This window comes from Euleptes europaea, chromosome 18 (genome assembly GCF_029931775.1).
Source record: "Euleptes europaea isolate rEulEur1 chromosome 18, rEulEur1.hap1, whole genome shotgun sequence".
Lineage (NCBI taxonomy): Eukaryota > Metazoa > Chordata > Lepidosauria > Squamata > Sphaerodactylidae > Euleptes > Euleptes europaea.
In genome coordinates, this window is record NC_079329.1 from 8,907,365 (window position 1) to 9,048,840 (window position 141,476).

General features: G+C 49.2%; 6 protein-coding genes across 6 annotated transcripts in view; 2 read left to right on the forward strand and 4 right to left on the reverse strand.

Annotated features, from left to right (window-relative positions):
- Positions 1–26,810: 26,810 nt before the first annotated feature.
- Positions 26,811–72,668, reverse strand: STX1B (syntaxin 1B). The gene is made up of 10 exons (XM_056863206.1): positions 72,532–72,668; positions 39,688–39,762; positions 34,517–34,616; positions 33,186–33,260; positions 31,962–32,035; positions 31,282–31,390; positions 30,227–30,300; positions 29,587–29,724; positions 28,204–28,314; positions 26,811–27,133 (listed from the first exon to the last, which is right to left on the reverse strand). The coding sequence occupies exons 1-10, from the start codon at positions 72,559–72,561 to the stop codon at positions 27,053–27,055; spliced, it is 867 nt and encodes a 288-aa protein (XP_056719184.1). The 5' UTR covers positions 72,562–72,668; the 3' UTR covers positions 26,811–27,052.
- Positions 72,669–82,471: 9,803 nt separating this feature from the next.
- STX4 (syntaxin 4) lies at positions 82,472–97,930 on the forward strand. The gene is made up of 10 exons (XM_056864204.1): positions 82,472–82,501; positions 89,789–89,899; positions 90,384–90,483; positions 90,853–90,927; positions 91,124–91,194; positions 91,306–91,414; positions 96,022–96,098; positions 96,195–96,332; positions 96,814–96,924; positions 97,847–97,930. Exons 1-10 carry the CDS (start codon positions 82,472–82,474, stop codon positions 97,928–97,930), a joined length of 906 nt encoding a protein of 301 aa, XP_056720182.1.
- Positions 97,931–106,859: 8,929 nt separating this feature from the next.
- Positions 106,860–109,073, reverse strand: LOC130490091 (perforin-1-like). The gene is made up of 2 exons (XM_056863888.1): positions 108,523–109,073; positions 106,860–107,931 (listed from the first exon to the last, which is right to left on the reverse strand). Exons 1-2 carry the CDS (start codon positions 109,071–109,073, stop codon positions 106,860–106,862), a joined length of 1,623 nt encoding a protein of 540 aa, XP_056719866.1.
- A 7,266-nt stretch (positions 109,074–116,339) lies between these two features.
- On the reverse strand, positions 116,340–119,234 carry LOC130490379 (perforin-1-like). The gene is made up of 2 exons (XM_056864205.1): positions 118,693–119,234; positions 116,340–117,522 (listed from the first exon to the last, which is right to left on the reverse strand). Exons 1-2 carry the CDS (start codon positions 119,232–119,234, stop codon positions 116,340–116,342), a joined length of 1,725 nt encoding a protein of 574 aa, XP_056720183.1.
- Positions 119,235–124,625: 5,391 nt separating this feature from the next.
- Positions 124,626–126,374, reverse strand: ZNF668 (zinc finger protein 668). The gene has a single exon (XM_056864206.1). The coding sequence runs from the start codon at positions 126,372–126,374 to the stop codon at positions 124,626–124,628; it is 1,749 nt and encodes a 582-aa protein (XP_056720184.1).
- Positions 126,375–138,348: 11,974 nt separating this feature from the next.
- The window catches only part of ZNF646 (zinc finger protein 646), a 4,999-nt gene continuing 1,871 nt past the window's right edge, over positions 138,349–141,476 (forward strand). The window contains exon 1 of the mRNA XM_056864207.1: positions 138,349–141,476. This exon is cut by the window's right edge and continues 1,871 nt beyond it. Coding sequence (XP_056720185.1) covers positions 138,383–141,476 — 3,094 coding nt within the window. The 5' untranslated portion in view covers positions 138,349–138,382.

Sequence of the window (141,476 nt, forward strand, 5' to 3'; positions counted from 1 at the left end):
TTCTTTTCCCAGGTTTCTCGATTATTTGCCCGACAACCCTTGCAGAGTTTTATTGTCCATCCTGCCTGCTAAGATTTTTTTCTCATTCTCATGCTACCTTTGACGACTTGCTGGTTTTAGCTGCTCTCAGCAAAATCTCTGTGTGTGTGTGTGTGTGTGTGTGTGTGTGTTAAGTCGCTTCCAACTCATGGCGACCCTATGAATCAATCTCCTCCAAAGTGTCCTATCCTTAACAGCCTGGCTCAGATCTTGCAAACTGAGGGCCGTGGCTTCCTTTATAGAGTCAATCCATCTCTTGTTGGGTCTTCCTCTTTTCCTGCTGCCTTCAACTTTTCCAAGCATGATTGTCTTTTCCAGTGACTCTTGTCGTCTCATGACGTGACCAAAGTACAACAGCCTCAGTTTAGTCATTTTAGCTTCTAAAGTCAGTTCAGGCTTGATTTGATCTACAACCCACTGTTTTGTTTTTTTGGCGGTCCACGGTATCCGTAACGCTCTCCTCCAACCCCACATTTCAAAAGAATCTACTTTCTTCCTATCAGCTTTCTTCATTGTCCAGCTCTCACACCCATACGTCGTAATACGATGGCATTAATTAAAATCTAACCACTTTTATACCGTGTTGCATTTTAAGGTAATCTCCTTTTAAAAAAATTTGCTCTGTACCGAACCCCATTCGGCTCCAGAATCCTAAATTGTGGGTTGCGGAGTGAAAACCAGGGGAAAGTTCCACCCTCGTGATCCGAGAGAATGCTGCCCTCTAGTGGCACTCTGTCTCCACTGCATTGGGCAGCCCCACCCGGCACATTGGGAAGAGGCTTTGCCACATCTCTTTTCCCTGGTCTCAGAAATCGGAAGGCAGCTAGAGGCGAAGAGGCGCTTGCTGGATTAGGAAGGCCCGCCTGTTGCCTTCAGGGTGGGAGGAGGTGGCTCGCAAGCTGTTAACAAGGCGTCCTTGGAGATGAAGCGCTCTGGCTGGACATCAAGTAATACGTGGATAGCCAAATGGGATGGGTGGAGGAGCCATCTGTCTTTTAGCATCTTCTCCTCGCTGCACGCAGAGGAAGCTGAAGGAGCCCTGGCATTTTTGGAGTGGTTTTTTTTTTAGCCAGAAGGACATTTGGGAATGGCTGGGTCTCCCTGTGTGGAACCTGATGTGGAGAAATGTGGATTCCTGAACATCATAGAATCTTAGAGTTGGAAGGGACCACCAGGGTCATCTAGTCCAACCCCCTGCACAATGCAGGAAACTCACAACTACCTCCCCTCCCCACACTCCCAATGACCTCTACATGCCTAGAAGATGGCCAAGATGCCCTCCCTCCCACGAACTGCCCAAGGTCACAGAATCAGCATTGCTCACAGATGCCCATCTAGCCTCTGCTTAAAAACCTCCAGGGAAGGAGAGCCCACCACCTCCAGAGGAAGCCTGTTCCACCGAAGAACCGCTCTGTTAGAAAATTCATCCTAATGTCAAGACGGAAACTCTTTTGATTTAATTTCAACCTGTTGGTTCTGGTCCGACCGTCTGGGGCAACAGAAAACAACTTGGCACTCTCCTCCATATGTCAGCCCTTCAAGTACTTGAAGATGGTTATCATATCCCCTCTCAGTCTTCTCTTCAGGCTAAACAACCTCTTGTCTTCCTGCCTTTTTTAGTTAAGTTTCTGGCCCTCGTGAGGCAGGAGAGCATTTGGCAAGACTGTGGAAGCCTCTACAAGATGCACCATTGCGTGGGGCTCATACTTTTGTGCCCACCTGCTTCTCATGGCCTTGAGTTCACAGGGGATCATATTCGACAGCCTACGCACACCTGTCTACACAATATCCCATTCAATTTGCTAGGGCCTCGTTCCTGGACAGTGTGCATTGAATCGGCCTGTCCACCCTGCACAATCCAGAGAAGGTTGGGTACCCGAGCCCTCCTGCACTTGGTTTAACCTGTTGTGCTTAGTTTGGCTCTCTCTCCACATCTGAAGAAGTGAGCTGTGACTCACGAAAGCTCATACCCCACCAGAAATTTTGTTAGTCTTTAAGGTGCTACTGGACTCTTGCTCTTTTCTACTAGCTCTACCACAAAGGGTTGTGAGGCTAAAAGAAGGGGTGGGGGGAATCTGGAGTCCTTTAGAGGAAGGGTGGGGATCGAAAGCTGAGCAGTTATAAATCTTTTGCAGGGTGGAGCAGCATCACCAGAAAGCCATGAGAGTAATGTAGGATGGATTTCATAGGGCTTCATTTGGCTCAGCCTCATGGGTGGGAAGAGGCCGTCACTGCTGGGGAGAAAAGCCAGAACATCTGCCTCATGGAGTGATGGGATCATTCTGTGCGCCTCATCGGTGAACATCTGACATGGCTTTCTTGGCACACCTTTATAGGCTTGCTGCTCATCTGATGAAATATATACAGGAACACTGAGAGCCAGCATGATGTAGTGTTTAAGAGTGGTGGAACTGGGTTTGATTCCCCGCTCCTCCACATGAGCAGCAGAGGCTAATCTGGCGAACCGGATTAGTTTTCTCACTCCTACACCTGAAGCCAGCTGGGTGGCCTTGGGCTAGTCACAGCTCTCCTAGAAATGTCCCTGCGTAAAAGGCCTCAGTCAAGTTGGAATCAGTTCAGAGGAGGGCAAGGAATATTGGTCGAAGGTCTGGGAAACTAGGAGATGGAAACAGCTTTAGTTGTACGGGTAGTAATTTACATATCCTCCCGGTTGGATCACTGCTAAGGCATTCTCAAAGGGCTGTCCTCGAGTCAGATGGCTCTTACTTTCATGTTTGGTGGAACTGCCTGACGCTGCAATCATATTGGAAAAAGATCCACAACAAACTACAAAACATGCTTCAGCAAAAATTTAATTTGAACCCCAAGAGCTTCTTACTTGGTATAATGCCCCCGGAACTGTCCTTGCAACTAAAAGGAAGAATTTTCTAACAGTTAGAGCGGTTCCTCGGTGGAACAGGCTTCCTTGGGAGGGGGTAAGCTCTCCTTCCCTGGAGGTTTTTAAGCAGAGGCTAAATGGCCATCTGTGAGCAATGCTGATTCTATGAACTTGGGCAGTTCATGGGAGGGGGGGCATCTTGGCCATCTTCTGGGCATGGAGTAGGGGTCACTGGGGGTGTGGGGGGAGGTAGTTGTGAGTTCCCTGCATTGTGCAGGGGGTTGGACTAGATGACCCTGGTGGTCCCTTCCAACTCTATGATTCTATGATTCTATGACTTATTCAGATATGCTACAACGGCGGCAAGAGTTGTTCTCACAAGAAGATGAAAACAACCAACTTTGCCAGATGTAGACGACTGGAAAGACAAAAGTGATGGAATACGCTACAAGGGCTAAAATGACCCGCATGATGAATACAACTGACGAGGAGACCCTCGATCAGTTTAACGAAAAATGGAAATTGTTTTATAGATAGATGGAAGTGGATGGTTGAAACTTAATACTGATAGTCGTAGATTAAGTGTTATGAACATAGGTTCATTTATAGTGAAGTTAACTCCTAGTAGAAAAGTCAAAAAGAAAATGTCGAGAGATAGTCTGCTTGATTAATTGAAAAATCAGATGTGGTAACTATGTTGTAACGTCTTTCTTTTTTACATATACTCTATCCGCAGACGGATCCCTTAACCCCTCCTCTCCTTCTGTATCCCCTATTCTAAGTAAATAAATAAAAATTTACAAAAAAATCAAAGGGCTGTCCTTGAAGGTGATTTGGGGCTGCAGTCAATCCAGGACGCAGCTGCCAGAGATCCCAGCAGAAGACACGTAACACCAGTGACGTCGCCGCCTTGCCGGTAACCGGCATGCTCTAGGTCCAAATTAAGATTTTGGTTCTTGGCTTTAAAGCCCTTTGTGGTCTTGGCCTGGATTTCCTCCAGCAGCATCTCCTGCAGCCTGTGCCGCCTCCTCGCTCGCTCGCTGAGATCTCGTCAGAGAATTCATGGGTAAGACCGGCTGGTCTTAAACTTGCTTCTGCGCGCGGCTGCGTCATCGTGGCCTCCAGAGCCTGCACTGCGCTCTCCCCTTTGATGTGCCGGATCCAAGAAGAGGATGGTTTTAAAGCGGCCTGGAAGAAACCTTCGTTCGCGGTTAATGGTGGACTTGGATTCCAGGCTTGAAGTTGACTATTATTTCATTTTTTGGCTGCTTGGTTTATTGATTTTTGTTAAAAATCCCTAACTGGATTCCCCTCTCCACCCCCACCCCCCCGTTGTACCTTGCCTTGTTAAAAATCAGATGATCAATCCTCGACTTAATGCATAAATTACAGCAGCAGGAGCTGCATCGCAGTGTGGTGACCTACTTGTGTGTCTGACGAAAGGAATTTTGACTCTCGAAGGCTTATACCTTATTTATTTATTTTTGCGATTTATAGCCCCCCGCTCCCTGGCCGAAGCCCGGCTCAGCGCGGGTAACGTCATTTAAAATACATCAATATAATCAATAGTAAAAGCAACCATCTATTCTAAATTTAAAACAATAAAATCCCAATTAAAACTTTAAAAATTCCAGATGGCGCCTAAATTCCACTCGTGTTGCCGGAGACAGGCGGACGGTTACCCCTCAGTGGTCCTATAATAGGGTTGCCAACCTCCAGGTACTAGCTGGAGATCTTCTATTACAACTGATCTTCAGCCGATGGAGATTAATTCCCCCGGAGAAAATGGTCGCTTTGGCAATTGGACTCTACAGCGTAGAGTCCCAGGTTCAATCCCCAGCATCTCCAGTTCAATCCCCCTCCCCAAACCCCGCCCTCCTCAGGCTTCGCCCCAAAACCTCATGCTGGTGGCAAAGAGGGACCTGGCAACCTTAACAATAATATAAAAGGAGGGGGGTAGGGATGACATTCGCTGCTGTCCTCAACCATAGGCCTGGCGGAATATCTCTGTCTTGCAGGACAAGACAGGGCCCTGATGTCACCAGGCAGAGCATTCCACCAGGTCGGTGCCAGGGCCAAAAAGGCCCCGGCTCTCGTCGAGGACAGCCACACACTCTTAGGGCCAGGGACCACCGACAGATTATTATCAGATGATCGTAAAGACCCCTGCTAATGTCTGCAGCAACACAGCTACGGGAGACAGGTTCTAAAGCTGACAACACTATGGTGAAAAGTGCCGCCAAGTCAGCGCCAACTTATGGCGACCCCCGTAGGGTTTTCAAGGCAAGAAATGCTCAGAGGTGGTTTGCCATTGCCTGCCCCTGCGTTGCGACCCTGGGCTTCCCTGGTGGTCTCGCGTCCAAATACTAACCGAGGTTGACCCTGCCTAGCATCTGAGATCTGGGATCAGGCTATCCGGGGCTATCCGGGTCAAGACACGCATGTCTGTGGTGGTGTTAAAACCATCAAGTTGCAGCTGGCTGTGGCTCAGTGGTAGAGCCTCTGCTTGGCATGCAGAAGGTCCCAGGTTCAATCCCCGGCATCTCCAGTTAAAGGGACTAGGCAAGTAGGTGATGGGAAAGACCCCTGCCAGAGACCCTGGAGAGCCGCTGCTGGCCTGAGGAGACAATACTGACTTGGACCAAGGGTCTGATTCAGTACAAGGCAGCTTCATGTGTTCATGTTTGGGGAGGGGCTGTGGCTCAGTGGTAGAGCATCTGCCTGGCATGCAGAAGGTCCCAGGTTCAATCCCCAGCATCTCCAGTTAAAGGGACTAGGCAAGTAGGTGATGGGAAAGACCTCTGCCTGAGACCCTGGAGAGCCGCTACCAGTCAGAGTAGACAATACTGACTTTGATGGACCAGGAGTCTGATTCAGTATAAGGAACTTCATGTGTTCATGTGACTTATGGTGATCCCCTTGTGGGGTTTTCATGGCAAGAGACGTTCAGAGGTGGTTTGCCACTGCTTGCTTCTGTGTAGCGACCCTGGACTTCCTTGGTGGTCTCAAATCCAAGTACTAACCAGGACAGAGCCTGCTTAGCCTCCAAGATGAAGATAAAGAGTTGGCTTTTATATGCCGACTTTCTCTACCACTTCAGAAAGAATCAACCCGGCTTACCATCACCTTCCCTTCCCCTCCCCACAACAGACACCCTGTGAGGTAGGTGGGGCTGAGAGAGCTGTGACTAGCCCAAGGTCACCCAGCTGGCTTCATGTGGAGGAGTGGGGAAACCAATCCGGTTCACCAGATGAGCATCCCCCGCTGATGTGGAGGAGTGGGGGAATCAAACCCGGTTCTCCAGATCAGACTCCACCGCTCCAAACCACCGCTCTTAACCGCTACAGCACTCTGGCTCTCTTATAAGATCTTATAAGATCGAGCTAGCCTGGGTCATACAGGTCAAGGCCTGACAATCCTCTTCTGCAGCATTTGGCTGGGATTTTGTTCTTCTTTTAAACCACGTTCTAAAAGTCTAGCATTTGCAGGTAAACGGTTAAGAATGAGAGAAGAGTACGTGTGACTTCGAATCCTTATTTACGAAGACAGCCGACAGCTCAAAGCCTTCCTGGGAGGGCCTAACAGACCTTCAGATCTAGCCACAGAGACACAGGGTTTTTTTGTTCGGGCAGATTTAATTAACTGTTCATGACCACCAGAGGACAGTAGGACACCGTTTTTTAGCCAACCACTGCATTAAGCACCTAGGCTTCCAGGCCTTGCAAATCTAAAAATAAAACCCAGTCTGCAAGGAGTAAAAAGAAGAAGAAGAAGAAAGAAAGAAACATTTTCAAACCGTGTTTTTTAAAGCCAGAGGGCAGTAGGTCAGGATAGATCCGAGAGGGCAGAGAGCTGCCTGCGTATGATCGTACGGGCCAGATGGCGGCTGCAGGTTGTGAGGATGGATCAGGCTGTCCGAGGCCGGCTCTGTAGGTGAACGCGTCTGTCTTCTTCGGAGAGGGAAGGGGGTCATCTTACAAGATGTCTTAAAGACAGCAGCTCTACCTGCCTCTCTCCCTTGTATGTGTGTTCTGCCTTAGAAATAGCGAGGAAGAGACTTGAAACTTTATTAGAGGGCTGCTTTGCTCATTCCCATTCACAAAATGCTTGCCTTTTTTTTTTTTTAAAGGTTATTACATTGCTTTTGGGGGAGCAAGGTTGCTAAGGGTAGGGAAAGGAAATGACCTGTCCTGTCCTGCTTCTGGGCCAGGTGGGCAGCACCTTGGTCTGCAGAAATAAATGGGCGATTTCCTGGGCACAAGCTTTGCGTGTGTTACGTGCCGTCAAGTCGCTTCCGACTCATGGCGACCCCAAGAATCAGTGTCCTCCAAAATGGCCTGTCTTTGACAGCCTTGCTCAGGTCTTGCAAACTGAGGGTCGTGGCTTCCTTTATTGAGTCAATCCATCTCTTGTTGGGTCTTCCTCTTTTCCTGCTGCCCTCCACTTTTCCTAGCATGACTGTCTTTTCCAGTGACTCTTGTCTTCTCATAATGTGACCAAAGTATGACAGCCTCAGTTTGGTCATTTTATCTTCCAGGGTCAGTTCAGGCTTGATTTGATCCATAACCCACTGGTTTGTTTTTTTGGCAGTCCAGGGTATCCGTAGCACTCTCCTCCAACACCACATTTCAAAGGAATCTACTTTCTTTCTATCAGCTTTCTTCAATGTCCAGCTTTCAGACCCATACATGGTAATAGGGAATATGATGGCTTGAATTAACTTGATCTTGGTTGCCAGTGACACATCCTTACACTTCAGAATCTTTTCTAGCTCCTTCAGAGTCCACTTCTCCAAACCACCACTCTTAACCACTACACCACGCTCTTAACCACTACACCACACTGGCCCCTCAAAGACCAGCAGGATTTCCAGGCTATAATCTTCCATCAATCTTCCCTTTGTCAGAGCTTGGACTCTCAAGAGCCAGCGTGGTGTAGTGGTTAAGAGCGGTGGACTACTAATCTAGAGAACCGGGTTTGATTCCCCACTCTTCCACCTAAATGGTGGACTCTAATCTGGTGAACCGGGTTGGTTTCCCTCACTCCTCCACATGAAGCCTGCTGGGTGACCTTGGGCTAGTCACAGTTCTCTCTGAACTCTCTCAGCTCCACCTACCTCACAAAGTGTCTGTTGCTGGGAGAGGAAGGGAAGGAGATTGTAAACCAGTTTGATTCTCCTCAAAAGGTATAGAGAAAATTGGCATATATAAAACCAACCCGGTTCATCAGATTAGTGTCGGCCACTCATGTGGAGGAGTGGGGAATCAAACCTAATTCTCCAGATTGGAGTCCACCGCTCCTAACCTCTACGCTACACCAAGGGCAGGATATTTTTTAAATTGCCTGGATAAGACCTAAACGCAGCAGCCAAGGAGGCAGAAGCTCAGATCTCCAGCCTGGAGGCCGGTGTTGCTCAGGGCTTGTCCAGCTGTTCCGACACAGCGGGATTACGGAGCATTAAAAATGGGATTGTTCTAACGAGATTTCCCTTTAACAATCTGAGATTATCCCGACCCGATTAGTGTGGAATCCGCTTAGACAATGAGATCTCTGCTGGCTGGTTTGCCAGTCTGCAGTCTGGCAGCTGAGGCTCTGGAGAGGCTGCCCCGAGCCCCCAGAAACCCACCCCATGTGGCACGGCACCCCCTGGCGTGGCGCTGAGCCACTGCGGCTCCACGGCCTTTGAGGACGGAGGGAGAAGGCAGATGATTTATCACATGAACACATGAAGCTGCCTTCTACTGAATCAGACCCTTGGTCCATCAAAGTCAGTATTGTCTGCTCAGACCGGCAGCAGCTCTCCAGGGTCTCAGGCGGAGGTCTTTCGCATCGCCTACCTGCCTAGTCCCTTTAACTGGAGATGCCGGGGATTGAACCTGGGACCTTCTGCATGCCGAGCAGATGCTCTGCCACTGAGCCACGGCCCCTCTCCTATGTATTTATCAATACATGCCAAGAGAGATGACCCATGCTAGCCTGATCCCGGAATCTAAGCAGGGTCAATTGGACTCTATGGCATTCCCCTCCCCAACCCCGCCCTCCTCAGGCTCCACCCCCCCTAAAATCTCCAGGTATTTCCCAACCCGGAACTGGTGACCCTACTTGCTGCGGATGTGAGCAACAGGAACAGCCAAAGAGGAAGAAAAGATCCACTTTTACAATTTCGAAGTCTTTTTATTTCCCCCCTCACTTACCGTATTTTTCGCTCCATAAGACGCACATTTTTCCTTCTCAAAAGTGAGGGGAAATGTGGGTGCGTCTTATAGAGCGAATGTGCGCACAGAGCCGGCTGGGCGCGCTGGGAGGCAGCCAGGGAAAGCTGCCTCGCGCCGTTCCAGCGCGCCCAGCCGGCTCTGTGCGCCCGCCCAGCCCGCTCTGTGCGCTTGCTCGCCTCCCAGCTGGGAAGCGGAGGGGGGGCGGCTTGGCGCGCCCGCCCGCCTCCTCCCCGCCCACTCTGAGCGCTTGGCGCGCCTCTCCCGCCCGGCTCCTCCCAGCTCGCTCTGAGCTCTTGGAGCGCCCGCCCGCCTCCTCCCCGCCCGCTCTGAGCGCTTGGCGCGCCCGCGCGCCCGCTCCCTGCCCGCGTTTTTAGAGGAGGAAAACAAGATTTTTTCTTGTTTTCCTCCTCTAAAAACTAGGTGCGTCTTATGGAGCGGTGCGTCCTATGGAGCGAAAAATACGGTAGTTGTTTTGTCTGTTTCCTCTGAAACATGCAAGCATTTCCCCCAACCACAACATCCACAACAACACAACCAGATAATTAAAAGCTTTCTGCAAAGTAAAAGAAGGGGGGGAGAGCGAAGAGCACACTTTTGTGTTTAAAACAGGGACTAAGTCCTAACACATTTGGCTACCGGGCTGTCCTTTCTAGGTGTTATAGTTCAGACTACTTACAGCATACAAATAAAACTGCTTTTTGAACAGCGAAACACGATGGGAATTTAAGGAATAAGTGCAGTTAGTTATTTTCTTTATGCACATTTTCATTTGATTATTGGCGCTCTGATGGATAATGATCTGTAATACTGAAACCCATTTTATATTTCCTTTAATATATTATTAACAATAACGTTATGTTGCTTTCTTATAATCACCTTTCAAAAGCTCCTGATAAAAACTTACTTTAAAAACTTGGCACCGTAGCCGGAAGGAGGATTTATTGTTCGAAGCCGTCTGACTGGATGTCACCTTCGCCGTTCTCCGGAGTAAACTGAATTCCTTTCAAAACCATCTCTCATCCATTCTCTTTCTAGAAATAGAACTGTGCGTATCTTGGATAAATAAATATTTGAACTCTACCCCCGGCCAATCCAAATTCTGCACACACACACACACACACACACACACAGTAAAAAACACAACAGAAATCTCCAGCTCATGAAAATGGGCATAACAATGAAATCTCCATTCTGCAAGCATAGCTGCCCAAAGAACCAGGGCCCCGCGGCAGGGAAGAGAACCCGGGTACGGATGGTGAGCACTTTCTGTCCCTGCCTATGGATGGCTTGCAGAACCAACCATGGCAGAACTAACCCCGATCTAGCCACGGTGATCCACATGACAGTCACCTCTAGGCTAGACTACTGTAACTTGCTCTACATAGGACTGCCCTCGGGACTGATCAGGGGGCTCCAGCTGGTGCAGAACGCCGCGGCGGAAGCTCCTTACAGGGGCCTCGCTGCGAGAAGATATAAGTCCAGTGCTCAAGCAACGGCACTGGCTCCAGCTGGAGCACCAGAACAGGTTCAAGGTGTTGGTTTTGACCCTTAAAGCCTTACACAGTCTGGGTCCTTCGTACCTACGGGACCGCCTCTCCTGGTATGCCCCCCAGAGAGCTTTACGCTCTATGAATAATAACATACTGGTGGTCCCCGACCCCAGTGACCCCTACTCCGTGCCCAGAAATGGGGGGGGGGATCCTCCAGGATCCCTGGCCAATCCGGCCTGGAGGAAAATTGCTTCCTCACCCCAATGTGGCAATCAGCATTTCCCTGGGCATGTACGAAAGGGCCACGTGAGCCAAAACACAGAGCAAGGCCGGTGTTTACAGTGCTTTTTAAATGATGTATGTTTTTAATCTGCAAGCTGCCCAGGTGGTTCTGAGGAGGGCAAAAAGGTGAGGGTAGAAATTGGATAAATAAATAACCCATGAAGATTGGGTTACAGAAAGGGCCCTTCCCTGCTGGTGCCCCTGGAGAGTGGTTTCCGCAGAGCTAGATGGATGAATGGTCCTTCCCGGAGCCGAATGGTTTAGATCAGCAATAGGCCAGCAATAGGACCTGGGACAGAGCACCGGGTGAGTGGGAAGCAGGAGGGACGAAAGTGAATCAGCAGGGCCTGGGCCAGAGAGCCGTAAACCTGCAGTCATATTCCAGCACTGGACAGAAGCGGGTTTAGTTCTGAAACAGTCCGGTAGGTTGAAAGGCGCATTGTAGAAGAAGAAGAAGAAGAAGAGTTGTTTTTTATATGCCGACTTTCTCTACCACTTAAGGAAGAATCAAACCATCTTACAATCACCTTCCCCTCCCCTCAACAGACACCCTGTGAGGTTGGTGGGGCCGAGAGAGCTCTAAGAGAGATGTGACTAGCCAAAGGTCACCCCACTGGCTTCATGTGTATGAGTGAGGAAACCAACCCGGTTCACCAGATTAGCTTCCGCTGCTCATGTGGAGGAGTGGGGGAATCAAACCTGGCTCTCCAGATCAGAGTCCACCGCTCCAAACCACCGCTCTTAACCACTACACCACGCTGGCTCTCATGATAGAAATTATATCCGCCGCTCATGTGTAGGAGAGGGGAAACAAATCCTACATCCAGGTGAACTGATCGCTATCGGCTGGAGATCAGTTGTAAAAGCAGGAGATCTCCAGCTACTACCTGGAGGTTGGCAACCCTACTCAGGAAGCAGCCACCGAAGGAGCACAAAGGACCCCACTTCCTAGGAGTGTTCCTTATAAACACCATCACATAGCGATGATCCCCCCCCCAAAAAAAAAATCGTTCCCTCTGCTCCGGCACCCTGTATCCGCCCTTACCCCAGTCTTGGGGGGTAGCAGACGTGTTGTCAGGGTGCTGCCTCTTTAATCGTGGACTGGCCTGCTGTGCGATCAAGACTTTCCCCCCACTCGACACAGGGCAAGTTCCCCTCCAACCCCTCCTCTTGACTTCTTGATCCCTTTAAAGTTCTTGCTGTCTCCCTTCCCGCCGACCCCGACGAAAACGGAAAGCTGGATTTTCAATAACTCCGCAGAGGCCGAAGGCTGCGGCAACCGAAACACAATCTAATTATCGGAAGACTGTTTCCTTCCTGATAGCTTTGTACCACCCAAAGGGATGATCTCTCCGTCTCTTTTTCGAAACTTTCCGTACTTCTGTTCTAATTTTATTTGTAATTTATCTCTGTTGTTTCTAATACTGTTTACTGTAGATGGGGAGGGGAGGGGGGAGAAATCTTTTTATTGTAGATAATTACACATGTTAAATTAATACATTTCTGTAAGACAAGCTCAGGCACGTAAGTATTAAATAATTTAGTGGGCAGAGGAAGATTTCCCAATCGTTTATTGTTCTTTCCCCCCACAATTCTCAGGCTCCAAGCCTGAAACTTGAGACATTTAGGATAAACAAAGCTGGTTTCCTCCAGGGACATGCCGCAATCCACAGAGTACATTAGGACCAGCCAAAATGACACGAAACAAGGTGCAGTCTTTCAGGTTCTCCAGAACTCTTCGTCAGCGTGGTGCAGTGGTTAAGAGCGATGGTTTGGAGCGGTGGCCTCTGATCTGGAGAACCGGGTTTGATTCCCCCCTCCTCCACAGGAGCGGCGGAGGCTAATCTGGTGAACTGGATTTGCTTCCCCACTCCTCCACATGAAGCCAGCTGGGTGACCTTGGGCTAGTCACAGCTCTCTCAGCCCCACCTACCTCACAGGACGTCTGTTGCGGGGAGGGGAAGGGACGGTGATTGTAAGCCGGTTTGAGCCAGTGTGACGCAGAGCCAGGCAATGGCAAACCACCTCTGAACGTCTCTTGCCTCGAATACCCTACGGGGTCGCCATAAGTCAGCTGTGACTTGACAGCAAAAGAAAGGGGGGGATGTAATGTTTCAGGCCATGATTTGAAGGGCTTTTCTCACCATCCCTGTGCTCAGTGCGAGCGGGCAACAACCTGTGAGTAAGACAAAACGAGTGGCGTCTAGATTTATAGCCAGTGTGGTGTAGTGGTTAAGAGGGGCGGTTTGGCGCTGTGGACTCTGATCTGGAGAACCAGGTTTCCCCCCCCCCCGGCTCCTCCACATGAGCTGTGGAGACTAATCTGGTGAACTGGATTTGTTTCCCCACTCCTACACACGAAGCCAGCTGGGTGACCTTGGGCAAGTTACAGCTCTCTGAGAGCTCTCTCAGCCCCACCTACCTCACAGGGTGTCTGTTGTGGGAGGGGAAGGGAAGGGGATTGTAAGCTGGTTTGAATCGTCCTTAAGTGGTAGAGAAAGTCGGCATATAAAAACCAACTCTTCTTCTTTTTCTTCTTCTTCTTCCTCTTCCTCTTCTTCTTCTTCGAGTATATGCCCCTCAGCCACATACTTTTGTATTTTGAGGTTTAATTGCAGTTTTGGTGTGACATAGCTATTATTTTTCCTTGATGAGTTAGAGAAGGATCCATCCCTCGCAATCTGCATGACCACCGCGTAGCGATTAAAGTGCCGGACTAGGGTCTGTGAGATTCAGGTTCGAATCCTCCCTCCGCCATGGAAACCCACTGGGTGACTTTTGGGCAGCCGCTCTCTCTTGGCCTAACCTACCTCCCGGAGTTGTTGCTGCGAGGATAAAACGGAGGATAACACTCTCACTAGCTGCTTTGGGGGAAAGTGGGAAATAAATACCTCGGCAATGATTAAAATAATGAAAATTTTGAAGAAGGCCAACTCTTCCGAAAAGCCTTCCTTACTGAATAAGGACGAGATCCACCGTGAATTAAAATTGTGAAAGAAGGAGATATTGAGAGAGAGGAAGAAAGAGAGGAGAGTGGACTGCTGAACACACACGGAGAGACACAAGGCAGGCAAAAGGTGATACCTTTTTATTTGACCAACTTCCGTTGGCGAGAGCGTGCAAGCCGTCGAGCATTTGGGAAAGTTTAGCATTTAGTCACTGGCTTTAACTAAGCACATTCGGACAGACATTGAAAAGAAAAAAAAATCATTATTTTTTTTGTTCCCAAATGAAAAGGACCATTTTTTTAAAATAATAATAATAAAGAGCCACACAAATGAATTCGTAAAGGAATCTAGAAAGAAACTTCCCCAGAAAAAAAACACTCAGACCCTCCGAAGTCAGCCAGTAAAGCGCATTCAGAACAGAACAAACGCAACTTTTTCCACAAAAAAACAGAGGGGGGGGGGGAAGAAGAGGAATAGGGGAAATCACCCGTCACGCACAGCAGCTGGTATTTACACACGGAGGCGGGGAAGGAACTAAAAAGTGGAGGGGGGAAATTCTTGAAGAAGAGAGGGAGGAGGAGGAGGAACAGAGGTGTGATGGGGAGTTGTTTCCTTTAACAAATTTGGGCCCTGGATCACGCCAAGATTCACACGACAGCCTAACTTGGATCTATATAAATGTAGATTCCCCCCCATTCTGGGTTTTCTTTAAAGCCTAATTGACTGCTGCCCTGGTCCAGCATTCCATGGGAACGCAAAGGCCATGAGACAGGCACGAACACAACTATGGACATCGCCCGTGCGGCTTACTGGTGGGGGTGGAAAGTGCTGTCAAGTCACAGCCAATTTATGGCAATCCCATAGAGCAGTGGTTCCTAAAGTGGGCAGTACCACACCCTGGGGGGCGGTGGGATTACCTAGGGGGGCATTAAGAGGCAAGGGGGCAGCAGGGGGGCGCTCAAGGTGGGCCCCTTCAACTGCGTTGTTCACTAATTTACAATAAATCAAGCTATGGCACCATGCTGGCAAATACGGTGGAAACTATCAGAATTTTTTTCCAGACTTTGAAGAGCTGGTACCGCAGGATCAAGTTCATCAGTTTCATTGAATAAATTTCAACTAAAAAGTTTTAATTTGATTCTGAATAGATGTGCAATTAATTGTTATTGTTTTGAAATTTTATTGTTATTATCTTCTTTGGTGAGTCACGCAAACCCCCTATTTTGAATAATGCTTTTTATAGGATAGGGTAGGGGGCGCTGGGGTTGAGTTTGTGGAACGAAGGGGACAGTGGCCTGAAAAGTTTGGGAACCACTGCCATAGAGTTTCCAAGTCAAGAGACGTTCAGAGGTGCTTTGCCATTGCCTGCTTCTACACAGCGTCCCTGATACTTCTCAGTGGTCTCCCATCCAAATATTACCCTGCTCAGCTTCCGAGATCTGACATGATTGGGCTAGCCACAAACCAAGGGGGCTCACAGCCCGCAAAGGCTTTCCAATTTACTCAATGGAGGACACCACTTTGTATGCGGTCCCTTTGCATACTGATGTGCAAATGGGAGCACAGGGTGTTCTTTTCTAATGTATTTGAGCCATGGGAAGGGTCGCTACCTACTTGTTGCAAAGATGTTGACTCTCTGCAGGAAATTTCAATTCTTTTGGGGGGGAGAAAACCCTACTCTCTCTCTCTTTTAAAAAAAACTGCCAGCAGTATTATTTTTTTGCAGAGACGGGGCGAATCCCACCAGTCGCTTCCATCTATGCTGTTGGAGGTGCTACAGTCTCTGACATTGGTTATGCTGTCTCGTTATTATGGGGGGAGAGAAAGAATGTGAAGTGGTTTGGGGGAGTTAGGAACCTTTTTGTTTCCTGGTTCGTTTTGGGATTAGGAACTCACGTTACTCGGGATAAATATTCCTATTTGACCTTTCTGTTGCTTTAGCGAGACTATTTCCCATGTAGAACGACTGCAACTGTACAACACAAGTGCAGTTCGATATGATTGGGAGGAAAAACCCAGCAGGGATTTAGGGCGCAATCTGTTGGGAAATTCTCCTTGAAGAGAGGGGAGCTGCGCAAAAGCACTATCATACTCTTACGGAGCTCCCTTTCATTTCAAAGGGGTGGGTGCAGCAGAACCGTCCCATGGGCTGCGCCCTTTGACATGCAGAGAAACAAAAGATTAGAGCAAAATTTTTCTTTATGCAGGGCAGAGTCCTTCAAGGTAACTTTGCAGCCAATCCTATGGACCTGGTGGGGGTGGGATCTTGTTTCAAGTTAAGTGTCCGTATAAATCTTTGCTCATCCAAGGCGCCAAAGCCCTTCTGGTCCCCAAAAGCACCATATGAGAGGAAGGAAAAAGGGAAATTATTCAAATAATGTAGATAGGAAGGGTAGAGGGATACATTTCTTAAAAAAAAAAACATTCCCCCCTTTTTGGATCGAGGGAGCTCTTTCTGATATGCGCCGCAATATGAAACCCTATCAATGCACAAATGGATTTTTTTTAATCGACCAAAAAAAAAAAAAGTGCTAAACAATTATGTTATATTTCCAACTGGGGATTATGTTCCGTTTATAAAACCCATAATAAGTTTGTTTACCCCGCTCCCCGCCCCAAATAAGAAGCCCACTAGAAAAATATATTTCTCTGACATTTGGAATGAGGATAGTCCCCGACCCAGAATAAAGCTTTGTCCCAGGTTACCCATACACTAAACCTCAGCTTATTTATGAAATAGATAGTTTTGCATATGTTTCAGGATCTAACATTCCAGCAGAGCATTCCACAGACTTCTACGCTTCTCCCCCCGCCCTTCCAAGATCTTGATTTTTCAGTGAGAGTTACTCCTACAGAATCTTCCTGTCCCTGTTGTTATCCTATTCGGTTGGCATGGCTGATGGTGGTTAGTAAGGTGTTCTTAGGGTAAGATTTCATCAAGGGCAAGGGCAGATATTTTGGCCACTTGGCAAGGGCTGAAGACCAGCAAAGGGTCACCCACCTCCAACGGTACCCCCATCCGGCACAAGGCACCCCAGAAGGTTAGAGGCAACATGAGAGAATTCTCAGTTTGCATGACTGTTTCTTCCAGTTTAAGAAGGCCCACTGAGCACGCCTTGTCCAACCCCCTCCCCCCAATTTGCAAGAGGTATACATAACAGGAATGTTCTGCAAAGTTTGGGAAAGAGAACCGCTGACGTGAAGGATATCAGCAATCATGAAGAATATATCAATTAGTTTATAAGGGGGGGGGGAACCTGACAGGCCGGCAGGGAATTGTGCGACTCTGACATCCCTACCCAAGTGCTTGAGGTCTGGATGGTGCGTTAACATCCAGAGAAGCACAGCACTTTTGATAATATTCTAAAAAAAAAAAAACCCGCCTTGATAAACCTTGAAGGATAAACCCTGAAGGAAGGCAGAAGATATTAGGAATGGAAGGAGCTCAATGTATATAATTCAGCCGGGCAAAGTGTTGAGAGAGAGAGAGCGCATGTGCATAAAAGAAGACGCATAGGCAGAAATCCAACCCATGTTCAGCACTGTTGATGTCAGCGGAGCATGTGTTTAATCTTTTCCCACAGAAATCTACAGGATCTGAAAGAGCTTCCACAGCCATGGCGTTGGATCCAATTACTCCATTCTCCCAAGGTGGATCTAACAAACTCCTTCTTGTTCACTCTTCATTCAGCAGAGAAAGGCATCTGCCAAGCGAAGAAATATCACAGAAAGTCTTTCTCCGTCAGCCTTTTTGCCGTGAACAAGAAGGCAGTTTATTGGATCCAACCCACTGTCTTCAGGGCCAACCGTGATCACGACAGAATCAACCACGAGCTACCATGTGCAATACATATAGCACCTGTCTTGTGAGTGGTTCAATGTGTGTCTGGGTTGTGACTTAGACGGGGCAGACAAGAGTAACTGATCCCACCAAGACAACTGGCTACTGTTAATGGGGGAGGGAAGCAATTATAAGTTGCCTCCATCTGGGATTTTTTCCTTTTTTTTTGTAGGCGTGGGAAATCTGGCTGATGTACAAAGCTATATTACTCACACGAACTTCCTCGTTCATTTCGCTATGTGCACATTTCTTTGTGCGCATGGAATTGGGCTCCTGCGCTGAAAAGAACAAGGAACCCTACACAGGCAAGAGGGCTACACATGCCTCTGTGTGTGTGTGCGTACGTGTGTGTGTGTACAGGTCTCTGGACTGGCTACCCATGGACAGCAGTCAGATGAAATCCCTCGATCCAAAACGGAAACGGACAAAGAAACAGGGAGCAAGAGAGAGTGAAATGTTTGTCCCTTAAAGGATCTTCTGTTGTGGCAGGAAAGTTATGTGCGGCGTAGGAGGAGGGGGGAAAGAGAAAGAGAGCTCTTTTGGTAAATAATTTCTTTTTTCTTTTTTTCTTTTTTGCTGTTCATAAAATGGATTGATTAGCGAAATGGGGGCGGGGAACATACCAGACTTTGTCCCCCTCATTTTTGTTTAAAGTACCATCAAGTTCAGTGAGAGACTGGAGGAGAGTAAAAGAGGTAGGGAAATGAAGGGGGTTGTCAATGGGGGTGGGGGGAAGAATGACGGAAGATTTTGTTAAAGTTGTTGTTTCTCAGCAAATACGCCACAGACTACAATAAACCGCCTACATTGAAACAATACACAGATCAATACCCAAAATGGAAAGTCAAGAGGATTTCGACACGTTCGTAGGATTGTTCTTTTTGTCTTTGCGCTGATGTATCTTTTTTTTTTTTAATTTTCTCTCTTTCAAACAGTTGGTTTTGTCGTTTTGTGTATTATATTGTCGGGTTATTTTATTTTATTTTGTAAAAAAGATCAAAAAATCTAAGTTTTCTTTGTTCTTTCTTTTTTTTCCCTGGAGTTTGATCTCTTATATGCAGAGATGAAGGGATGAAGCCTTTATTCAAGAAGAAAATAAGAAACGTATGCATGTACGTACACAGAGAAAACACAATGTTGTATGTATGGGAATACTCTGAAGCATATACTGCATTTACCCCCAAAACCAGGATATACATAAATTAAAGACACTCCTTTAAACAATGGGAACACCCCACCCACTCACCCGAATCCCTCTGCGTTTGGGGATGTACTGCCTTCAGCTAAAATATGACCTTCTGAACAATCGAAAGCAGTTTGGTCAATTCTTTTTCCAAGGCAAATATGCAGTTTTCCAAGGCAAATATGAGAAATGTACCCCCCTCGAGGCTGTTGAGGGCAAAGCATGTTTGGACAGCATCTCCCATCATGCACATTCATCTAATTTGGGGGGGGGGGGTCAGCCCTGCCTACCATAATTTTTCTAATATATGAACCCAAGATACGGAAAGCAAACTTTCTGGCTTGGTTGAGGGTAATTACAGTCCCTGTGTGTTTAAAGTGTGTATGTGCGGCCAACATAACATTGTATCTGAGTGTATGTTCATGTCTGTGTGCATGTCTGTGTGTGCACGAGACACCCGCACCAGGAAATCACACCCACATGTTCAACTTGCACACTAATGATGCCCACATCAAGTATGCTTGATATGGTTTAGGGACTGAGTTTGCAATGGCTTAAAGATATCCCAGCACAATGGTTCAGATCCCGTTTTACTTTCCCTTATCCAAACCGTTTGGGGAATTATTACTACGGCAGTTAGTTTCTAACTGGGACCCGCCTGCTGCGTGGAATTGGGGGTGGGGTTGGGAGTGGAGGAAGCAGGCTGTCTCTGAATCCACATGCTGGAAACTCACTGGACAACAAATCAGTTGCAGATATAAATAAATATAAATAAATATGTTACCTCTCCAGGTTACAACATAGATAGATAGGCAGATTCAGATCTAGCTATCTGTCCTGGAGAATGATTCTCAAACTGTCATAGTAAGCCATGGTAAGCCAGGAAACCAATTTCGGAATGCCCCTCTCCCAATGCCACCAAGAAAAACAAAAAATGTCAGCTTGACTCCCCCAGAGAATGAAATACTTAGAGAAATTTAGAGGGTGCTAGGCTGATTCTCAGTGCTGATCATGAACCCAAGAGATGGGGCACACGATGTCAGGCTTTGCACTGATTGGGGAGGGGGGGAAATGTGGGTGGACCCTCCGGGCTCCTGGACCAATCAAGAGTCTGGGTGGGGAAATCCATCTCTTGCAGCAACCGTTGGCACCTCCCTTGGCAAACCTGCCCCAACACTTTGAGAACCAATGAAGTATACATGTACTTACACATACATACACAGCTAGACAGATTGATATAGCGTATAATATTTAGGCACATTAAGAGCTCAACACAAGCATCGTCAGTAATATGTACGCATGTAAGGCAAACTTATTCATGCCAACAACATACAACAGATGTTTGCCGCACTCAGAACTCCAGTTCCATGTCCAAAGGGCCACATTTAAAAACAAAAACAAATCACACTTCTATGGAAATTATGGATGCTGTCTATTGTGTGGTTTCTCTAAGATCCAAGCTACACAATCAGCAGATCTGTGTATCTTTTGCTGGCTTGAACCATATAAGAGTTACAGTTGTGGGGGGGTCGAATGTTTGAATCCTTGCCTGTTTATCCTCTGTACTCATAAAATTAATGTAGAGGAGAAGCTTTTTGGATTTATGTGCGCGTGTGCACGCAGGATATCTTAAAAATGCAGGTAAAATAGTGGATTTATCCACCTACACTATGAAATGGTTCACGCACACACTCCCGCACGAGTCCACATACTGCATTGCTCAGCTCTAAACAAATGTGCCTCTCAAAAAGGTGTTTGGATTCTAAAGTGGCCTTCTCAGAATTGCTGTTCTTAGGGCAGGCCCAGTCAGGTGGGAACAAACGGGGCACCCACGCCAATTGCTTTCAAGTTGTAAAAAGGTAATTGCAGACAGTACGCAACCATCCAGGGAAACGTTATCCAGTAGACTCTGTCAATGTCACATTTTAAAACCTCTCTTAGGGTGCTTTCACATGTACTGAACAATGCACTTTCAATCCGCTTTCAGTGCACTTTGCAGCTGGATTTTACTGTGTGAAATGGCAAAATCTACTTGCAAACTATTGTTCAAGTGGATTGAAAGTGCATTATTAGGCATGTGCGAAAACACCCCTAGTTAAATAATCCTGATTAAATTCCATTCTCTAAAGTTTTGTTTCCCTGATTCCTAAAAGATTAACCACTGCATGGTTCTCAGATGTATTAGTTAAACTTTAGCCGTCTCTATAACTCTTTGGTTCACTTTCTCAGGGTACATAACACAACATTTATAAAGGGAAAGCTTCCCCTCCCCTTATTCTTGTACAAATAGGAAATCTGTGCATTTTATTTCAGCTCGTCAAGTTATTTTTCTCGGGAGTTGCAAATGGAGATTAGAATCATCACTCCAGCCCTTGAAAAAGCCTTTATTTGTCAAATTTTAACTGCTGCTTCAATTATGTGACCTTTTACAACATTAATTAATCCCAATTAAGGCACTATCCAAACACCTCCAAGGAAAATCTACAAGTGGGAGTTAAACATTTTTGGGGGAAGCTGTTCTCATGAACAATTTTGGTGACTTTTTTTGTCTGTCTGAAGGTTTCCCGTAGAACCTTCCTATAAAATGCAACAGCAAAGATGACAACTTCAGGCCAGGAGATGATGCTTAGTGCTCTCAGAACCTTTCATAACAAAACCTTTTAATATCAAGAATCCTTGTTGGAATTCCCACGGAAGTCAATGGGTCTAACTCTGGTGTAAGTGTGGGGCAAAGACCTGCTGGTATATACATGCAAAAACAGGAATATACAGAGACACACACGCATGCATACGCAGACGCACAGCGTACACTGCCTGTAGTATGCAATTCCTGTGTGCGGAAGATGCGTATGCCTATTAACCCCCTCCCTGCCCCAGTTCATTTGCATATAGATACAAAAATGGCATAATGAACATCTGTACAGCATATCTATACAGATATGTATGTATTTACACACACTCGTACGTGCGTGCACACGCACACAAACACACACCCCTACTCTGCAAAATCAGAGTCCAAAGTGATAGAAGAAATAGCAGGTGTGAAATGGGTAAGGGAAATGTGATTTGGGGCAGGTGTGAGGATCACCATGCGCCACCCTCGTGAAGAAGATGTCAGGGGGCCCTTTTGTTCATGGTACTGGACGACATGAGCCTTATGAAGCAACTTGCGGGGGCAACCTGTCAAGGAGAGGCATTGGGTTGAGGTGGGCGGAGCCTGACAGGACTGTTGTTTGGCTAAAACGGGAACTACCGCATTCTCCTCTCGAACCAGCTTGGAGTCACTCTTTGCTAAATATCTTCCCCTCGGGTAGCCTGCCACAACCAAGAGTGTTGGACAGTTCTCTGAAGACCTTCCTCGAGATGTCCTCACCACCACCACCTCTGCTTCTTAATCCATTGTGGGTGGCTCCCAATATTTGTCTTGACTGTACGGGGGAACGGCACAGACACATCCTCAGTCCACGTAGGGGGTCCCAGCAGCAGAAGGAAATGGCTGGAAGATGAGGATTTTCAAAGGGTATATAAGGTGTGTCATAATTGCCGTTTTCTGGGGAAACGCCAAATTCATCCATGTAGTCAACCCAAGGTTGGTGGCGGAACCCTGCCAGGGCCCATACCCTTCCCCGACTTCTGTGGGTCAAGATCAAGGGCATTCTAAGGAGGAAGGATTACACAGAATGCGGAGCCCAAGTCACCTCAAGCTGTGGCTGTGGAAGCCCTATTATTCTTCCGTGAAAGGGTTCCTCACAATTTTAGCCGATTAATATATTTTTATTGGTATTGAGGAAAGAGTGAACCCAACGCCAGCGGTTAAAAGCACAGTGGAAAAGAACCAAGGTGACTACATAACAAATGTGTCAGGTGGGTAGCTAGGGTTGCCAACCTCTAGGTACTAGCTGGAGGTCTCCCGCTATTACAACTGATCTCCAGCCAATAGAGATCAGTTCACCTGGAGAAAATGGCCGCTTTGGCAATTGATTCTATGCATTGAAGTCCCTCCCCTCCCCAAACCCCGTCCTCCTCAGGCTCCGCCCCAAAAATCTCCTGCTGGTGGTGAAGAAGGACCTGGCAACCCTATGGGTAGCCGTGTTGGTCTGTAGTAGAACAGCAAGATTCGAATCCTGTAGCACCTTAAAGACCCACACGATTTCCAGAGTATAAGCTTTCAAGAGTCAAAGCGCTGGTGTCTGATGAAGGGAGGTTTGACTCTCGAAAGCTTATATCCTGGAGATCTTGCTGGTCTTTATGATGCTACTGGACCCAATTCTTGCTCTACGTATCTAAAGGCTACCATGAGCCCCACCCACAGAGGATGCTGCATTTCTTCCTCCTTTCAGCCAACTTCCACTTGAAATTCTGCCCCACCTTTGCATTGGGTGTGCTTGCAACATTCCATCGTTCTTGGTACAGAGACGAGGGAGAATTACCCGCCCACAGAGAAGAAGAGTTGGTTTTTATATGCCGACTTTCTCTACTACGTAAGGGAGAATCAAACCGGCTTACAATCTCCTCCCCTTCCCCTCCCCACAACAGACACCCTGTGAGGTAGGTGAGGCTGAGAGAGCTCTGTGACTAGCCCAAGGTCACCCAGCTGGCTTCATGCAAAGGAGTGGGGAAACAAATCCAGTTCACCAGATTAGTGTCCGCCGCTCAAGTGGAGGAGTGGGGAATCAAACCTAGTTCTCCAAATTAGAGTCCACCGCTCCAAACCGCAACTCTTAACCACTACACCACGCAGGCTCCACACAAAGACTGACGCAAAAAACAGAGAGGGATGTTTCCCCTGCAGGCAGGTAATTCTTTACACCAATGCACTTTACAAGAGAGCTTTTTCAGGCAAAAGAGTGAAATGTGCTTCTAGTTTTCAAACTAGGCCTTTGTTTTCAAAAGGGTTCAGGAATATTGACCTACACAATCCTAGAGAAATCAGGGTGCAGGGTGGGGAATAATGATTCCACAATACATCCACTCATAATATTATCAATGGGTAGCAGGTGAGCGTGGCTCTACTGCATCGCGGATACGAGCATTTATCCCAGATCGTTCTGGGTGTGCAAAGGCACATTCAGAAGCACCTAACGTTCGCTGGAATCTGCCTCCATGATGCCACTGAAAAGGAGCAAGCGCCAACCTAGAGTCCTTGAAAAGGGTGCATAGTTAGGGTGAGGAGGACGCCCCGTCGCATCCCTCGTCTTAGCTGGAAGGATGCAAGCTTATTCAGATAAAATGACCAAGTGGCATAGTATTAGTAGTATTATTACTCTTCAGTGCTGTAGCGTTAAGAAGTGAGCCCTCACTCTTGCCTACTGCAGTATATTTGGCGTGGGTCAGAGAGCTGCATCTTTTGACTACATCAGTCCATTTTCTAAGAGCACAGAATCAATACTCGAGGGTACTCTAATGATGGAGCCTTGTTTCTCGAGGGTGAATTTCTTAAATACATGTGGGTCAAGAATGCTTTGCTACTTTTGTTTAGAGCGGGCGATAATACTGTAGCAGAGCCACAGTATTTTTTCCCCTAGGAATATTAGCACTCCCTCTTAGGTCAGAGGCGCTGGGGTCAATCGAGAAATATTAATACGCTGGACCTGACTATTAATGAGCATAGCGTTTTTGATGCAGGCGTGCATCGCCCTGGCGTTAAGATGTTGGCAATCCATTGGGGAGGGGGGCTGTGTTTGGGGCCTGTTTCTGCATGAGCCATGCTTTGCACATGCACAAATGGATCTGCCAGTCAGCTTGGGATTCCTTTATTTACCAGCCTGCAGCAGGAGCCGCTTGTGGGGTTTTATGCGTGGGAGGCAGGGCAGGAGATCTGCTCTTGTTTTCCATGGGCATTTCCACTTGCGTTCCAGGAGGCATTCCAGGGGGCGGGGCTGCCTATAGGCAGTTTCCTGTCACCTTTCGCCCGAGGTACTCCGGCGGGGAGAAGAGCGAGGCTGTTCCTGCTTTTTAGCAGGCACAGTCTCACTATTCTCAATGGGGCAAAAAGCCCCATTTGGCTTTTTTCGAGCTTTTGGCAGCTGTAGAACGGCTTAGGAGGCGCCGCAGCAGCACCTCCTCCCTGCCGTCCCCTGCCGAAAACTCAGGAATGGGCTGTTTGTGTAGAACATGGTAGCATCAAATGATCCTTAAGTGTATCTGTGGTCATTACTTTTTCATTTGTATGTTTGTTTGCTGTGAAAACAACTGACACAGCATGGTGTGATTCAGGTTTTTAATGTTCCGAAGGGACCACAGGCAAGATGAACATTCCCCACAATCTCTCTCCATTGAATCTAGAACATTGGAATGTTATTAGAAAACGAGTAGGTCTTCTAATGTGGTAAGGACTCCTTTAGTTACAGACAGTTTATGGGAGCAGAACACCAAAACAGGCCTACTTGGAATTGAAGCCATGAAAAGAAAAATGCTTTCAATCTGTTCCCAGTTTGAGGTCACTCAGAGATGAACTACAGATTCAGAAGTACCACATGACATGGATTTCCAGAGGCTGAACCATTTCGAACCGCAGGTGGGAAGAACTTTTAAAACATTTCTCCCCCAAACAAACTCTCTTTACGAAAAGAAAATCAGTATCACCAGGAGGAGATCTGGCTACAACTCTCCATAATGATCTGCAAGTGGAGAGAGGGATTTTTTTTAAAGAGAAATACTCCCTGGATTTGAAAATGATGCAACCCCCGAAAAACGTGATATTTCAAAATGCTGTTTGACTTCGAACGGCTTCTTTTGTCCTGTAATTTACAAGATTACAAGAGCATGATTTGTTTTGGTACTCTTGAACCGTCACACACACACAAAAAAGATATTTCATATTACTTGCTCGGACGCAAGTGTAAATGCAGGAAATTGATAGTTCAGGATGTCTCAATTGTGAATCAGGTAATCTTTTTGGTGTGTATGAGAATGCCAGAATCTCAGGTTTTTAGTACGTGTGCCTTAATATCAAGAGTTTGGGATAATGTCATAACAATGCTTACGCATTCTTGATGACCCAGTCAGAGATTCCTTTTTCAAATATCAATAAAACCCTATTGATTTTGCAATATTGCTTAATAATACTGCAAGGATATGTAGTATTCATACTTTTGTTAAATATTGTGAATAATGTTCACTACTGATATGGCAATGTGTTCAAAATACGCGAGCATCAATGCGCCAAGTTTGGTCTGTGTCTGTAGCCAGTCTGGGAAGCTGTTAACAGCGATCAGTCTACCTGCGGCTATTGGAGTACTGATACTGAAGTACTGTGCTATTTATTGGTCTTTCAAGGGGTTCTCCAGCCGGTCCCTTATGCGCCCCAATCAGGCATGCGCAATCCTCCCGCAAAGACAGCTCTCAGCTCACCAGAGGGCTACCAATGGGGGTGGATGGCAACAAGGAAATTCCACTACAGGGGGGTGGGGCACAGGGAGAGCGGGTGATGTGGCGGGTGACCGCACTGAGCCCTGAGTACTTAATCAGTTCTTCTGAGAGCCTAAGAACGAACGCCGGATTTAAAACACACACAAAAAATCTATCAAACACTGTGCTCATATTTCTTAGGGACAATGAGCACATGGGTTTTCTATCGCATTTGCACGGGGTGGGGGGAGGTCATTAACTTTTCCCTTTCCAGAGGCAACTTGCATATTTACGATCACCGGGCACAAGAATATAGTGTCAAACAAAAACCTGTGTGCAAGTTTGCAGCCCTGGATATTGCATAACGTTAATACTGAAGTGTTTTTGTCCTTTTCGGCTACACTACACAGCCCAGCATTTTAAAGAATGGCCCGTCTGAGATAACAGCTAAAATTCATGGCTACCTCCTCTCCTGTGCAAAGCAGGGGGGGGAAAGAATACAGCGAACCATTTCTTGCCTCAGTGAAAACCACTGATATGAAGAGGGGGGAATCTGTGGTGTGTGGGGGGGGAGGCAGGCATCACAAGATTTGGACCATGGTGCAATGGGAAGGGTGGGGGGGAGTGCGGTTACGAGACACCCAGCTGAGCCCCAGAATCTCTTATGATTCTGGGTGGGACCCAGGCGTCCAGCAAATGAGTTAAATGGATGACGAGATGATGCTGAACAACAAACTTAGATTTGCTGACCCGAATAAAGTTGATTTTTATCTATAGGTAGCTGGAACATGTGCTGTTATATCCACTGCATGTACAATTTTTAAATTATTATAATAATATTATTATTAATTTTTTTGCGTTTAATTTACAACCCAAGCGTGCCCCCGATGGAGGAGGCCAGTACTATACCGAGAACCACACAACAAATTATAATCATAATTTTCTTCTACATTACCCCCCAAAAAATCCACGAAGCAAGAGGAAGCAAGAGAGAGAAGAAAAGAAAGACAAAAAGAGTTAGTAAATGGGATGCTGGGTAGGACACGAGGAGTCGTCAAATCTAAGACGGGTTGCCATGTTTGTTTCCTGAGCAGTAGCCAATCAAAATCCCGTTTCCACTTGCGCTATGGAGCCATATGGAGAAAGAATAGGGTTGCCAACCTCCAGGTACTAGCTGGAGATCTCCTGCTATTACAACTGATCTCCAGCCGATAGAGGTCAGTTCACCTGGAGAAAATGGCCGCTTTGGCAACTGGTCTCCAGTTCCTACTCAGGGGGTCATGACTGGTTGCATTCCACCACCACCCCTGACTGGCTGGAGCACTTCATATAAAGCCTAAGCAAGAGATAAGAGGCAGAGATTCAACTTCACTACAGGTTGAGTATTCCTTATCCAAAAATCCGATCTCCAAAATGCTCCAAAATCCAAAACTTTTTGAACGCCCACAAAGGGCCATAAAATGGCAAGCGTGCAGGCCGGTCGCACCAACGGCAGGTTCCCCACAATGCCCCACATGCACAAAATTATGAAAAATATTGTATAAAACAACCTTCAGGCTATGTGTATAAGGTGTATATAAAACATAAATGAATTTCATGTTTAGACTTGGGTCCCATCCCCAAGATATCTCATTATGGATATGCAAATATTCCAACGTTTGACATCCGTAACACTTCTGGTTCCCAAAATTTTGGATAAGGGAAACTCAACCTGTACCTACAATGGACACTAGCCTTTCTATCCGCCCAGTCCTTGTTTCTTCTTGTTGCTTTGTTTTTCACTCCCTCACCGATTCACATCCCAGGTTGTTGAATTTAACAATCTAGCCATGAGAGGTTTCATCCCGTCCCTTTTTCTGACCCTCTTTCAGTCCTCAGTGTTCTAGTCTCACATCCCTGCTCCAAACGCCTCATCTTCTTACCTCAAGGTATACCCTAACCACCTCTTGTCCTGAGGGGGAAAGAGCAATCCCTTCTCTGTCTCCCCCCCCCCACCCACACACCCTCCTCACTCACCCTCCGAGCCTTGCTCTGGTATTTTACAGCTTTCTTGGTGTCAGAGACGGCTCTTTCCACGTAATCCACAGAGTGCTCAACATTGTATTCAATGCGGTCAATCATCTCGCCCTGCAAGGGAGTTAGAAAGGCAGAAACAGACAAGTTAAGGTGGATTCATCGGACGTGGCTGGGAAAAGCATTTCTCTCCCCCTCTTCCAAGGAGAGGTTTCTCCTGACTACAGGGCTTATTCTGAACACAACCCAGTGAGGCGAGGAAGGGGGGGAGGATAATAACTGGCCCGAGGCCATCAACTCACAACTGAGTGGAGATTTCTAATTGACCCTCAACAGTTCAAGTCCAATACCTGATCAGAACATAAGAAAGGCCCTGCTGGACCAGACCAAGGCCCATCAAGTCCAGCGGTTTGTTAACACAGGGGCCAACCAGGGGCCCCCAGGAAGCCCACAAACAAGATGACTGCAGCAGCATCCTGCCCGTGTTCCACAACACCTCATATAATAGGCATGCTCCTCTGATCCTGGAGAGAATAGGTCTGCATCATGACTACTATCCATTTTGACTAGTAGCCATGGATAGCCCTCTCCTCCATGTACATGTCCACTCCCCTCTTAAAGCCTTCCAAGTTGGATCTAGTGTGCCATGCCGGCTTGGTTTTGCACACTGAAACCTGTAGCTACGGAACTTTCCACACACAAAAACCTAGGGCTGAATAATCAGTTAACTGATTAATCAATTTCAGATAAAAGACGCCTCTAATAACTAAAATTATTTTTAATCCAAGTGCTCATCACAAATTGCAGTTGGCAAGCACTCTCTTAGAATATACATTCCCACTGTGCAAAAGAAAAGAATGTTTCTTCTAAGGAGTTACCTGCTGCTATCCACATGTGGGTAATCTAAAAACCAACGTATTTCTTTCTTTAGAACTATGGGGAGGGGTCCAAACGCAGATTTAATTGATTGATTAACTAATGAATTGACTGAGGTTTCTTTAATCAGGTGACAGGCCTGCAAAAAACAAGGTGCACCCTATGCATGATTTGACCAGTGGGACACCAAGGCTAAGCCCCAAACCATGCAAGGAAGGGAGTCGATACCTCAGCCCTGGAACACATGTCTCTGAGCATGTGCAGAATTTTCCCTTTCCCCAGTCAAAGCCACAGTTTATCTATCTGGGGTTCCTGATGTGATAGACCATAGCTTCCAGGAAGTCTCGGGCTCTGGGATCACTCATTTTGGAAATGAAGAATTAGACACAGCCCTGGTTCTGCTTCCTCAACTGCTTGCTGGTACACTGAATCCCCGGGACTCTGACGGCAGAATGCAGAATCCAAAGACAAGACCATCCACCCAACGCCAGCCGGCTCTGCCATCTGTACCTGGCTCTCCACCAACATAGCCATGTCCACAAACATGTCATGCAGCTCCCGGATACTGGTTTCCAGTTTGATGATCTCATTGTGCCGGGTTTCGATCTCGTTCAGGGCCTGCTTCGTCATCTGTGAGTCCATTTTGATCTGAGCGGAAGACAGAGACGCAGACGTAACCAAAGGGGAGAGAGAATTCTGCACCCAGTCCCAAAATAAAACAAAAACCTTCCCAAATCCTCAGATCCTCTCCTTTGCTCAAATAAATTGCATAAAGTGACGGATGGTCACCCAGAATCGAAGACCAGAGTGATTTGCAGCTCACCTGTCCTTCTGGCAATGGCTCCTTCATACTGGGAACCACCTGTCAACCACAAGCCCCATGAAGCAAGGTCCTTGCCCACTTTCCTAAAACACGGAGTAGGTGCCATATTGGGGAACAGTGCTTGGAGCAACAGGCACGCATGGATCCAGAGTCACTGATCACTGATCTAGATCCTCTCCTAGTCTGGCTCCTTGCAGAGTACTCTGCTGTTAGCACACTGCTGTTTTTTCCAGGGCTTCAATCCGCAGGAAAGATGGATTATAAACGACTACCCCAACATGAACCAATCCCGCCCTTAACAATGCAAATGACAGACATGGGACGTACATCATCGGTGAAAATCGCCAACTTGCCACTCTCCAGCATGTCTTCTAGTTCCTCATTGGTGGTTGTCCTGCCAGCTGCCAGAAGAGAGGGGTCAGAGAGAGACATGAGGAAGAAGAAGAGCTCTAAGAGAACTGTGACTAGCCCAAGGTCACCCGGCTGGCTTTGTGTGTAGGAGTGGGGAAACAAACCCAGTTCACCAGATTAGCCTCTGCCGCTCATGTGGAGGAGTGGGGAATCGAACCCGGTTCTCCAGATCCGAGTCTTGCAGTACAGTGCCCCCTAGTGTAGCAATAGGCTACTGCAGCCAATAGGGCCAATTCACACATGGCCCCTCTTAAGGACAAAACATGTGTATTTCCACTCAGCTTGTTTCCTGTCCTGTAGAAGGGAGCAGACTGCTTTGGAGGATGGTCTCTATCACATTACAACCCCTGAGGTCCTTCCCCAAGCCCCACCCTTCCCAGGCTCCCCCCCCCAAATCTCCAGGAATTTCCCAAGTTGGAGTTGGCAACCCTAGTTAGAATGCTAGAACAGAACTGAGAAGACTTGAGTTCAAATCTTCACTCATCCTTTTAGCCTGCTCTACGCCACAGGAATGTTGTAAGGATAAAATGAAGGCCCGTATACACTTGGGAGGATAAAAATACGGCTGGTAAGTAAGAGAGCATTGTTGCTTTGAAAATGAACAAGATGCCTCTGCAAGGATGGGTCAGTATGTGTGGGTTTCTTCTCCCCTTTGTGGTGGTGTGGAGGTTCACACCCTCTTCTAAATTGTGCCCCTTTTGCCCTATAAATCTAGCCCCTTAGGTGATTTCATGACTCTGCAGTAAGGGAAAGCCGCTCTGTGCATGCTAAATGGTACAGACACCTTCATTCTTAGCCCGGTTTAACTCTCCTTCCGCCATACCCGGGATGAGTCCAATAAAGACAATTCAAATGAAATGCGATGAGCAGAAGAGGCTTTGAACTGCTCGCAAGGGTAAGGCAGGGATTTAATGGATACGATGCTGGGGGGCTGATTCGTGAGTGAATCGCAAAAGGCGAAAGGGACGCACTTATCTCCAGTTGTCTCTGGATACGGTCCTTGCAACGATCTCGATATTTGGACTGGGTTGTGTTGTATTCCGTCATCACCTCCACAAACTTGCGTGAGAGGGTTGAGTGCTTTCCAAAGAGATAGGGAGAGAGTCAGATAAAAGCACAGAGAGAATCTATCTGGAGAACCATCAGTTATGGCCTCATCCTATAGGCTCGGGTTTTTTGGCTGGGTGAGGGGAACAGAAGGCTAACTGGTGGGGGAACAATCCCAAAGATTCATTACAACTATTGTACACTTTGTGGCCCAGATTCTGCTCTCTGGTGGATGCCGTCCCCTCCCTCCCCGTCTCTTTTCCGCTGGTTTCATTCTGCAGTCAGCAAATTCCCTCTCGACCTGAATTCAAAACCAACTTCCCACAATTCAGAAAGAGGGAGTCTATGTTTTTCGATTGCACTGACTCGCTATGTGTAACCCGCCTTGAATTCATATGAGAAAGGTGGACTGTTAATAATGTAAATAAATAAATAGCTAACATGTAAACATCTCGCATCAATTCCAGACATGTGAAGTTGCAAGGTAAGACCAATCATCATCATCAGTAATAAACAGTCAATGAAGAAAAGGACAGGAAGAGAGAGAGAGAGAAAGGAGAAACTTAATCTAATCAGGTCTAGATGGTGAGGAAAAGCCGAGTACCTGCGTTTTCCGGATCCGCAGGTCAGCTGAAGACCGGTTCTGCACTTCCTCTTGCTCAATACTCTGCTCAATCGCTGCAGAGATAAGAAAAAGCCGTCAGCTGTGGCATACAAGGAGCAACTAGGATTCTACTAGGACTAGAGCTGTGTCATACACGGAGCTACTAGGACTAGAACTTGGAACCTCTGGATCTATGTTTCACTGCCTTTTCTGGTGAGCCACCAGAGTTTCAGTGCAAACATGTTCCCTGGGCAGTGATGACTTCCTAGAGTCCAGGGCGGAGCTTCCTATGCAGGCAGGGAGCTCACTGGTTCCCCTGCCCTGGTGGTGGTGGAAAGTGCTGCTGACTCAGGGTGACCTCTTATGGGGTTTTAAAGGCAAGAGACGAACAGAGGGGGTTTGCCATTGCCTGCCTCGCATAGCAACCCTGGACTTCCTTGGTGGTCTCCCATCCAAGGACTAACCAGGGCTGACCCTGCTTAGCTTCAAAGAAAATACCAAGACCATGGTTACACAGCCCGGATAACCTACCAGAACCAATGAACTCTTACTGTGAAAGCCTTCGACAATATTTTTTCATTATTATTACAGTCCATTTTTTAGACATAATGCTATTGCACACTTAATAGAATACAGTATACTTATAGACTACAGTACAGTATAATAGACACTTAATAGACCACAGTATAGTATACTTAATAGGCTACAGTACAGTATAATAGACACTTAATAGACCACAGTATAGTATAAACATAAGTTTTATATGCACCGGGAAACCGAAAAAGCCATGTGGCTCACTTTACTGCGGCTCACTTTATTGAGATGGCCTGGAACCAAACCTGAAATATCTCTGTCCTTGCTCTTCTGGCTCTGTTGATTCATTAGCTCATGCCCTCTTGGAATGCCGCTTTTATGAGGAACTTCCATCACGTTATCTCTCTCCCCTTTTAACATATACATCCAATGCCTCTATCTCTGACATAATGCCTTTTTTATTAAGTGACAGGGATCCCGAGGCTACATTGTCAGTGGCAAGATTGATTTCAGTCCTTATATCCCTCAAACATTAGATTTACACTGCTCAAGATCAATGGATCAAGGAGCTTTTAAGGGATAAAGGAAAGGAACCAGCAATATCTCCCAGGTATGATTGTATTTTGAACCCTGAACAGGCTAAATATTGTGATGGAGAGCAATAGGACCGGGCCCAACACCAGCTCTTACCTTTCAACTTGGAGCGCACCTTGTTGGCAGTCTTCTTGATATCAGCTGTGAGGTCCTCCAGTTCCTGCTTGGTCTCTGCAAGGGGAGCAGAAAGAGGGACGTTTGACAGCCATCCCAAGCGGTGCTTTGGAACGTTCACCTGCGCATGCATCCACTGGCCCACAGAACATGGCGGTATCTGGCGAACACGACTGTGCACGTTTGAGTGCGGTTCACACGGGCTGTGTGCAAGCGTGAGGGAACGTTCAGAAACCTGTGAGAATGTTCACCTGGGCAGCCTCCAGTTTGCCACAGGACCTGGCAAGACAGCATTGTGTGCATCTTAGGTGCGCATGCACGTGTGAGTTTGGTTAACACGGGCTGTGTGCAAGCGCATGGGATGATGTCACTGAAGATGTAAAATGATAGAGAAATATTTTTTTTTATTTTAAGGCGCTTATATCTGGGTTAAAAACATTAAAAATGATAAAACGAGGCACAATGGCAACTCTTAGGGTTGATAGACTTGAACCACACTGGCCATACGCGTTTTGGCCAACAGGCTTTCATCAGTGGTCAAATAAAAACCCCATATAATGCACACACAAGTAATATACAAATGTATCACCATATATAGATTACTTTATACAAGCCCAGGCATGCGTGTGGGGTGTCTGAAAAGAATAAAAGATGATGGCAAATTAGTCCCATTTCAATATAAGCCAATTGTATAATTCTTAATAGAGGTGTTTAGGATTGGCTTATATTGAATTGGGACTAACTGATGAAGGCCCGTTGGCCGAAAACAGTACAGCATGTGGTTTAAGACTATCAACCCTAAGAGTTCCCATTGTGCTTTGTTTTTATCATTTTTAATGTTTTTACAGAGCCCCGTGGCGCAGAGTGGTAAGCTGCAGTACTGCAGTCAAAAGCTCTGCTCATGACCTGAGATCGATCCTGACGGAAGTTGGTTTCAGATAGCCAGCTCAAGGTTGACTCAGCCTTCCATCCTTCTGAGGTCGGTAAAATGAGTATCCAGCTTGCTGGGGGTAAAGGGAAGACACCTGGGGAAGGCACTGGCAAACCACCCCGCAAACAACGCCTGCCTAGTAAATGTCGGGATGTGACGTCACCCCATGGGTCAGGAATGATCCAGTGCTTGCACAGGGGATCTTTACCTTTTTTAATAAGTGCCTTAAAATAAAACTTTTCCTCTATTATATCATTTTACCTTCTCCACCCAACCTTGGGCACCCAGCTTTTGGTTTTTTAGGTTGGGTTTCTTCCCCTTCTTTTTGTTTTTGTTTATTGGTCACTGAACGTGTGCCTGCGGGGCGACTGGGTCCACTTACTCTCATCGGGGTTGGGGGCGGCCAGGATGGCACTGTGCTGCTTCTTCACCAACTCCACATCCTCTGACAGCTTCTCAATGCAGCCACGGATCTCCTCCACCTGGGCAAAGACACAGAAATGCCCCCTTAGAGCTCCCTATCGTCAAGGCTGCAGAGGGCAGCCTTTCATGCCCACCACTCCACAAAGTGAAACGGGGTCAGCATGGGCCAATACAGGACAGGACCTCTGCGCTTTCAACAGATCCTAGAGCAGGGGTGGGGAACCTTTTTCCTGCCAAGGGCCATTTGCACATTTATAACATCTTTCAGGGGCCATACCAGGTGTAGATCTCCCGGTGGGGGGTTGCCAGGTCTCCAGTCACCACCTGGAGGTTGGCAACCCCAGTGGAGGCCACACAGAGAAGGCCTGTAGGGCGCCCCTGCTCCCCCCTCCCAGGCGGGAGGGCAGCCAGCGGTGGGCCCCAACAACCAAGGCGCCAGGGGGGCGCAGCCTGCAGTCGATCGGCAAGGGAGGAAGGAAAACAGAGAAAGAGGAAAAGGGAAGGAGAGAGAGAGAAAGAGAGAGAGAAAGGGAGAAAGAAATGGAGAGAGGGGGAGAAAGAAAGAAAAGGACGAAGGGAAAGAAAGAAAAGGACGGAAGGAGACAAAGAGACAGAAAAAGAGGGAGAAAGAGAGAGGGAGAAAGGAGAGTGACAGAAAAAGAGGAAGAAAGGAGAGAAAAGCCTCCCCACACACACACGCTGGCCTGTGCGACCGGGCCCCAGCCTCCCCACCTCCCCTGCCCACACACACACACCCGGCAGTGCACGGAGCCCCGAGCAACTGGGCTTCAGTCTCCATGCCCTCCCCCCCAGAGTCCATAAAAGCCCCTCCCCCGAAGCCCGATCAGCTCCCGCATGCATGCTCTGCCCCTGGGAGCCACCGGCCTCTTCCCCCCACCCCGCTGCTCAACAGCCGACAGGCAGCGAGAGGGGCTTACAATGTGCCATGGCGTTCCTGCACGCCGCGGCTGTAGGGGGCAGCCTTGGGGAAAACGTCCCTCCCCCTCCCCTCACGCCAACCAACAACCAACACTCGGTGAGAAGAGGTCCAAAGGGCGCTACAGCGCCCCTGTAAGCCGTGGCCCCAGGGACACCCTCGGGGAGGGCCGCCCTGCGCCCCACCTCTGTGGCAGGGTTCCCGGAGCTCCTGAGAGCCACAAAAAATGTCCTTGGGGGCCGCATACGGCCCCCGGGCCTGAGGTTCCCCATCCCTGTCCTAGAGCCACAGGATTTTGAGGCAGGAAGTCAGTCAATAGATTAGCCACAGAGAAAGAAAAGTTATCCACAGCGCTGTCTGTGGATTTTTTATTTGAATACATGCTTGAAAGCCGTGGACAGAAGGAGGCTGGCTGAAGCAAATGCCAAGCAAGCTGGTGATGTCATCATAGGGCAACGCCTTGGGCAGGGGGATGCCAATTTTGCAGCGCTGGAAGAGAGACCGGAAGGAGGGAGGGAGAGCTGAGCCTCCTCCTGGCTGTGGTTGAAAACGGGGGGTTGCAGACAGGGTTAGCAGTCGCAGCGTTTCTGTCCTCATCTCTGAGGCCAGCGTTGGTGTTGTGTCCCAAGGACCAGTATGGCCTTAGTGATGCTCTCCTCCCAGTGGTTGTGGAATTCCCTCCCTACCGTCTGGGAGAAAGGCCTTGCTTGGAGTGCTGGCAGGCATGAACATCGATGGGAAAGAAGAACAAGCATTTCCTGCGCACATCTGCCTGTCTAAAATAGATTGCCCCCCACGCAGAGGCTCGACTGGGGGCCCGCACGGCCATCTCTCCCTCTCCTTAGCTTTATTCGTGTGATGTCTTTCCATCAGCAAATCGCTTCTGCGAATTCCTCAGGGGGAGGGCCCTTTCTTATCTGGGAAGGGAGCACAGCAGCGAATGCAACTGGGACGCAGCTGGAACTCCCCGCTCTGCACCAGAGCTGTGTGTTTGTGTGTCCTTGAGCATCTTGAAAAAAAAAAGCACAAAAAGTAGCCTTAATGATGCTCAGGGCGACAAATCTTGGGAAACCCTTGCTTGTTAAAAAAAGGGTTGGCTGCCTGCAGTCCCTCAGCGTGAGCACTAGTGGGCACTGTAGTGCAGGAAGGCTTTGAAAAGTGGGGCCTCTGGGCTAGAGCAGTGGACGACTCTCTCCAAGGTGCTGAAATTTGCAGCCGGCTTAGACACAGCCGGCAATCGCTTCGACAGCCTCCCTCAAACCAGACCCAAGGTCCACTCGGTTCCCCTGGCCTGGCCGTCCCTCTGGGTTGGAAAACTGCCAACTTAAGGACTTGTTCCCATGATAAGTGCCATTTTGCAGTCAATATCATGTGTGTGTGTGTGTGGGGGGGCAACATACAAAAGGCTCTGCTGGATCACACTAAGGTCCATCAAGTCCAGCAGTCTGTTCACACAGGGGCCAACCAGGTGCCTCTAGGAAGCCCACAAACAAGATGACTGCAGCAGCATTCTCCTGCCTGTGATCCACAGCACCTAATATAATAGGCATGCTCCTCTGATCCTGGAGAGAATAGGTATGCATCATGACTAGTATCCTTTTTGACTACTAGCCATTGATAGCCCTGTCCTCCATAAGAACATAAGGAAAGCCCTCTGGATCAGACCAAGGCCCATCTAATCCAGAATTCTGTTCACACAGTGGCCAACCAGGGGCCTCCAGGAAGCCCACAAACAAGACGACTGCAGCAGCATTGTCCTGCCTGTGTTCCACAGCGCCTAATGTAATAGGCATGCTCCTCTGATCCTGGAGAGAAGAGGTATGCATCATGACTAGTATCCCTTTTGACAAGAAGAAGAAGAAGAAGAAGAAGAAGAAGAAGAAGAGGAAGAAGAGGAAGAAGAGGAAGAAGAGGAAGAGGAGGAGGAGGAGGAAGAGGAGGAAGAGGAAGAGGAAGAAGAAGAGTTGGTTTTTATATGCTGACTTTCTCTACCACTTAAGGCAGAATCAAACTGACTTACAATCGCCTTCCCCTCCCCACTAGCCATTGATAGCCCTGTCCTCCATAAGAACATAAGGAAAGCCATGCTGGATCAGACCCAGGCCCATCCAGTCCAGAAGAATGTTCACACAGCGGCCAACCAGGTGCCTCTAGGAAGCCCACAAACATGATGACTGCAGCAGCATTGTCCTGCCTTGTGTTCCACAGCACTCAATATATTCGGCATGCTCCTCTGATCTTGGAGATAATAGGTATGCATCATGACTAGTAGCCATTTTCACTAGTAGCCATGGATAGCCCTGTCCTCCATGAACATGTCCACTCCACTCTGAAAGCCCTCCAAGTTGGCAGCAATCACCACATCCTGTGGCAGGGAGTTCCACAATTTAATGATGCATTGTGCGAAGAAATACTTCCTTTTATCTATTTTGAATCTCTTACCCTCCAACTTCAGCAGATGACCCCGCATTCTGGTATTATGAGAGGGGGGGAAAGCTTCTTCCTGTCCACTCTCTCCATACCATGCATAATTTTATAGACCTCTATCATCAAATTTGTTGTTGATCATTTACATTAAGGCTGTGAGCCAGACCCATTTCTTTAAACAGGTCTGTCCTGGTAAAAGATAAAGCCGGAGGTGGGCCCTGGCTTTGGGCCAAAAGGAGGCCTCTGGGATTTTAAAGCTGACCCCTCCCCAGTTTATCTCTCCACAATGTCTCGCCAAAGACACATACATACCCCCAGTGCTTTTCTCTCTGCTGGGCCTACTTCCAAAATTAAAGCCTAGCAGAGGGGAAAGGGGACAGCGGACTCAGACGGAAGAGGGGCAAGTCAGAGGTGGAATGAGGATAACACCCCCCCTTCTTATAGGCGGCTCATGCTGTAAAAACCGGGAACCTCCGTCCCTTGCTTTATACACAACTGGAACAGATCACAGTGTAAACCAAAGGGTATCCAACCATCACATATACTTGGAAGAATAAACGTTCACAAGTTAACATAACCAAGGGTGACTATACCGCAGGTACCCAATTCTGCACGAGGGGAAATCCAGAGTTGGCAAAAAAAAAAAAAACGTTTGCAAGAACATTCAAATGTTGGTATCAAAGCAGTCATTTGAAAAGACTGCAGAAGGTTCCTCTTTGGAGAGCTTTTTCCTAGTCAGTTCCTCTGTTCTAACTAGTCCGATGTGCAAGCTGGGTGACTATAGGTTGGTTCCTCATGTCTGGCGGTGATATATTTGATAAAGAGATTAAATGAAGCCTACCTGCTCCAAGGCAGTATATCTGTTTATTTTAGCTATTACAACACTTCTGCCCTGCCATTCCAAACACAGCTCAACACAGCTTACACCATGGAGTCAGTGTCAAAAAATAAGTCCAACAGTTACAAAACAGAGCACGTCCAAAGAGATACACTGCCTCAGAATAGGGAGGCTTTGTTTGACTTTAAGAAGGCATTCTCTCTCTCATTTTCAGTTGCACACAGAAATTTTCACTGATGATTTTCATTTTGCAGGAGCTACACGACCTGAGTTCAATCCCTACGGGAGTCGATTCCAGGTAGCCGGCTCAAGGTTGACTCAGCCTTCCATCCTTCCGAGGTCGGTAAAGCGAGTACCCAGCTTGCTGGGGGTAAAGGGAAGATGACTGGGGAAGGCACTGGCAAACCACCCCGTAAACAAAGTCTGCCTAGAAAACGTCGGGATGTGACGTCACCCCAGGGGTCAGGAATGACCCAGTGCTTGCACGGGGGACCTTTACCTTTTACTGGAACCTCTGGATGTGATTTTATTTTATTTTATTTTATTACATTTCTACCCTGCTCTCCCCAACCCAAGGTCAGGCTCAGATTACATGCCCAGGTTTGGGGAGGGGTTTTTAAAAAAATGTTTAGGTGAACCCAAGTGTGGAAACGTTTGCTCCGTAATGGGAGCCATTTGAATTTCAATCCCCATATGGGTTTGTTGTGGGTTTTTTTGGAAATTTCAAACATCAGATTTGTGTATCTTCTCAGGCACCAATTATTCCCAGGAAATGCATGTGGGCGACACACTGTACAAAACAAACAGCGCAAAAAGTATGCAAATATACCTGATTTGCATACTTCGGCTCAATCAGCCTACTTGGGAGTCTTCTGGCTGCCAAGCTAGAGGATGCTTCTCAGGTGCAACTTCAATCCTCTCCTCTTACCTGTTCGAAGAATTCATCCATGAAATGGTCTCGGTCCACGTGTACCACCTCTTCCTCATCGTCGCTGTCTTTGGCCTGCCCAAGAGAAAAGGGTGTTATTGTGTGTGTGAGTATCCCACTGGGCCCTGTTCACTGAGTGGCATTAAAACTAGCCTCTGCAACCTCTTTCGAAACTAGAAGCTGGAACAACCAGCCTGTTGCAAAGATCTGGGCTGTGGTTGGAGGCCAGAAGAAGAGGAAGAGGAAGAGGAGGAGGAGGAAGAGGAAGAGGAAGAGGAAGAGGAAGAGGAAGAGGAAGAGGAAGAGGAAGAGGAAGAGGAAGAGGAAGAGGAAGAGGAAGAGGAAGAGAAGGAGAAGGAGAATAGATTTTTATATGCCGTCTTTCTCTTCCACTTCAGGAAGAATCATCAAACTGGCTGACAATCACCTTCCCTTCCCCTCCCCACAACAGACACCCTGGGAGGTAAGTGGGGCTGTGAGAGTGTGACTAGCCCAAGGTGACCCAGCTGGCTTCATGTGTAGGAGTGGGGAAACAAATCCGGTTCACCAGATTAGCGTCTGCCGCTCATGTGGAGGAGTGGGGGATCAAACTCGGTTCTCCAGATCAGAGTCCACCGCTCCAAACCACCGCTCTTAACCACTACACCACGCTGGCTCTCTTGCACCTTGCTGAAGCTAAACAGGCCTGACCTTGGTCATTAGCTAGACGGGAGACTTCCTGGGAATCCCATCACTGCTGACTTGTGTGCCACATGGGTTATGAATGCATTGTACACCCCCCCCCCCAACAGCACTCTGGTTTCCAAACCCCTGGTGCTGGCTCCCTGTTAAAAAGGTCATCAAGAGGGGCGATTTTTATAAGTGGCCATATTGGTCCTTGTGAAATCCAAAACAAACACAAATTCAATGTAAAACTTTTTATTGGGACAATCAAAAGGACCCCAAACATTGTGCATGTTTTGGAGCCCACCAGAACTCTTCATCATCATCATCAGAAGAGTTGGCTATTATATGCCGACTTTCTCTACCACTTAAGGGAGACTCAAACGGGCTTACAATCACCTTCCTCTCCCCACAACAGACGCCCTGTGAGGTAGGTAGGGCTGAGAGAGCTCTAAGAGAGCTGCAACTTGCCCAAGATCACCCAGCTGGCTTCACGTGGTGGAGTGGGGAAACAAATCCAGTCCACCAGATTAGCCTCTGCCGCTCATGTGGAGGAGTGGGGAATCAAACCTGGTTCTCCAGATCAGAGTCCACCACTCCAAACCACCACTCTTAACCACTACACCATGCTAACATCAGGCCAGATGTTAATTTTTATTAAAAAATATAAATTTTAGGGGAGGAGAAAAGCAGATTTTTCAGGTAATGATCTTAAGACCTGATCATGAAAGAACTTGGTGTGAGCTGCTGTGGAGAGAGGTGTCGTTTTGAATCACTGTGGGCATTACTCTGCACTAGCATCCTGGGAAGAAGAAGAGTCATCTCATTGGAAAGCAAAAGGCCAACAAAGCTGGTGTGGTGCGGACGTCTGAGTGACAGGTTAGGACCAGGGACACCTGAGTTCAAATCCCAGCTCAGACATGAAGCACATTGGTCACCTTGGTCAAATTCCAGCTCAGACATGAAGCACATTGGTCACAGGCCGAGTGACTGACCCACTTCTCAGGGTCATGGTAAGTATAAAATGGGAGAGGGAATAACCACGTCAGTTGCTCTGAGCTCCTTGGAGAAGGGTAGAATTAAAAAATGGGTATCTGGAGGGAAAAGAAGAGGGCAGGAAAAGGGGTGCTTAACTCTTCCCCTACAACATCAGAACATAAGAACACAAGAAAGGCAATGCTGGATCAGTCCAAGGCCCATCAAGTCCAGGGGTCTGTTCACACAGCGGCCAACCAGGTGCCTCTAGGAAGCTCACAAGCAAGACGATTGCAGCAGTATTGTCCTGCCTGTGTTCCACGGCACCTCATATAATAGGCATGCTCCTCTGATCCTGGAGAGAATAGGTCTGCATCATGACTAGTATCCATTTTGACTAGTAGCCATAGATAGCCCCATCCTCCATAAGAACATAAGAAAGGCCCTGCTGGATCAGACCAAGGCCCATCAAGTCCAGCAGTCTGTTCCTACAGTGGCCAACCAGGTGCCTCTAGGAAGCCAACAAACAAGACGACTGCAGCAGCACCATCCTGCCTATGTTCCACAGCACCCAATATATTAGGCATGCTCCTCTGATCCTGGAGAGGATAGGTCTGCATCATGACTAGTATCCATTTTGTCTAGTAGCCATGAATACCCCTCTCCTCCATGAACATGTCCACTCCCCTCTTCAAGCCTTCCAAGTTGGCAGCCATCACCACATCCTGGGGCAGGGAGTTCCACAATTTAACAATGCGTTGTGTGAAGAAATACTTCCTTTTATCAGTTTTATCAGAAGTGTGGTTTGGCTGGTTTTCTGCTGGAGTTCTGGATTTATTTTGAACTGCATTTCAGCTAGTGCTAATCACGCCCTGTTTTTAATGCCCAGGCTCAACCATGGAACAGTTCAGCAACCCTAAAGGAAACATCATACTTCAACACATGTAGACACCTCTCTCACACCCTGATTAATCACAACCAGCCCTTAATACAACTAGGATTAGAAGTAAAGGGCTCCAGGAGAGAGAGAACAATGACTCTAGGCAGGGCAGCTCTCTGGAAATTCACATTTTGAAAATTAAGCACTGTCGAAAACCCCAAGAGGAAGAATGAGCAGATTTGTTGTCCAGAGTTAGCAACAGAATCCAGGAGTTGTGCCTTCCTGTTGTAATCTCCCAGGACCATATTTAACTCCTAGAAAGAAAGAAAACCCAAGAGGACCCATTTTCCAGAGATGCTTTCAGACTCCTTCCAGAGTGGAAAGTTAAAGGACATTGTTTCCCACAGTTTTTTTTTTACTCTAGTCCACAATGTCTCATTCCCCCCCCAGAGCAGAGGGGGGACAGAGTCCACCTCTATGAACCCAGGGGAAATACCACCAACAATTTTCCCTTGGCAACTTCCCCTATTACTCAGGCTTAGCCTACACAAGCAGCAGATAAGGGAGTATATCCATACCCGGACTGTACTGATACAAATTACAGAAGGAGAGTGTCATTTTTTAATGCTTCTGGGTGGGGGGGGGGGAGAATCCCTGCATGTAAAAAACTAATCAGAACTTTCTCCCCTGACAGCTAACTTTCTATCAGCGGGGCAATTTCTTTTTGTACGGAGGTGTAGCCAATCACCTAAGCCCCAACTGCAGCCTGAAGAGATAAAAAAAGACCTGAAACAGATGCTCCACTTCATCAGTTGTTTGTGCTAACTGGGCCCTGGTGTTGAGAGTTAAACCACAGTCTCTCTTTCTCTCCGCCCCCCTTCTCATCCTCACTCCATACCCCCAACTCCCATGCGCCAGTTTGCCAGTGCTACAATCCTGCCTTCTCAGCAGAGACGCCGTATTTCTTCTTATATAAGGGCAGCCACCAAAAATTAGATTTAACCCAAGGCGACAAGTCGCAGCGAAACAGTTCAGCCGGGTGGAAAGTACCCCCCTCGGGTACGTGTGTGTGGCTCCGCAGAGCCGGAGAAAGCCGGCATTGGTAGTAGGGAGGCCATTCTGATAGAGAAGGCTGTTCCCAGTGCCATGGGGGGGGGGAATTGGAGAGAGAGAGCCGGGTATTGGACCTGTGCCCAGCTCTGTCTCCTAGAGGGCACTGGGCACTGTATGACGAAGCTCTCTTGCCGTCTCCTCCTTTCGTCCAAGGTCACAGCGGACCAAGCTGGAGCAGTGACATAATAGCACATGCCCACCGACAGCCATTCACACCCCGGCTTGGCGTGCACGTGGAGAGACAGAGAGAGAAAAGGGCACAGCCGCATCTCTTCAGAAGACTATCAGATTCCTTTTCTCCTTCCAGGAAAACCATTTCCCCAAAATAACCGGCCTGGTTGCTGAGGACAAAAAGGAATTTTTAAAAAACCCACACACTCCCCGTTCCCCCAGGAGTAGAAGGCTCAGGGCTAGTTTTAAAAGGACGGTGTTCTTGGGAAGACCGATCGCTGGCCGCTGAAAGGGTTGTGCTTTTCGTTTAAACAAATCTGTGCGTTCACGCCAGTGGCTGGCAACTGCCCATGTTCCAGTTCTCCCCTCCCCATCCTTCTGGCTAGCGGGGAGGAGGAAAAGGAGAGGGAGGCTGATAAGGAGTAGTTATGCTTGCTGGGAGACCCTTGCAGGGGGGGGGGATGTCCCACCCCAATGTATCCCCATTCAAAGAGTCCACTGTACTACGACTATGCAGACACATAATTCTTGCAGTTTCTTTTTGCTGCTTCTGAATTGTAGTTGGTACAGCAGTTAAGGATATGATTTTAAAAATAAAAAACACACTTCGTATGCTAAAAGAATAGATGTGTTATATATAGGTAATTATACCCTGGAGAAGTAGCAATAATAATAGTACAAAATATTGTCGAAGGCTTTCACGGTCAGAGTTCATTGGTTCTTGTAGGTTATCCGGGCTGCTGTGTGACCGTGGCCTTGGTATTTTCTTTCCTGACGTTTCGCCAGCAGCTGTGGCCGGCATCTTCAGAGGAGTAATACTGAAGGACAGTGAAGGAGTAACAGTGAAGAGACACTGTCCTTCAGTGTTACTCCTCTGAAGATGCCTGCCACAGCTGCTGGCGAAACGTCAGGAAAGAAAATACCAAGACCACGGTCACACAGCCCGGATAACCTACAAGAACTAATAATAGTACAATTTAGATGTGTAGAAAAAGTTAGGCACACTATAGTAAGAAGTTTCCTATATTTTAAGAGAAAATCAAATAGAAGGTTAACGACTAATCTCAAGCGCCTAACTGAGAAAATAAGAAATAAAGTGGAACAGATGGTAGAAATAAAAATGTTATAGTCCATCCAGGATAGAGTTAGGCACATTTTGTAATATGTTACGTGTTATGTTTCATGTAGGATATATGATATGTAGGATGTATGTTATAGTATGTTTTATGTAACATAATTGTAAATTGTAAGTTTAAAATAAAAAGAAATCAAAATCAAAGAGTCCACTGCACCTGTCAAAAGAGTGTGCGTGTGGGGGAGGAGCCAGCATGGTGTAGTGGTTAAGAGCGGTGGTTTGAAGCGGAGGACTCTGATCTGGAGAACCGGGTTCGATTCCCCACTCCTCCACATGAGCGGTGGAGGCTAATCTGGTTAACTGCTTTTGTTTCCCCACTCCTACACATGAAGCCAGCTGGGTGACCTTGGGCTAGTCACACTCTCTCAGCCCCACCTACCTGACAGGGTGTCTGTTGTGGGGAGGGGAAGGGGATTGTAAGCCGGTTTGATTCTGCCTTAAGTGGTGGAGAAAGTCGGCATATAAAAACCAACTCTTCTTCTTCTTCTTTTTCAGATTCCAAGTAACAAGAGATCAGTTGATATTGTACAATGTGACAGTGGCAATGTTTTCCAGTTGTTAGTGTTTTCCTACACAGCCATAAGGACTGGAATTTCGCTTTTCACATTAGAATCCCAGCAGGCTCCCTGGATAAAAACCACCGGCAAAACTGGGATATTATAATGGTGAACAGTAATTTCACAGTCCCTAAGTCGGTTCCAGGTTGCCAGCTCGAGGTTGACTCAGCCTTCCATCCTTCCGAGGTCAGTAAAATGAGGACCCAGCTTGCTGGGGATAAAGTGTAGATGCCTGGGGAAGGAAATGGCAAACCACCCCATAAACAAAGTCTCCCTAGTAAACATCGGGATGTGACGTCACCCCATGGGTCAGTAATGACCCGGTGCTTGCACAGGGGACTACCTTTACCTTTAAAGGTAAAAACAAAGGTAAAGGTCCCCTGTGCAAGCACCTTTAAAGGTAAAAGCAAAGGTAAAGGTCCCCTGTGCAAGCACCGGGTCATTCCTGACCCATGGAGTAACGTCACATCCTGACTTTTCTAGGCAGACTTTTGTTTGGTGGTTTGCCAGTGCCTTCCCCAGTCATCTTCCCTTTGCCCCCAGCAAGCTGGGTACTCATTTTACCGACCTCAGAAGGATGGAAGGCTGAGTTGACCTTGAGCCGGCTACCTGAAACCGACTTCCGTCGGGATCGAACTCAGGTCGTGAGCAGAGCTTGGACTGCCGTACTGCAGCTGGCCACTCTGCGCCACGGGGCTCCTACCTTTACCTTTAAACACTGCTAAAGCGAAAGCCCAGGAGAAGCCAATCAGTGCTAGCGCTTTGCCCTGTTCATTTGCATATGGGAGTTCTAGGGTCGGCTGATTGGCTCCTCCAGCTATTGCTCTACCTGGCTGCGAGGCTGGGTCCCACGGCTCACCTATGGCTGGCTGCAATCCAAAGGCATTTGCATAGGCCTTCTGAGTCAATGGCCCCAATAACTACCCTACCACGTTTTGGGCGCTTGGCCTACGTGTATTCCTGACAGTGAGTGGCTGTTCCACTTGCCGGTCTGCATCAGGAGAGGAGATGCAGGCCAAGGTCACTGCAAGAACACAGATCAGCAACCCTATCGGCACAGAGGAATGGTCCATCCATCTCCGACAGTGGCAAGATCTGGATGATTCAGAAGAAGCCGCGGGGCACTTAGGGGCTATCTATCTACTGTCATTCTGCTCCTGCCCCCTGGCGTTGTAAAATTTTGGGAACATCCTGCCTGTGGTTCTCTCTCTCTCTCTCTCTCTTTCTCTGTTTTCAAGGATTCTAAGAAAAGAGTTGAACGGAAAGCTACCAGAGTGATCAAGGGTATGGAATTTATTTCCCCATCACATTTGCAGTTCACTCTTCCTCCAAGGAGAGCGTGAGGTTCCCCAAACCAACCTTTGTGAAGTAAGTTAAGCCGAGAGACCAGCAAGGCCAACCAGTGAACATGGACTGGAATCCAAGTCTCCTGGCTCCAATTTTAGAATTCAAAAGGCCTCCTCTACACACCCACCCACCCCCGTGGCTAACCAGGTCAAATTTATTTCAGATAAACCCCACAATTGAACAGGGGCTTACCATAGGGTTTTCCCTACAGTCTCCCATACTAGGGTTGCCAGGTCCCTATTCACCACCGGCGGGAGGTTTTTGGGGCAGAGCCTGAGGAGAGTGGGTTTTGGGGAGGGGAGGGACTTCAGTGCCATAGAGACCAATGGCCAAAGTGGCCATTTTCTCCAGGTGAACAGATCTCTGTCGGCTGGAGATCAGTTGTAATAGCAGGAGATCTCCAGCTAGTACCTGGTGGTTGGCATCCCTATCCCATACACACACTGAGTAGACCAAAACCTATTTCGTTTTTAAACATATGACTTTAGAGACCTTTTTTCTGGGATGAAATACCTTGAAAGAAGTTTAAAAGGTGGACTGCTAAGCGTTGAAAAGAAACAGGGTACAAAGAAAACCAGCGTCTTCTTTCCCTTGCTCTTCCCCCCCAGCCCTTTTACTAAATAAGAGCTGGAAGATGAAAAAGCCTTATCCGTCTTTCAACATAGCACTGAGAAATGATTCTACCTTTTATATAGCTCGCTTGCTTCGATGTGATTGGCAGCCCTCCTCCTGTTCCACCCAGTCTTTCGCAAGCCTGTTTGACGCCAGATTGGAAGCTGGATTCCCCACATCTGAATATCAGGATTCTCCCAGGGTTGCCCATTCGAGCATGAATGACTGGCTGCTTTCTGATTCCCTTAATTCGCAGGTCTAAAATCCTCACACCAGCATTCTCATTCAAGCGTGATTGGTTCTTGGCCAGGAAAGGCTCTCTCGATCCAGAATGACTAAGGTCTTTTATGCATGGCTGTTTCACTCGCCGTCACCCCTCTGACGATGACTTCGGGTCTTTGTGTTGATTACGCAAGCCCTTTCCGACCGTCAGAGGTTGCCTCGCTTTCCCCCTGCATTTCCCCGCCTTTTGCCCGGGTTTTCAGAGACCTGTTTTATCTTGAGTTTGAAAGCGTGGACAAGAGGCCGGGAAAGGCAGGGGGATAGCGAGGCGGTCTCTGGTGGTCGGAAACAGCATGCGTAATCAACACAAAAACTTGAAGTCGTCGGAGGGGTGACGGCGAGGGAAACAGCCCCACATAAAAGACCAAAGCCACTTTCTGGCCAATGAGGTAGCGAAAGCAGAGATCAGATTGCAGATAACATAAGAACATAAGAAAAGCCCTGCTGGATCAGACCCAGGCCCATCCAGTCCAGCAGTCTGCTCACACGGTGGCCAACCAGGTGCCTCTAGGAAGCTCCCAAACAAGATGACTGCAGCAGCACCATCCTGCCTGGGTTCCATAGCACCTAATATAATAGGCATGCTCCTCTGATCCTGGAGAGAATAGGTATGCATCATGACTAGTAGCCATTTTAACTAGTTGCCATGATGGACATCTAAAGACAGCTAAACTGGGTTCCATCTTCCTTCTTTTTTAACAAAAACGGATTATAGTTTATGGATCGCTGTTTTATTGCACATTATAGAGGAACCAAGCCTTGTACAACTGCATGACAGGCCAAAAAAAGTCAACAGGTGAAGCATTTCACCATCCCCGTGTGCATCTCCTGGTAAGGGAATGCTGTACCTATGGGGAGCTGCTTTCCTTGCAGTCACTAAAAGCACATACCCGTTGTCATGAAAGGTACACATGAACACATGAAGCTGCCTTCTCAGCTGAATCAGACCCTTGGTCCATCAAAGTCAGTATTGCCTACTCAGCCCAGCAGCAGCTCTCTAGGGTCTCAGGCAGAGGTCTTTCCCATCACCTCCTTGCCTGGTCCCTTTAACTGGAGATGTTGGGGACTGAACCTGAGACCTTCTGCACACCAAGCAGATGCTCTACCACTGAGCCATGGCCCCTCTTCCTGGCTCTCCAGGGTCTCAGGCTGAGGTCTTTCGCATCACCTCTTTGCCTGGTCCCTTTAACTGGAGATGCCGGGGATTGAACCTGGGACCTTCTGCATGCCAAGCAGATGCTCTACCACTGAGCTATAGCTACAGGTATTGGAAGGATGGGTGTGGATCAGACTTTGGAGCCAGAACGTATGGGATCTATCGTCTGCTGAGGAACAGGCATGGTGGGAGGGGTCCAGTGAATTAAACACAGAAAAGGGTTGCCAGGTCCCTCTTCGCCACCAGCAGGAGGTTTTTGTGGCAGAGCCTGAGGAGGGCAGGGTTTGAGGAGGGAAGGGACTTCAATGTCATGGAGATCAATTGCCAAAGCGGCCCTTTTCTCCAGGGGAACTGATCTCTTTCGGCTGGAAATCAATTCTAATAGCAGGAGATCTCCAGCTACTACCTGGAGGTTGGCAACCCTACCCGCCTGAGACCCTAGAGAAATGCAGCTAGTCAAGAGTAGACAACATTGAGCTAGATGGGGAAATGGTTTGATTCTGTAAAAGGCAGTGGCATACAGAGAACACAAAAATGTAAGGCTCCGCTTATCCTTGAAAGTTAGAGTCGTCCCCCCCAAATCCACCCATGTTTGACTCAGACCCTTATTGAGAAATTTAACAGACTTCTAGATGAAGCAGAGAGCAGATCCTCATTAAAGCAGCCACGCTGCATCAAGAGGGTGGTGTTTTCTCTGACAGGCTTCCTGGCAGCAACTGCTGCATAACTATTTAAGGAAGAAAAAAAGAGATGCAAAACAATAAGAACAAAGGTGGAATGGGAATGAGGGAAGAAAATCGTGCTCCGGGCTGAAAAACGAGCTGGGTTGCCCGCAGCCGGTCTCTTTCACAGCCTTCTAGACCACAGTCGGTGACCTCTCGAAGGAGGAAGACGCAAGCAAATGGTGTCCGTTTGTCGCCAAAACTCAGTCACTGAGGAAGAAGGTTTTTCCCCACAGAAATGCCACTCTAAGCTAGGGTTGCCAACCTCCAGGTATCAGCAGGCGATCTCCTGCTATTTCAACTGATCTCCAGCCGACAGAGATCCTTTCCCCTGGAGGAAATGGCTGCCTTTGGCAATTGGACTCTATGGCACTGAAGTCCCTCCCCTCCCCAAACCCCGCCCACCTCAGGCTTCACCCCAAAAACCTCCTGCTGGTGGCGTAGGGGGACTTGGCAACCCTACTCTAAGCCTTAAACTACTAAGAGGGTAGCCTGGCTTAAAAACCTTTCGGTGCCTCAGGCAGAAATTCCAAATGGTGTTTCGCTGTGGTTGAAAACTAAATAATGATAAATTAAGTGACCGAATACTTGAAAGGGCACTTGGTCCCCCAGACTGTCAGTTAAGATCTGTTTCTTTCTGAGGCCCTGGTCTGTTTGCCCTCAACTGAAAGGTGGATGAGCACCAGAGAAACAGGGTCTTCTCAGTTGTGGCACCTACCATATGCAACTTCCTCCCTACAATGATTTGCCAAGGCTGCTGAGCTTAGGTGCCTGGGTGAATAGGGTTGCCAGGTCCCTCTTTGCCACCGGCGGGAGGTTTTTGGGGCAGAGCCTGAGGAGGGGAGGGACTTCAATGTCATGGAGATCAATTGCCAAAGCGGCCCTTTTCTCCAGGGGAACTGATCTCTATCGGCTGGAAATCAATTCTAATAGCAGGAGATCTCCAGCTACTACCTGGAGGTTGGCAACCCTACCTGCCCGAGACCCTAGAGAAGTGACCTCTGTCGGCTGGAGATCAGTTGTAATCGTGGGAGATCTCCAGCCACCGCCTGGAGATTGGCAACCCTAGCCACAACCCCTGCGCGGCTGCAGAGCGGCCAGGTGTGTGAGGCTGTGGCCCTGAGGCTTAGGGCGTTTCCCCAAGGCAGTGACTTGGGCAGTCAGCTAGTCCACAAGGTTGACAGCGTCTTCTCCGTGCCCGCCTGCTCTAAAACACATGTAAACAAGAGGCAAAAATCGGACCCTATCAGCAGGCAAAAATCGGACCCTATCAGCAGGCAAAAATCGGACCCTATCATCAGGGCCCTGCGGGACCTTAAAGCTTTTCCGCCAGGCCTACAGTTGAGGGCAGCTGCGGGTATCATCCTCTGCTGGCCTCCCTATTCCCTCCCCCACCTTGTTCTACGTTACTCTCATTATTGGGGGGGGGGGGCAACCTACTGCTTATTCCGGGCACTATGGGCCAAATTAAGCGCCATCTGGAGTTTTAAAGGGTTTTCAATTGGGTTTTATTGATTAATTTTAGAATTATTACTTTTATTGTTAATATTGATATGTTTGATGTTCCCCGCCCTGAGCCTGGTCGGTCTTGGCTGGGGAGGGCGGGTTATAAATTGAACAAACAAGCAAATAAATAAATAAAACTACATTTTGCGTTCAGCGCAAAGTTAATGTCCATGTTAGGTTGTAAGGAAGCTAGGGTTGCCAGGTCCCTCTTCACCACCGGTGGGGTTTTTGGGGGGCGGCGCCTGAGGAGGGCGGGGTTTGGGGAGGGGAGGGACTTCGATGCCACAGAGTCCGATGGCCAAAGCGGCCATTTTTCTCCAGGTGATCTGATCTCTATCAGCTAGAGATCAGCTGTAATAGCAGGAGATCTCCAGCCAGTACCTGGAGGCAACCTATCTGCAGGTTGGCACCTGGAGGTTGGCAACCCCATGGGGAAAGGATGAATGATTAGGCAGTGTGGAAGGGGAGTGCAGGCAGCATAGGTGTTGTTAACTCAGTACCTGGAGGTTGGCAACCCTAAAGGAAGCCCATCTCTTCAAGAGCACAGGACTGTGACTGCGTGGATGGGTAAATGCTGTCTGGTGCATAGCTCTGTCTTCCAACCTTGATCTTAGACCCTTTGCTTCCAGACTAGTCAAGCAGGGCGACCTTTGCCCCTTGGTTGCTAGGCATGCAAATATGTCTGAGGTGAGGATGGAGATTGGGGTTATGGCTGCTGGTGCCACAGAGGCCCTGAGGGCTCATTAAAGCTGAGATATTCCGATATGCTGCTCCTATAGGAAAGGGGTACTTCTGGAAGAGGGGGCTCTCTCCTGGGCAAAAGGCGGCTGCCGCCACCTCCTTGGCTTTCCGACAGAAGCCCCCCTACCGAAACCAGCAAAGCGGGCAGCCGGACCAGCTTTGCAGACACGCGAGACATTATTAATTCAATAATCGTATGAAGAGCAATAATTACGTTTCTGGTGCAGGGTCGAGTCTGAGCACCGGGGACCTGGTTAAATCCAGGCTTAAATTAAACGGTTGTACGCCAAAGGGAGGAATCTGGGCTTCTTAAGCAAGCGGGCGGATAGCCCCACGTCACCTCTCACCCCACCAAGGCCCAGCCTCCTGCCTGCAGCCCATAAACCACCCCGTGACATGAGTTATGGCTTTTGTCGGAAACTGAAAAGTGGGGGGAGGAGAGAGAACCAGGGACACGGCAAGCGAGCAAGCCCACGTCCGTCTCCACCACTCACACAATCATTCCTGCATTGCAGCAGTTTGGGGAAGGAATGCAGGTATCTCAGGAGGGGAGAAAAGGAGCTCCAGAAACACCCGTCTACCCCGGGGTACAATCAGGCTCTCAGTACCGTGAGAAGACCCCCACATGCAAACCACTCCAGATGCCCATGGGGAAAGGGGGGAGAAGGAGAGAGAAATTAAGCCCACAGAAAGCTTCACCTCTTTTTTTGGTTGCGGATGGGGGGTGGTAAATAGGGGAGATGAGCAGACAGATGGATCTGGCGGTGTGTGTGAAGCTGAGGAGGTGTGGGGTGGAGGGGCTGGGGGAGGATTTATGGAGATAGACGAGACCGAGAGATAATAACCACGGGACTGATAGATAGATGAAACTGGAGGCAGACAGAGAGGAGATGTATAAGTAATGAGTGAGTGAGCAAATTTAAACGATGCCGAGAAAAGGGGGCAGAGGATGTGTGCGTAAGATCGGCTGGTAGATTGATCGATCCATTGATAGATGGATAGATACCGAGGGCAGCCGACAGACGGGCGGGGGTATGATGTGTTGACGGAGGGACGGCTAGAAGGAAGGCAGACCTGGGGAAGGATGCGGAAAAGAATGGACAGACAGACCCGCTAGCCTGCAAAGAGGGAGGGAACGGATGATGCAGAAAAGGATTTCTTTTCATGGCTTAATTGGAGAGAGGACTCTCCTCCAGAGGAACCTAGCCCCGGAATTGTTTTCAAAGGCAAGACCAGCCGATGGAATACACAAAGTTCAAACAAAAAAGAAAATGCCTCTGAGAGTAGAAATGCCTTTCCATTGAACACATGAACACATGAAGCTGCCTCATACTGAATCAGACCCTTGGTCCATCCAAGTCAGTATTGTCTACTCAGACCAGCAGCGGCTCTCCAGGGTCTCAGGCAGGGGTCTTTCACATCACCTGCTCGCCTAGTCCCTTTAACTGGAGATGCCGGGATTGAACCTGGGACCTTCTGCATGCCAAGCAGATGCTCTACCACTGAGCCACAGCCCCTCCCCAAAACATCCACAAGATGTATAGGATGGCACACCCAGTAGCACGTACACAAGAAGCTGCCTTATACTGAATCCTCGGTCCATCAAAGTCAGTATGGTCTACTCAGACCGGCAGCGGCTCTCCAGGGTCTCAGGCAGGGGTCTTTCACATCACCTGCTCGCCTAGTCCCTTTAACTGGAGATGCCGGGATTGAACCTGGGACCTTCTGCATGCCAAGCAGATGCTCTACCACTGAGCCACAGCCCCTCCCCAAAACATCCACAAGATGTATAGGATGGCACACCCAGTAGCACGTACACAAGAAGCTGCCTTATACTGAATCCTCGGTCCATCAAAGTCAGTATGGTCTACTCAGACCGGCAGCGGCTCTCCGGGGTCTCAGGCTGAGGTCTTTCACATCACCTACTCGCCTAGTCCCTTTAACTGGAGATGCCGGGGATTGAACCTGGGACCTTCTGCATGCCAAGCGGATGCTCTACCACTGAGCCACAGCAAGTACATGATTCAGCAAGTACAAGCAGCCCTCACTCAATTAAAGGCCGGGTTCCGCAAAGGCTTGAAAGGCAACTTTTCTTAAACGGTATATAATCAAAGGAATGTGGTTGAAGGAGCATTGGTCAGAAAGACGTCTATCAATGTATAACAGTAGAAATATTCAGCGGTAATGTTTATCTAGACCAGTGAATTGCTTTTCTCCCTGTACTTTACGACAGCTAGAATAATAATAAAAAAAAATCCATCCATTACCACCTAACTGTTTGACCAATTAAAGAAATACTTGTTGCTGGACTACAACCATGTCACCAAAAATTCGATACGAGTGCCTTCAGAGATTGAGGAACGCGTGACATAACTTATAATTTAATAGAACACAAACGCTATCAATTGCCACTAGACAGAAGAACCGCTTTCAAGATTTATTTTCAGTCTCAACGACACAGCCTTCCGTCCCCTATGGCAGGAACATAACAGAGCTAGAGCAGCCTAAAAAAAAAAAAAGTTACTTTCCCCCTCACCAATTAAAGTTCACCTTCAATTTGAATCAACTAAAGCCTCCGTTGATTCACCTACCAATTAAACTGATGAAAAGCTTGGATCCTTATACATAATGCTGTTATATGCAGCTCTTCTGCGTAAGCTTGCACAATATAATCTAAGCGTGGTGTATCTCTTTACGAAGCCACTATGGGAAGGGGTGGGGAGAACCCAGCCTATTATGCCATTCAGAATTACATTCGCCAATCATCCACTTTGCCTTTCAGTGAGGGAAGTCTCTTCCCTTCTGCAGACGTCATAAGAACATAAGAAAGGCCATGCTGGATCAGACCAAGGTCCATCAAGACCAGCAGTATGTTCACACAGGGGCCAACCAGGTGCCTCCAGGAAGCCCACCAACAAGACGACTGCAGCAGCCCGTCCTGCCCGTGTTCCACCGCACTCAAAATAATAGGCCTGCTCCTCTGATCCTGGAGAGAATAGGTCTGCATCATGACTAGTATCCATTTTGACTAGTAGTCATGAATAGCCCTCTCCTCCATGAACATGTCCACTCCCCTCTTAAAGCCTTCCAAGTTGGCATCCATCACCACATCCTGGGGCAGGGAGTTACACCATTTAACTATGCGTTAAACTGAATCCAAACTGAATCTGTTGTCTAGAATAGAGAGGAACTTAAAGCAAGGAGCTATTGGAAAAGCAGAGGAAAGCCAGAAAAAGGCAAAGAAAGTAGTAAGAAGAGTCAGATTTCAATTTCAAATATGAGCCATCTGGATAATTGTGTGTGTGTGTGTGTGTGTGTGTGTGTGTGCGCGCGCGCAAGCGCGTGTGTATATAATTCTTATGCTTTGCATGCAGAAGGTCCCGGGCTCAATCTGCGGCATCTCCAGTGAAAAGGATCACAGGTTAAAAAGCTGGGAGAAGCACGCTGTTGATCAGGGTTAGACAACAGTGGGCTTAGGGTTACCTGGTCCGTCTTTGCCACCAGCGGGAGGCTTTTGGGCGGAGCCTGAGGAGGGCAAGGTTTGGAGAGGGGAGGGACTTCAATGCCATAGAGTCCAATTGCCAAAGAGGCCATTTTCTCCAGGGGAACTGATCCCTGTCAGCTGGAGATCAGTTATAATAGCAGGAGATCTCCAGCTAGTACCTGGCGGTTGGCAACCTGAGGTGGGCTCCATGTAGGGTTGCCAGCTCCAGGTTGAGAAATTCCTGGAGATTTGGGGGTGGAGTAGAGTTGCCAACTGCTAGGTAGCAGCAGGAGATCTCCTGCTAATTCAACTGATCTCCAGCCCATAGAGATCAGATCACCTAGAGAAAAATGGCCGCTTTGGCAATTGAACTTTATGGCATTGAAGTCCCTCCCCTCCCCAAACCACACCCTCCTCAGGCTTCGCCCCCAAAATCTCCCGCCGGTTGAGAAGAGGGACCTGGTAACCCTAGGGTGGAACTTGAGGAAGGCATGGTTTGAGGAGGGGAAGGAACTCAGCAGGGTATAATGCTACAGAGTCCACCCTCTAAAGCAGCCATTTTTCTCCAGGGGAACTGATCTCTGTCGCCTGGACTGTAATCCCAGGAGATCCCCAGGCCCCACCAGGAGGCTGGCACCCCTAGCATGGGCTCCATGATGACTCAATGCGAAACATCATCATATGAATGCGTGCCTGGCCTTGAGTGAGTGTTAGTCACTTGAAGTGGCCATTCAAGAGCCATTATGCTGTCTCAATAGTCCCACTGGAATGTGACTCACACCCCACCTGCGAGCGGCGGGGTGGGGAGGAAGAGGATACTGAAGGCTGTTTGGGTTGGAGGGCAAAGTATAAAAGAAATGTGGAGAGGAGCAGTTTGAGTTTGGAGCTGGTTGGCAAGGTTCCTATGGGGGTTACGGCACTAGGTATTCCCAGCGATGTATTAAGAGTTTGAAAATGTTATAAAAATTATTGTTCACACTTTCTATGTATTCCCACCAATGTATGAAGACTTTGAAACTGTTATAAAAAATTCTGTTCGCACTTTGTTTGGCCCCTTTAGCTGTGAAGACGTCTTCCACCCATTTATAAGCCGTTGTATCAAAAACCCTTTTAAAGTGATGTTTTTATAACATTTTCAAACTCTTAATACATCGCTGGGAATACCTAGTGCGGTAACACCAACATAAGTTGGCTGCGACTTGACGGCACCTTCCGACACCATATAATGTACAGAAATACAGATTTAGAGAAATTCCCGTGGTTTGCCATTGCTTTCCACTGCAGAGTATTCCTTGGTGGTCTCCCTTCCAAGTACTAGCCCTGGCCAACCTTGCTTAACTTCCAAGCTCTGAGAAGATCGAGCTAGTCTGGGCTACTCAGGTTGCTGACCCTAAACTCTGGCAGTCCTTTCCATAGATACTTCAACTGTTATGTGGATCGCTATCTGCTATCAGCTGATGAACACATGAAGCCGCCTTATACTGAAACAGACCCTTAGTCCATCAAAGTCAGTATTGTCTACTCAGACTGCCAGTGGCTCTCCAGGGTCTCACCTACTTGCCTGGTCCTTTTAACTGGAGATGCTGGGGATTGAACCTGGGACCTTCTGCCTGCCAAGCAGATGATCTACCACTGAGGCACAGCCCCTCCCCAATAAGAACACATGAAGCTGCCTTATACGGAATCAGACCCTTGGTCCATCAAAATCAGTATCATCTACTCAGACTGGCAGCAGCCCTCCAGGGTCTCAGGCTGAGGTCTTTCACATCACCTCCTTGCCTGGTCCCCCTTTAACTGGAGATGCTGGGGATTGAACCTGGGACCTTCTGCCTGCCAAGCAGATGCTCTACCATTGAGCCACAGCCCCTCCCCTGATAAGTTAAAGCATCCAAGAATGGCCAGGGCTTTTCACAGGAGGACAAAAATACTGTGTCTGTGAACTGGCTCTCAGATGACCTTTTGCTTAAGTGACTTGTGGACTGGTTATCTATAATATAACCTGACTGTCTAGGTTTCCCATGTCAATGCAACTCTATGGCATGTCTCTACTACAGGCTTAAAAGGGATTAATAGTCATTCCCTCTCCCTCGGGAACCAATGAAACTTTGCTTCCTTAAGGGGTTGGGGCTCTCCAACAGGAAATTTGGATCACCCTCAATAAATTACAAATCCTCGGATTGCGGAGTGGTGCAGAGGGAGCCAAGACCAATAAGCTGAATGCACTCTATCGTGCAGGGGATTTGTCTTTTAATTCATTGCTGTATTGAGATCTACACCATTTTCTCCACCATGGAGATTCAACAGCTACCATGTGGCCTGCAGTTCTCAAATGCATTTGAACAACATCAATGAACACCGATGCAGAGGACTAATTTCTAAAGAAGAAGAAGAGTTGGTTTTTATATGCCAATTTCCCCTACCTTTTAAGGAGAATCAAACCGGTTGACAATCTCCTTCCCTTCCTCTCCCCACAACAGGCACCTTGTGAGGTAGGTGGGGCTGAGAGTGTTCAGAGAGAACTGTGAATAGTCCAAGGTCACCCAGCAGGCTTCATGTATAGGAGTGGGGAAACCAACCCGGTTCTCCAGATTAGAGTCTGCTGCTCATATGGAGGAGTGGGGAATCAAACCCGGTTCTCCAGATTAGAGTCCACCACTCTTAACCACTACATCATGCTGGCTCTCAAAGAGGGAGAGGCCACACTCAAGGTTACTCAACAGAGAGTGTGGAATGCATTCTGCTCAGGCTCAGAGATAGGGTTGCCAACCTCCAAGTAGTAGCTGGAGATTTCCTGCTATTACAACTGACCTCCAACCGGTAGAGATCAGTTCCCCTGGAGAAAAGGGCCACCTTGGCCATTGGACTCTATAGCATTGAAGTCCCTCCCCTCCCCAAACCACGCCCACCTCAGGCCTGCCCCAAAAACCTCCAGGTATTTCCCAACCTGGAGATGGGAACCCTACTCAGAGATGTAGACCAAGTGCTATGAGGAAAGGTATGTTTAGCCTGAAGAGAAGACTGAGAGGGAATATGATAACCATCTTCAAGTACTTGAAGGGCTGTCAAATGGAGGATAGCACTGAGTTGTTTTCTGTTGCCCCAGAAGGTCGGACCAGAACCAACGGGTTGAAATTAAATCAAAAGAGTTTCCGTCTAGACACGAGGAAGAATTTTCTAAGACTTAGAGTGGTTCCTCAATGGAACAGGCTTCCTCGGGAGGAGGTAAGCTCTCCTTCCCTGGAGGTTTTTAAGCAGAGGCTAAATAGCCATCTGTCAGCAATGTTGATTCTATGACCTTGGGCAGTTCATGGGAGGGAGGGCATCTTGACCATCTTCTAGGGGTCACTTGGGGTGTGTGGGGGAGGTAGTTGTGAGTTTCCTGCATTGTGCAGGGGGCTGGACTAGATGACCCTGGTGGTGCCTTCCAACTCTATGATTCTATGTTTCCCTCCTTAACCTTATTCCATTTCCTCCTGTTTGGTATTCATCCCTTAGGTTCTGGGGATATGCTTCCTGACAACCTTTGGTCTCAGATTAAGTCCTCATTCTAGCACAGGGAGCTACCCTAGTTCAGCGGTGGAGTGGGTGCTTTGCAGAGACCAGGGCCTCTGTTCAGTCTCTGGCATCTTTGGATACAGGCTCTCATACAGAAGACACTTCTAGCAGCAATAGATCCAAGGAACAACATAGGATTGGCCAGCAAGGATCAGCTGACCACGGAACAAAGTGCATCTCTCAATCTCGGCGCTGAAGGATTATACTGACGGATAAGTTGAATTTTCCCTTCCCCCCCCCCCTGGTGTTCCAACTATTACATGATTGCAATTCTGGATGGATGTTTGTTTTACAACCTTGAACATCAGTAATACGAACTTTGATTCATGGACACTTATATGTTATGGTCCGTCTTGTGCATTCAGTATTGTATGTCTTACTGTAATAATTTATCATACGTTGATATGTATAAAGTGTAATACAATTTGAAAAAGAAATTTAGAGTGATTAGTGGCTGTGTACTGATAAATAACCTTCCTGCATAGGGATTTCCATAACCTCCAGACACTAGCTGGAGATCTCCTGCTATTACAACTAATCTCCAGGCAACAGAGATCAGTTCACCTGCAGAAAAAGGCAGCTTTGGCAATTGGACTCTATGGCATTGAAGTCCCTCCCCTCCCCAAACCCCGCCCCCCTCAGGCTCCGCCCCAAAAACCTCCCGCCATTTGCAAAGAGGGACCTGGCAACCCTAGCTTTTCTCTCCCTGCCAGACAAAGGAGACAATATTGAGGAAGGGACCGGTGATGCTCTAACTCGGTTTAAAGCAGTTTCATGTGTCCCATAGGGCAACGCCATCCGTGGGTCCAGCGTGCCGGTTTCACAGGCTTGGAGGCCCAGGTTTTTCACGGAGGGAAAGTTTTCAGGTCACCGACACGTCTGTCTCTCTGTATCTTTAGAAACCGCTAGATTAGAAATAGGCCTTTCTGTAAAGATAGAGATTTTTCTAAATATACAAGGCGATAGAGACCGACAGATCCAGGGGTTTATATAATTCTGTCTCTCCGGCTAGCTCTTTTGTTCGCAGACTACAGCGGCACAGCTATCCTGGTTATATAAAAATCTATCTGCCTCTACAGCTCTCCTACCCAGATAACAGGCTATGATATTTGGCTCCCCCGCCATGTGTGGGTTTCTCTATCTATCGCAAATGTCTGTAGTTACACTTCCTGGCTGTCTCCTTTCCACAGAAATAATTGTCCCCCATACGACCCCCCACGCAATCCGCGGTCTTGTCTCCATGGTCCACATACATGCACACGTGCTTGGAAGTCCCCAAATCCCAGAGGTGGCTCTACCATAAAGCAAGGTGGGTTTGGGGTGCCATAAAGGGTTGCAGAGTCGGAGATCTGATCTAGAGAGCACAATCCAATCCACCAGGAATCCCCGTGCTATGTTCCTTCATTTCGCTGAGGAGCGTGTGGCTGAACTTTCTGATAGATTGCACAGACAGAGCTATTCCAAGTCTGCTGTCTATTTTTACCCTGCCCTCCCTGCAAGGACTTCAGGGCAGCATACAGAGTCCTCCACCTTCCGTCTTATCTTCGCAACACCCCCTCGAGGTAGATTAGACTACACGACAGCAGCCTTTTAGGCATGGCTGTTTCACTCGCCGTCACCCCTCCGACAACTTCGGGTATTTGTTCCGATTATGCATGCCGTTGCCGACCGTCAGAGGTTGCCTCGCTCTCCCCCTGCGTTTCCCCGTGTTTTGCCCTAATTTTGAGGGAGCGGTTTTATCTCGAATTTGGAAATGCAGGGAAACGCAGGAGGAGAGCCTTCGTGGAAGAAGAAAAAGGGCAGTTATTGTTAACTGGGTGAGAATGAAAGGTCTCCTCCCTGCTCCTCTGGGCTGTTGACCTTCCACAAATTAGTTACAGTATATAGGGCACGTGAACTAGTAGAAAAATAATCGTGTAAACATCACAGGAAACTAAAACAATGGAGAATCTTATAACTAGAATCCAGAGTCAGGACATCACTGAATCCCACTCTGACGATTTAGAGCTGCCATTATAGGGCTGCCAACTGGATATCTCCTGCTATTACAAACAATCTCCAGCTGAAAGAGATCAGTTCCCCTGGAGAAAATGGCCACTTGGGCAATTGGACTCTATGGCATTGAAGTCCCTCCCCTCCCCAAACCCCGCCCTCCTCAGGCTCTGCCCCCAAAACCTCCCACCAATGGGGAAGAGGGACCTGGCAACCCTAGGCCGTTAGCTGGACAGCAGCTGACCCTCCTTTAAGACAGTGAGTCTATTTATGCATGCAAAAAAATTATGGTAGACCCTTCCTTGGGCTATACCAGTTTAGGCTGAAGTTTCAGGTTTGAATCCTCCCTCAATAATAACTTCCCATAGAATACAGCAAATCAAAGAGAAAGCTGGACACAACCTGTCATAGTAGCTTTCAGCATGCATGGAGAATTTTTAGATGAAAAAAGCAGTCAAAAATGTCACCCCCCTCCAGGGTCGCCAACCTCCAGGTGGTGGCAGGAGATCTCCTGCTGTTACAACTGATAGAGATCAGTTCCTTTGAATAAAATGGCCACTTTGGCAATTGGACTCTATGGCATTGAAGTCCCTCCCCTCCCCAAATCCCGCCCTCCTCAGGCTCTGCCCCAAAACCTCCCGCTGGTAGCAAAGAGGGACCTGGCAACCCTACTCCCATCCCCCATTATGTAACCTGAAATGGTAACACCCTGGGGAAAGGTCTACTGCTGGTCTTTTCATTAGAACAACTGGTGCTACTAGCCATGGAGCAAGACATTGACAAGGAAAGATGGACTTTCTTCCTTGGGAGTTTCCCATATTATTTAATTTTTTTAGGTCACATTCTTTTATGCATGTATTCTCTTGTTTCCTCATTTCACCGTGAATATACACAGATGAAAGGCCAAGGTTTGCCAGCCTCCAGGTGGGGCCTAGAGTTCTCTTGGAATTCCAACTGATCCTGTAATTCCAACTGAGTTAACATGTTCATGGAGGATGGGGCTATCCATGGCTACTAGTCAAAATGGATACTAGTCATGATACAGACCTATTCAGGATCAGAGGAGCATGCCTATTATATCAGGTGTCGTGGAGCACAGGCAAGATAATGCTGCTGCAGTCGTCCTGTTTGTGGGCTTCCTAGAAGCACCTGGATGGCCACTGTGTGAACAGACTGCTGGACTTGATGGGTCTTGGTTTGATCCAGCAGGGCTTTTCGTACGTTCTTATGATCTACAGGCTACAGAGACCCGTTCCCCTGAAGAAATTGGCAGGTTTGGAGGGTGGACTCGATAATATCACACCCCTACTGAGGTCCCTCCTCTCTGCCCTTGCCAGACATCATCCCCAAATCTTCAGGAATTTCCCAACCTGGAGTTGGAATTCCTAAAGGCCCCTTGTGGAGGATACTTATTTGTGTATCCAGGAATATGAGAGAGGACTAGGTGGAGGGGCAGAGACCTCTGTGGGGTGAGAGAAGAGGAAGGATTACAGGATATTTAGAACTAAGGCTGGTGTCTTGGGTTTTATTTTCATAGAATCATAGAATAGAATCATAAAGTTGGAAGGGACCACCGGGGTCATCTAGCCCAACCCCCTGCACAATGCAGGAAATTCCAAACACCCCCAGTGACCCCTACTCCATGCCCAGAAGATGGCCAAGATGCCCTCCCTCTCATGATCTGCCTAAGGTCATAGAACCTCATTGCTGACAGATGGCCATCTAGCCTCTGCTTAAAAACCTCCAGGAAAGGAGAGCTCACCACCTCCCGAGGAAGCCTGTTCCACTGAGGAACCGCTCTAACTGCTAGAAAGTTCTTCCTAATGTTGAAGCACAATCAAAGGTTAATATTTTTTTTACAATCATATTTTATTGGGAAATGGGAAGTAACATCACACCAGTAGATTCCCTTCATAGCTGAAGATGCAGGTTTGTAAGGAAAGGCTGCCTGAGGCATATGCCCTGAAGGCACAAAAATCACAAACGCAACCCAAACCGGCCCCACGCCGCCTGATTCCATCTCATCCACAGGGACAGTAGGAAGACATATGGCTACACAGTCCCTCTCTTGGGTGGTTTGTGCGCGTTTGGTATTTGGAGTCACCAGTTCCGCTGACGGATGGACAGATGGTACCTTAAAAGCTTGTGTGAAACTGGACAGGTGACGGATTGGGCTACACCGGTAGCGAAAAAGAAGACAGACATTTTTTTCCAAAGAAGCAGGGTAAGGCCGTCAGCACAGCTGAGGGTGTCCGGCGCTAAATTTTCCACCGAGAGAAAGCTGGATTGGGCCGATCTGCTTATATTATGCAAATGTGCTCATTTTGCACCATTTATGCTGTTTCAGTGTGGCACCGGCGTCAGAGAAGCCCCGCTGCTAACTAAATCCGGTTTAGGGCAGGCTTTGGCGAGGGTACCCTGATTGCATGGGAGCGCCTGTAACGCCTCTCCTTCCTGCATCGTTCCGGTAACCTCAGAAAGCTGTAGGTCACATAGGAGGAATCCTATGTGTTGTAATAGCAGGAGACCTCCAGCCGCCACCTGGAGGTTGGCAACCCTAGGAGCTATGGAAGGGCATTTGTCTCTTAACTGAGCTCTGTTACATTCCAAAGCCTTTGTTTTTACTATTCGAAAGACCCTCTCCTACCTCTCCTTTTCACTCTCCCATTCTGCCTTTAGGAACAAGTTTGCTTACTCTCATTTTCTCATTAACTTCCTACTAAATTCTCACCACTTTTAACTCTCCTGAAGGAGCTATTACAGTGCCATCTGCAACATTTACCACGACCTGAGTCTCCAAGCCACTCTGAAATTTGGGGAAAATCTTTGGCAAGGAACAGGGAGGCAGGAAGTGCATGGAGAAGCTTGCAAGAGATGTAGGGTCGCCAACCTCCAGGTACTAGCTAGAGATCTCCCGCTGTTACAACTGATCTCCAGCCGATAGAGATCAGTTCCCCTGGAGAAAATGGCCGCGTTGGCAATTGGACTCTATGGCACTGAAGTCCCTCCCCTCCCCAAACCCCGCCCTCTTCAGGCTCCGCCCCAAAAATCTCCAGGTATTTCCCAAGCTGGAGCTGGCAACCCTCGTCACCCAGCACGTTTCCTTGGCAGACTGGGGATTCGAACCTGGGTTTCCCACATCCTAGTCGGACGCTGTAACCACTACGCCACGCTAGCTCGCTTTGGTACGCTCATTCTTAGTCCGAAATGAACGTCACTGCTTGCTCCTTGCTGGTTTACCATTTCTACATCTTCGTTCCAGCGACTTTTACTGACTTTCGAGACGGTTCCTTCCCTGGCTGTTTTTTTTTTTTTTAATATATTTTTATAGTGTTCTGTGACATATTGTAATGCATTAACAACTGTGTGAACTGCTCGGAGCACTTAATGAACAGCGTGGTTAATAAATAACCCCAAGCAAACAAACAGGCTATTCTCTATACCCTTGAGGCCTAGAAACTTAATTTGTAGAGAGATTCTCGGCATGATGGGCAGCGGACTGAGCTACATGAGGAAATCTGCAAGACACTCAGGGAGGTCTGGGATGTCGCGCAGAAGCGACACTTGGCAGATCCTCTTTACCATCTTAGTAGAAAAAGAAGAAGAAGAGTTGTTTTTTATATGCCGACTTTCTCTCCCACTTAAGGGAGCCTCAAACCAGCTTACCATCACCTTCCCTTCCCCACAACAGACACACTGCGAGATTGGTGGGTCCGAGAGAGCTCTAAGAGAGCTGTGACTAGCTCAAGGTCACCCAGCTGGCTTTGTGTGGAGGAGTTCACCAATTCACCGGATTAGCCTCCGCCGCTCCTGTGGAGGAGTGGGGAATCAAACCCGGTTCTGTAGATCAGAGTCCACCGCTCCAAACCACCGCTCTTAACCACTACACCACGCCGGCTCTCGCACTGGCCTAAAGCTACCAACACAGCTTTGATTACAAGTCTGCCTCTTCTGGAAATGCTTACGGACATGGCTGAAGTAGGCCCCGGAGGCTTAGAAATTACAGGCAATGAGACGGTCTGAACACATGACCTCTCTAAAGGCTAGCAATGTTTAAGCAAAGCTCTGGGCAATTTTAGGCGGCCGTGCGACTTATGGTGGGATCCTAAGCGGAGTTACGCCCGTCTAAGCCCATTGAACCCAGGGGCTCGGAAGGCGGTCGTGTCTGTTTAGAATCCACTGGCTTTGCTAGAGGAATCTGCCGCTTGTGCGAAGAGCAGCGTACATGTATCGATTACAACCGCAAATGCGCAGACACGCACACAAAGGAAGGAAGGATCTGGGAATGGATGCCATCAGACAGATAAGATAGTATGTACATGGTGACATCAATAGAAGAGAGCCCTCCTCCTCAAAAGGAGCTCCCCTTCTCATTCAAGGTAGGGCTGCCAAGCTCCAGGTACTAGCTGGAGATCTCCTGCTGTTACAACTGATCTCCAGACGAGAGAGATCCGTTCGCCTGGAGAAAGTGGCCGCTTTGGCCATTGGACTCTATGGCATTGAAGTCCCTCCCCTCCCCAAACTCCGCCCTCCTCAGGCTCCACCCCAAAAATCTCCCACTGATGGCGAAGAGAGACCAGGCAAGCCTACTGTCCGAGGTCAGGACCGCAACAAGATAATAAAGAGGGGGATAACCCCCAAAGGACCTTTTCAGTGGTGGCTCCTTGGCTTTGGGACTTCTTCCCCCTGTGGATTTCTCTGGTGTCCACCTGGACTCATTTTAGGTGCCTGGTAAAAACACCTGAACGTTTGTGCTCTTTAACTTGCAAACCAAGCAACTGGTTTTTGCTGCTATTCTTATCTCTGAGTGTGTTGTGTTATTTTAGTACCAGTTGCTTGTATTTCGCAAGGTGCTTTGAGAACTTCGGTTAGTAGGCGGTAGTAATACTGTTGGGGTTTTTTCTTAAATAGTGGGGGAAAGCACGACTGACTCCCCACACAAATCCAGGTTTAAGGGGAAAGACTCGCAGAGAGGAGACAGTGCGACTTCCAAGCAGGCCAAAGACGTGGCCTTTTTGGGGGCTCATCAGCCCCAAAATAGGGTCCCACCCAGCCTAGGCACCCGTTTTTGACAACACCTCTTGACAGAAGGGTGCCTTACAACAATCAGACAGGGGAACACTTGAGAATTCACCTCCACCAATCCTTGCAAAATCTCTCTCCTCTCAAATTCCTATAATTTGGTTCCGGACAAGACCTTTTATCACCTTCTTCTCCCTGGCAAGAAACATCATACAAGACTAAACCACAAAGAGCAACTGTTCTTTCTTTCAGCCGGTTTGTCAACTTCTGCGCTGTGGCAACGAGTCCCACAGGTTAACAACTCATCCAGAAAACGGCCGCGGCTTTTCTTAAGGCACCGTCTACCCGCCACATTCCCATGGCGCTTAAATCCGCTGAAATGTCATGGCTTTCGCTCCTTCCTCAAAGGGACGCTGGGTCTTTTCAAGGGGGGCTGGGAACACGCCGTCCTCCCCCTCCTTAAGGAACTGCCGTGGGCAAAATTCTGCTGAATTCAGTTGCAGTTATGTGTTGCTGCATAACTAGAATGGCTGCATTTGAGGTTGAGGATAGGAGGGTTTCACAAAAATGATGCTTTCATGCTTTGGGTGGGGCACGGGAAGGAGGATGAGACTCAGTTTATTACCTTATAGTATGGTTTACAGCGAACTAAACAATGTCCCTCCGCGCCCCCACTGCATTTGGCTTTTAGGAGCGTTTGGAGTTGAGACTAACAAACCAGTGTTGCATAGAATCATAGAGTTGGAAGGGACCGCCAGGGTCATCTAGCCCAACCCCCTGCACCATGCAGGAAATCCCAAACTACCCCGCACCCCCAGTGACCCCTACTCCATGCCCAGAAGATGGGCAAGGTGCCCTCCCTCTCATGATCTGCCTAAGGTCCTAGAATCGGCATTGCTGACAGATGGCCATCAAGCCTCTTCTTAAAAACCTCCAGGGAAGGAGAGCTCACCACCTCTGGAGGAAGGCTGTTCCACTGAGGTACCGCTCTAGCTGTTAGAAAATTCTTCCTCATGTCTAGATGGAAACTCTTTTGATTTAATTTCAACCCGTTGGCTCTGATCCGACCTTCTGGGGCAACAGAAAACAACTCGGCACCATCCTCTATATGATAGCCCTTCAAGTACTTGAAGATGGTTATCATATATCCCCTCTCAGTCTTCTCCTCTTCAGGCTAAACATACCCAGCTCCTTCAACCTTACTAAGGACTGGAAGCTTGAAGTATGCAGAGAGTGAGAACAGGGCAGTGCAAAGCAAATAGTTGCTGTACCTGAGGAGGGAAAGGATATGGCAGACCTCCCTGGAAGGGGTTCATTAATTAACTTTGTTAATTAACTTTTGGAAGGGGTTCATTAATTAACTAACCGCTCTAACTGTTAGAAAATTCTTCCTAATGTCTAGATGGAAACTCTTTTGATGTGATTTCAACCCGTTGGTTCTGGTCCGACCTTCGGGAGCAACAGAGAACAACTCGGCACCATCCTCTATGTGACAGCCCTTCAAGCATAGTGTAAATGCAACATGGAACTTGGGCTGGGGACTCAGTTCAGATCCTCACTTGGTGCCAAAGGTTTGCCCTGGCATTGGATAATAACCACTGTTCATGGTGATAATAACAACAGCATTATGTAGAGCTTCTGAGAGCCTCAGCCACCATACATACTACATGTCTGAAATCAGAATAGAGTCATAGAATCATAGAGTTCGAAGGGACCGCCAGGGTCATCTAGTCCAACCCCTGGCACAGTAAAGGAAATTCACAACTACCTCCCGCCCCACACCCCTAGTGACCCCCTACTCCATGCCCAGATGATGGCCAAGATGCCCTCCCTCTCATGGTCTGCCTAAGGTCATAGAATCAGCATTGCTGACAGACGGCCATCTATTCATACAACAATTCTGAAAGGAAGGTCAATACTATTATTACCCTCATGTTTTTGATGGGGGAGGGTAGTTTTCCAAATGCCACCTATTATGTTCATGGCGGCGGTGAAATTTAAACTGGGGTACAACCCCCATTTCAAATCCGGGAGAGCAAATGGATCCCCCCCCCCAAAGATAGACATGTGCTTTGCCTGTCTTGGAGCTCCCCCTTCCATCCACATTTCTTTTTTAAACTGAATATACAAAGTTAATTAATGAACCCCTTCCAGGGAGGTCTGCCATATCCTTTCCCTCCTCAGGTACAGCAACTATTTGCTTTGCACTGCCCTGTTCTCACTCTCTGCATACTTCAAGCTTCCAGTCCTTAGTAAGGTTGAAGGAACTGGGTATGTTTAGCCTGAAGAGGAGAAGACTGAGAGGGGATATATGATAACCATCTTCAAGTACTTGAAGGGCTGTCATATAGAGGATGGTGCCGAGTTGTTTTCTGTTGCCCCAGAAGGTCGGACCAGAGCCAACGGGTTGAAATTAAATCAAAAGAGTTTCCGTCTAGACATGAGGAAGAATTTTCTAACAGCTAGAGCGGTACCTCAGTGGAACAGGCTTCCTCGGGAGGTGGTGAGCTCTCCTTCCCTGGAGGTTTTTAAGAAGAGGTTAGATGACCATCTGTCAGCAATGCCGATTCTATGACCTTAGGCAGATCATGGAGGGCATCTTGGCCATCTTCTGGGCACGGAGTAGGGGTCACTGGGGGTTTGGGGGGGAGGGAGTTGTGAATTTCCTGCATTGTGCAGGGGGTTGGACTAGATGACCCTGGTGGTACCTTCCAACTCTATGATTCTATGATTCTATGACACCCTCCCTCCCCATCGATGCTGGGGCAGCGGCAATGAACCGCAAGACTGGAGTTCAGTTCTGGACACCCTTCACCCGCCTCTGCCTCCTAATTTTCATTCCCCTACATCTCCACCTGCCGAGGAATCTGTGTTTTGGTTCCTCCTCCCACGCTCCCCTCTGTACTCAGAACAGCCATTGGTTCCTCTCCTCCTTCACGTCTCTCCTTGAGACCTTCAGCAAAATCCTTCCTCGGCTCACCTGACCTGCCATTCCACCTGACTCTCCTCACCTCGGCTTCACGCCTCACGTTTCAGCCACCAAACCTCTCCAGCCTACAGTTTAATGTGCCCAGTAAGCCATTCTGGGCACACTCCGTGGAGCTCCTTGAACACCGCCAGCGCTTAACAAATAGCCAGGATCTGGGTATGCGCAGTTTGGGCTTATGGACCTCTGGGGAACTGAACGGCTCTGTTGTAGGGGTCCGTTTCCATTTCCACAGCCATCCTCAGATGCTGCAACAAACTGGTAGCACATCCGTCCACCTGCAAGTCCCCTACTGGACTCTCTCTCTCCGGGGACTCGCCAAAGCCTGAACCTGAGCGCATTTCCCAAAGACCTTTCCTTCTTGTTCTTCTTCTTCTTTTTTAAATACACGCATACACATTTCAGGCGAAAGTATGGGCCGCGATAAGTGAGCGGGCGAGGTTTTGGGCCAGCTCGGGGGTTTTCTCTCTCTTTGATGTGCCTGAACGTAGCGCTGATTTCCCTTCTCCCCAGCGGAGCCTGGGTGGGCTGAGATGCTGAAGAGAGAAACAAACAGGCTTGCGAGGAGGGCTGGGTTCCCACCCCCATCCCTCCGGTGAACCATAATTGCAAAGCAAAGCAATCATCCCCCCCTACTTCTGTGGGCTTCGAACCCCACATCACAATAGCAAGGGTTTCCCCTCCCACAAGCTCACACACCTCGCCTAAGGGCTGTGGGTTCCTCGCTAGCTCCTCAACCCCCCCTATCTCCCCCAGGATTGGCTGCCACCACACTGGGTATGACACCCCCTCCCTTCTGCCAACACACCTGCTTTTATAACCATCCCCCTCCTCCCCCATGCCTCTACTGTTATCTATCTATCTGTATGTGTTTGTGAGTGTCTTCCCCTCTCATGGCATTCAACACTAAGGTGGAGGGAGTGGGGTAGCGAAAGAGATACACAGAGAGAGAGAGAGAGAGAGATACACACAAGCCTTTGGCTCCTGCAGCAAAACCGTCTCCTCCATCATAACCCCCCCCCCCACAACGCACAATGCGCCAACGATAAAGCAATGCCATTTTTTTCCTCGTGCCCGGCCAGAAGGATAAGAAGGAATGCAGGAACATTCTCTCTGCCCGCTGGCAAAGAGAAGATTTGGAGGTGGAGAGGGGGGGAGAGAAGGTGTTTTTCCTTTGCCTTCGGTCTCTGAAGCCGGTCTCAGCACACCACCCTCCTCCCCTATCGACATCCACTTAAAGGATATTCCCAGGATCCATGTCTGTGTACACATCAACAATTTTCTGTATTCATCCATGCAGATTTCAAGGGGGTTTGCAGAGATGTGGTTTAAAAAAACCCCCCGACAAGACTCCTATTTTGGTTAGCTGTATTTCCCTCGAAACAACTCCCCCCATCCTAGTTTTTTTTAAAGAGGGGAGAATTGCTGGATTGTGCTGTCTCTGCAGATGGAAGCGTTGGGAATGGTTATTGTGAATCGCCTCTCTCTGTTTCCTCCACTCTGATGTAAAGCATATCTCAAAGGGGGCAGGGGGGCGAAGGAAGGGGGGGGGGAATCTACCAAGCCTTGGAAAGGTCACTGATTTGTTTCACCAGGGTTGCAATTACATCTGTTTGAGGGTCCCCCCCCCTCTTTTCGATCTTAGGAAAGTGTTCTGACACAAAATACTCTTCAAAGATTCTTTTGCCACTAAAGACGCCAATGCACACCAACCCAAAAAGGGGAGGGGGAAGGAAGGAAGGAAGGAAGGAAGGAAGGAAGGAAGGAAGGAAGGAAGGAAGGAAGGAAGGAAGGAAGGAAGAAAGAAGGAAGAAAGAAGGAAGGAAGGAAGGAAGGAAGGAAGGAAGGAAGGAAGGAAGAAAGAAAGAAAGAAAGAAAGAAAGAAAGAAAGAAAGAAAGAAAGAAAGAAAGAAAGAAAGAAAGAAAGAAAGAAAGAAAGAAAGAAAGAGGAATTGGGCGACGAAGAGGTTATCCCCTCGTACAAACCAGGGGAAATGTTTCAACGCTCCCCTGATAATTTCTTCATGTTTTGTGAGAGAGGGTTCAACGTCGAAGACAACACACAGAGATGAAGGTACAAGACAAATCCTGTCTCCTGCACACAGACGCACAGGGATTACTCTCTTGCACGCACACACTCCAAAAAGCACATCTTTCTCACAGTAACACAGGCCATTTATGCATGGGAAGTTTTGCCTTGGATTTGCCGCTCTCTAGATGCACATTTTCCCCATCCGAATTCTCAAAAACTCAACAATAAGCCCCTATGCAGAGTTTTGAGAATTCGGATGAGGAAAATGTGCATCTAGATGTGCAAATCCAAGGCAAAACTTCCCATGTATAAATGGCCACAAAAGACACTGAAACTGACCCGAAGGAAATAGCAAGAGGCTAAAACTGACTAGAATACCTAACAGAAGACACTGTCAAAAAATTTCTCAGCTTGGACAAGATTCTTTTTTTAAGTGTGGGAAATCAAATGGCATTAACTATACAAAGGGGGAAAACCCATTTAATTTCCTCCCCCTCCAGATCACTCATTATCCTAGCTTGGCATCAACAAGCAGTCAGGAGGATCCCGGGAAGTGGATCCCGGGAAGTGGCTCCCTCCCTATCCCATCACCCCACTTCCCCTGCCGTGGCCACAGCAAAGCTCCCCCCCACACACACTCCTTCTTGCCTGCTTTACGTTTTATATGAATGACTCCATCTCCTGGGGCTGGGAGACAGCAAGAGAGAACCCAGAGGCAAAGATTTGCAATGAGTCTTCAGACTTAAGCAGAAATCTCAGAGTTGCACCCATCTCAGCAAAGCAGAAAAAAGGCCCGGGTATGTGTGGCGGTGATGGGGAGCAGACTCGTGGTGTGTGTAGATGGTGCTGTCTTACAAATAGGAGGGGGGTGCTCCTTGAAAATGACTTCAGACGCCCCCCCTCTCTACCAAACACAGGAGCAATCGCTCCCTGCTAATCAGAAAATGACATTAACTAACTGGGATATGTAACTTCCCCTGTCCCTTTGCCCCCCCCCCAAAGCCTCTCCCCCCAGTCAGAAGCCATCAAATCCAATTTGACTCAGCCTTCAGCCCACCCTAAAGGGGGGGAAGGGAGAGAAGGGGAATTTATCCATCCTTTCTCCCAGCAAGCTGACATGCCAAAGGAAGTTGGGGAGGGAGGGAGGCTCCTCCTCTCCTGTCCCCCCCACCACTTCCTGAAATATTGGAGTGCTTTAAGAGTTATTCCTTTCCCTCCAACCCCCTCTCCTCCTCAAGGAGGGGAGGGATTGACTGACCTATAAAAATTAGCTGTGTTTCTTCCTCCTCTTCCCCCCCCCTCCCATTGCTACAGACATATACTGACTGGGGAGGGGGTTCCGCATCTGAGATTTCATCAAATTGCTCCTCAAAAATATACATATACTCTGCCTTAATAGAGAGTTATTATTCTCTATCCTTGGGGAGGGGGCAACATAAACGGCCTATTAAAATTCCACACACACCCAGTTCAGTTACACAAATACTCTTCTCCGGATAAGAGATTTTACCTGGCTGGAAATCGAAACCTCAGCCTTTCTTTCGCTACCGTAATATGAACACCCCCTTCCACAAACCCAAGTATCTCTCCCCCCACCCCACCTTGGAAATGTGAGACATCCTTGAAATCTCAACCTGCTGTCCAATACTTCTTTTCTCCAAATAATCCTTCACCGTCACCCCATCGGTAATTTCGGTATCTGGTTTTCCCTCTTGCCACCACATCCTGCGGTGGCTACCGCAACGGAAGGAATACTACCCTGAAGATTTCGAAGGGGAGAAAAGAAATATCTCCAAAAGGGCATTCCATGTATTATTTTGTGCAGGGGGGGGGGGGATGCAGAGGACAGGGTTGGCAGGCTGGAAACCGTAGGCATTCATTGAAAGTAGAAAAAAAAAGAAATTGAATCTTACAGTTCTCAACTCCTGGGTACGGTCCTTCATTGTGCTTGCCGGTCCTCAGTCGGTTGGCTCTCCCCCCCCCTCCCTGTGGCACAGCAGACAAACACGGTGGCTGGCGTGAACCCCTCTTCTCTGGGGTGGCAGAGGAGAAGATTTGGAGGGGGGAGGGAGGGTACAGTTGATTGCAGCAAGAGATAAACCCAGCTTTCCAGCTCAACCAAGCTGGGGAGAGGAAGATGCTCTAAAGGATGGAGAGAGGCTGGTGCTGATGCTGCAGAAGAGGGTGGGAGGATGCAGAAGAGGGAGAGCGAGGCAGGCAGGGAGGGGGAAGCAGAAGCACACAGGCTGGGCATGCTCGCTGCACCCCCTCCCACCCAAGGGGCCATGGGAGTTGTAGTCTGCCAAAGGGAGAGGGGGAATCACGGGCGAGGGTTGGCTTCTGAAGATCACACCATCCAACACTTGGCGTTAGTTCACTTGAGATTGCTTAACGCTTTCCCTAGAACGGCTCTTTCTCGCGCTGGCAGCCAGGACGGATTCAAAGCACTAAAAAGAGGGGAGGATTGAGAGTTCACATGAGGCTACAGACGTGTGTCCAGAGCTAAACGGTGTGTCCGGCACTAACGCCAGGTTAATGATTAGCGTTTATAAGTGAAAGGATTCTGTGTATGGGGAACTCATTCAAAAGTCATGAACACAAATCCGAATTTCCAGCTGCAATATAAGCATTTGGGGAACGTGTGTTGGGAATCAGCTAATCCAGGTCTTGGTTGCACATCTAGAGACTGACCATTTTCTGTGCACTTGTCAAGGATCTCTGCCTCGATACAGGATGTCCCAAAAGATGTAGTTTCACATGACGGTTCCTTAAAGAATGAAGTTGTAGGCCCTCTCTCTTGAGTGACAGGATGTCCATTCTGGGCTCCAGAATCCAAATGAACCCAGCAACCAACTTAGTTTTGGTTTCAGGAGGCATTGTGACAAGCATCGCATGGAGCATTTTAAAGGCCAATCCTGTGTCTATTGAATGCCAGCCCTTCCACTGGGTGATCCTAGGTGGGCAGGGTTGCCAGCCTCCGGGTGCTAGCTAGAGATCTGCTATTACAACTGATTAGGGTTGCCAACCTCCAGGTTATGGCTGGAGATCTGCTATTACACCTGATCTCCAGGTGACAGAGATCAGTTCACCTAGAGAAAATGGCTGCTTTGGAAGATGGACTCCATGGCATTATATCCCAAACCCTCCCCTCCTCAGGCTCCACCCCCAAAATCTCCAGGTATTTCCCAACCCGGAGCTGGCAACCCAACAACTGATCTCCAGCCAATAGAGATCAGTTCACCTGGAGAAAATGGCCACTTCGGCCATTGGACTCTATGACATTGAAGACTGGATTCTAATTGGGGAGACTTGGGTTCAAATCCTCATGAAGCCCCACGACATTGGGCCAGCTGAACCTACCTCACCAGGTTTCTTCAAAGTCATAAACGGAGCTCCTTGGGAAATATATATGCAAAAAAAAAAAAAAAAAAAAGGCTAAATCCAGCCTTTTAGCTACCAACAGTTTGGCTTCCTGAGCAGCTACATTAGAGAGCAAAGAGGTGTATAAAGATTTATTATTTATTTATTCAAAATATTTGTACCATGCTTCCTACCTAACAGGAGAAGCAGCATATGTATAAAAGCCCCCTCCAACAGACAGCTTTTATGTTCGCTCGTTTTAACTCTTTCCCATCCAAGGTTCTTTATGGGAGATTTACAAAAACTCCCTTTAACAAGAGACTATGTCCATGTGGAATGGGCCAGCCAGATTCCCTACAACACATTATCCTTGATTGCTATTTACATGAGGAATCCCGCAAAAAAAATTATATTACCTTTAATTAGAAAATTAATGGCCCCTTACAGAACAACCATATGTCAATTCCTGCTGAATGACTTCATGCCTGAGGTTACGGTGAAGGTAGCAGTATTTTTGGTGGAAGTGGTTAAGGTTAAGATTAAATCCTAACTGTTAACTGATTGTAATTTTTATGAAACACCTGTTATTTCTGATCTCATTACCATAACTATCTATGCCAATAAAGGTTATATGTATAAAGCTAATAGCTGACCTGCAGCAGTCTTAGTACTATATACCAAGTGGAGTTATAATAAGTGAATTACTCCTCTGGAAGCATTTTCCTTTTTTGCTGTCAAGTCACAGCTGATTTATGGCGACCTCATTGGGTTTCCAAGGCCAGAGACATTTGGAGGTGGTTTGCCATTGCCTGCCTCCTGGTATTCCTTGGAGGTCTCATGAACACATGAAGCTGCCTTCTACTGAATCAGACCCTTGGTCCATCAAAGTCAGTATTGTCTACTCAGACCGGCAGCGGGTCCAGGGTCTCAGGCAGGGGTCTTTCATATCACCTAGTTGCCTAGTCCCTTTAACTGGAGATGCCAGGGATTGAACCTGGGACCTTTTGCATGCCAAGCAGAGGCTCTACCACTGAACCACAGCCTCTCTCCCATCCAAATACTTGCCAGGGTATAATGTCCTTCCCTTCCCCTCCCCACAACAGATACTTTGTGAGGTAGGTGAGGCTGAGTTTGGAGAGAACTGTGACTAGCCCAAGGTCACCCAGCAAGCTTCATGTAGAGGAGTGGGGAAACAAACCTGGTTCACTAGATTAGAGTCCGCTGCTCATGTGGAGGAGTGGGGAATCAAACCCAGCTCTCCAGATTAGAGTCCACCACTCTTAACCACTACACCACGCTGGCTCTAATCTGATAAAATCAGGCTAGCCTGGGTTATCCAGGTCAGCTCCTGGAAGCATATACATAATTGGAGGGACAGTATAAACCAGTCCAGGTTTGGACTGGAGATCAGGCTCCAGGGAAGTAAGGCGGTAGTTTTAAAAACTTCTATCAGAGTGGGCATAGTGTAGCAGTAGGGTTGCCAAGTGCCTCTTGGCCACCAGTGGGAGGTTTCTGGGGCGGGGCCTAAGGAGGATGGAGTTTGGGGAGGGGGGGACTTCAATGCCATAGAGTCCAATCGGCAAAGCGGCCATTTTTCTCCATGTGAACTGATCTCTACCGGCTAGAGATCAGTTGTAATAGCAGGGGATCTCCAGCTAGTACCTGGAGGTTATAAATATATATCGGAAATTGGAGGGACAGTATAAACCGAAAGGCTTTCAAAACCACCACAATAAGAGATGTTGGCACACCGGGGGAAGCTGATTGCTGGCATATGCTGCCCTGTGTGTGCTCGCATGCTCAACCCCACAGTCTCCGATTGAGCATTCCTGCCTTAAACCCCTCTTGCTGCATGAGAGAACTGCAGCACTGACCCCTGCTGGAGAAGCGCAAAAAACACTTCTAAAGTGATGAAGCTATGCGTGTGGGACCATGCCTCTGTGAAATCGGGGTGGGGGAGAAAGGGCCCTTGGTTGCATAACTGTGCATACTTGGGCATGCAGATGGCTTTTGGAATGCAACACAGGAAGGGGTCACGTGTGAAAACATGCTGCCAACCTGATGAAGGGGCTGACAGGCAAATCCTACCACAAGATGAAATAAGTGGACTGAACTGTTTGTTTAGGGTTCTGCTTTAAAATTTGTTTTTAGCAAGTGCGAGGGGAATTGCAGGTTTGGACTGGAGATCAGGCTCCAGAGAAGCAAGGCGGTGGTTTTAAAAACTATCAGAGTGGGCATAGCGTAGCAGTAGGGTTGCCAAGTGCCTCTTGGCCACCAGCGGGAGGTTTTTGGGGTGGGGCCTAAGGAGGGCGGAGTTTGGGGAGGGGAGGGACTTCAATGCCATAGAGTCTAATTGCCAAAGCGGTCGTTTTTCTCCGTGTGAACTGATCTTTACTGGCTAGAGATCAGTTGTAATAGCACGGGATATCCAGCTAGTACCTGGAGGTTGGCAACCCTAGGAATTAAGGCCCCTGCATCAAAAACCAGCCATTCTGCAGAAGGGGACAGAGAGAAAACAAGGCCCCTTTCAGTGAGTGACTGTCTGCAGCTATTTTATTAGATATTTCTTTTATTTATCTAAAACATTTACTGGCCGCCTTTCTACCTTGCTACCTCAAGCCAGCTTACAATGTAAATAAAAACAGTTTAAAAAAAATACGCCAGAGGACAAAGTAAATATTAATTATCAGTGATCCTTTTTGTGTCATTTATTGTTCCCAATTTATCCTGGTAAAAGTGAGCATATGGGATATAAATAGGCAACTTAAATCCAGTAAAGCAAGGTATGCGAACCAGCAAGCCATAGGACAACCTGGGCATGGAGTAGGGGGTCACTGGGTGTGTGTGGAGGGGAAGTAGTTGTGAATTTTCTGCATTGTGCAGTAAGCTGGACTAGATGACCCTGGTGGTCCCTTCCAACTCTATGATTCTACAGCTACATGTATCTTGCAAAGAAGTTCACAAAATTTTCTAGTCGGAGCAATTTTTACCAGCCTGCTGTCTGTACACACCTACACCAATTAACAGCTACACAGTCAACAGCTGGAAGAAAAGAGAGAAGAGCAAACTCAGTTTCCTCTTTTGAAAAGCTTCTGAGCCCAGCTGCTTGGAAAAGAAGGGACCACCAAGGGCCGTTACACAACTGGCAAGTCTGAGGCAGCAAACCACATTGGGCTTGAGAGACCCAAATTCAAATCTCCACTTGCACAAAAGACCCTTCCGCAGCCTAACTTACCTCGCAGGGTTGTCGTGAGGACAAAACACAGCAGCTCTCCTGGGGAGACTGCCTGCCTTTGAGATGGGGAGAGGAATCGCGAATAGTCAACGAATCCCACAAACCATTTTTTAAAAAAAATCTGCTTGTGTTTTTTAAAACTGTTTTGGCTCACCTGAGTGTAACTCGAGTGAGGTGGCAATTGTGAGGGGAGGCCCTCAAGCTGGTGTAAAGGGCTAGTAAAAATTGCTCCGACTAGAAAATTTTGTGAACTTCTAATCCTGGAGAGAAATCACCAGGCAACCTCGTGGCTTTCTACGGTTGCCTGGTGATTTATCTCCAGGATTAGAGGAGCTTGCCTATTATATTAGGTGCTGTGGAGTACAGGCAGGACAATGTTGCTGCAGCCGTCTTGCTTGTGGGCTTCCTAGAGGCACCTGGTTGGCCACTGTGTGAACAGACTGCTGCACTTTGTGGACCTTGGCCTGATCCAGCAGTGTTTTTCTTATGTACTTAGGGAGGATGGGGCTATCCATGGCTGCTAGTAAAAATGGATACTAGTCATGATGCACGCCTATTCTCTCCAGGATCAGAGGAGCAGGCCTAATATATTAGGTGCTTTGGAGCACAGGCAGGATGGTGCTGCTGCAGCCGTCTTGTTTGTGGGCTTCCTGGAGGCACCTGGTTGGCCCCTGTGTGAACAGACTGCTGGATTTGATGGACCTTGGTCTGATCCGGCATGGCTTTTCTTATGATTTTCGGGTCGGGGGCGCACTTGTGATCCCCCCGCAGTCTGCCGGGAGTCAGCCAACCCAGGCCTCTCGGCTGGCACGCAAAGGCTTCCTCGCTGCTGCCTGAAAATGTGTCACTCTTCCCAACCGGCCAGGAATAATTTCCTGAAAATGAAACGGGTGCGCGAGGCCTGGTGCCAAAACCGCACAACTCATGTGGAGGGGGGTTGCAGTCGTCCACCAGGAGAGGTCGAGGCCCCCTCGGGGCTTGGGGGGGGGAGCGGGCATGCCTCTCTGAGTCCTCCCTCTTCCCCAAGCGAGGGAGCAATCCCCTGGGGAAGCCCCCCTCCAGGAAATGAGCCAAAACATTGCAAGCGCGTGAGACGCTTTTTGCCTGCATTTGTGCGAGAACCGCTGAAATATATTGGGAGGGGGAGAGGCTCTTTCGCATTTCCCATTGCAGACAGGCCGACTTTGCTCTCCAGTACGGAGATGCATAGGGATTGCCAGCTCCCGGTTGGGAAATACCTGGTGATTTTGGGGGCAGAGCCTGAGGAGGGCAGGGGTTTGGGGAGGGAGGGACCTCAATGTCATAGAGCATGGGTTCTCAACGAGGGGGCAATTCCCCCCCTGGGGGGGGAATTTTAGGGTTCCAGGGGGAGAATTGGGACCATTACTCAGCAAAGTGTGATTTCCTGTAGAGTGTGTGTGTGTAAAGTGCCATCAAGTCGCAGCCAACTTATGGCGACCCCTTTTTTGAGGGGTGTTTCATGGCAAGAGACGAACAGAGGTGGTTTGCCAGTGCCTTCCTCTGCACAGCAACCTGCTATTCCTTGGTGGTCTCCCATCCAAGTACTAACCAGGGCTGACCCTGCTTAGCTTCTGAGATCTGACGAGGTCAGGCTAGCTTGGGCCATCCAGGTCAGGGCTGTAGATTATGTACAATCTGTAAAATTGTAGTTTTTAAAAAAAAATTAATCTGCGACATTCAATAAAGTTTATGACTATCTTGGGAAGGGGGGGAATTATATTCTGAACGATGGTGAAAGTGGGGAATGGAGCAAAAAAGGTTGAGAACCACTGCCATAGAGTCCAATCGCCAAAGTGGCCATTTTCTCCAGGGGGAACCGATCTCTGTTGGCTAGGGATCGGTTGTAATAGCGGGAGATCTCCAGCCACCACCTGGAGGTTAGCAACCCTAGAGATGCACCAGGCAGTTTGGGCCAGGCGAAGCCGGCGCATGGCCCAGCCACGCCTCCATCTGCCCACCCGTGTCCCAGGCAGATGTGGCCCCCCACACTGCAGGATGAGATCCCGCCTACGCCTCCTGTCTGACAGCCGTGCTCCTCCTCCTCCTCCCTCCGCCTTGGCTGCAGGGCTCCATTCATCCTTGTTCCCGTCACGGAGCTTTGCAACCTCCTGAGTCACCGGCTGCGCTATTGACACAGACAGGCCTGGCACGCCGCCAAGGCGAGCCGGCAAAGGCACTGGCCCTGACGCACGGCTGAAGCTGCCCGAGAAAGCGGCTTCTGGCCTCCTAGCGACACTTTTTTTTAAAAGCCAAGCCCCTCCACCTGCAAAGCAGCAAAAAAAAAAAAAAAAGTTACCCCCGCCTCCCCCAAAGTGGGCTGTTGGCCTCACTTCTCAGGGAGATTGGGAGTTCCAGATGTGGGCCTCTGCATAGGATGCTTGGGAGAGATGCACACCCCGGAGGCTCGTGGTGTCTTTTTTAATGATCTATTTATAAATTACAAGCCAGGCTCTCAAAGCAGGCAGTGTGACTGGTAAGGCTGGGTCAGACTGCTGAAGAGCCAGGACTGATGTGAAGCTGAATCCCCACGCACACACACAATATTGGTCTAGGCTGCCGCTCCCCACCCCCCCCAGTTTTTAGTTTACTAACAACACCACGGCAAAGATTCAAGCCTACTGATTTCAATAGACAGGAGCACATAATTGTCCAGTGAAACTCCCAGCTCTTGTATTTTTTTTCGTTTTAAAAGTTTTATTTCAATACACAAAACCAACATAAACATAAAACATGAACATTCATATTCATACAATTTGTATGGCGCTTACTGTGTAAATTTACATTTTTGAGTTACATTACTCTTATCTTTTCCTTATATCTTCATATCAAATAACATAGTTATTGTGAAGAATACATTACCTAAATCTTTCTTCCATTTTCACTTTATTCTTAATTTCCAGCTATATAACTAAAAAAGACATTCTGTTTTTCTAGAAATTCTGAAATTAGTCTATTATGTATAAAGGATGTTAGTTTTGTCATAATCACAAATTCAGTAAATTTACTCATCTATCCATTCATTCAAATCTGGGTATTTCTCTGCCCTCCATTTTGCTGCATATGTTACCCTTGCTGGGATCACCATGTACATGAATAATTTTTGGAATATTACTTGGTAAGATACGGGCAGCCCAATCCTGAGAGGGGGCGTAGATCCACCGCAGCCCGTAGAATGGAGCCGCGTCTCCTCCTCAAAGGTTTCCAGCTGCAAAAAGGGAAAATATTCTGAAAGAAAAATAAACCGACTAAAAATCAGCCCATAGAAATCAATGGGGCTACGCCACCAAAAAAGGTGGTGCAGCTACACCACTGTGAGAAGGGACATTCCCAGGTCCAAAGGGGTTTTTGGAAGCTGACTGATGTCAGCTCTGCCCCTTGGAATGCCCTGGGAAGCCCCCACCCCGGCACAGGCCCCCACTTCAGAGATTTCCCTGCTGGCATAGCTGCGCTGGCAGCACAGCCGGCACAGCTCCGTGGCTTCCTGGCACCAGCATGGATGCCACCCATGATGGCGTAAGTGCCCCAGGTTAAAGGGGCACTTATACTACCGCCGGATCCTGTGGAGTTCCGCCCCCTCCCCAGGATTGCAGCCTTAATAGCATTTTTTTTATTCATCTCAACCTTAAATGTTAATATCTTTTGCATTCCATCATGTATCTCTATCCAATATTTTCTTGCATGTCCACCTCATATGATAAAATGTTGCATCTGTATACTGACATTTCCACCACTTCCCATTATAATCTTTGTTAGCTTTGCTAAATCTCTAGGTGTGATATACCATCTGAAGAACATTTTATACCAACTCTCTCTTAATGTTTGACATTCCGTAAACCTAATTTCTTTAATCCAAAGATTTCCCCATTGACTCGTATATGTTTTCTCCAAAATTTTGCATCCATTTTATCATGCAGTGTCATATTGCAATAACATTTCATAAATTTCTCCTAATAAACGTCTTCAGTCTCCAGTGATTAATTGTTGAAAAGTTGTTTTCTTTCTTAATCAGCCACCTTCTTTGGCTCTTTGTTCTCTCAATTTTATACCATTTGATGATATAACAACCACAGAATATTCTTTCTTTCATCTTTGACTATTTGCCAGGGTTTTATTTTTCCTGAATTCTCCATCATATTCGCATAAGTTACATAATCAACGTTCTTCGTGCTGTTATCACAGTAAACGTCAACTCCCAGCTCTTTGACCAAAGTCACACACGTGCCATTTAAAAGCACTTTGCACCCTTCTTCCTTTCACGTGTGTAAAGACCAAAGCCATTTTTTCAACGTGAGCGCGAATCGACTGATAACCATGCAGGAAAGTTGATTTACAAACACAAGTGCGAATGCAGCCAAGCACATTCAACATAATTTGTAGCGCGTATTTAACTTAGTTCATATTCTTATTAGATCCCAATGTTCTCAAAAAGGGAACGGTTCAATGGTTAATACGCGCTCGGCCACCCACGTGGCTCTATGATGCTACTTCACCAAAAGGAAGGGGCGGGTAAGAAGACCGACTTCCGGCAGCGGCCATATTGAAGTCATCCATGGACGGGCAAAGGGCACTTCCGGTTTTTAAAACGTTCCTCCGCGGAAGACTTTTTCGTTTGAATAAGGGAGGTGGGGAAACCCCTTATCCTTCTTGCCCCGCGCGTCCTAAACTCGATAACTCCAGCCGACAGAAAGAACCTGATTGATATAGTTCGGCCCGCCCTCTTCGCTTCTCCATTGGCTGAGATAAACTCCAGCTAACAGAAAGAACCTGATTGATATAGTTCGGCCCGCCCTCTTCGCTTCTCCATTGGCTGAGATAAACTCCAGCTACCGTAACAGAAAGAACCTGATTGATATAGTTCGGCCCGCCCTCTTCGCTTCTCCATTGGCTGAGATAAACTCCAGCTAACAGAAAGAATCTAAAGGCTATAGTTCGGCCCGCCCTCTTCGTTTCTCCATTGGCTGAGGGTGTGTGCGATTGATTTCCTGACGAAGGACGTTGCGTTTGTGGTATCCGCCCGGCCGCGAGGCTGCAATTTGACACCGGGGGGGCGGGGCCTTCGCCTACTGTACGCGAGGGGGAGGAGGCGGAGCCGCGGGGTGGGGGGGAAAAAAGAGAGCGCGCGGAGCCCGTGCGCGCCTGCGCAGTTTCTCCTTCCCCTCCATTCTGCTCCCCCCTCCCCTCCGCGTCGCTTCGTCCCCGGGGTGCGAAGGGGGGGAAAAAAGAGAGAGAGAGACGCGATGAGGGATCGAACGCTCGAGCTCCGAGAGGTGAGCCGTTGCCGCCCCCCCCCGCGCTTCCCTCGCGCGCGCGCGCCCCCCCTCGCGCCTGGCCACACCCACAACGGTCGCTTGGCTCCGCCCTCTCCCATTCCTCCCTTGCACCGCCGGCCCCTCTTGAGCCTTTTTTCTTCTCACGCAATAGCCTTCTCTTCCCCCCCCCCCACATTTTTAATTTAATTTTAATTCAGTTTTAATTTTTGACCCCCCCCCCTCCCCTTATGACTTCACCTTTCCCTTCTGTCCTCTTCAGTACCCTTCTGGGCCTGAAAACCCCCCCCCATCTCTGCAGCCCTCCAGGTTTCTCTTCCCTTTGGACACCTTTCCTGGTTTTCTTCACTGGTTTATTTATTTATAATAAGTATTTCTTTGTGCATGATGAATATTTATAGCTTTGCTATATCTTTAGGTGCGGTCTACCATCTGAAGAACATTTTATACCAGTTCTCTCTTAATATTTGACATTTTGTAAACTTAATTTAATTTTAATTTTCACTCTCCCCCCCCCCAAATAACTCCACCTTTCTCTTCAGTACCCTTCTGGGCCTGAAAAAAAACCCCATCTCTGCAGCCCTTCAAGTTTCTCTTCCCCCCCCCCCTTGGACACCTTTCCTGGTTTTCTTCCGTAGTTTATTTATTCATAATAAGTATTTATGCATGATGAATATTTATAGCTTTGCTATATCTTTAGGTGCGGTATACCATCAGAAGAACATTTTATACCAGTTCTCTCTTAATATTTGACATTTTGTAAACTTAATTTAATTTTAATTTTCACCCCCCCCCCATAACTCCACCTTTCCCTTCTCTCCAGTACCCTTCGGGGCCTGGAACCCACCCACCCCCATCTTTCCCCCATTTGGACACCTTTCCTGGCTTTCTTCCTCATTCATGTAATCTCTTTCCGTGGCTTATTCATTAATAATAAGTATTTATTTGTGCGTGATGAATATTTATTTGTAGGGTGTTCTCTGCAGATGTGCACGAACTGCTGAGGTTGTCACCTTCCCCCCCTTCCTCCCAGTCCTGGTGTTCCTCCCATGCCTTTGACAGGCGCCTGAGAGGCAGGAGTTGGACGGGTGAAGCTTTTACAGTCGCTTGGTAACCCTATCAGGAATGGCTTCGCCTTCTAAATTTTGTTCTCTTGTGCTGCTGTTCAGGAGAAGAAGAAGAGGAGTTAGTTTTTATATGCTGACTTTCTCTACCACTTAAGGGAGACTCAAACCAGCTAACAATTACCTTTCCTTCTCCTCCCCACCACAGACACCCTGTGAGGTAGGTGGGGGGCTGAGAGAGTTCGGAAAGAACTGTGACTAGCCCAAGGTCACCCAGCTGGCTTCGTGTGTAGGAGTGGGGAAACCAACCCAGTTTGCCAGATTAACGTCCACCACTCATGTGGAAGAGTGGGGAATCAAACCCGGTTCTCCAGATGGCTAGACTCCAGACACTGGCTAGACTGGAAACCAACCCAGTTCACCAGATTAGTGTCCGCTGCTCAAGTGGAAGAGCGGGGAATCAAACCCGGTTCTCCAGATTAGAGTCCAGTGCTCCAAACCACCACTCTTAACTGCTACACCACGCTGGCTCAAGAGTTTTGGGTTGTTTTTTTAAGGCTGTTAGTTCTCCCTTCCCATGTCATCTTTTCCCATTCTTTTCTTCCCCATCCCTTGGTCATCTGTACTGTTTTTTGGCCTATCCTGGCCTCCGGTCCTGTAATACTGGCATTGCATCAGTAAATAATTTCATTTTTATATGTTATATATTTATATGTATGTGTAATTGTGTTTTATTTTCCAAGAATTGGAGTGTTGGGGTTATCCTGACCACCAATCAATTACAGTATTGCAACAATCTTGTGAGGCGGGTTCTGTTCATTCCTGTTTTGCCAGAAGGAGATATGAGGTTCCTGTTTTAAAAATTTCCCCTGAGGAAGACTGTTTAACCACCTAGGGAGTTTTTCAGCTTCTAATTTTGCCATGTAAGGGAATTTTACAGCAAACACTTAATTGTTCCTCTTGCATTGCTTTAGCTCCCCCCCTTCTGTTCCTGGGTGTTCCCAGGTCACCCTTCGAACTTCATGGTTAAATGGGGTTGAATCCTGGTCTCCCCATCTCTTTTATTAACCACTACCCCATGTTGATCTTCTGGCACCCTTCTTTTGCATCCCCATTGCCTCTTTTCTTCCTCTGACATGGTCAACAAATCCACCTTCAGCAAGCCTGCTCGCCTGTCCTTTCCACAGTGTCCCATGGCTTTCTTATCCTCTGCTCAGCTAACCATCCAGAAAGCTTTTTCTTAGCCCCCATAACCACAGTCCAGAGAAAAATGGCTTGAAGTGGGAATAGAACAGAATGTGTTTAGGGTCTTGCCTTGGCTTTTCAGCGATTGAAGAAGTTGGAGATGTGAGCCTCAGTTGTCAAGGCAACTTTGGGTCCCTATTGGGGAGAAAGGTGGGATATAAATGAAGGGACTGAATAAAAATAAACATTGGATATGCCTATCTCCCAGTGCGGCAACAAGAAATCATGAACAATCTCTTGCACTTGAGGAAGGCCAGTGAACTCGACTGGGGAGTTTTTGATTCAAAACTTTGCTCCACCTTGAAGTTCTCCAGTCACCCTATCTCGATCTTGTCAGATAGGCTGAGCCGAGAATATAGAATAGGCCTCACGTATGCCACCCTGACATAGCTCCTTGACGGAATGGCAATGCATAATGTGAAGTACACGAGAAGAAGATGAGAAGCTACTTGATGTAGAGTTGCAGAATGAATGCATTTATTTGTGGGAGGAGAGGGGGCATTTGGTTTTCTGTCTCAGGTTATGAACAAAGATTATGGATGGCTCATGGCAAAATTTATGCATTGTATCTTTGAGTTACGGTTGGGGTTGTTTTTCTTGTTAGGTATCTTACCTTGTAAACTAGGCTTCTCCAGTTGTCCCAACCCCTGTCTCTATCAACTGGAAGTCTGCTTAAAGACACCCCCGCCATCTGCCCATTTCCCCCTCTTTATCAGAAGTGCAGAGAATCCATGTTTAAGACTTCTTGTCGACTTTTCAGTGCTGTGGGCTTCAGTCGCCTGTGACTGTTTCTAGAAGGTGGTTTCACTTTGAAATGCAAAACAGCTTCTAAAAACAGCTTCTGACTTTGGCTGCCGACAGGATGGAAAGAAACAGTCATCAAATTTGACACAGGAAGGAGAGAACTTTTGAGCCCTGCTTGGACAGTGTTCCTCAGGCTCTACCCCACCAATTGATTACGGGTAGAATTCTAATTTATGGTTTAATTTTCTGGCCTGGTTAAATAGTGGTGATATTGCTACCACCTGTGTAGGTGCACCTTATAAAGGTGGCTGGATGGCCTTTGAAAGCTTACACCACAATTAAATTAAATTTTGAAGATGCCACTGGAGTGTTGTCTGCATTTCTGGAATTTACGTTTAGTGGCTGTTTCTTTAATTAGCCATTTGAATGGGCAAAGTGTCCTATAAGCAAGCTGTTTGTACTCTGAGCTAAGCTGCTCCGGAAATTGTGTGCTGAAATAAACCAGCTTCATGTTGTGAAGGTGCGGTATCATCTCGGTTTTCTAATACATTTCTGAGCCTAGTTCAAAATACTGATGATGACTTTTAAAGCTGGGGGGCCAGGATGTTTGTATTTTTATTTTATTTTATTAGATTTATACCCTGCTCTCTTCCTGGCCAAGGCCGGGCCACAGTGAGTCAGGAGGAAGACAATCAGGACCTCACCAAGAGTCTGTAAGATGGAACAAGAAATGGAGGGGCAGGGAGGCCAACTGTGATATACACCATTGCTGTCCTCAACAGTAGGCCTGGCAGAACATCTCGGTCTTACAGGTCCTGCGGAACTGTGTTAGGTTCCACAGGGCCCTGGTCTCACTAGGGAGAGAGTTCCACCAAGCCGGGGCCAGGGCTGAAAAGGCCCTGTCCCTAGTTGAGGACAGCCAGACACTCTTGAACATATGAAGCTGTCCTACACTGAATCAGATCCTTGGTCAAAGTCAGTATTGTCTACTCAGATCGGCAGCGGCTCTCCAGGGTCTCAGGCAGAGGTCTTTCCCATCACCTACTTGCCTGGTCCCTTTAACTGGAGATGCCGGGGATTGAACCTGGGACCTTCTGCATGCCAAGCAGATGCTCTACCACCAAGTCAAGGCCCCTCTTCAGGCAGGGGACCACCAGTAAGTTGTACCGGTAATTCGCGGAGCGTAGTGCTCTCGGGGACATACCAGGAGAGACCGTCCCGTAGTATGAGGACCTTATGACTTCAGCTGGGAGCCCTCTGTGCCCTTGGAGGCGAAGGTGAGGTGGGTGGGCAGATACAGGATGCTGCCTTTTTAGCTACTACTCCCAAAGTCTGGGATTATCCCTTCTCTGAGAACCTACCTGGCTACCACATTTCTTACTTTCTGGTGTTTTGTGAAGATCTTATTTTTAGAGGCAGTTTGGGAGTGGGTGAAAGATGTTTTCTGGTTAATGCCGGTTTGATTGCAGTAGTTTTAATTGTTATATTTTATTGTGCTAGCACGATTTTTTAAAAAAGGTTAACTGTTTGAATTAGGGATGTAAAACATCAAATGGTAAAGTGATTGGGCAATAAGGATTTGTTTACCATTTATATATTGCTGTAAAAGTTTGCCAAGGCTTAGAGAAGTTTGCATTCCAGGGACATCTTTGCCTGTGGAATGTATGTTTTCCAGTGCTTGCCTTACTGTTTGTGCAGAAGGCTGATACCAGATATGTTGTTATGTTAATTTTTTTTTACAAAAATCTGTAGAAGAGCTGATGCAATCTCAGGTAGTTTCCTTTTTGTTAGCTGATGTTAGTGTTGCTGTTATGCAATCTATGGCCAAATTCTTGTATGTTGTAATATCTTTTGAAACACTCCTGCTTCGTGTTAACGTGACAATCTTGTGATTTTGCTAGTGGCATAATTTTCCTTTATCAGTTATTCTGTTAATTGTTATTGATAGTTGAACTGTGATTTTATTGTATAGCTCAAGACCTCCAGTTGGAGTTTATTGTTAATAAAGGAAAGGAAACAGAGCTAATATGTAGGAAGGGGAGGGGCCGTGGCTCAGTGGGAGAGCCAAATCTTGGCATGCAGAGGGTCACATGTTCGATCCCTGGCATCTCCAGTTAAAAGATCTGGTAGTGGGTGATATGAAAGACCCCTCCCTGAGACCCTGGAGAGCCGCTGACAGTCTGAGGAGACAGTACTGACTTTGATGGATCAATTGTCTGATTCAGTATAAGGCAGCTTCATGTATTCCAGAATATGCATGTGGGCTAGACAGTGTGCTTGTTAATGTTTAAAGAGTAACATTTTTGATAGTTTAAACCGTTTACTAAATAAAACTGACATCCCCAGTTTGAATGCTGTGTAGCAAAACAAATACTTAAATTTTGCAGAACGGAGTCTTTGTTGATGTACAATTCAGCACGCTTGCTTAAGATGTTTTGCGCAATTTTATTCTGGGTTAAGAGGAAGGGAAGGGAGCCCCCAACCATTAGAAAACCTTTCTCAGGCAACTTTCTGGCTTCAGAGGTTTTTCTAGTTTTTGACCATATTCTTTCAATCATATCTTCATGACAGTGAATGGTAAAAACTTTCTGTTTGCTTTATTGAAAACTTAAGTTGTTGGGAAATGGTATTTGTTACCCAGAAAGACATTATATGGGTTTTCTATGTCCCTACAAATTCCTTCTTAAGTGAACAGGAGGCTCATGGCATTGAAAAGACAAGCAAATTTTCATTCTCACTAGGCAGACATATAGATGAGGTTGTAAATTAAAAAAATGTAAACAGCAGGGTCAGAGGGCTATGAACTGCAGGGTGAGGCATAATCGTGCAAAATTAACACCTGTAATAGCTGAGGAATTCCAAATCCTTATTAAGCCCTTGGGAAATGGTATCGAAGTTCTTGATGAACTCTAATTCAATAGTTTCACCCTGGAATCTCCCTTTGAAGTTATGTTCCTAGGGGATGGTGGAATTATAACCCTAATTATAAGTAAGAATTTGAATGAGAACAGAATGCAGCCAGAATATATGTTTGTGTGTGTGTGTAAAACTCTGGAGTGTTGATCCTTAATCTTTCATGTACTGTTTGTTATGGCTCACACTTGCTATGTTAGTAATGCATAGATGCTCAAAGACTGAGGACAGTGTTTTTCCCCCAAGTGGAAATCCCTCGCTGTCCAGCTTCTCTTGTAGTGCTCCTATCCTTAGACATTTTTTCTCCCTTTTGCACAGAATCTCTTGCACAAGTCAATAGATAGACATTCTCCAGCAAGGCATAGTAGTCAATTAGGCTTCCACATGGGAAAACAAGTGATTATCTCAAGATGAACATCACTGAAGACCATAGGTTTCCTACATGGAGCAATTTTGTGTGTCATTATTTACAATCAAAGGCTACCAAATACCAGATTTTCACATGCAATTATATTCTCTTTTATGGTTTGGTGACCATTTTACTTCTTTCCATATTTATGTCAGCATTAGAGTGTTTATTCAGAATATTTTCTGTGCTGCCTCTTCAGAGTCCTGCTGGAGGCAGTTTACAGTTACCAGCACAAGCCATTAAAAAACACGAGCAGCATAAAAACCGTCCATAAAATGGAAGTAAACCATTAACAAGCTGATAAGATAGGAAGTGTAATTAAAAGCCTGGGTAAGAAGATGTGTTTTACTCTGGCACTTAAAAGAAAATAAAGTAGGTGCCAGGCAAGCCTCAAGGGGGAAGGGCATTCCAAAGGCAAGATGCCACCATGGAAGATGGCCTGGCTACAGTTACCCCCACCTCACTTCTGAGGGTGGGGGCACAGAGCAGTGTTTGAGGGGCAGATCTCAACTGGTGGGCTGGATAATAGGGGAGGAGATGGTCCTTCAGAGGTCCTGGTCTCAAGCCAGATGGGTAGCTATTGGTCTCTAAAGTTCTGTGCTAGCCTAGTAGTACACAGAGTACAGGGGAAGACCTTGGAGTGTGCCAGTACCAAATACAAAACAATCTAGTCTGTTTTTTTTAAAAAACTGTAACCTTGATGCCGATGTCCTAAAGCACCCTCAAAATGTTGGGGATTTGTTTCTGTAATACGTTCCTTGTACTCTAACTGGATTTTAACTGATGAAGAGCACAGTTTCTCCTCTGTGCCTGTTCCTCTGTGCCGATGCCCCACAACGCATGCACAGTAAGTGGTGTGCTGTTGTTTTTTGCTTGGACGTGCCTAAACTGCTCTCTCTGCATCTTTCATAGAATGATGACAGCTCTGACAATGAAGGAGCAGAGCATGTGGCGCTGGTTGTGCGGCCTGGATCAGCAAAATTCAAAGACTGCCCAGATCCTACTGACGACTTCCTCCAAATGGTATTGTGCCCTTTTTGTGCATTTGGGGAAGGGATGGAGTAAATATATGTGCACATCCATCAGTCTGATGGGTAGCAATATCATTCTCCCATGAAATCTCTTCCTCAGCTTCTGACTTCTCTCGTTCTGCAATTGGCTGGTGTGCTGTGATGTCACAGTGGACATAGGCTGGCACACACACACACACACTGCCACTGGCTTGATTGCTCTGATGTATCAGAGGGGTTGGACAGCCTTGTAAACATGCAGCTGAGGGTTAGGGAGGAACTGAGTCCTTATAATGTGTTCCAATAACCATGAGCAACCTTTAGCTAACTCACAGTGTCTAAATACCGTCTGCGTGCCGTGGGGCATTTTCTACAGCCTTTGGTGGGGACAGGCAGATGACAGTAGAAGACTGGTTGCATGTACACTGTTGTTTCCATGTACTAATAAGTTGTAGTTAGTGTTGTCTCTTCTTATCATATCCCTTTCTTCTCATCAGACTCGTGGTATCCGTGAGGCTCTGAAGACTCTGGAAAGCAAAGTGTTAGATCTAGAGAAACACCAGATCACAATTTTGGCCACACCACTTCCTGAGGAAAGTAAGTTTGCTCAGAAGAGGGGAAGCAATTGGGAAGAGAAGTGGGGGGTGGTCATGTAGTTCTGGAAAGCAATGGATGGCAGGGAATCCTAATAATACTTCAGATGGTGTGTGCTGCTAGTTAAGACAATGCTGCTAGTTAAAACAATGTGCTAAACCTTTGTGGCAAGTACATGCATCCCTTAGTGATAAGCACTAGCAGAAAGGTTGGAAGCTTAACGTAGGCTGGAAACTGGACGCTTGCAGGAATTGGATGTGGTGAAAAAAACCATGTGACTCCCCCCACACACACACAAACAGTAAGCAAGGGCTCCCTAACCCTTCTGTCGCCCCTGCCAGCGCTTGCCTTTTTTAAATCTTGCACTTCCAGGCATGAAGCAAAACCTACAGAAATTACGTGAGGAGATCAAGGACTTGGCGAAGGACATTCGGGCCCGTCTGAAGAGTGAGTCGGACTCTGCAGGGAAAGGAGGCCGGGGATTTCATGGGTGGCAGGAAGCGAGGGCACTGGATACTGGGCTCCTGGACCCCCTGCCCCTCAGCTGCGGGAGAGATGTCCTGCAGCTCAAGAACTCTGTAGCTCCAAGAGGAAGCAAGCTGACTTAACGGTAACCCTGCGTTTTTATTTTCCTGTAACTTAGAGATCGAACCCAAGAAGGATGAAGAAGATGAGAATCGGAACTCCATCAAGACCCGCATGAAAAGGACCCAGGTGAGACGCAGCCCCACCAGCTAGCTTGGCAGTAGAGGCAGTGAGCTTGGTAGGGGAGCCGGCAAGGCAACCTCAGGTGCCCTTAACCCTTTCTTTCCCTTTCTGCCTTAGCACGGGATCCTGTCTCAGCAGTTCTTGGACCTGATCAATAAGTGCAACTCGATACAGTCAGAGTACCGAGACAGGAACCTGGAACGGATAAGGCGACAGCTGCAAATCAGTGAGTCTCTTTTTCTTCCTTCGCAACAGTCCAAAAGATGACTGTATGTTTGTGTTAGCCAAGTCACTCCCTTGCTGCAAGGCTGTGTTGGCCCTTTGGTCACAGGAACATGGGAAGGTGCCGGCTGTAGGGTACACTGAGATCATGACTTGCCCAAAGCCAAGTCTTCCAAACATAAATTAAATGCCCTGTTAACTCAGTCGCACTGCTGCTGTTTGGGGTGGGATGCGCAGAAATAGATAAGCTGTCGCGCAGAGCTTGCTAGCCAGGTTTTATGTGTGTACCAGGCATCACCATACAGTGAAGGGGTGAGAAGGAACACATTTCTAGTCCCTGGGTGCAGAGGAGGGTGACGAGGATGATCAGAGGCCTGGGGGAAGGCTGAGGGACTTAAGAATGTTCTGTCTGGAGAAGAGGAGGTTGGGGGGTGGGGATGTGATTGCTCTTTTTAAGTATTTGAAGGGCTGTCACTTAGAGGAGGGCAGGGAGCTGTTCCTGTTGGCAGAAGAGGATAGGACTCACAGTGATGGGTTTAAATTGCAGGTGGAAAGGTTGGATATTAGGGGGGAAAGTTACAGTAAGAGTTGGTCAGCAGTGGAATTGGCTGCCTGGGAAGGTGATGAGCTCCCCCTCACTGGAAGTTTTCAGGCAGCGGCTAGACAAAACACTTGTGTAGTATCCTCTAGGCTGAGCCTGGATTTAGCAGGGGATTGGACTACATGACCTGTATGGCCCTTTCCAACTCTGATTCTTTATGGTTGCAAGAGACATTTAAAAATGTGGTCTGTGCTTGGTGAAATCTCAACAGTGTGTGTGTGCACGCACGGAGTGGGTGCTGAACTCTGTTTACAGGATGAGATCTTTAAGTGTTTTCCTTTTAGTCCTTTATGCCTCCCCACGAATAACAGAATGGGGGGGAGTAAGCATAATTTGTATAATATCTATTTAAGTGCAAAATTCTATGATGAGAATAGAGGTTATGTTGGTGTCTGTATGTGTTTATTCTTTCCAAGAGCTCAAAATATGGCTGTTCCCAGCGTTTTTACAGAAGCCTTGGTACTAAGGGTCACATGCAAGTGTGTAATAGGGTAACAAGCAATCAAAGAATTGTGAACTGATTCAGGTGCAGCGATTCCCACATTAGCAAAAGAACCCTGCCGGTGTTGTCTCAATGGGTAATCTGATGCCTTTTCTAGACCCTGTTTTTAACCGCAGCTTGCAGGTTCAGTTAGCCCAATATGTGCATTTCCCCCCTCTCTCTGAAGGGGTGACCTGCTGCAAAGTAGGGCTGGCCTTGCTGTAGAAGAGGGACTTCTGGCAGGAGCCGCCTTTGCTCACTCCTGTATAGCAAACTGCAGCTGCCACAATTCCTTTTTCTATGTAACGGTTCCATGTAAAGGAACTTTGCCCTCCTTTACATCTAGAGAGCCAGCGTGGTGTGGTGGTTTGGAGCGGTGGGCTCTGATCTGGAGAACCGGGTTTGATTCCCCATGCCTCCACATGAGTGGCGGAGGCTAATCTGGTGAACCGGGTTTGTTTCTCCACTCCTACACATGAAGCCAGCTGGGTGACCTTGGGCTAGTCACAGCTCTGTTAGAGCTCTCTCAGCCCCACCTACCTCACAGGGTGTCTATTGTGGGGAGGAGAAGGGAAGGGGATTGTAAGCCAGTTTGAGTCTCCCTTAAGTGGTAGAGAAAGTCGGCATATAAAAACCAACTCTTCTTCTAGTCACCCATGGCGTGCACCGCGAGTTGGGTAAATCACTACTGGTGTTCAAATATGGGCCACTGCTGGTCTTGTTTAGGAGAAAACAACCTGGCCCCAAGAATGCTCTGCAGAGTCTAGGCCTAGCTATCACCCTGCAGTGGGCTCCATTCCGATCCTGGAAGCCCAGGCGATCGTCACAGAGCAGGGGGAAAATGCCTGAGTTCCCAGTTATGCAGAAGCTGAGGACAGCAGAGGGCTCTCCTGAGGAAGAAAGTCATGAACCTTCTCCCCTTGGGGTCAGTAATTTCAGATGTGGGATTAGCAAAGCAGAGGGAGAACACCTGCGTCTGTTCCTTTTGTGCATTTTGCAGCGGACATAATGTGGGTTGTGAACATGCCCCAGAGGAAGAGGGTAGCTCAGGAAGTGTGGGTAGCTAATCCAGCACTTAGAAATCCTATTTGTTCTAAAGACCTGACACTCTTTCCCTCTCTTTCTCTCTCTCTTCTCTTTTCTATAGGTTAGCTGCATTCCATCTGACAGGGTTTTCTTCCTCAAGCAATTCTAGGGGATTTTGTAGGGAGGCATGGGGGGTGGAAGAGGTGTGCCGCCCTCGTAAAATCTCGAAAGCCTTTTTTCCTCTGCCTCAGAAAGTGCCGTTTTGTAACAAGCCCTCAGTGACGTGCAGCTGCTTGTATGCCAGCCAAGTCATCTTCCTGTGGAGACGGAGAGCGACTGTTCTGTCGTCCTCCAAAGAAAGATGACCTTGAAAACCGGGGAAGTTGGCAGGTGAGCTGCACAAGCACGCTTGGCTTGGGGATTCACAGCAAAACAACAAGCGGAAGGGGGAAAAAGGGTTTCCCAATTCCTTGACCGGCACAGCTAGCCCAAAGTCCACACAGCGAACCATTGTAGGAAACTGCTGGGGCACAAGACCTGCTCGGCTCCAACAGAAAACAAAGGTGGTTTGTGCTTGTGTGTTTGTATGAGGTGAAGATCCAGAAAGACCCCTTTGCCTCATTGCTGCATCCTTGGAAATTAAGAGGGATATGGCATAAATAGGAGTAAGACATGCTGTAAGGAGTCCGTCCTGGCAGCTGTTGATGTCCTACGAGCTCTGTCTGTAAAGAAGAAGAGTTGTTTTTTTTATATGCCGACTTCCTCTACCCCTTAAGGGAGAATCAAACCGGCTTGCAACCGCCTTCCCTTCCCCTCCCTGCAACAGACACCCTGTGAGGTAGGCAGGGCTGAGAGAACTGTGACTAGCCCAAAGTCACCCAGCTGGCTTCATGTAAAGGAGAGGGGAAACCAACCCGGTTCACCATATTAGCATCCGCTGCTCATGTGGAGCAGTGGGGGATCAAACCCGGTTCTCCAGATCAGAGCCCACCGCTCCAAACCACCGCTCTTAACCACTACGCCATTCTGGCCTAAGCAGTACATAGTCCCGGCTCAGAAGAGCCAGTTAGGGGCATGCCATGTTGCTTCTCCCTTGCTAGTTCTGTATCCTCCCAAAGGGTGAAAATATAAATGGGAGGGGGAATGAAGCTAAAGCTGGAAAAGACACCTCTGTGGTGCGTATTACAAAAGGCACGGACTGTGATTCATGTGGAGTGGCTCTCTGAAGGAGCAGAAATATGGTTCTTTGTAACTGTTATCATCTCAGAGAGCCAGCGTGGTGTAGTTGTTAAGAGCGGTGGTTTGGAGCAGTGGACTCTGATCTGGAGAACCGGGTTTGATTCCCCACTCCTCCACATGAGCAGCAGAGGCTAATCTGATGAACTGGGTTGGTTTCCCCACTCCTCCACACGAAGCCAGCTGGGGGACCTTGGGGTAGTCACAGCTCTCGGCCCCACCTACCTCACAGGGTGCCTGTTGTGGGGAGGGGAAGGGCAGGTGATCGTAAGCCGGTTTGATTCTTCCTTAAGTGGTAGAGAAAGTTGGCATATAAAAACCAACTCTTCTTCTCCCTTCTCCTCCTCCACCATCACCACCACGTTTGGGACTCCTCCGTTCCACTTCCTGTGGTGTCAAGAGTGAACTCTCTGATACCCCTGGTCCTCACCGTTATGCTTACATGGCTCTTGTTTCTGTATGCCTCATTTCCTGAAGGCTGACCTTTTCAAGAGTCTCAGGTTGGGAGTTTCTACCACCAGACTGTTTGTCCATCTCCATTTATGACAGACAAAATCCTGACTGTGTGTCTTAGAACAAGAGTCTGCACAACACGCTGGGATTCCTTGGCAGACAAACCCGGTTTAGAAAAGGCTTGAAAACCTCAGCAGGAAGTTAGAATAAAGCATTCCGGGCATTATGCAGACATTTCCGAATTTCATTTGCAGAATATGGTTGTTCTGGTCGCCCGGTGTTGGAGATTTTGGGCCCTTGACCAGCGTGCTGAAGACTAAGGAGGTTGTGCTGGGTTGTGCACTCAGTGATGCAGTGCTCCACTAGATGGCAGTGTGGTGCTAGAGAAGGACAGTAGGGGCCCTCATCAGATTCATGAAGAGAGAGCCTCCCTTTGGGAGGTGGGGGATCCTAGTCCGTCAGAACACGGGACTCAGATTCCGTTCCTGGTTTCAGTGCAGGACTGGCCAAGAAAATGGTTCAAATGGGGATGCTGAAAGCAAGAGCCTTTGGGTTTTATTTCCCGAACCCAACAGGAAAGCCGAGGAGCCAAAGTGGTATGATGGTTAGAGTGATGGATTTGGGGCACCCAGGTTTCAGTTCCCACACTGCCAGGTAAGCTCACTGGGTGACTCTGGGCAAGTCTCTCTCTTGGCCTAACTGCCATTAAGGGATTATGAGAATGAAATGAAGAAAGAATACGATATGCCTCCCTGAACTCACAGGCAAGACAGACGTTATGTTTGGTGCTGAGGTTGCGTTCTTTTCTCTCCAGCTGGCAGTGGGGTGGTGACAGATGAAGAGCTGGACCAGATGCTGGAGAGTGGGCAAACAGAGGTGTTTGTCTCCAACGTGAGTATCCGAAAGCGGGGCTTTGAAAGGCAGGAGGAGGGAGGGTGCTTGAAGCCACTGTGAGACGCTCAGCTTCCTGCACCTCCGCCCCCCCAGATCATGAAGGACACGCAAGTGACGAAGCAGGCGCTGAACGAAATAGAGACCCGGCACAGTGAGATTCTCAAGCTGGAGCGAAGCATCCAGGAGCTGCACGAAATGTTCATGTACCTGGCCACGGAAGTGGAGCTGCAGGTATTGGCGGGGAGCGGGTAGAAGCCAGGCACTCCTCCTCTCTGGTGTGAAAGAGGCAGCTATTGATTCCTTTTCCCAATAGGCGTCATATTGTCATCCGTCTTCTGGCCCCCTCTCGTTATTTACTGTCCTCCGCAAATAAACTTCCTTCATGTGCCACTTGTGAGAATTAAGATAAGGTTAATTGCCGCATTTGGGTCTCTAAAGCTGGAGAGGAAGTGACTCTTATTGAGTACCTGTGTTTATGTGCCTTTCTCTTCCTCTGTTGCTTTACTGGGCCAATTCCTGTTGACCATCACACTTTGACCTGGTACTCTTTTCTTTCCCCCTTGTGCCCCACACATACCCATCCCGTTTGCCCCAATTATTGACCCGTTTTACCCTATTAGCTCCCACTTCTTTCTTCTGTCCCAGAGCTACTTGTCCATTTCCCCTGTTCACCTTGGAGTCTTCTCACTGCCTCCCCTTCATCTGGATTTAGGGAGAGACGATTAACAGGATAGAGAAGGCCATTCTGGACTCAGAGGACTACGTCAAGAAAGGGCAGATCCACCTCCATACAGCTCAGGAGAACCAGAAGAAAGCCCGCAAGGTGAGCTGCCTGGCTCCAAAACATGATTTATGTGGCGCCCCCTCTGAATGAAAAGGCCACCGTCACGTCATGCCTAGCTGAAGCCGCAGCATGCGAGAGCAGAATTAAACATCCTGAGAACTGCTTCTGTCATTAAGGGGTGGGGAGCCCACATTTCTAGCCTCTATGGCTGCAGGGAGGAGTTCTTAAAACATGAGGGTGGTGCTTCATGAAATTGGATGGAAGGGACGTCAGGAATCTCCAGTTCTTTTCATAACACCCTGTTCTCCCTGAAGGGCCAGAGCTCAGTAGTGGGAATGCACTCTTTGCATGCAGAAAGCCCCAGGTTCTGTCTGGCATTTTCTGATAACAGGTCCTCTGACAAAGGGTTTGCAAAAAGACTTTTCCACCAGAGGCTGTTGAACCACTGCCGGTCAAGAGTGAGTGGTGGTGACTTAGCTGGGCCAGTCGTCTGAGTCGGTATCAGGCAGCCATGCCTTTTCAGGGTTCACAGAAAGCAGCCGTAGTGCTGAGCCTCCCTCCCCACACACGTAAGAACATAAGAAAGGCCCTGCTGGATCAGACCCAGGCCCATCAAGTCTAACAGTCTGTTCACTCAGTGACCGACCAGGTGCCTCTAGGAAGGCCACAAATAAGACGATTGCAGCAGCATTGTCCTGCCTGTGTTCCACGGCACTTAATATAACAGGCATGCTCCTCTGATACTGGAGAGAATAGATCTGCATCATGACTAGTATCCATTCTGACTAGTAGCCGTGGATAACCCTCTCCTCCATGAACATGGCCGCTCCGCTCTTAAAGTCTTCCAAGTTGGCAGCCATCACCTTGTACTGGGGCAGGGAGTTCCACAATTTAACTGTGTTGTATGAAGAAATACCCGCCTACCTCAACCTCTTTTTGTCCTCTTTCCGGGGCTCGGTAGAAGAAGGTCATGATCATCATCTGCCTGAGTGTCACAGCAGTCGTCATCATCGGCATCATCTGCATCGCAGTTGTGGTTGGCTAGGAGGGTTCCTGGTGCCGCCTCCCTTTGCGCTGCGTTGTCGGAGCCCGCTGGTATGTATAGCTCTCTGTTCAGTTGTTTGGATCATAAGAACATAGGAAAGGCCCTGCTGGATCAGACCGAGGCCCATCAAGTCCAGCAGTCTGTTCACACAGTGGCCAACCAGGTGCCTCTAGGAAGACCAAAAGCAAGACGACTGCAGCATCATTGTCCTGCAACTGTTCCAAAGCACCTAATATTATAGGCCTGTTCCTCTGATCCTGGAGAGAATAGGTCTGCATCATGACTAGTATCCATTTTTACTAGTAGCCATGGATAGCCCTCTCCTCCATGAACATGTCCACTCCCCTCTTAAAGCCTTCCAAGCTGGCAGCCATCACCACAATTTAACTATGTGTTGTGTAAAGAAATACTTCCTTTTATCTGTTTTGAATCTCTTACCCTCCAGCTTCAGCAGAGAGGGAGAAAAGCTTGGGGTTAGGGTATTACTCCAAAGTTGGGGTATTAATCTCCAAGGCCGCTCACTGCAAAGATTGTAGAGCTAAGCAGAAAGATGGCTTTGCAGGGAGCAGGGCTCCCGGTGGCAGGATGGCAAAGAGATAACTGGGGGAGGGAAAAATAATCTTCAAGCCCCTCCCCACCCCCTGGCATTGCCATTGCGGTCCTTGTGAGGCACAGCAAGCCTAGGGGGAAAACTGCCAGGAAATGGGTTGCCAAGCAGCGTCGGGTGAATCTGGCCGTTGCTGGCAGGGCTTCTCATCCAGGAGGAATGTGGCTCCAGTCTCTTGGCGGTAAAGAGAGCCTGGGGGCGTGAGACTGGGAAGCCTTTCCCAAGCTCTCTGGTGTTCCTTCTGCTGTCCCCGCAGAAGCCGGCGTGCTTATAGAGCGCAAACATGTGACCAGGGGTTGCATTTGGATGGGGCAGCCCAGAGTGTTAGCCTGGCATGCAGGTTAGAGGAGAGACCAGGTAACTGGCTAAATGAGCCAATTGGTATTCAGCCCCACAAACATGCAGTCTTTGGGGACAATTCCTGCTTGTGATCTGTGCCATCCTAGCTGTGATCTCTGCCATCCTTGCCACTGGAGCAGCACGGAAGGGCCAAGGACAGTTTCAGTCCATTTTGACATAGCCTGGCTTGCATTATACGGCCAAGCTCGGACACTGCCAGCACACCACTGCCTGCTGTCAGCTGCGGTCGAGGAGTGAGTAACTGTTTGTCCGAATGCCTCATGCCTCTTCCAAGGGCCCTTGGGCAAAAACTGGCAAGTGTTGATCGGGCTTATCTTGTTTAGGAGGGAGTGAGGTGGAGGAGCTTCCACACAAAGTAGAATTCCCCATTTGGGCCTCGAGTGAAGCACGCTGACTCTTTGCCCCTCCCACCCTCCCCCCTTGTGTGTGTCTTCCAGGGTTTCAGTTTTTGGCGTCGTCTGAGTTCTGGAACTGCGGCCCCCCTGCTGGGAGGCCTTTGCACTGAAAAACGGCTGGTGGAGACGCTTCATGCCTTCATCCGGTCGCGAAAGCACAAGCTGCCTGTGGCTGCCAGCCCTCCCTGTCACCCAGAATCTTGGATCCCCCCTTCTTTCCTCACACTACGATACCATTTCTGGATAGTGGAGAGCAAAGCCTGTTCTGCATTGCCTTCCGGGATTTCACGCAATTTATTCCTTCTTTGGTTTGTAACCTTTTGGGCCTATATTTGTGTGTTTCACCCATAGTGTGGTTCTCTGCCCCTCATCCATTCCCTCACAAACTGACACTTCCTTGGGCAGCCGTTTTCTTTACAGATTCCCCGTGAGTATTCTTCCCCCCCGAGTTCAGACAGAGCATCTTCTTGAGCTGACCCAGTTCTCCCCCACCTTCCCATCTTGATCATGTCCGCCGTTGCCTTGTGTGTGACCTCTTCCTAATCATGCCTTGGAGGAAGTGGCCATATTTTCCTTCTCCCTTCCTCCTTCGTGCCGTGCCACTTTAAAGCTGTCCTCTCCCCACACAGGGTGTTATTTGTGTCTTAACAGGGAGTGGGGGGGGGGGGGGCTTAGGATATTCTGCAAAACTTGGATGGTCCCTCACCACCCATGCGGCAAATCCTGTCTGATGTGCCTATGAGAGGAGAAGCCAGGGGCCTTCTGAATCTCCAGCATCTCTCGCTCTCCTGCCTTCATTCGGAGCACCTTTTCTGATGGGGTTTTTCTCTTCGAAGGTGGCCTCGACTGTGGGTAGGGTTACAAGGTCTGTTTGCCTGCAGCTAGGCGCTGCGAGCCAGAACTTAGTCTGTTGGCTTTTACTGAGCTCTCTGGCTACTGCCCTCCGTCTTAAAGTCAGGCCATCCTCCGTGCCTCCTGTTATCCGTCCCTGTCCACCCCCTCCCGTCGGGCGCCTGCGTCCTTATGCCTCCGTTCCTTGGACTCATTCCCCAAGTCAAGACCCATGTGACTTGAAAGCAATCACCGGGTCATTCTTAGATGAACTGGGACACTCCCGTGAGCTTTGCCTTGGCTCCCTCGATAAGCCACAGTGCAGGCTTGGAGCTGGCTGGCTCAAGAGCATGTCCGGGAGTCCAGGTAGGCTCAAGTTTGGGATGAATTGATAATAGCAAAGGAACAGCAGGGCACCTGTCAACGATGGCGGGGATGGAAGCAGGGGCTGCTTGTCCCTTGTTCCTGAACAATTAGATATTTTACTACTTCGAAGGGGAAGGGGAAAGCTCCAGTCCAAATCAAAAGTATTGAGCAAACCGTTCCAGTTGCCTTGGAGATGGTGTAAAAAGAAACAAAAGCTGCCTGACTCAGATTATTTTGTAATATAAAAATAAAAGTACTTTTTAAAACGTCTCAAAGCAGTGGTGCCTTTCATTCTAGCTGGGGCCTCGGTTTCTAATGCGAGAGGAGCCAGAAGCCTGCCCGGAAACATAAGAACATAAGAAAAGCCCTGCTGGATCAGACCAAGGCCCATCACGTCCAGCAGTCTGTTCACACAGAGGCCATCAGGTGCCTCTAGGAAGCCAACAAACAAGACGACTGCAGCAGTACCATCCTGCCTATGTTCCACAGCACCTAATATTATAGGCATGTTTCTCTGATCCTGGAGAGAATAGGTCTGCATCATGACTAGTGTCCATTTTAACTAGTAGCCATGGATAGCCCTTTCCTCCATGAACATGTCCACTCCCCTCTTAAAGCCTTCCAAGTTGGCAGCCATCACCACATTTTGGGGCAGGGAGTTCCACAATTTAACTATGCGTTGTGTGAAGAAATACTTCTTTATATCTGTTTTGAATCTCGCCCTCCAGCTTCAGCAGATGACCCCACATTCTAGCATTATGGGAGGGAGAAAAGCTGCTCCCTGTCCACCCTCTCCAAACCATGCGTAATTTTATAGACCTCTATCATGTCTCCCTCAGCCGCCGCCTTTCCAAGCTAAACAGCCCTAAGCTTTTTAACTGCTCCTCATAGGGCAGTTGCTCTTGTCCCCTGATCATTTTGGTTGCTGTTTTCTGCCCCATTGGCCTCTGGAGAAGCCCTGCTCCTTGCCACGCAAACAGCCCGAAACCACTGGGGACAGGCTGTGGTGTCTCCGCCACTTTGTTCGATTCAGATACTCCAGAGCTCAGCCCGTCCACAGGCGCAAGAATAGGCCTGGTCCTTTTGTCTTTGCAGCTTGTTGCATTAGTCATTGTCTCAGCCTCCAGAAGAAACCAGTTCCCGGGCAGAGTGAGTAATTCCCCCCCCTCCACCCCCAGCTGTGTGGGAGGACGATAGCTGAATATGTGCACTTTGCTTGCGGTGGATGTGTAGCCCTGTTGTGCAGCCAGGCACCCCTTAGGTCCAGGGGAAAGTACAGCTGCCCAACTGCCTTCCTGCCCAGGCTTTTGACACACAAGAAGGATCCCAAAACTCTCAAAAGCTTTAGTTTTGTGGGGAGCAGGGTCTTGTTCTTATGCCAGTCTTTGGCCTTCATGCATCTCTTGAGAGGGAGGAGGGGCCCAACTGCCAGCGTGGTGTGGTGGTTAAGAGCAGCGGACTCTAATCTGGAGAGCTGGGTTCGATTCCCCACTCCTACACATGAGCGGCGGACTCTAATCTGGTGAACCGGGTTGGTTTCCCCACTCCTACACGTGAAGCCAGCTGGATGACCTTGGGCTAGTCACAGTTCTCTGAACTCTGTCAGTCCCACCTACCTCACAAGGTGCCTGTTGCGGGGAGGGGAAGGGAAGGGGATTGTGAACCAGTTTGATTCTCCTTAAAAGGCAGAGAAAGTCGACATATAAAAACCAACTCTTCTTACAGAAGAGGGGGGCAGGGAGAGAAGCATATATTTTCCAGACGTTTTCTAGAACAGGGGCCTCAAATCTGGCCCTGGGAATTTCCCCAGATTAAGGGCAGCAGAGTCTTGGATGCTGATACCAAGTGTAAAACGTGAGAGATTTTGCACAGCAACTGACCTGTGTTGCAGTTCCTGGAAACCTCGTTGAGTGCCAAGGGGCAGCGCACGTTGCAAGACAATTGTGCAGATTTGCTGGGCAGCCCCAGCCTAGCTCTTTGGAACATGCATCTCCCCCTGGCACTTGTACATGTTCACCACGGCAAACTGTAGCTTAAGCGAGCTGCGTAAGGTGTAATACAGCAGCTCTTGGATTCAGTTAATCTAGGGCTGAAATGATGCCATGGGCTAACCTGCCCATGGGTTGGGAGAGGAGATTGAATGCAAGGATATGTTCTAGGGCTCCTGTGAATCAGAATCATAGAGTTGGAAGGGACCACCAGGGTCATCTAGTCCAACCCCCTGCACAATGCAGGAAATTCCAAACAACCTCCCCCCTCCACACTCCCAGTGACCAGAAGATGGCCAAGGTGCCCTCCCTCTCATGATCTGCCTAAGGTACCCTTCCCCTTGTGTTCTGCACTTGCAGAGTTGGAGAACTTAGTATGGGATGCAGGATTTAAGCAGCCTGAGAAGCTTAACATTCACTCACAGACTTGTAGTGCTTAAGCCTGTGAAGATTTTATAAACAGCAAAGCTGGTGAAATAGCGGCACAGCTGAGTGGGCCGTGAGTGATGCGCACAGCCCCTTCCTTGTGGAGTTTTGCAAAAGCCGTGGTTGCTGGGCTGAGATGAAAAGAAACGTGAGGTTTCTCTCGTTACCTTGCCACCGCTGCCTATGCTAGGTTTCTGGGGCGGGGTGTTTCTTCCCCCGGCAGGTGTGACTCATGTTGCTACTGCATCTTCACCCCACTTCCTGCCCCAATTGCTCTTTACAGGAAAGATGTGGGGGGGGGACTGAGCTGTGATGTGGACTTCATGGTCTGCACATAACGATTGTGGTTGAGATTGGGCTATCGTGTCCAAAGGAGGTGTAGCGACATGGCCCACCTTTCTCATTTGAATGTAGAGTTTCAGGACAACCTTGTTAATCATGCTTAAAGTAAATGTGTGTGTGTTGTGCTGTCAGGTCGCTTCCAACTCATGGCTACCCTATGAATCAATGTCCTCCAAAATGTCCTATCTTTGACAGCCTTGCTCAGATCTTGCAAACTGAGGGCTGTGGCTTCCTTTATTGAGTCAATCCATCTCTTGTTGGGTCTTCCTCTTTTCCTGCTGCCCTCGGCTTTTCCTAGCATGCCTGTCTTTTCTAATGACTCTTGTCTTCTCATAATGTGACCAAAATACGATAGCCTCAGTTTAGTCATTTTAGCTTCTAGGGTCAGTTCAGGCTTGATTTGATGTATAAGCCACTGGTTTTTTTTTTTTTTTTTGGCTGTCCACAGTATCTGTAACACTCCAACACTACATTTCAAAGGAATCTACTTTCTTCCTATCAGCTTTCTTCAATGTCCATACATAGTACGAGAGAGTTCTGAGAAAACTGGGACTGACCCAAGGTCACCCAGCAGGCTTCATGTGGAGGAGTGGGGAATTGGACCCCGTTCTCCAGATCAGAATCCACCGCTCTTAAAGTAAATATACCCATTTTTAAATAGATCCTCATATCCCAGCCATAACCTTCGTCGATAACTGTTCACGAAAGCATATCTCGTAACACTGATGTGGGAATCTAGATAGGACTGCATAGAAGCCCTTATCCCACTTCAGGTCTCATCCTGCTACCATGATTGTGTGTGTGTGTGTGCCATCAAGTCACAGCGGACTTATGGCGACCCTGAAAACTGGGACTGTCCCAAGGTCACCCAGCAGGCTTCATGTGGAGGAGTGGGGAATTGGACCCCGTTCTCCAGATCAGAATCCACCGCTCTTAAAGTAAATATACCCATTTTTAAATAGATCCTCATATCCCAGCCATAACCTTCGTCGATAACTGTTCACAAAAGCATATCTCGTAACACTGATGTGGGAATCTAGATAGGACTGCATAGAAGCCCTTATCCCACTTCAGGTCTCATCCTGCTACCATGATTGTGTGTGTGTGTGTGCCATCAAGTCACAGCGGACTTATGGCGACCCTGAAAACTGGGACTGACCCAAGGTCACCCAGCAGGCTTCATGTGGAGGAGTGGGGAATTGAACCCCGTTCTTCAGATCAGAAACCGCCGCTCTTAAATTCCATCAGTTTGGCACTAGGATGTGTGAAAAGGTTAACTGCAAATCTCCCTTTGTATGCAGAGCTTTAAAGCAGTATCACGTTTTAGTGGAGGGAAAATCAAGGGATAAACTTATCACCCAGGTCTTTATCACCTTGGTTGATAGTGTTCTAGAGGACACCATAATCAAGTGCTACCCACCTTCCCAGGTGATGCAGTCTTCTGTTCCCCTGCCTTTACATGTAGGTACATACAGCAATAAGGAGCTCAAAACCACACCTCAAGAAGTTTTAAGTTGGTGTGTTTATCACTCCTTGATAATTCTATAGAGATTTTATACCCATTACCAGGTCAGGATTTGTACCGCCACCTGAAAACTGAAGTCAAGATGCATTGACCGTCTTGTGAATAACACTGAAAACCAAATATTATGTGTTCAGAGTTTATAAGTACAGTATAAAGCTTCGAGCTCCTCTTTATAAGTACAGAGCAAATTGCATACACATAGTTTGTTGCTGGGACACACAGACGTTATTGCGTAACAGGTATATTGCTCAGAAAGTAACAGTGTGAACACCAGCAGTGAACTGGCGAATTTGGGGTGGTGGCATGGGCAACACTGAAGGTCTGTTTGGAGCAGTCTATAGAGCTGGACCCCATCTTTCGAAGAGTTCAGAAGATTTTTGGAATTCCTTGTCGACAACTGATCTATGGAGACTTACACCTGCTTAACTCGCAAGCTGGCATGCCATATATAAGATGTTCTGAGTTCCAGTAGCTCTGAGCGGCATGTGCTGAGGTTCTGTCAATAAATGACTGTCGAACGTTTGTGTGTTAAGTGCCGTCAAGTTGCTTCCAACTCATGGCGACCCTATGAATCAGTGGCCTCCAAACTGTCCTATCCTTAACAGCCTTGCTCAGATCTTGCAAACTGAGAGCCGTGGCTTCTTTTATAGAGTCGATCCATCTCTTGTTGGGTCTTTCCCTTTTCCTGCTGCCCTCCACATTTCATAGCATTATTGTCTTTTCCAGTGACTCTTGTCTTCTCATAATGTGACCAAAGTACGACAGCCTCAGTTTGGTCATTTTAGCTTCTAGGGTCAGTTCAGGCTTGATTTGATCTAAAACCCACTGATTTGTCTAACGTTTAGAATTTATATATTACTTTAGAACATTGCTTCACGTTTGTCTCAGTAATCTTTATGGAACGCCTGCCCGGCTGAGCAGTGTTTTTACCTCTGTAGTGCAGGGGAGAGCAGGGCTGAGAGAATATTGGCTTGCCTCGAAGGGTGCTTTGTGGCAGAGACAAGAACCATGGATATTTAGCTCAGCTACTGAGGACTCTTGGCAAAGGGAGCTTTGACTCTTGAAAGTTTATACCCTGGAAATCTTGTTGGCCATTAAGGTGTTGCTGGACTCAAATCTTGCTCTTCTACTGCAAACCATCATGGCTACCCACCTGAAAGTAACTTAGCTGCTGCTACACTTACATCTTTAAACTGATCATAACTTGGTGGAGTTGGTGGGGGTACTAGTACTAACACTCTCCCAAAACTATTGTTCCCTGTGCTCCTTGAGAGGGAGCCGTTCTAGCTAATGGTACAATAAGTCGGACTTCGCGCAAGCCATGACCGTCGTCTTTTCCTCGAGTTTCTGCCTGTTCGAGAACTCTAATGGCAGGGGCCATTTTATGCTGGATCCAAGCCAATAATTGCAGTTTTGCGCATGCTTGAAAATATAATTCAGGCACGCCCAAAGCCTGCAGCGGATTTCAGTTGCCGGTGTGTCCTGAATACATCTCTGGGGAAATTGTTTTGTGAGGGACTTCTTTATTGGGATGTTCTAGGTCAGGGGTGTCGAACTAATTTGTTACAAGAGCCCAGATCAGCCATGTGTACCAGATCGAGACGGGGGGGGGGGAATGTATCTGCCAGCAGGTACATTGCCCTCCCAAGCAGCCCCTGATTTCGGGAGCAGGGATTATGGTGGCTGCCTTAGCTCGGCTTGCGGGCCGGATAACAGCGCTCAAAGGGCCGAATCCAGCCTGCGGGCCTTATCTTTGACACCCTTGCTCTAGGTCCTAGAGATCCTGGAGTGGGAATCGTAGCAGTTTAAAACTAGTTTGAAAATGTAGTATAGAGAGAATACCATTCTTTCGGCAGTCGCATACAGGAAGGACTCTGATAGAAAAGGCCCTGGCCACAGTGGCCAGGTTTCCCTGAAGCCTTGCACAACAATTAAATTAAGCTTCTGTCCAATTGGCCCTCAGCCAGGGACTGTGTTCTATATAACTCTTACACAGATTTCTCCTGAAGTAGTATTTCTGTGTATAAGAAACTTTTTTTTAGTCTTGCTTGGGGGAGAGGTGCGTGAGCGATTGGGTAGCACTGGGTGGTTAATGTTGCTTCTGAGGAACGTAGTAGTGGCAGCTGTTGCCACCCAGAGTGGGACCACACTCTAACTCGTAGTAATACTCTACGTGTCCATGAGCCGGATAACATTTTCTCCAGACTTTATCCCCAGTCACCAAACCCTCATAACAGGTTGCCAAGAGGTCATCGTGCCAGACATCCTTGTCCCAGATCTGGACTTCGATGTAGTCCAGGCCCGTCAGTTTCACCGGCCCAAAGTTCAGGGTTTCCGACCACCAAGGATTGTTGTTGTTCTTGATGACGCTCGTCCGCATTTCTCGTCCTTGGAAGAAAACTTTGACGTAGGCATCGGTGGCAGAGAAGTGGTCAGCCCACAGGCCAGATCCCTTATGTATGTGGACTTGTAGGCGGGCAAGACCCCGTTCCCGGGTGCAGCACATGGTGTCAGTGATGGCGTCGGGGTGACACATGCACACGCAAGGGTTTTTTGAACTAGGGTAGCTGCGGCCAGGGCACTGTTGTGTGCAGTTCTTCCAGAGGGCCCTCTGAGCGATGTAGTCCCTCACGGCACCCCTCAGCACTTCCTTCCGTGGGTCTCCGCGATCTATCAAAGTATGGACCGGTAGGAGGGAATAAGAAACCACACCAGGACTCATTTTGACGTTCTCCATCCATTCTGAAAACAGCAGGACTTCCCCAGGTTCTGCAAACAGCAGCTCTGCCTGGCTGTCCCCTCCCACGACCTCCGTGCGCCGCTGACCATAGGCTTCCCTGAACTTGCCTCTGGCTTGGTTCCTCCGAAGCTCCTGGCATTTGATGTTCAATGAAAGGGACATCCAGTCAGGACCTAGAGATGCTTCCAAGGTCAGGCAGTCCTTGATGTCGGATGCTGTTAAACCTGCCAAGGTGGCTCCACAAGTCCGCACAGCCAGCAGGTTGCGTACTCTCCCTCCAAGCTGGGCTTGGCTGATGTAGTGTGTGCCATAGGTGTCAATGAAATGCTGGTACTCCTCGGGGTCGTATTTGCTCGGCAGGTTCCGTACAGCATGGGAGAAGTGAGGGGACAGCAGTGCAGGCCTTGGGAAGAGTCTTAGCCTGCTCAAGAAAAGAACAAGAAGGGCAGAAGATCAGGGACCAGCAGAATGTCTGCATTCCTTGTGCCAGAGGTAAAGGCCGAATCAGAGAAAAGACTAGCAATACTACAGTGAATTCCAACAGCCCATCTATGCACAAATGATAGGTCACAGGCATTCCTCTTTTCATGTTAACACCCAGAAGGTGACCTTGCCTAAATTTAAGGGAGGGATGAGCATAATACCCATAACTAGGGTTCCCCCATCATGCATCTCATAAGAACATAAGAAAAGCCATCAAGTCCAGCAGTGTGTTCACACAGTGGCCAACCAGGTGCCTCCAGGAAGCCCACAAGCAAGATGACTGCAGCGGCATTCTCCTGCCTGTGTTCCACAGCACCTAATATAATGGGCATGCTCTTCTGATACTGTAGAGAATAGGTATGCATCATGACTAGTATCCATTTTTACCAGTAGCCATGGATAGCCTTATCCTCCATGAACATGTCCACTCCCCTCTTAAAGCCTTCCAAGTTGGCAGCCATCACCACATCCTGGGGCAGGGAGTACTACAATTCAACTATCTCCTGGGCTGCCATGAAACCAAACTCACCGGTAATACTCACAGGAGACTTCGTGCCTCACGAAGATATACCTGTCCTGTTGGGCTTTCTCATGCACGTAAATGACCATCTGAGAGTGAGACCCAACTAAAGCCACCTGGCCCTTGGCGATGGATTCCAACTCCTTGGGCAAATTCAGCTCCGTTTTCCAGTTGTTCTTCACCTCCCCGGCCAACGCGTTGGCCACATCCACATCAGAGTGCTCTATGGAACTGCTCACTTGACGGTGGCACGAGACGTCTACCCGCCAGTCCATGCCGGCCAGAGGAAGTCGCTGCAGCTGCCCGTCCATCAGGGGGTTCCGGCACAGAACACAGGTCCCGTTCGAGTCCAGCCATTGTCTGGTGTCCACCAAGTAGGCCCCCTTTCTTTGCAGCGTGGTTATGTCAATCCCTTCCCCGGCCAAATTATGTCCCGGCACAAAGGCGGTGTGCTGCTCACAAGTGGACTTGTGGAACCGTTGACAGTGGGCAGAGACTCTTGGTGGGAGGAGGGAGAGAAAAAGAAGGAAGGCAGGTACGAACAGAGGCAGTCTGGGCATGATGTGTCAAATGGGATCCCTCACCCTGGGGAACTTCTTTGCTGCTGAATCACCCTAGAAAGAGAAACAGAGTCCGCACAATCAAGAACATGAAGAAGAAGAAAAGTTGGTTTTTATATGCCTACTTTCTCTACCGCTTAAGGAAGAATCAAACCGGCTTACAATCACCTTCCCTTCCCCTGAGAGAGCTCTAAGAGAACTGTGACTAGCCCAAGGTCACCCAGCTGGCTTCATGTGTTGGTATGGAGAAACCAATCCTGTTCGCCAGATTAGCCTCCGCCGCTCATGTGGAGGAGTGGGGAATCAAACCCAGTTCTCCAGATTGGACTCCACCACTCCAAAACACCGCTCTTAACCACTATACCATGCTGGCTCTCTTATACTGAGTCAGACCATTGGTATATCAAGCTCAGTTTTGTCTACTCAGTGGTGGCAGCTCTCGCATGAAGGTGTTTCGCACTATCTATTACCTGATCCACTGAACTAGAGATTCAACCTGGTGTTTTCGGCAGGCAGAGTAAATATTCTACCCCTGAGCCACAGCCCTTACTCATACACACTTATACAACTAGATGGACCCTTGGTTTGGTCCAACCAGGTTTATCCAGGACAACATGAGTCATCACACTAGCATCTCTGTGTAGTGGCAGGGAGGGGATTTGAACCCAAGCCTCCTGGATTCTAGTCCAACACTCTGATTGGCTCAAATAGAGATGCTGGGACCTAAATCCAGGACCTCATTACATGCAAAGCATGTGCTCTGCGGTATGGTTATGTCCCCTCTCTTGCCCAGATGTCTCCTGTGACATCTGAAATACCACATAACTAGATGGGGAAATCCCAGTATGTGGCAGAGCGCTTGATTTTCATTTTGTGGGCATCTGTCAAGTCCCAACTGTTGTGCCCCCCCCCCAGATCAACATTACTCGTTCATCCAAAGCAGTGACACTTTAATTTATTGAGCTTAATCTCAGCTGAGCCCCAGAAGCTATTTCCATAGCCAGGGATCAACTGTGAAAATGCATGATATAAATAGGGGCGGGGGACCCAAAATACTCAGCCTACATCCATGCATCTCAAATTAACGTGCAGGATTTCCATAGCCGAGGGTGTCGGGAAGAACCAGACCAGGCACCATTTGTTTTCCAAAACCAGCCTTTCCGTTGAAACATATGCAAGTTGTACCTGTCTTCCAGGGTGGGGGGGAGATGTCTGGATTCCAGGCGGTGGGATCAGTGAAATGCATCCATCTTTCGGGCAGAGCTGCCGCAGTGTTCCAAAATGTGATCGGAGCAAGGGTAAACACGAGCAGAAGGCAGTTATTGATTGGCAGCTCAGGGTCTTTGTTTGCACAGAATGTTTAACAGGGATGTGAACAGGGACAATCAATAGCTGTTGCTTCAAGGGCTCCTCCCAGCAAGCTTAAGCCCTGGTATGAAGCTGACATAAAACCTCATTCCAAGGGTTAACTGTTTCCCCGCTATGCCTTGCCCCAAGAAGTCTTGGAGTGGTTAAGAGGCTAAACGGTGAATCAGGAGATCCCCTGGTTCAAATGTTACCTCTACCATGACACTGGCCAGTTCTCACAATTACCCTTGGGCTGCACCGATTCAGACCGCAGGTGGTGGTGGGATGGCTTATGACTGAATGTTTTCCCATATTCACATGTGCCTGCGCTCTGAAAATCAGTTGGCTGGTGCCTTGCCTGCTCCTTGACATCCTAGTTTTCTGTGTGCGGGGATAGTTTTGGAGGGGAGGGACATTCGTGGTCCCACTTTCTCTACCACTTAAGGGAGACTCAAACCAGCTTACAATCACCTTCTCTTCCCCTCCCCACAACAGACACCCTGTGAGGTAGGTGGGGCTGAGAGAGCTCTAAGAGAGCGGTGACTAGCCCAAGGTCCCCCAGCTGGCAGGAAACAAATCCAGTTCACCAGATTAGCCTCCGCTGCTCATGTGGAGGAGTGGGGAATCAAACCCGGTTCTCCAGATCAGAGTCCACTGCTCCAAACCATCGCTCTTAACCACTACACCACGCTGGGTTCTGATGTGGCTCTTTGCGTCAACAGCTCTGTTTGGATTCTTTTCTGTCACAATTTTCGTTAAAAACGATTTGGTAAGCATTTCTGTCAATCTCGACGGGACACCCATTTTATTTTTTGCCTGCGGCTTTACACGCAAGTGGGATAAAAATCTCTGGAATTAACTCTGCCAAATTTCTGCCAAGCAGGGGAACGCCGCTTGATTCTAGAAGAAATGCAAAGCACAACACATTTTTGGGGGGTTCCCCCCCTCTATCCAATTAGGATGAAATTATCTGAAATTGTAGCCCTCTCTCAAGGGCTCATCCCTGCCAAATTGCAGACAAGAGCCCCTATTTCACAGGCCATTGAAATTCTCCCTCGTGGAATGGGCACAGAGAGGCATGCCCACAAGCTCCTGATGTGTCCTTTCCGACTGTCGACCCCCATGCAGGCAGAGGATGGGGGCCTGTTTTTAAGCAGAAAAGGTGAGAGGCAGGCTGGATCTAGGGGGATAAGGGGGGGTGCCTGCCCCGGGCAGCCCGCAGAGGGGGGCAGCAGCAGCAGATTATATAAAGAAAAACCATGTATTTAATATATGAGGGGGCATCAATTTGTACTTTTCTCCCCCTTCAAAAAATATATAGATCCAGTCCTGGAGGGAATGGAGCAAAAGAGGACCATCCTCTGGTTCTCTGGCTTCCCCTCCCACAACAGTACAGTCCTTCCTGCCATGGGAATGGGGAAGACACTGTGCGCAGAAAGGCCCATCAAGAACAACAGTGTGTTGCTCACACATGAGCTAAGTATCGTGGTTGGATAGCGGGTCTGTCAGGCATATATCTGTACCCTCTCACTCCCCTTCTCTCATGCACCCCCTGGAAGAGGCCACTTAAACACAGTGTGGGGAAAAGGAAGTTGAAAGCACAGTGGGACCACAGACATCAGCAGTAACATCAGAAAAGCATCCAGATCTGGCTTAAGGCAATTTGGATTCAAAGTCAGCCATCTGGGGTTCATAAAAAGTTAAAATAGTTAAATTGTGGAACTCCCTGCCCCAGGATATGGTGATGGCTGCCAACTTGAAAGGCTTTAAGAGGGGAGTGGACATGTTCATGGAGGATAGGGCTATCCATGGCTACTAGTCAAAATGGATACCAGTCATGATGCATACCCATTCTCTCCAGGATCAGAGGAGCCTATTGTATTAGGTGCTGTGGAATACAGGCAGGATAATGCTGCCCTAGTCGTCGTCTTTGTGGGCTTTCCAGAGGCACCTGGTTGGCCACTGTGTGAACAGACTGCTGGACTTGGTGGGCCTTGGTCTGATCCACCATGGCTTTTCTTATGTTCTTAAGTAAATGGAGTAAGTAAATGGGGTGCAGTTGATTCAGATCAGGATTAACTTTGTTCCCTATTTTCCATGACAGATAGCAGGACTTCCAAACAGTACCTTTCAGTTTAGGAGGTAAACATCATTTTCTCTTCCACTCCAACTTATCTTAGCCATCTTCCCTACCTCCCAACTATTTCAAACCACCACCTTCTACAGCCCAAGCACTGTCTAAGGAGAGCTTGTGTGGAACCTTGGACATCCCTGCTTGGAACTCCCTTCTTCCACAAATTCACGAGGGCAACGACCTTTGCAGACCTGGAACCCACTGAGCACGGGACCCCATGAGCTGCAAGCGTGCGACACGAAATCATGCAGCATCAGGGCCACGTGATAAGAACGGAGGGAGCCAGAGGTATGACCTCGCGGGTTCAAGGTCAGAAGCGTTGGCAGCGGAGCAAGAGAGCAGGGGACAGGAAACACAAGCTGAGCTCCCGGAGGCATACTGTAGTGAAGAACGAACCAAGGGTTAATGCTGTGGAAGAATCTTCACCACTGACAAATTCCTTTGTTTCACCGTGTTGTTGCTTCTGTAAGTACGCTTGGAAAAAGAGGCAGAAGATGCGATGCCCTCGCTCTCTATGTACTAATAACAGATGCTTCCCAAAGGGAGCAAAAATGACAGCAGCTCTACAGAGACTCAGGACCGAGCAGGTGGGGATCAATAACACGCCTAGGAGTTCCAACACAGGGATTGAAAATCACTACGGTAGGAGACCTAATCTTGCATGGTTTGAGCGTCAGGCTTCCCATCTGCAGTACATGTGAATGTAAAGTGCTAGCAAGTCTTGGAGCGGTGGAGTCTGATCTGGAGAACCGGGTTTGATTCCCCACTCCTCCACATGAGCGGCGGAGGCTAATCTGATGAACTGGATTTGTTTCCCCGCTCCTCCGCATGAAGCCAGCTGGGTGACCATGGGCTAGTCACACTCTCTCAGCCCCACTTACCCCACAGGGTGCCTGTTGTGGGGAGGGGAAGAGAAGGTGATTGTAAGCCAGTTTGATTCTCCCTTGTGGTAGAGAAAGTCGGCATATAAAAACCCACTCTTCTTCTTCAAGCTGCAACCGACTTATGGCGATCCCCAGCAAGGGGCTTTCAAGGCAAGAGAGAAGCAGAGATGGCTTGCCATTGCCTTCCTCTGCGGAGTCTTCCTTGGTGGTCTCCCATCTGAATACCAGCGTGGTGCAGCAGTTAAGAACGGTGGTTTGGAGCGGTGGATTCTAATCTGGAGAACCGAGTTTGATTCCCCACTCCTCCACATGAGCGGCTGACGCTAATCTGGTGAACCGGGTTGATTTCCCCACTGCTACACATAAAGCCAGCTGGGTGGCCTTGGGCCAGTCACAGTTCTCTTAGAGCTCTCTCAGCCCCACCTACCTCACAGAGAGTCTGTTGTGGGGAGGGGAAAGGAAGGAGATTGTAAGCCGGTTTGATTCTTCCTTAAGTGGCAGAGAAAGTCGGCATATAAAAAACAACTCTTGTTCTACAGGCCCTGCTTAGTGCCCGACGAGATGTGACAAGATCAGGCTATACCACACCTTGAGGATAAAAATCTTCCGGACCGTGGTGAGTCACCACAGTAGAATAATGTGCCCTTTCCACCACCCAATTCCCAACATTACTTTACTCCGTCTTTTTCTGTTTCATTTAGTTACTTTGGCCGGGTCTCGTATCGGTTTCACTCTCCGCAGCTGACCCACTTTTGCATTCACCAGACAAAGCCTTGACTTTTTTTTTTTTACTCTCCCCTCTCCTAACGACAGCCGGGTAATTTTTAACAGGACTGCTTGCAAAGGGGAGCCTGCCTTTATCACGGCCGCCTCCCTCCGTCTGGGTCGCCCCCCCAGTTCCCCGACACATGGCTTCGATTATCTAGGAAGTGGGAAAGTCAAGGGGAGGAAGGAAAGATTCCTCCACAGGCTTCTTGGAAGGATAGGGGTGGGAGGGATAAGAGGGATGAATCCCACCCTGAGGCATTATCCAGTGTACGTCTGCCCGCACTAAAGGCCGGCATCTAAACAGGAGTGTTGTCTCCTCCTCAAACCAAGCCTTTGGACACAGAGCGATACTGTCACAATCCCGATAGTCTTTGTGTTTGGGGAGGCATCTTTCATTACCTTGAGCGGATCCCGGCAGCAGTCAAGGATTCCCCGGCAAGCTGGCCAGCACCAGAAAACGGTTCCTTCTTTTCGTAGGCGGCTGAGAATTCACGAGTGAGGAACAATACATGACAGAAGAGGGAGGTCCCTCGAGAAAGGAAGGGTGGGTGTGCTTTTCCCATCCAGAGAATTTTGTTTCCTTAAAGTCTCTGATTGTAAGTAGGCCTTGGATACATGACAAGGGGACGGGTAGCGTGCCAGAGAGCAGGGTGTCGGAGAGTCCCCACCCAAACAAATTTTAGTCATGGACTGATATTCAAAGGATCCCATTTCATGGGAAACAGACCAAGCTTCAGGGGACAAAACAGATCAGATTTGTTTAAAATTTCATTGGCTTTTAAGGGTAACATGGAAGTTAAGAGGCTAAACCAGGGGTGGGGAACGTCAGGCCTGGCGGATCTCTAGCTCAGAAGGATCTAAGACTGGCGATCCGCCCCCTCCCATGGACAGGAATAGCCTCTATTCAAGGCAGATTTGAGTTTGTTTTGCCGAGAAAATGAACCTTTTTTCCCCCTTGCAGAAGAATCATTAGCTATGGAGCTGCTAGGACCGCCCAAGAAGCTGTGTTAACCCTTTCCCACCCGGGCTGTGGAGAAACGTATTCCTTCTGTACTACAAGAGGGCTGGGGCGGAAGTGGTGACAATAGAGGGGTTAAAAGGGGGCAGGGCCAGAATGCGCGGGTGGGGGAGATTCTTAGCCAGTGTGTCCTCATTTCACCCCTGCAGGCGGACGTAGCAGGAGCCGGCTGTAGAATCTGGCCCCGACCATGCGGAGCAGGAGCGACTCCGGCGTGCAGCTGGACAGCTACTCCCGACTGGTGCAACAGACCATCCTGTGCCACCAGGTGGCCGAGTGCGCCACCGGTTGAGTGCCTGCCTGCTTGCCCACACCCGGGGGGGGGATCATCTGGGGCAGCTGCCTGCTTGGGGCTTGGTGGGCTAATTTTTGATAATTTTTGTATGGCCCGCGAATGATGTTATAAATATCCAAATGGCCCTTGGCGGAAGAAAGGTTCCCCACCCCTGGGCTAAACCGTGAATCAGGAGATCCCTGGTTCAAATGTTACCTCTACCATGAATCCATCAGGAGGAAATGGCCACTTTGGCAATTGGCCTCGCTCCCCAAACCCCACCCTCCTCAGGCTCCGCCCCAGAAACCTTCCGCCGGTGGCAAAGAGGGACCTGGCAACCCTACATGGAACACTTGGGTACCATATCTGGAATCACTGAATTAGGCATGTGAATATGGTTGAATAGGTGAATATGTGAATATTCAGCTTGCCTCGGAGCAGCAACAGATTGAGAAGTGGACAACAACAAAGGGGCTCATGCCACTTTAAGGAGAAGACCTTTATTGTGGCATAAGCTTTGTCAGATGTGAGACCTGTTGGCGAGTGGCTATGAGTTTGGCTAGTGAAATGGTAGCCAGTGGGTAGGGAACCTGGTTGTGCTTTAGCAAGACACAGCAGCTGAGTCCAGGGTCTCTGCGCTGGATAAAATCTGGGGGTTCCTCTGACGGTGTCTCAGCCAACTTACGGCGACCCCGTAAAGTTTTAGAGGCAAGACATTAACAGAGGTGGTTTTCCATTGCCTGCTTCTAAGTAGCAACTCTGGACTTGCTTCGTGGCCTCCCGTCCATGTACTACCAGCAGGGCCGACCCTGCTTGGCTTCCGATATCTAATGAGATCAGGCTAGCCTGGGCCACCCTGGTCAAAGCCATGGACCCTCTTTTCCGTCACAGAGTCTCCTTTTCCCATGCGTTGCAAGAAGGCACCCTTATATCTTGGCTGCTGAGGGGTGTAATCCATGCAGTGGTGGCCACCTAGGTAAGGACCACAAACCAAGTGGTACTGGAAATCCAGGCGCCCGTGATTCAAGTAACAGACTTTCTCTTGGCGTTCCCCTGCTTGCAGGCTCTCCTCACAGGCCCCTAACAAGTCATCGTCGTACTTGTTGTCCTCGTCCCAGACTTGGACCTGGAGCTTGCTGGTTTCTCCCAGCAACTGGACGTGCCCCAAATCCAAATGGACCCCCCATACTGGGTTGTCGTTGTTCCACACCGTTGACGTGCGACTCTCCTTCCCCTGGAAGAACACCTTAACAAAGGCATCGGTCCTGGTGAAGTGGTCTCCCCAAAGATTGGAGGCACGTTTGATGGTCACTGTCAACTTGGCCAGGCCCCGCTTCTTGGAGCAACACATGGAGTTGGTGTTGCCATTGTTGGGACACACACAGGAGCAGGGGTCGTGGGCACTGCGTTGAGTCCCTGGCGGGCAAGGCTGGGTGCAGTTTCTCCACAGAGCTCTTCTGGTCACGTATTCACTCACCGCCTGCCTCAGGCTCTCCCTCCGTGGGTCCTCCTTGGCCACCAAGGTATGGATTGGGGCCAAGGAATAGGAGACCAGGCCGGGCATAGTTTTGAGGCCTTCCACCCACTCTTGGAAGGACTCCTTGCTCAGATCGTCGGAGAAAAGCAGATCCGCGTGACGGTCCCCGCCCACAATTTCGGTGTGCCGCTCGGTGTACATCTGGTGGAAGCTGCCCTTGAAACTCCGCTTATTTCTCATCTCCTCACACTTCTGGTAGGCCGCATCCACCTTCACTTTGTCTTGGCCAATGCTGGCAGATGCCTCGACGCTCAGGCAGTCTTTGACCTCTTCGGCACTCATCCCGTCCAGTGCCGTCTCGCACTCCCGTATGGCGGTCACGTCCTTCACACGTCCCCCCAGATGAATCTTTGTTATGAAGTGAGTCCCGTAAGTTTCTATAAGCTGGTGGTATTCCAGCTGTGATGCGCGGAGATACTTTTGGGGGAGAACCTTCAGAGCACGTTTGAAATGGTGGGTGAGGGGCTGGTGGTGGCCAATGCGAAACCTGCAAGAGAGAGAGGAAGCCCCATCAGGAAAGTAAAGGGTCTGTTCCGGTATCTTCCTCACAATAAATTTTGAGGATATGAAAGCATTAAAAGCATTAAAACACAGCATTAAAACACAGCTAAGAATGTAAGAAGGAGCCCCATGGCGCAGAGTATCAGCTGCAGTACTGCAGTCCCAGCTCTGCTCACTACCTGAGTTCGATCCCGACGGAAGTTGGTTTCAGGTAGCCGGCTCGAGGTCGACTCAGCCTTCCATCCTTCCGAGGTCGGTGAAATGAGTACCCAGCTTGCTGGGGGTAAACGGAAGATGACTGGGGAAGGCACTGGCAAACCACCATATAAACAAAAGTCTGCCTAGTAAACATTGGGATGTGACGTCACCCCATGGGTCAGGAATGACCCGGTGCTTGCACAGGGGACTACCTTTCCCTTTACCTAAGAATGTAAGAGCCAGCGTGGGGTAGTGGTTAAGGAATCGGACTAGGATCCGGGAAACCCCGGTTCGAATCCCCACTCTTCCATGGAAACGTGCTGGGTGACCTTGGGCTAGTCACACCCTCTCGGCCTCGACCCTGGCAGCTATTTGGAAGGGAGACCACCAAGGAATACCGGGGTTGGGACGCGGAGGAAGGCAATGGCAAACCACCTCTGAACGTCTCATGACTTGAAAACCCTATGGGGGTCGCCATTAGTCGGCTGTGACCTTGACAGAACTTTACACACAAACAATAATGTAATAAGCTGCCTTGCTGGATCTGATTAAGAGAGCGAGGCAGGCTTAAGGCCATCCAATGGCGGCGAAATTCGAACTAGGGACTCCCACCTTATAGATAACACTCTATATTCCCTTTGCAACGCCCTCTTCACGATAATCATAATTGTTGCTTCCGAGATTTTAATATAATCAGAATATTTACTCGTCCGTCACCACCTCCACATTTGCCCACTCTAGGGTTCCCAACCTCCAGGCACTAGCTGGAGATCTCCTGCTATTACAACTGATCTCCAGCCGACAGAGATCAGTTCCCCTGGAGAAAAATGGCCGCTTTGGCAATAGGACTCTATGGCATTGAAGTCCCACTCCTCCCCAAACCACACCCTCCTCAGGCTCTGCCCCAAAAGCCTCCCTCCAGTGGCGGAGAGGGACCTGGCCACCCTAGCCCACTCACTTGTAGAAAAGGCAGGAGACTTCGTGGCTGGCGAAACTGTATTTGTCTTTCCCGCTCTTGTCGATGCTGAAGTCGGCCATCTTGGAATGGGATCCTGCCAGAGTCACCTGGGCTCGCACCTCGGGCTTCACCTCCACTTCAAGGCCCATCCTCCAGTCGTTCTTCACGTCGGCGCCCGCTCCCTGGACCACCGAGATGCCCGACTCTTGCAAGGAGGAATGCAGCTTCCGGCGGCAAGAGATGTCGACCTCCCAGTCGGCCCCAGCCAGCGGGAGTCTCTGGAGCGGCCGGCCTTCCAGCAACGGATTCTGGCACAAAGTGCACGTCCCGTCGGGGTTTTCCCACTGAGTCATGTCCAACAAACTGGCCCCTTTTCTTTCCAGCGTGGTGACGTCGAAGCCTTCGCCGGCCAAAGTGTGGCCGGGCACGAAGTCCTTGTGCTCCTGGCATAGGTCCTCCGGGCTCTCCTGGCACTTTGGGGAGACCCCGTTGAGGAAGAGGAGAAGCACGGATAAAGCAGATATGGGGTTTGCTTTGAGCATGGCTGGCTCAAAAGAAGGGCGCCCTAGAAAGAGAAAGAAGAGAGGGGCGCTTTTCCTTACATCGTGCATCATTTCAGAAGTGTATCATTGAATGAGTTTGGCATTATGTTTATTTAATTCATGTATACCCCACCAGTGTGGTGTGGTGGTTAAAAGCGGCTGACTCTAATCTGGAGAACCGGGTTGGGTTCCCCACTTCTCCACATGAAGCCTGCTGGGTGACCTCGGGCCAGTCACAGTTCTCTCAGCACTCTCTCAGAGCCAGCGTGGTGCAGTGGTTAAGAGCGGTGGTTTGGAGAGGTGGACTTTAATCGGGAGAACTGGGTTAGTTTCCCCACTCTTTCACATGAGTGGCGGACTCCAGTCTGGTGAACCGGGTTGGTTTCCCCACTCCTCCACATGAAGCCAGCTGGGTGACCTTGGGCCAGTCACAGTTCTCTCAGAACTCTCTCAGCCCCACCTGCCTCACAAGGTGTCGGTTGTGGGGAGAGATAGAGAAGGCAATTGTAAGCCGGTTTGAGTCTTCTTAAAAGGGCAAGAAAGTTGGCATATAAAAACCAACTCTTCTTCTTCTCCTCCTTCTCCTTCTTCTTCTCCCAATGGGGACCCAAAGAAGCTTGCATCATTCTCCTCTCCTCTACTTTATTCTCACAACAACCCTGTGAAGTAGGTAACTACTACACATCACTGCATAGTTAAACGCACAGAGTTAGTCTACCTCAGTACTGGAAAATGGGAACATTCAACCAAGGAGAGAGCTCATGTTCAGAGTCCAGAGACACCTGGTGGGTAGGGTTGGTTCCATGTTTTGGTGGTCAGGCAGAGGGCCTTTATGGCCCCTTCCGACTCTACGATTCTATGCATCTATGGCCCTTGCCTTTAGGGAAGCATTATTTTCAAAGACTGGTTATAAAGGTTTTAATTGAGAGCTGTAGGTAACCACGAGGAGAAAGAGTTGCGGCCCTTATCTCTGCTGGGCCTGTCCGCTGTTATTCCAAGATAACCCGGTCACCCTTTTCCCATCTGTTGCTTGCTGTCTGTCGCCTATGAAAGCTCCTGCCACAACAAATATATTAGCCTTTACAGTGCCACTGGCCTTTTTCCTCTCCTAACGCCGCAAAGACTTTCCCACGGAGTCCACCACTTTTTGCAGCAAAAAAGGTAGCCAAGTTGGGAAAGGGAGACGTCAGCGTGGTGGTGGGGGACAAAATAGATTTGTGTAAGACTGTGCATGGCTTGGAGTGAGTGGAGAGAAACAGAGACCTTTTCCTGCTTCTCCTGTAAAACTAGCACTCAGGGGCTGACGGGCGTGAAGCTGACGGGCGTGAGATTCAGGACAATCGAAAGTTCTCCACACAATGCATATTCAAGTTATGCCAGTAATTGCCCCTTGGTGGCTTTAGAGGGGGGGACTAGACAAATATACAAAGGATAGCCAGCGATTAGTGAGCCTAGTGGCTAGAGCTCCCAAGTTCAGTTGGACACATCGCCCTGCTAGGCAGCCACCGCAGATTTATGGATGCGCCCTGCCCTTCGAATGCTACTGTCCGCTTTTTCAAGCCGGAAACACCTCCGCGACAGAGAGCGCCACGCGGTCCTCAGTTCATACCGGGAAGCAGAAGCTTTTTTTCTACAGAAGTGCAAGGTTGTTTCCAGAAATGCTATGTGCTCTTCCTCCTCCCCCCTCACTTCTTTTATTACTTCATGAGAGTAAGCAAAGAGCTCACGTCACGGAAGAAGCTAAGGCCAAGCAGCGAATTCAGCATCCTGAGAATCATTTTGAAACAAAGCAAGGCCCTAGTCCTTATAAATGCCCGGTCATTGGGGGAGTTAGTAGGCAGATTTTCAGGGGTCCCCTTTTCCAAGCGACTTTGCGATTGTGGATCAGGGAGTTTGGACACCGTTCGGCATTTTTTTGTAGATTGTAAAAAGCAGGATCTCGCCAGAGACAAATGGATCACAATACACATTCAGAGGTGCCCTAAAGCAAGATATAGTTGCAAAGTTATTGGCTGACACTGATCCAAATGTAACCCTCGCCGGGGCAAAAAAATTATCTATGCTTTTTAATGATACCTCTTTTTAACTGTACTGTTTAGATATTATATTTCTGTATGTTTGGGTATTTATGTATTATGGAATATTGTTTTGCTCGTGACCTGTTGGTCCACGAGCATAAAGAATGGAATAAAGGAAAGGTCCTGGTCCTTAACAACATGCGGACCGGTTTGAAAGCGGGCGGAGAACACCTGCAGAAATGCAGGGCTGAGGTTCCAGACATCCGGGAGTGGGGGGCGGGTCAGGCCTTGCATGGTCGCTTTCTGAATGGCCGCTCACCCCTTCCAGCAGAAGCAAAATAAACCAGGCATGCCACCAAACCTAGCCTCACTCCCGCATTTCCTCTGCAGAGATTTAAAAAAATCAGCAACCCCAGAATCCCTCTATATCCCTCTCCAAAAAACATACCTTTGGCAGTAGAAAGTGGGACGCTCTGCTGTGGTCTCAATTCAACAGGGTCTGTGCGTGTTGGTGCACGGATGACAGGATGTCACAGTTTAGAAGGGAGGAGAGAGAAACCCAGCCTCAGCCGCGACAGAATCGAGGGGTGGGGTGGGGGAAGCTGAGAGATGAGTTGAAGGTGTGATTCTGAGGTTTCCACTCATCACGAGCCCTTCGGAGGCGGGCGGGCATTGACACTTTGGAGGTGAGAAGAGCCTCAAAGGCAGCTTAGCTTGTTGCCTACACTTGTGAGTATCCTACGGGAACTGGTGAATTGACTTCATGATGATATATAGAATTTAATTGGATACTTGATTGGAAATGGGGCTGAAGAAATATTTTTGAAACGGCCGTCCCCCCACCCATCATGCTTAATGAAGACTTTGTGATCATTTATACATGTACCTGATGGACTTTTAAAACTACTTTTCTATATACTAAGAAGATTGTACTATTTATAGACTGTACTATTCATAGACTGCATCAAACACATTTTGTATATATTGTTTATTGTCACTTGTTGTAGTCCATTGTACTTGTTGAAATGTTTGAAACACAATATACATATTTTGTATCATTGTACTGATTTCTTCCCGTGCCAGTTTCCAAACCTAATGATATTAGCACGGAGGTGCTCTTTTCTTGTTTTAGCCTTGTGAATAAGTCTGAGCAAGGGACCAGCCCACATTTCCCCCCTGCCTGCCTTCCCCTCATCTCCCTCTCCTGGCCACCCGTCTCCTTCCTTTCTATAATGCAAGCCCCCTCCTGGTACAGACTTGGGGGCCTAGTCCTACTTTCTTCCCTGGCTCTTCCTCCCTCCAGCTCCTTGTCTCCCCCCACCAGTGTTTCCCCCAGATTCCTGCTTACGTTCCCTGCTCATCTTAAGCCAACATGGTGTAGTGGTTAAGAGCGGTGGTTTGGAGCGGTGGACTCTGATCTGGAGAACCGAGTTTTATCCCCCACTCCTCCATATGAGCGGCGGACGCTAATCCGGTGAACCAGGTTGGTTTCCTCCATATGAAGCCAGCTGGGTGACCTTGGGCTAGTCACACTCTCTCAGCCCCACCTACCTCACGGGGTGTCTGTTGTGGGGAGGGGAAGGTGATTGGAAGCCAGTTTGATTCTTCCTTAAGTGGTAGAGAAAGTCGGCATATAAAAACCAACTCTTCTTCTTCAGCAGTGTTTTCAAAGCCCCTCCTCTTGCCTCAGTTCCCTTTTGTTCTCGCAGGTGGTTCTCTCTCAGCCCACTGTACCCTTCCATATGCCACCTTGCCTCTGGGCACCCCTTCCCTCAGTCTCCCTCCATCCTAGGCCCTTTACCCAATTCTTAACCACCCATTATGCGAAGGTTAAATCCCCGCCAAACTGACAACCTTCACTTCCCTCTGAGGAGTTGGACTGCAACCTTCTTCATTCTCTGAACATTCCTAGACACCACAGCAGCGCAGCCAATGGGTATCGAAAGCTTCAGTGCCACAAAAGTTTTGCAATTTGGGTGGCAGAAGAACCAGGGCTGTTAGGCTCTCTGGAACAGCAGCAACGTTTTGGAGACACTCAAAGGATAATGGCAAGGAGGGAAAGATCTGGGTGCAGAAGGTTAGTCATGGGGAGGGAAAAGACGTAGAAAAGCTGGAACATGTCCAGAGGAGGGCAACAAAGATGATGAGGGGTCTGGAGACCGAGTCCTGTGAGGAAAGGTTGAAGGAGCTGGGTATGTTTAGCCTGAAGAGAAGACTGAGAGGGGATCTCATAACCATCTTCAAGTACTTCAAGGGCTGTCATATAGAGGAGGGTGCAGAGTTGTTTTCTGTTGCCTCAGCAGGTTGTATCAGAACCAACGGGTTGAAATTAAATCAGAGGAGTTTCCAGCTAGACATTAGGACAAAATTTCTAACAGAGCGGTTCTTCAGTGGAACAGGCTTCCTCGGGAGGTGGTAAGCTCTCTTTCCCTGGAGGTTTTTAAGCAGAGGCTAGATGGCCATCTGTCAACAAAGATAATTCTGTGACCTTAGGCAGATGATGAGAGGGAGGGCATCTTGGCCATCTTCTGGGCATGGAGTAGGGGTCGCTGAGGGTGTGGGGGGGAAGGTAGTTCAGAATTTCCTGCATTGTGCAGGGGGTTGTAATAGATGACCCTGGTGGTCCTTTCCAACTCTATGATTCCATGAAAAGGCTTTGGGGTTCTATTTCCCCTATCCACAATTTGCAAAATTAAACCTAACACCCAGTATTCGTCTTTAGAACAAACAAGGCCTTTTATTTCGACTGTTCATACAAGCCCGGGTGGCATGAGACAGATTTATGAAGGTAATTGTCCTGGAAGAGAATGGAAGAAGGGGGGGGGGGCATCCTTGCTTCTTTCCCTCCCCACAAAGAAAAGCCTCTTCCGTACCAATTAATCCCCGCTTCCCAACCCCCAAACTGTATAAGATTTTTACTGATGGGGTGCGACGGACGCATGCGCACCCAGCTGCAAGAAGCGGATCACCCTGCAGAGGGTGTGAGCACATAACCACATTATTGTATCGTCCCCCTATTGACAACGGGGGACCACTGTCAATATTTGGAAAGCATTATTCCCTCCCTCCCGCAACCCATTTTTTGTTCAGAACTCGGCAGACGCTGTTTTTGATGCTGGGGGAGTGCGCATGAGAGACTGCAGCCACACCCACCTACGAAAAGCACAGATAGCCATGGCCCCCTCCGGAAAATAAGTGCTCAAGGGGGCTTGGAAAGAGCCGTTTCCACAGGGGAGCCACTGGAGAGAGGAGCACTGTCCACAGCACATTATTCAGAAGGAGGCGGAAAGACACGTCACCACAAGCGAGGTCACGGAACGGGCATGCCACACCACCCAATCGCGACTGGGGAGGGAGGGGGAAGGGGCGGGCCTCAAGACGGTTCAGTGAGAGCTTCCTGCAGACAGTCCGACGGGGAGTCTTTGTCCGTCCCTGCGCCGTCGTCGTGGGGATGGATGTGGGCGGGCATGAGCGGCTCGTAGGTCGTGATGGTCGCGGTCACCACGGTGTCCTCGGGGGCCCGGCTTTCTAGCGCCCCGTGGGTCTTGAGGTGCTTGCGCAAGTCGGAGGCCCCGAGGAAAGCCTTGGAGCAGTGGGGGCAGGCGTGGGGGCGCACCCCCGAGTGGATGCGCTCGTGCTTGCGGAGCCCGGCCCGGTCCGAGAAACCCTTGCCGCATTCCGGACAGGGGAAGGGCCTCAGGCCGGGGTGGGCCAGCCGTTCGTGGCGGCGCAGCTCCTGAGTGGAGGAAAAGGCCTCCCCGCACTCCCCGCAGGCCGGCACGACCGTGGCGACCACAATGGCCGACTGGTCACCGGGGGGCGGGTCCTGGCTGCCGAGGGGGGCGGGCCTGTCGTCGTTGCTCTCGTTGCCGTGGGTGCGCTCGTGCTTCCGGAGGCTGGAGGACACCACGAAGGCCTTGCCGCAGCGCTCGCACTTGAAGGGCCTCTCCCCGGAGTGGACCCGGTAGTGCTTCGTCAGGCTGGCCCGCTCGGCGAAGCTCTTCCCGCACTCCCCGCACTGGTGGGGGCGCTGGCCCGAGTGCACCAGCAGGTGGCGCTTGAGGTCCCACGAGGCCACGAAGCTCTTGTCGCACTGGGAGCACTTGTGGGGCCTCTCGCCGGTGTGGATGCGCTGGTGCATGGCCAGGTCGGCCGGCTGGCGGAAGGCCTTCCCGCACTTGTCGCAGGCGTAGGGCTTGAGGCCCTGGTGGGCCCGCTGGTGCCGGCGGAAGCTGGAGGGGTCGCTGAACATGCGCCCGCACTGCGGGCAGAGGAAGGGCTTCTCCCCAGAGTGGGTGCGCTGGTGGCTCTGGAAGGAGGACAGCTGGGTGAAGCCTTTGCCGCAGAGGCTGCAGCGGTAGGGCTTGTGGGCGGCGTGGATGCGCTGGTGGCAGGCCAGCGAGGACGAGCGGGAGAAGGCCTTCCCGCAGTCCTGGCACAGAAAGGGCCGTTCCCCGGTGTGGGAGCGCTCGTGGTTCTTGAGGTCTTTCAGCTCGGCGTACGTCTTGCTGCAGACCTCGCACTGGTAGGGGCGCAGGCCGGCGTGCGTGCGGCGGTGCTTGCGGAAGACCGAGGGGTCGGCGAAGCACTTCCCGCACTCCCCGCAGGAATACGGCTTCTCGCCCGTGTGGGAGCGCTGGTGGATCCTCAGCTTGGAGAGGGTGCCGTAGCCCTTGTGGCACTGCTGGCACCGGAAGGGCAGGTCTCCGGTGTGGCGGGCCATGTGGACCCGGAGGCAGACCGGCTGCATGAAGGCCTTGCCGCACTCGTGGCACACGAAGGGCTTCTCGCCGCTGTGGCTGCGCCCGTGGTTGCGCAGCTCCGGCGCCGTCTTGTAGGCCTTGGCGCAAAGGGGGCACTGGTGCGGGCGCTCCGTCTGGTGGCTGAGCTGGTGCTTGCGGAGCTGGGCGCGGTCGGGGAACGCCCTCCTGCAGCTGGGGCAGGCAACGTCACCTGCTGGGCCACCGCCCGCGTGGGTCTTCAAGTGGCGCAACACCCGCGGCACGCTGGGGAACGTCTTGCCGCAGGTCAGGCACTTGTAGCGCCGCCCAGATTGGATGTAGCCGTCCTCCTCGTCCTCCTCTAGCTTCACTTCCACGGCTACCTCTTCTTCCTTGGCCATCTTTGGAGAGGGCGCTGCCTGAAACAAACATGGAAATTAAACTTACAGCCACCATGACACCCACCATGATAGCAATCCTTGGCAAATGAGTGCAGAGCCCAGAATACACATCTGACATGGAAGAAGTTGGTTTTTATATGCCGACTTTCTCTACCACTTAAGGGAGACTCAAACTGGCTTACAATCACCTTCCCCACAACAGACACCCTGTGAGGTGGGTGGGGCTGAGAGAGAGTGATTAGCCCTTGCGACTGGAAGGCAGTATGAAGCTTCTGGATTGGACAAGCTTAATATAAACACCAGTACTCTGCCTTTCTACTGTGCTCTGGCCCCCAGCAACTTATCTCTGAAATACATACATATTTATTACAGCCAAAGGCCAGCAGAAAATATAAAATACATATCCTATGTTAAGATGTAGACAAGCGGGAATGTGTCCAGAGGAGGGCAACAAAGATGGTGAGGGGTCTGGAGACCGAGTCCTATGAGGAAAGGTTGAAGGAGCTGGGGATGTTTAGCCTGAAGAGGAGAAGACTGAGAAGGGATATGATAACCATCCTCAAGTACTTGAAGGACTGTCATATAGAGGATGGTGCCGAGTTGTTTTCTGTTGCCCCAGAAGGTCGGACCAGAACCAACGGGTTAAAATTAAATCAGAAGAGTTTCTGTATAGACATTAGGGAAAATTTTCTAACAGTTCGAGCGGTTCCTCAGTGGAGCAGGCTTCCTTGGGAGGTGGTAAGCTCTCCTTCCCTGAAGGTTTTTAAGAAGAGGCTAGATGGCCATCTGTCAGCAATGCTGATTCTATGACCTTAGGCAGATCATGAGAGGGAGGGCACCTTGGCCATCTTCTGGGCATGGATTATGGGTCACTGGGGGTGAGGTAGTTGTGAATTTCCTGCACTGTGCAGGGGGTTGGACTAGATGACCCTGGTGGTCCCTTCCAACTCTATGATTCTGATTCTAAAACTATACAGATCATGCTTACAGCATCTCATCCATGCTAATTAATCTGGACATTTACCCATAAAATTTTTATTCATCGTTAATGCCTTCCTTTTCCAACAAAGAGCAGAATTTTGCTACAGAGTGCGAAATAAGAGTCACCCTGTCTTTCAGTAGATATTCCACCAAAGAAGTCTCAGAGATGTGAGAATGCACAAACCGAGTTAGCAGGGGAGTAATTAAACGATTTCAGGCATCAGCTTATCTCCACGATGAAGACGGCTCCTTCCAGCTCCGGCTCAATAAGTCCCCACAGCTTTCAACTAGCCCTGACGGTTGTGTGCGTATAAAGAGCTGTCAAGTCACAGCTGAGTTATGGTGACCCCACAGGATTTTCAAGGCAAGTGATTAAGCAGAGGTGGTTTGCCATTGCCTTCCTCTGCAGGGTCTTCCTGGGCCGTCTCCCATCCAAGTACCGACCCAGCTTGGCTTCCCAGATCTGATGATATCGGGCTAGACTATACCATTCCACAACCTCTGACCCTTACAAAAGTCAAAATCATTTGACCCGCACCAGAGTCAAAGCTCCCTTCATCAGACATGAGACGAAGAAAAGAGTCAGTCTATTTAATACAGCTTGAAATGAGGAATGTCCCTTTCATTCTTACGGAGAGCTTGCAAAGAAAGTGCACTTAAATGTATCTTTTCTTCTTTTATATATATGAAAATTATCCAGTCTTTCTAGAAAGCAGTCGTAAAATGGCTGGCGGTAGTAAAAGAAACAATATCTGGCCTCCAGGGGAAAAAAGGCAAAGCAGAGCATGTAGGAACAGAGTTCAAAATCCAGAAATTGGTGGGGGGGGGAAGGGGAGAGAAGACTCCTGCTTTTCTCTGCTCAACCAGGGCAGACCATACAGGGTTTTGCTTTATTATAAGGAGTCAGAGTGCTGCCGTTTTCAAAATGGCCAGATTTAGAATCTAGGGGAAAGGGAAGGAGGAGGAAGTCTGAGAAGAGGAAAAGAAAATACCTTAAAACGCAGATATTGCTAAATACAAAAGATGAAAACAACTTAGGGGGTGCACGATCCTCCTTTTAGGAGGGATCCTACTTGTAAAAGGACATCCCCAGTCTCCAAGAGAAAAACAGCGGCCAGGGATGAAAAAGGCCAACAGAAACAAGATAGGATGGGCCACATACCTCAAAAGGAGTTTCACACATGAAGCTGCCTTCTACTGAATCAGGCCCTTGGTCCATCAAAGTCAGTACTGTCTATTCAGACCGGCAGCGGCTCTCCAGGGTCTCAGGCGGAGGTGTTTCACATCACCTACTTGCCAAGTCCCTTTAACTGGAGATGCCAGGGATCGAACCTGGGACCTTCTGCATGCCAAGCATGTGCTCTACCACTGAGCCACGGGAGAGATTTGCTGGGTAAGAGCAAGAAAGTGTGTGTGAGTGACAGAAAGAGAGCCTTTTCTTTTCTCCAGTGTTTAATCTAAACGAAGGTTTTGCTTTGGAACCTATTTCGAGCCCTCAGAGTACGTAACACGACGTGACACATCTGGGAGTTTCCTTTGAGCATGTGCTGAGTGCCTATTTCGCACCACAGAACCACACCTTGCCCACCACACACCTGGTATTAGAAGGCTGAGCCTCCAGCAACACTCCTGTCAGATGTGAGTGGAAATATTCCTCTGGGTGCCTCCATCATCTAGAGCTATAGTGAAAAGAGGAACTATATTTGATGTGGCTGAGCCACAAAACCCAGGGAGATCCCTCCCTGTCTGTCTATCCATCCACCCATTTTTTTACTCCTTCCCTCTCTCCAAATTGCTCAGAGCCATGTATACGGGTGGATGCAGACAAGGATATCCAGAGGGATGCCAGATCATGGATCTGAGGAAGAGAGGAAGGGATCTAGAAGACGAAACAAACTACTGGGGATTAATTTTGGATTCCTGCCCTCCTTCCTCATTCATACAGGCACCCACACCCTGCTGACTAACACCAAGGTCGCTGCCCCGAGGCATTCACAGTCTAAGCCTGGGAAGGTGTGTGTGTGTGGGGGGGGGGTGACAGAAGGTAAAGTTAAAAAAAAGGAAAGAACATGCGCCGAACCATCGTATGTACTGTGAGAATTCGTTGGGGCTGGGGGATAGGAACTGAAGACTTATTTGACATCTCAGCTGTCCGATTGGTCACCCTGGGATATTCTGTCGTGGGCTACTCGATGTTCTTTAGCAAAGGCTCCAGGTCAGAGCTCCTACTGCATGGCAGGAAGATCCTCAGTTTCCCCCCCCCAAAAAAATAAAAAATTGCCCGCAGAAGAAGGTAATGCGGACCCTTTCGAGAAGGCTTGCCAAGGCATTTCTACCATTTTAGGGGAGGGGCCGTAGTAGAGCATTAGGTAGAGCATCTGCTTGGCATGCAGAAGGTCCCAGGTTCAATCCCGTCCGTGGTAGAGCATTAGGTAGAGTGGTAGAGCATTAGGCATGCAGAAGGTCCCAGGTTCAATCCCGGCCGTGGTAGAGCATTAGGTAGAGTGGTAGAGCATTAGGTAGAGCATCGGCTTGGTAGAGCACCTGCTTGGTATGAAGAAGGTCCCAGGTTTAATCCCCGGCATCTCCAGTTAAAGGGACCAGGCAGGTAGGTGATGCGAAAGACCTCTGCCTGAGATCCTGGAGAGCCATAGAGAGGGGGCGTGGCTCAGTGGCAGAGCATCTGCTTGGCATGCAGAAAGTCTCAGGTTCAATCCCCGGCATCTCCAGTTAAAGGGAACAGGCAGGTAGGAGATGCGAAAGACCTCAGCCTGAGACCCTGGACAGCCGCTGCCAGTCTGAGTAGACAAGACTGACTTTGATGGACCCTTAAGGGTCTGTTTCAGCAGAAGGCAGCTTCATGCGTTCATGTGTGTGTGTGTTAAGTGCCGTCAAGTCGCTTCCGACTCATGGCGACCCTATGAATGAAAGTCCTCCAAAAATGTCCCGTCCTTGACAGCCTTGCTCAGATCTTGCAAATCCGTTCATGTGCACCCCCCCCAAAAAAAAATACATTACAGCCGCAGACAAAACACGCACGCGGGCTTCGGTTCGGAAACGTTGCAACCAGCCCCCCTTGCAAATGTAGGGATCTGGCGCTTTGCTCGTTTGCTTGCAAATAAAGAGCCCGGGGGTGCGTGCGTGGGTGGGGTGGGCCGAGATCTCCCTCCGAAGAGACAAAAGGGGTCTGGCAGGAGGGAAGGAGGGAGGGGGGGGAGAGCCTCCCGCAAAATGGCTGTGTCTAGGACCAAGGGGCCGAAGCGCGGCCGGCACCCTCTCTTCCCACCCGGGCGGCCCCGGCTGCAGCCGCCCGGCGGGCAAAGGATGCGCGGGGCTGCGTCCCGAGCCTGCCGCGGCGGAGCACCGCTTGCAAAACATGGCGGGCTCTAGGACCGGCGGGGGCGCCGCGGAGGAGCAAAAAGGCACGCGGGGTGGAGGGGAAGGGAAGGGGGGACAGGGCGCCGCGCGGGGCTTTGCAGCAGCAGCAGCAGCAGCGGCGGCGCTTCGGGGGCGGTGGTGGGGGGGCTGGTTTCCCTTTGTGCAATGCCGTGCAATGCCGTGCACGAGCCGCTTGAGCCGCAGCCCGGGGGAGGCTGCCCCCAACCTGCCCCCCAGCTGCATTCCCCCCCCCACTCACCCCCCACCCCCGCTTACCTGCTCTCTCCTTTGTCTGTTCGCTGCCCCCTTTCTCTGCAGAGGCATGGCGCGGCGCGCTAGGACCCCGGGGGGGGGCGAGGAGGGGACCGGGAGGCAGGGAATTAAAGGGGAGTTTCGATTAAAACGGAACGCGGTCGCTTCCCACCCCCACCCCCCCTCCCCTCCCCGGTCGACGGGCTGCGTCGGTGTCAATCCGGAGCGAAGGGGAAGGGCTGCATTTGATGCAAAGGGGAGGGGGCGAAGGGGACACTCCCGGATTAGTTGGCTTGGAAGGAGAGGGGGGGGAGGGAATGGGGGTGGGGGAGGGATGGGCAGGAAGCGTGGCGGGCCCGCGCGGAGGAAGTGGGGCAGGAGGGGGTTAAAAAGCGGGCGGCTGGGTCTGGGGAAGAGGCGAGGAAGTGTGGCAGAGCGGGCGCAGGGAACGGTTTCACTGCTGCACCAGATCAAGTGTGGCATTTCTACATAGGGACATTAGAAAAGCCATGGTGGATCAGGCCGAGGCCCATCCAGTCCAGCAGTCTGTTCACACAGGGGCCAACCAGGGGCCTCCAGGAAGCCCCCAAACAAGACCACTGCAGCAGCACCATCCTGCCTGGGTTCCACCACACCCAAAATAACAGGCATGCTCCTCTGATACTAGAGAGAATAGGTATGCATCATGACTAATATTTATTTTGACTAATAGCCATGGATAGCCCCATCCTCCATAAGAACATAAAGGCCATGCTGGATCAGACCCAGGCCCATCAAGTCCAGCAGTCTGTTCACACAGTGGCCAACCAGGTGCCTCCAGAAAGCCACAAACAAGACGGCTGCAGCAACATTGTCCTGCCTGTACTCCACAGCACCTCATATAACAGGCATGCTCCTCTGATCCTGGAGAGAACAGGCATGAACATAAGAAAAGCCCTGCTGGATCAGACCAAGGCCCATCAAGTCCAGCAATCTGTTCACACAGTGGCCAACCAGGTGCCTCCAGGAAGACCCCAAACAAGACGACTGCAGCAGCGCCATCCTGCCTGTGTTCCACAGCACCTAAGATAATAGGCATGCTCCTCTGATCCTGGAGAGAATAGGTCTGGACCATGACTGGTATTCATTTTTACTAGTAGCCATGGATAGCCCCATCCTCCATAAGAACATAAGGAAAGCCCTGCTGGATCAGATCAAGGCCCATCAAGGCCAGCAGTCTGTTCACACAGTGGCCAACCAGGGGCCTCCAGGAAGCCTACAAACAAGACGACTGCAGCAGCGTCATGCCTGTCTTCCATGGCACCTAATATAATAGGCATGCTCCTGATATTAGAGAGAATAGGTATGCATCATGACTAATATTTATTTTGACTAGTGGCCATGGATCCTACATAAGAAAGGCCATGCTGGATCAGACCAAGGCCCATCGTCCAGCAGTCTGTTCGCACAGTGGCCAAACAGGTGCTTCTAGGAAGCCCACAAACAAGATGACTGCAGCAGCATTACCCTGCCTGTGTTTCACAGCACCTAATATATTCGGCAATGGAATGTAATTGTAAGCCGAGTGGGAGAGAAAGTCAGCATATAAAAACCAACTCTTCTTCTATCAGGGAACGTTGTCATGGCACTGGAGCATTTAAAAGGGAATGAATCAGGTCCGTTGCAAGCTTCTGGCCACCATGGCTGACTCGGAACCTCTGTGTTTGGGGGACCACAACGGGGGAGCCTACGGCTTATTTACCCTGTTTATAGACCTTCCAAATGCAGTAGGGTTGCCAGTTTCGGGTTGGGAAATTCCTGGAGATTTGGGGCTGGAGCCTGGGGATGGGTTTGGGGAGGAACATGGGGGGGCATAATGCCACAGAATCCACCCTTCAAAGTAGCCATTTTCTCCAGGGGAACTGAGCTCTGTAGTCTGAACAGCAGCTGTAATTCCAACTCAATGATAACCATCTTCAAGTACTTGAAGGGCTGTCATATAGAGGATGGTGCCGAGTTGTTTTCTGTTGCTCCATAAGGTCAGACCAGAACCAATGTGCTGAAATTAAATCAAAAGTGTTTCCTTCTAGACATTAGGAAGAATTTTCTAACAGTTAGAGTGGTTCCTCAGTGGAACAGGCTTCCTCGGGAGGTGGTGAGCTCTCCTTCTCTGGAGGTTTTTAAGAAGAGGCTAGATGGCCATCTGTCAGCAATGCTGATTCTATGATCCTAGGGGGATTCTAGGGACCCCAGGGGGACCCTAGAAGCTAAAATGACTAAACTGAGGCTATCGTATTTTGGTCACGTCATGAGACGACAAGAGTCACTGGAAAAGACAGTCATGATAGGAAAAGTTGAGGGCAGCAGGAAAAGAGGAAGACCCAACAAGAGATGGATGGACTCAATAAAGGAAGCCACAGCCTTCAATTTGCAAGATCTGAGCAAGGCTGTCAAAGACAGGACATTCTGGAGGACTTTGATTCATAGGGTCGGAAGCGACTTGACGGCACTTAACACACACACACACACACACAAGGGGATCATCTGAAGAAGTATCTGAAGAAGTGAGCTGTGGCTCATGAAAGCTCATACCCCGCCAGAAAATATTTTTGTTAGTCTTTAAGGTGCTACTGGACTCTTGCTCTTTTCTACTACAAGGGGATCATGAGAGGGAGGGCATCTTGGGCATCTTCTGGGCATGGAGTAGGGGGTCATTGGGTGTGTGTGGGGAGGAGGTAGTTGTGAATTTCCTGCACTGTGCAGGGGGTTGGACTAGATGGCCCCAATGGTCCCTTCCAACTCTTATGATTCTGTTTTCAGGGACGCATAGCTGGGGCAGTCTTTGATGTTTCTCCCGTTCCCTGGAGGAGAGGCTGGGTTTGGGATTCGCCTGCTGAAAGCCACTGGGCTCTTCCAGGGCCCATTAAAAAAAGGGGGCAAACTTGGGGGGGGGTGGAAATGGACAGCAGCCGCCAGTCTCAGGGCTCCGCTCTCCGTCCGAAACGGAACTAAATATCCTGCCCAGCTGGGAGTGTTGTTGTTGTCGGGACGTCTATCTGCGCGGGGACGCAGAGGTATTGAAAGGCTTGAGCGACGCCCAGCCCGAACTTCCGGTCAAAGCCGGAAGCCCGCATCGGCCGGGACTCTGCAGGCCGCCGTAGGTACCCGTCTATGGGGGGGAGGGGGACGGGACATCCCTCTAGGCATCCCTTGGACTTTCCAGCGCAAAACCAGGTCAGTTTTGGGCGGGACGCAGCAAATATATCTAGATATAGATAGATATGTCTAAGAAAGTCGCAAATATATCTATAGATAGATAGATACGTCTAAGAAAGTCGCGCGCTCCTTTCCGCCGCTTGGTTTCGCACGCGCTCAGCTGCAGGGGGGAGACTGTTGGGACATAGAGTTGCCCCGGCCTAGAGTGGCACCGTCCCGAGTCTCTGGAGAGCCCTTCAGCAATGGCGGCTTCCGGTTTTTTTTTAACGGAGGCGCAGGGAACTCATTTGTCCCTCTCCAGCCTCCGTATTTCGTTTTGCGTTCAAAAAGGGGAGGGGGGGACGGCTTTGGGAGCGTCCCCATTTTCACCATAGACAAGCTCGCCGGAAGTAGAGCCGCCTCCAGGTTGGAGGGGTGGGGGGGAACGGTTTCGACGGCGCACATTTCCTGTTTCCTAGCAACAAAAGGAAGTATTTGTTGTTGCCTGGTCGCTGGGGCTTCTCCAAGCGCGGACCCTCGGCGCTCCGGGCGGAGGGGGCTGGGGGGCGCCGACCCCCGAGTGGGAGAGCCCTTGGGGGGCAGCTGTGGGCGCCTCAGGGGGGCGGGCGGTGCTCTTTGGGGGGCCAGAGGCGCCTCGGAGGGGCTGGGCAGCGAGAGTTTCCTCCCCACGTTTTGTTCTGCTCGCTCGCCTGGGCCTCCCTGGGAAGAGGAGGGCTCCGTGTGTCTTTCCAGGAAACTGAGGCCGCCACGTGGGATTTGACCTCTACCTCGGGGCTGGATCCTGAACGCCCTCTGGACCTCTGAGCCTCACTCTCGGCAGCTGGACTCGCCCTCGAGCCGGGACCGGACAACTTGATACCTCAGATCTTAAGCCTGCACCTGAAGCCTCAGGACTGGAACTCTCTCCTCTTGGTGAAGTTTCGCCTCGGATTGCTCCCTAGTTGCTGGTCCAGCACGAGTCAGGCTCCGTGTTTGGATGCATTAGCATCCCTGGGGGCAAACAGTACAAGAACTCTGCCTGCTCCTGGGGGGCTCAGTTGCCCAAGCCCCACAAAGTACTGCCTCTTTGCTGGACTTTTAGAGGGTGGACCTAACATGAAATAATGTCTTGATCTTTCCACCTGGGAACCTCCAGAACTTGAACGGGTGTGAGGTAGAGTCTGAACTCTTTGCCTGTGCTTCAACTTTGCAACCTAACATGAAATAATGTTTTGATCTTTCCACCTGGGAACCTCCAGAACTTGAACGGGTGTGAGGTAGAGTCTGAAATCCTTGCCTGTGCTTCAACTTTGGTATTCAGATTTATTGTAAAGTACTTTTGGAATCTGTATCGGAACCTGGACTTTTAAGGTCCGAGGTTCTTTTTCCTCAGGGTTCGTGTGTCTTTTCAAACCTTGGACTTTTTCACGTCGCCTCCTGAAGTGAAGATGAGACTCCAAAGGGTCTCCTGAAGATCTGTATTTCCCCCCCCTTCCCATCAGAGATCCAAAATATATGCTTAGAGGTTTGAAGGCTGTGAAGCTACCTATGAAATTTGGGCAACGAATGTAGGACATTTGTTCCTCTTTCCGAACTTTTTAAAAAATCCGAAGCGAGATGCCTGCATCTTGGACTTTACTTCCTGCCTTTGGGGAAGGAAGTTCATGTCAGCTTCTTCTGCTGGAAAAGTTCTATGTTCATCTGGGTGGTTCTGCATGATCTGAGAGGTAAGCAAACAAAATCCTTCGTGAGTGTGTCTGGAGTCATACACCATAAATTTGTGGTGAGCAGCCTTGTTTATACAGAAACGGAGTGTGCCATCTTAGGTAAGCGATAAAGAAGTATATTTCTAAAGCAGGTTTTGGCTCAAAGTGCTTTGCGGTAATCTTTACCAGGGGTAAGAATGCTCATCTTCAAATATCAGGAAACAACAGCTGCAGTTTAGCTTAATATCCTATTAGCTTAATAGAAACTGTTTTGCTATGGGCATGGATAGGAACTAGGAATCCTGGTTCCTGTACAAGTGTATCTCAAACTCATAACCCTTCTTCTTGTCTCCTAATTCGCTAGACTCCATTCTCCTCTCAAAATGCAAAATGATTCTTTCCTCCCCATCTGAACTGTAAAACCCTTCCAGTGTAGGAAGGAGAATCCTGGTCATGTGCACCCTGCTGTAAACACCCCCACCCCACTTTCCACCCCGAGGGGGTCTGCCCTGCTTTCACTCTTAATCAGTCTCACTTATTTATTTTATTTATCTTCAGACTTTTAGCCTGCCCTCTATCCCCAGCCAAAGCTGGGCTCGGAGTAATTAACATCAGGTAAAAACCTATACAATAAATTTACAGGAAAATTCAATCCTAATTAAAACATTAATTTCATAAGTAAAACAGTTTAGAACAACAGGTGCTCAACTATCTGTACACAGGTCCGAGAACCGGCCTAGGGAAGCAATCAGGGTCCCCTATAAAGATTTGATGGTAAGAAAAGGGGAGGGGAGGGAGGCCAGCCATGATGGAAAACCGTCATTGCCCTCAACCATAGGCCAGGCAGAACATTTCAGTCTTACAGGCCCTGCGGAACTGTGTTAGGTCCCGCAGGGCCCTGGTCTTATTAGAGAGGGAGTTCCACCAGGCCGGGGCCAAGGCCACAAAAGCCCTGGCCCTAGTTGAGGACAGCCGGAGACTTTTTGGGCCGGGGACAACCAGAAGGTTGGTGTTAGACGAGCACAATGCCCTTGGGGGGGGGCTACCAGGAAAGATGGTCCTGCAGCTGCAGGGTCCCCGACTGTGTAAGGGTTTAAAGGTTAAAACCACCACCTTGAACCTGATCCAATGCTCCACTTGGAGCCAGTGCAGTTGTTTCAGCACTGGCGGGTGTGAGCTCTCAGCAGCGCCCCTGTAAGGAGCCTCTCAAAGTCCCAGCAGGTAGGACTGCCAACATGTTTGGATATTAAGCTAAACTTTAGAACAGTGGTTCCCAAAGTGGGCAGTACCACCCCCTGGGGGGCAGTGGGATTACCTAGGGGGGCACTAAGAGGCAAGGGGGCAGCAGAGGGGTGCTAGAGGTGGGTCCCTTCAACTGTGTTGTTCATTAATTTACAATAGATCAGGTTATGGCACCATGCTGGCAAATATGGCAGAAACTATCAGAATTTTTTCCCAAGGCTTTGAACCGGATCAGGTTCATCAGCTTTGTTGAATAGATTTCAACTAAAAAGTTTTAATTTGATTTTAAATAGATGTGCAATTCATTGTTACTGTTTTGAAATTTTATTGTTATTATCTTCTTTAGCGTGTCATGCAAACCCCTATTTTGAATCATGCTTTTTATAGGGTAGGGTAGGGGGTGCTGGGGTTGAGTTTGTGGAACCAAGAGGGCGAAAAGTTTAGGAACCACTGCTTTAGAACATTGAAAATACTGATTTACTTTACTAATATATTATCATTAAACACAGCACAGTGTATTTAATTGTTGTGCAAATTATTTACATTTTTAACAAAAGGTTTTGTTGCTTACGTCTGCGGTATAAGGGGGGGGGGTTATTTAGTGCTTCCTAAAATTGCCCCAATTTTTCCATTGGAACAATTGAGAATTCATCAGACTTTTTCATGCTGTGCCTTTGGAACAAATGGACGAGTTTGTAAGACCACGTTTTTCTCACTCAAAAAGAGAACACGTTTCATAGGACTTTTTTCCCCCAGCACACCCATTTCAAAAATTTCCATTGGGAAAACTGAACAAGTCCCCATGCATGCTGTACATTCAGAGGGTGAAAAACCTTGCCTCAGGAAGCATTTTATTCATTTTAAAAGAAAAGATTTCATAGGTATTTTTTTTCCAGTGCTCTCCCAAATAGGAACTATTGGGGCTGGAGTCTTCAGGGAAAAAACAAGGGGGGATATCCCCCCAGTTTTCCGAGTTTCCCCCCCAAGCCTTCACATCTCTGCTCTGGGTGCATTTAACCTGTAGGATGGATCTCATGTTCCCAGTTTCCTCATTCCAGTGATGCTCAACCTGATCACGAAGATTGCACTTACCTTTTTTTTTTTGTCTCTGCTTTGTCTCCGTAGGTCTTGGCACTAGAACGCTCAGGGAAGAAAAACCTATCTGGGCACGCAGCCTCAAGGCTCCGCGATGGGACCTGGTTGCCCACCAGGAGGCCCTTAGTTTTCTCAGTCTGGAGAGTGAGAAGTGAAGGAAGACCCTTTCTGATGTGAGCGATGGCCGAGGGAGACGTTGCCCTGGCCTGCGAACCATCCGCCGGGCAGGAGGAGCGTCCGTACAAGTGCAAGCAGTGCCCCCGGAGCTATCGCCACGCCGGCAGCCTGGTGAACCACCGGCGCACCCATGAGGTGGGCCTCTACCCCTGCTTGCTGTGCCGCAAGGACTTCTCCAACCCCATGGCCCTCAAGAGCCACCTGCGCACCCACGCTGAAGACAAGCGCCACAAGTGCCGGGACTGCGGTCGGAGCTTCCGGGCCTCGTCCCAGCTCGGCAGCCACCGCTGCGTGGCTCGCGCTGCCCGAGACCAGGAGGAGGAGGAAGAGGGGAGCAACAGCGGGGGCTGCTGCAGCTCCCAAAGGAGCCAGGACACCTCTTCTTCGGACGCCGACACCTACTCTGGCACGGAAGGCGGCGGGAGCCTGCTGACCAACCTGGAGAAGTACATTGCAGACTCGGTGGTGCCGGCCGACTTTTCTCTGCTGGAGTTCTCCATCCAGAGGGGTGCGCAGAAAGAGGAGACACTCCAGATGCCCCCGGGGGAGAAGGAGACAGAGCTCCGAGGCGCCGCCGCTGAGGAGCGGCGCTTCAAGTGCAACCTGTGCGACAAGGCATACAAGCACGCCGGCAGCCTGACCAATCACAAGCAGAGCCACACGCTCGGCGTGTACCAGTGCGCCATGTGCTTCAAGGAGTTCTCCAACCTCATGGCGCTCAAGAGCCACACCCGCCTCCATTCTGAGTACCGGCCCTACAAATGCCGGTTCTGCCACAAAGCTTTCCGGCTCCCTTCGGAGCTGCTGAGCCACCAGAAAGCTCACGACCAGGAAGAGAGCGAAGCGACCCGTCAACTCGCCTGGGGCGGCTCGGAACATGGCCTCTGGGAGGAGGACTCCATCGAGACCTCGGCCAAGCTGGATATTTACCAGCCTCCGCCAGCAGGCGCCAACTTTGGAGACGGTGCCCCCTGTAGCCTCAAAGACACTTCCAAGGCAGGAGGCGGGGAACGCTGCAACCCTGACGGGGAACTTTGCGTCCGCTGTGGCGGCACCTTTGCTCACGAAGAGGAGCTGAAAGGGCACAGCTGCCTGTATCCGGAGGAGGCGAACGAAGAAGAAAGCGGGGGTAGCACCCCCTCCAGGCTGCCCCCCGGCTCCAACGGGACTTGGGAAGCTAGTTTGAAAGACGAGGAAGGCTGCCCCACATTGGAGGAGCGGCCCTTCCGCTGCAAGGACTGCGGCAGGACTTACCGGCACGCGGGGAGCCTCATCAACCACAAGAAGAGCCACCAGATTGGGGTGTACAGCTGCAGCGTCTGCTCCAAGCAGCTCTACAACCTGGCTGCCTTGAAGAACCACTTGCGGGTTCACCTCAAATCCAAGCTCGAGTTGGCTGCGCCAGAGGGGGCCTCCCAGCACCCCTGTGCCGCCTCGGACTCACAGCGAGAGGAAGCCAGCCTCGGTGAGCCCAGAGACTGCCACGCCCAGCCGCCAGACATTTGGGGAGGAGCCTCCTGCCTAAAAGAAGAAGAAGAAAGAGGCGGCGGGGAGGAAGAGCGGCCGTACCGGTGCGGGGACTGTGGGCGGAGCTACCGGCATCGCGGCAGCCTTGTGAACCACCGCCACACCCACCAGACCGGGGTCTTCCACTGCTCCATCTGCCCCAAGCAGTACACCAACCTCATGGCCCTGCGGAACCACATCCGGGTGCACCTGCGAGCTGCCCGGCTGAGCGGCAGGGAGCCGGCTGATGGGCTGACCTGTGCCAGCTGCGGGGAGAGCTTTGAAGAGGAGGCAGAGTTCCAGCTGCACCAGCTGCGCCACCTGCCCTGCAGTGAGGACATTGAGGAGGCGGCCCTCCCCGGGCTCGGGGGCTTCCACCCCCAGGAGGCTGATCTCCTTCAAGCCATCAAGCAGGACGTAGAAGCCCTGGAGAACGGGGCGGTGGTGGCTGAGGACGTCCTTCCTTCCTCCGAGACGCCGCACGTCTGCGACCAGTGCGGGACAGCTTTCGCCAACGTGGCCAGCCTGCAGAACCACAGCTCACAGCACAGCCGCGATGGGGAGCAGCTGGCAAGCGCGGCCGAGAGGCCCGCGTCTCCCGTCCCCATCCAGCGCCTCTACGGCTGCGACCTCTGCGGCAAGTCGTACCGCCACTCGGGGAGCCTCATCAACCACAAGCAGACCCACCAGACGGGGGACTTCAGCTGCTCGGTTTGCGGCAAGCACTTCCAGAATGTCGCCTCGCTCAAGAGCCACTTGCGTGGGCATCAGAGGCCGCGGAGGGCCCACTCTGGGACAGCAGCGACAGCCAACGAGGATGATGACACCGAAGCAGAAGAGGGATCCGCTTTGCCAGGGTTGCTGCCCCCAGGCGACGAGTTCAAAGACAGTTACGACCCTCCGGGAGACGGGGCTCTAGCAAACTTCTGGCAGCCGCAGCTGGATGTCCCCTCGCCAGCACCAGGAAACGCAGACGCGCTCCCCTACCTTTGTGAACAGTGTGGGGTGGGCTTCGACCAAGCCAGTGGCTTGGAAAGCCATAATCAGACGCACCAGTCAGGCATTTACCAGTGCTCCCTCTGCCCCAAAGAATACCCTAATCTTTTAGCACTGAAAAACCACTTCCACGGGCACGCCAAGGCCACGGCATCGAGCCCCGGCGGGAATGGTGGCGCAGAGGAGCAGCCTTTCCTCTGCAGCCTCTGCGGCATGATCTTCCCAAATGAGGAAGACCTCCAGCGCCATCATAGCTCGGTGCACGAAGAGGGCGAAGGGCAGGCAGACGGGCAGGAGGCGGAGCTCAAAACAGTCGCCGAGGCGCAGGTGGAAGAGGGCGGGGACCAAGGAGAGGAGCAGCTGCTCTCCCACATCTGTGGCTACTGCGGCCAGACGTTCGATGACATGGCCAGCTTGGAAGAGCACAGCGAGGGGCACCAGGAAGAGAAGGCTGCAGCCTTGGCCGACACGTCCATCCAGCTCCGACGGGTGCCACGCTCGGAGGAGGACCAGCCGCAGCTGTCGCCGGCAGAAGTGTCTTTGACTGCCAGCGAACCCCCAGAAGACAGGCCATACTCCTGCAGCCAGTGTGGCA

What these genes read in the sequence shown, in the direction of transcription:
- LOC130490091 (XM_056863888.1), bottom strand. Translation starts at nt 109,073, where the DNA reads ATGCCCAGACTGCCTCTGTTCGTACCTGCCTTCCTTCTTTTTCTCTCC. An exon ending in GTCTCCTGTGAGTATTACCG is followed by an intron (nt 107,932 to 108,522) that starts GTGAGTTTGGTT and finishes TTTCTTGAGCAG; the next exon opens with GCTAAGACTCTTCCCAAGGC.
- LOC130490379 (XM_056864205.1), bottom strand. Translation starts at nt 119,234, where the DNA reads ATGCTCAAAGCAAACCCCATATCTGCTTTATCCGTGCTTCTCCTCTTC. An exon ending in GTCTCCTGCCTTTTCTACAA is followed by an intron (nt 117,523 to 118,692) that starts GTGAGTGGGCTA and finishes TCTCTCTTGCAG; the next exon opens with GTTTCGCATTGGCCACCACC.
- STX4 (XM_056864204.1), top strand. Translation starts at nt 82,472, where the DNA reads ATGAGGGATCGAACGCTCGAGCTCCGAGAG. An exon ending in CTGACGACTTCCTCCAAATG is followed by an intron (nt 89,900 to 90,383) that starts GTATTGTGCCCT and finishes TCTTCTCATCAG; the next exon opens with ACTCGTGGTATCCGTGAGGC. An exon ending in CCACGGAAGTGGAGCTGCAG is followed by an intron (nt 96,333 to 96,813) that starts GTATTGGCGGGG and finishes ATCTGGATTTAG; the next exon opens with GGAGAGACGATTAACAGGAT.
- STX1B (XM_056863206.1), bottom strand. Translation starts at nt 72,561, where the DNA reads ATGAAGGACCGTACCCAGGAGTTGAGAACT. An exon ending in GTACCCAGGAGTTGAGAACT is followed by an intron (nt 39,763 to 72,531) that starts GTAAGATTCAAT and finishes TCTCTTGGGCAG; the next exon opens with GCCAAAGACAGCGACGATGA. An exon ending in CGCCCCCAACCCCGATGAGA is followed by an intron (nt 33,261 to 34,516) that starts GTAAGTGGACCC and finishes CTCCCCTTGCAG; the next exon opens with AGACCAAGCAGGAACTGGAG.
- ZNF668 (XM_056864206.1), bottom strand. Translation starts at nt 126,374, where the DNA reads ATGGCCAAGGAAGAAGAGGTAGCCGTGGAAGTGAAGCTAGAGGAGGAC.